The sequence below is a fragment of the Capricornis sumatraensis genome, chromosome 22 (assembly GCF_032405125.1).
Source record: "Capricornis sumatraensis isolate serow.1 chromosome 22, serow.2, whole genome shotgun sequence".
Classification (NCBI taxonomy): domain Eukaryota; kingdom Metazoa; phylum Chordata; class Mammalia; order Artiodactyla; family Bovidae; genus Capricornis; species Capricornis sumatraensis.
This window is the reverse complement of record NC_091090.1, coordinates 10426968-10571146: the sequence shown is the minus strand read 5'-3', so window position 1 is coordinate 10571146 and position 144179 is coordinate 10426968. Positions and strand designations below refer to the sequence as shown.

The 144179-nt window shown below is 39.9% G+C and overlaps 1 protein-coding gene across 1 annotated transcript; it reads left to right on the top strand.

Annotated features, from left to right (window-relative positions):
- Positions 1–64954: 64954 nt before the first annotated feature.
- FAM83B (family with sequence similarity 83 member B) lies at positions 64955–134888 on the top strand. Its single transcript, XM_068961164.1, has 4 exons — positions 64955–65398; positions 127382–127546; positions 128224–128348; positions 132578–134888. The coding sequence occupies exons 1-4, from the start codon at positions 64955–64957 to the stop codon at positions 134886–134888; spliced, it is 3045 nt and encodes a 1014-aa protein (XP_068817265.1).
- Positions 134889–144179: the final 9291 nt, after the last annotated feature.

Here is a 144179-nt window from a genome sequence, read left to right as displayed (position 1 = left end):
CCCTGTTCTATTTCTGTAGTTTTCTGAGTGGGGTTCAGGAACTGTATTTATCACATTGTAGTTTAGTTTTCCTTTTTTTTTCTGATTGTTGTCTCCTTAGATTTTTCTGTTATCTCCTCTGAACAGCAAGGAGGAAACAGAAATTTAAAAAAAAAAATCAAGTTTTCTTCGGGAAACTATATTGTCTCTGATAGAATCACAGAAATCAACTGAGCATATTTTAGGTTTGAAGCATATGGGGTAAGGACCATACCCATGATTTAGAGTAATGGACAGATCTTTGTAATTCAAATAAAATCCAGAAAAATACAGTGACTAAGATAAAATCGTGGGGTGGGAAGCTTGCGCTCTCACCGAGATAAAAGATAAAAGGCCTGGTTTTATTGAAGCTTCACTCTGAGAGTTCCTTTCTTTCGTATCTGGCATTCATCAGCCATAGTCACGGACCCTTCCCCCTCCATGGGGTGAAGTTGAAACGAACTGAATGGTTGACATTCCAAGTGAAAGGTCTGTATTGGGTCCAGAGAATAGCACTGTGTGTGGAGGCCACAAAGCTCACTTATGTGGGAGGAGAGGAAATGTCACTACAAAAAGTCTTCCTTAAAGATCTGAAAAAGGACCTTCAAACTAACGACTACTCCGACTATCATGCATGCGTGTGTGAGCTCAGTCACTTTCCACTCTTTGCGACCCTACGCACCATAGCTCCGCAGGCTCCTCTGTCCATGGGTTTCTCCAGGCAAGAATACTGGAGCGGGTTGCCACGCCCTCCTCCAGGGGATCTTCCTGACCCACAGATCCAATCTGTGTCTCCTGCGTCTCCTGCATTGCAAGCAGTTTCTTTACAGCTGAGCCACCTGGGAAGCCCTCCAAGTATCCTAACAAAAGCTTTTAGTGGAAGGAGAATGACTTATGACTGACCACCACTTAATGGTGGACTCTCCACAGTAAGGGTTTTGACCTTGAAATAAAGGATGGTTTAGCATAGCTTTCTGGACTCCCATCTGAGTGTTTGATCACTTGTGCATCTTTGGATTGTTTTGTTTTTTAACCAAGGCACTACAGATGTGGTCATTATATTTTAAGGAAATATATAAGGGTATGATTATTCTTTTCAGCAGATAGCGATTATCTAGAGCTTTTCAACTTAAGATCATCTCACAAAAATAGCAGAGGCAAAATTGAGTAGTAGTAATATCACTAAATATTAATATAGTTGGGGTAATAATTTTCAACTATTAATAGCTTCTAACTAAAGATCTGCTATTTATTTCTCATTAAATGAACCATATTAAGTGCAGTTATATTCAGATAAAGCATGTATGATTTCTGATCAGAGGGCAACGTAATACGATACAATATGAATGAGAAGTCCTAGATTTTAGCCTAAATTTCAAGCTTTTATTCTAATTTGCTGTGTGATCTTTGGCAAGGTTTATAATATTTCTTGAGCTTTATTTTCCCCTCATGTATAAAAGGTAATATCTTTTTGCTCATTTTGCCAATAATTTAAGCAAAAGTGTTTTGTCAACTATAGAGAGCTCTAGAAGTTTAAGTTATTATTGTTATTGTCATATCAAATAATATAAACTATATATAAAAATATAGACTATTTTTCATATATATTTTACTTATTCCAGAAAGATTTTCTATTTTCATCTGAAAGATAAAAAAGTTCTTCTGATAAAAAGCTAGAGGGGGTTAAGTGCTCAAAAATGGTTTCACTGGTTGCTTAACCAGTTCACTTAGTAAACATAAATGCTTATTTCATGTACTGATTAGCTAATCCTCTGAAAATGAGGGTCTAGTATCACTGACCTTGGAACTCAGGATCTGTTCTCTTTCTGGACACACAAGATTGAATAACCATTTGGAAAAACAAGATTCATTTCCATCTATTCCCCATATGTCTTTTGAAAGTAAAAGAATGTTAATCGATCAGTCATGTCTGATTCTTTGTGACACTATGGTCAGTAGCTCACCAGGCTCCTCTGTCCATAGAATTCTCCAGGCAAGAATACTGAAGTGGGTAGCCAATCCCTTCTCCAGGGGATCTTCCTGACCCAGGGGTTGAATCTGGGTCTCTTGCATTGCAGGCAGATTCTTTACCATCTGAGCCACCCTGGAAGCCCCATACACTATTATAAAATTGTATTGCTTGTTGTTCATAAACAAGTTCCTAGGTATTCTTAAATGTACTTCACCCCCTAATATCCTCTCTGCCTGTCAAAAATCTATAAGTTTAATCATAATGTTACTTATGGTATTAAAAGATTGAAAACAAAATAGGTGTCAATCACAGAGAATATCAATTATAGTGGGCTATTTTGTCTCCACTTCTTCCTTGATAATGGAGTCCCCAGTTTTTCATTGGGTCTCAGTTACCTGACTGAAGGCTACTTTCCTCAGATTCTCTTGTAAGTAAACATGGACAAGTAACTAATTTCTACCCTTTGGATAGAAATAAGAACGATGTGTGCAACTTGTGAAAAAGTTCTTCCCGTCTGCTTAACTTCACTCCATCCTCCTGAAACTTGCCAGACAGATGAGGTCTGGGCTTCTAAACCATGTGGCATAATGCCAGTTCAGAAATTCTTCACCGATACATGGAAAAAAATTCTGCTGTCTTTAATCCACTCAGTGTTCTCTCATTTGCAGCCAAGTCTAAAACTAACAAATACAGCTTTTTATTTGGGAGAACTGGATTAAAAAAAAAATCTATTCAGACATTTAAATGGTGCAAAAGAATAGAAAGTTGGTCACAATATACTGAGTGATAAAATCAGATTAAAAAACAGCATCTACAGTATGGTCTGAAAGTAGAGCAAACAAAGTATTGACAAAATTATACAGAGGGCATAAAATATTGTGAACAATAATTCAATCTGCTACAATTACAAAATTACTTTTGCTTGACTAGCTTACAGGTGGTTTAATTTCCTTCTACTTGACATACATTTTTTTCTAATTTATATGAAACAATAGTTTCAATATAGAATAAATTTACTAAACTTATTTTAAAAGATGATGTCCATGCTTTAAGGGCTCATATTAAAGCCACTCTTTCTTTGAAGGCTTCTTGGTGAACCCAATAAGTTCTAGTAAATACTTCACGTCTCTGAACTACAAATCAATTAATTATGTCTTCACATGGACTTTCTCCTATATCTTTTTTTCTTTAATTATCATTGTCTGTTCTTATTTCCCATTAGATTTCAGAGCAGAGGTTATTTCTTGTTCAGAAATGCATCTACTTAGCCCAAGCTTTGCACATTGAAGGTGTTCAAGAAAAAATTATCAAATGAGTTGGTGAAGTACAAAGGAATAAAAGATATGCATGCATGCTGAGTTGCTAGGTCACATCCAACTCTTTGTGACTCTGTGAACTGTAGCCCATAGAACTCCTCTGTCCATGGAATTTTCCAGGCAAGAAAACTGGAGCAGGTGGCCATTTCCTACCCTAGGGGATCTTCCTGACCCAGGAATCAAACCCACATCTCCTGTGTCTTCTGCGTTAGCAGGTGAATTCTTTACCACTGAGCCACCTGGGAAGCATAAAAGATATAGGACACCTTTTATAGGAAAATATTAACAAACATTCACAAAAAAAGATGTTGGCAGACCACACACAAAATACTGGAAACAAATCAACAACAACAACAAAAATAGTATTCATTAGGACTGGCATCCCTGACAAATGCTGTTTACCTGGATTACACACTCTGCTGACCTGAATCTTGACTCTTGTAGGCAGATAGAGTACAACCATTTTTAGTAGCCAATTCTTTAACTTAGGACCTTGCAAACATCACAAAATGACTCAGTGAAAATGACTGAGAAGAATGTGAGTTTCCTTTCGGAACCACTCCAGGAATGCCCCGGAATAACTTGGAGAGAATTAAAAGGTGGAACTGAGACCCTGCTCTCACCCAGGTGGGGGCTACGCTACTTTAAATGTAACTTTAATGTACCCTTGTTCACTTCCACTGGCTGGTAAGGAGAAACTTGCATACATGCAGTAAATTCTACTGAATGAAGAATGCTTATTTTATCAGTCTCTAGTGTATCCTTAGAGTAGACCTTAAGAAAAGTCTCTCCTAAAATAATAGTCACATGCAACACAATTTCATCTTCCAAATGTCTCATATAATTCTTGTTCTGTGAACAGTCTGTTCCATGAACACTCGGGCTATTCAAGGTACCTCAGTTCTTTCTTTTTAAACCTTTATGCCTACCTTTCAAAATAGAGTTATTCAAAGTATCAGTGCTGGAAATTCCCTCGTAGTCCAGGGGCTCAGACTCTGTCTTCTCAGTGCTAGGGGCCTGGGTTCAATCCCTAGTCAGGGAACTAGATCTCGTATGCCACAATTAAAGGTCCCACATGCTGCAACTAACACCCGGCACAGTCAAATATATAAATAACTTTTACAACTGAGTATTAGTACTCATTCCCAGGTTTCTTCAGAAGTCTTTCTATCTCTGCTAAGTGATGTAACAAATGCCGTGTGTTCCTGTGAGTGCCAGAGCCCTCTGTATCTCTGAAAAGAAGGTTCTGGAGTTGTACTCTACAATGTAAGATAAGAAGGATACAGTACAAAAGAAAGCTTAATCCCCCTTGGCTGGGTGATTCATTTCCTGGTGGAGGTGTAGTGGAGCAATCTTCCCATGATAGACACCCACACAGCGGCCTCCATCTGCCTTTTGTTTGTAGCAAAACTTTAGCCCAAGAATAAACTTCATTTGGGAAGCGAGAAAATGCAGAAACAAAGGAAAGCAGTCAAACAAAATCAATAATAAAGTTTAGTCATTAAGCAAACTCAAGGATTTTAGTTCACTTCAAGGGCTATAGATAGTAGGTGCATGCATGCTAAGTCGCTTCAGTCATGTCTGACTCTTTTTCACCCCATGGACTGGAAGCCCACCAGGCTCCTCTGTCCGTGGGATTCTCCAGGTAAGACAACTGGAGTGGGTTGCCATGCCCTCCTCCAGGGAATCTTCCCCACCCAGGGATCAAACCCACATCTCTTATGTCTCCTGCATTGGCAGGCAGGTTCTTTACCACTAGCACCACCTGGAAAGTCCATTATAGACAATATTCTGAGTCACATCCTTTGAGCTTAGACATACTGAGCACCAAAATTACTGAAGCCCCCACCAGGGGTAGGTTAACTATGTGATGACCAGACTCCCATAACAAGAATTTCAAGAAGTGGCGTCAAAGAAATGGGAACAAACCAACCCTAGAACTGAAGATTAACTGTATGGACTTAAACCAATAAAGATGACGCTGCTCAGACCACCAATGATCAATTTCAAGATGACTGTCAGAGTTGACTGTGCTCTTTCTGCATCTGGCCCCCTCCCTCCACTGATACACCACTGAAACTCCCCTTCAAAAGTTCTTGCTCCCCTGAATGGCAGAGGGCAGTTTGTTTTTAGGGACATGAGTTCACCTTCTCCCCAGAATTGCTGACCTCCTCAATAAAGCTACCTTTCCTTTTACCCAACCCCTATCTCTTAATATTGGTCAAGAGCTCTTGAGCAACGAGCTCTCCAACTTGAGATCTATAACAGAAGTGATACTTGAAAATAGGCGTGTCACTAGGAAGACCAGGATGCTACAGACACTGTATAACCAGGGTCCCTGATCCCTGGGCTGCAGAGCAGTATTGGTTCATGGCCCATTAGAAACCAGGCCACACAGCAAGAGGTGAGCGGAGGGCAAACGAGGGACACTTCATCTGCAGCTCCCCACCCACCCCCCCTAACTGCTCGCATTACTGCCTGAACTAAGCCCTCCACCCTGTCTGTGGAAAAATTGTCTTCCATGGAGCTGGTCCCTGGTGTCAGAAAGCCTGGGGACCATTGATGTACAGGACTGTTAGCACGTGGTGATTTATTAAATATTTAACACAGCGAGCTCATATGAAGAAGCATTGAAAAATGAGCGTGGCATTACTTTTCACTGCTCTGAGCCCTGCGGGAAGGAATCATAGGTATTCTCTACCTTCTCAAGAGGGCAAGCTCTGCTTCTTTGTAAAGCAGATACTCCTTCTTCACAAGATGTCAGGAAAAAAAGCTTCTAAAATGATTTTGTGCTTTATGAAGAAATTGCAAATGGAAATGGAAATCCTGGTGGGAACTCTTTATGACTTTTGGAGCAAGGAGGCATCCTAGGAAGAGAAAGTTACAGCAGCTTTGCATTCCGAGTTGAGGTGTGGATGTGGGGAAGGGCATAAAACAGGAGATATCCATCAAGCAACAGAGCAGTTTCAGGACTGAAATTTTGGGAGCAATACAGGGGCCTGAGAAAGCTTATTTGAAGTTTCCTTCTTAGGAAACCAGTGCTCAAAAACAAGCACATCTTCCTGGGTACCTGTGAGCACCGGGTATGTGGTGAGGAGCAGGGAACGGGGGCACCAAGTAAGCAGCACAGCCTGGAAGCCCGAGCAAGGGGCCCCCAGGACAGAACCTGGACTCGAGGAGAGAGTGGCAGGTGGAGTGGTCCAGCTGGAGGATTCCACTGGTTTGGGCAGGAAGCTGAGGAAGAGCCCCTCATCAGAGACACTTCAGCATCAGTACTTACCAAGATATTCTGCTCCCATTTGGAACTGAGGTTGCTATGGCAAGTGTGGAATTTTTTTTTTTTTCTAAACCAAATAAGCACATGAGCCTGCATGTTTATATAAACTTAGGGATGGAAAAGCACTTCCTGGAAAAAAGGTTGATAGAGGTAGTAGCTGTGGCTGCGTTAAACTCGATTCAGTAATCCAATCCACTTTCATTGTTATTAAGAGCACTTAACATGAGATATGTCTTCTTAAATTTTTGGGGTCCAATACAGTGTTAATAACTATAGACAATAAAGCAAAAGATAACAGGATTAGTGTTTATGCAATAGCCAAAAGTCTCTTTAAGTACAGTATTTAAAAGGATTTTCAGTGACTGTATGGACTGCTTGGTGGCTCAGACAGCAAAGCGTCTGCCTACAATGTGGGAGACCCAGGTTCGATCCCTGGGTCAGGAAGATCCCCTGGAGAAGGAAATGGCAACCCACTCCAGTACTCTTGCCTGGAAAATCCCATGTAAGGAGGAGCGTGGTAGGCTACAGTCCATGGGATCGCAAAGAATCGGACACAACTGAACGACTTCACTTTCACTTTTCAATGACAGTACATAATCCATGCATCGTCTATTTTGAGAGCCCTCCCCAATTTTAGCAAAGCTAATGTGACTGATAACACAGTTATTAAAAGCTCCTTTCTCTTTATGATACAGCTGGAACTGTTAGATGAGTAGCCTGTATGCAGAATGTTAAAAACAGGCTAGGCTTTCTTAAGCATTTTCTATATGGTTTAAGACTTGAGATAGTATTGATTCTATTAGTAACATATAGTGTGTTACATTCATATATAATATTTTAATCTATTGATTATGTATGTATTGCCTAGTGGTATCAAATAGAGATTAAAACGTGGTAAGCAGATAGAAGGACAGCAAGCATAGTCCTCAGAGTATCTCACCAGTGGATAATTTATGGCTTTCTCTAATCTAGTTAATTCTTTCTGCCTTGTTTCTCCCTTGTAAAGTTGAGATAATACTACTTGTTAATGTTTATAGACTATCCTTCAGGATACCATGCTTTGGGAGAGAGGAACAGCTACCCACTCCAGTATTCTGGCCTAGAGAATTGCATGGGCAGAGGATCCTAGCAGGCTATACTCCATGGGGTCACAAAGAATCTGATATGACTAAATGACTTTAACTCATTTGGGATACTCAGATGAATGATGTTATTAGATACATACATTACACATAATTTCGGAGAAGGCAATGGCACCCCACTCCAGTACTCTTGCCTGGAAAATCCCATGGACAGAGGACCCTGGTAGGCTGCAGTCCATGGGGTTGCTGAGGGTTGGACATGACTGAACAACTTCACTTTAATTTTTCACTTTCATGCATTGGAGAAGGAAATGGCAACCCACTCCAGTGTTCTTGCCTGGTGAATCCTAGGGACAGGGGAGCCTGGTGGCTGCCGTCTATGGGGTCTCACAGAGTCGGGCACGACTGAAGTGACTTAGCATAGTATAGCATTACACATAATTTAATTAATGACCATTTCACTTCATGGGTTCAGTCACTCAGTCATGTCCTACTCTTTGGGACCCCATGGACTTCAGCACGCCAGGCTTCCCTGTCCATTGACAACTCCCCAAGCTTGATCAAACTCATGTCCATTGAGTTGGTGATACCATCAACCATTTCATCCTCTGTCATCCCCTTCTCCTTCAGTCTTCAATTTTTCCCATGATCAGGGTCTTTTCCAATGAGTCAGCTCTTTGTATAGGTGGCCAGAGTATTGGAGTTTCAGCTTCAGCATCAGTCCTTCCAATGAATATTCAGAGTTGACTTCCTTGACTCTTTGCAGCATTGACTCTTTGCTGTCTAAGGGACTCTCAAGAGTCTTCTCCAATACCGCAGTTCAAAAGCATCAATTCTTCGGCACTCAGCTTTTTTATGGTCCAACACTGACATCCTTACATGACTACTGGAAAAATCATAGCTTTGACTAGATGGATCTTAGTTGTCAAAGTAATGTCTCTGCTGTTTAATATGCTGTCTAGGTTGGTCATAGCTTTTCTTCCAAGGAGCAAGCGTCTTAATTTCATGGCTACAGTCACCACTTGCAGTGACTTTGGAGCCCAAGAAAATAAAGTCTGTCACTCTTTCCATTGTTTCTCCATCTATTTGCCATGAAGTGATGGGACCGGATGCCATGATCTTCATTTTTTGAATGTTGAATTTTAAGCCTCTTTCACCTTCATCAAAGGCTCATTAGTTCTTCTTCACTTTCTGCCATAAGAGTGATGTCATCTGCATATCTGTTATTGATATTTCTCCCTGCAATCTTGATTCTAGCTTGTGCATCATCCAGCCTGGCGTTTTGCATCTAATTTATATACTTTGCATATAAGTCAGATAAGCAGGGTGACAATATTTAGCTTTGATGTACTCCTTTCCTGTATTGGAACCAGTCTGTTGTTCCATGTCAATTTCTAACTGTTGCTTCTTGACCTGCATACTGATTTCTCAGGAAGCAGGTCAGGTGGTCTGGTATTCCCATCTCTTGAAGAAATTTCCATAGTTTGCTTTGATCCACACAAAGGCTTTGGCATAGTCAATAAAGCAGAAGTAGATGCTGTTCTGGAACTCTTTTGCTTTTTCTGTAATCCAAAAGATATTGGCAATTTGACCTTTGGTTCCTCTGTCTTTTCTAAGTTCAGCTTGAACGTCTGGAAGTTCTTGATTCACATACTGTTGAAGCCTGATTTGGAGGATTTTGAGCATTACTTTGTTAGCGTGTGAGATGAGTGCAATTGTGTCATAGTTTGAACATTTTCTGGCATTGCCTTTCTTTGAGATTGGAATGAAAAATGACCTTTTCCAGTCCTGTGGCCACTGCTGAGTTTTCCAAATTTGCTGGCATATTGAGTGCAGCACTTTCACAGCATCATCATTTAGGTTTTTAAATAGCTCAGCTGTAATCCATCACCTCCACTTGCTTTGTTCATGGTGATGCATCCTTAAGCCCACTTGACTTCTCACTCCAGGATGTGTGGCACTAGGTGAGTGATCACACCATTGTGCTTATCTGGGTCATTAAGATCTTTTTTGTATAGTTCTTCTGTATAGTTTTGCAACCTCTTCTTAATATCTTCTGTTTCTATCTCTATTTCTTTGTGAATGTGGAACCTAAGATTGATGAGGGTAAGTGAAGTGCTGAAAATAGTATTGTAAGTTAGGGATAGTGCTAGAAATATAGACTAATGGTTATAAAACTAGCTAGTATAAATATGAATAGAATCAAATTCAAATCCAGAAATTCCCAACTATTTGTTTTATGTAGAGCTTAATGACAGGTTTGGTAAATTTTCAAAAGAAAGCCACTCATGTACAAAACAAGAGTATTATAAAACTTTTTTTACTCTAAAGTTCTTGCATTTGGTATACACTATCATAGGTTTGCCAAAATCTGTGAAAGTTCTATGGATAGAATGAGACAATAATTGGAGAATAAAGTTACAATGGAAATGCTATAGGTGGTAATTTGAGATGTGAGTATAACATCTAACTCTATTTCCTTTGGTGGAAGATATTATGAGTCTTACAAATCCTGAATTAAACATTTCTCTCCACTATTGTCATCTCCTGAAGTTTCTCAAAGCCCAATAATTTTTCTCAAACTGCACACATTTTGCAATATCTCTTTCAGGTGTTACAGTAATTTTCTATTGCTGTCTCAACAAATTACCAAAAGCTCCAGGGTTTAAAACAACACAGCTTAACCATCTACAGTTCTAGGGCTCAGGAATCCAAAATGAGTCTCGCTGGCCAAATATCAAGGTGTCTGCAAGACTGTGTTTGCTCTGGAGATTCTAGGGGGATAATCTTGTGTTCTTGCCTTTTCCAGCTTCTAGAAGCTTCCTCTTCATATTGTTGTCTCTCTGCTTCTTCCTCTTTTGCCTCCTCCTTACATCAATCACAACCCTTCTGATTACATCCTCTCCACACACAAAATAACACAGGATAAGATTATCAACCTTGATCCCATCTTCTATGTTAATACTTCTCTGTCATGTAAGGTAACATATTTCCAGGTTTTGAGGATTTGAGAATAAACATCTTTGGAAAGTCATTAATTTGCCTACCACAGATGTTAAGAATTAAAGATCCTCAAATGAGTAGTAGATATAGGCATAGTTGCCATAAATAGCCATATTAATCTCAAAAGTTCATCCCTCTTTTCATTATGCCTAAATTTCAAGGCTATGGTTTTTCCAGTGGTCATGTATGGATGTGAGAGTTGGACTATAAAGAAAGCTTAGCACTGAAGAATTGATGCTTTTGAACTGTGGTGTTGGATAAAACTCTTGAAAGTCCCTTGGACTGCAAGGAGATCCAACTAGTCCATCCTAAAGGAATCAGTCCTGAATATTCATTGGAAGGACTGATGTTGAAGCTGAAACTCCAATACTTTGTCCACCTGATATGAAGAGCTGACTCATTTGAAAAGACCCTGATGCTGGGAAAGATTGAGGGCAGGAGGAGAAGGGGATAACAGAGGATGAGTTGGTTGAATGGCATCACTGACTCAATGGACATGAATTTTGGTGGACTCCGGGAGTTGGTGACAGACAGGGAGGCCTGGTGTGCTGCAGTTCATGGGGTCACAAGCATTGAAATATGACTGAGCGACTGAACTGAACTGAATTAAATGTCATACTAATTACTTAGACAACTTTTTTTAAACTCAAACTTTTGTATCTTATATTTTTTTCTGATCATTAATGAAGATGAAAATACCCCTGGCTGATAATTATTTGAAAACATACAATAAATTGAATCATATATGATCAGTACCACCAACAGCCAGTCAACATAAGCACACAGGATTTATTTGGGCATTTAAAAATAGGAAACACAGGTTTATAATGATGGTGAATAGTTCCTTTCTCATAATTTATTTTGGAAAGTGATCACACATATTTTATGCTCCTTGAGAATTTTGTTCTTTTTTTTTTTTTTGCCTTAATCAATATATATTTGGATTAAAACTGGAGAGAAACTTTGTGACAGGCAATTACAGAATCATATTTAATTTTAAATGTAATCTGTGTTATACAGTTATCCAAAATATGTTGATTCAAATAAATACATTTCTGAAGGAGTTTGCCAAATTCTCTTTTTGAAATATAAGTTCTTTCCTCATTATTTGTTGAAGACACTGTTCTTTCCCACTTACTCAGCATCATCATTTGCACATTAATTTCCAATCAAGATATTAAATTCTGCTATTCTTCTTTTGAAGTAATATTTTCACTGTTGTCTACTTGCAGTACTAATCAATCAGTACCAACATTACTATAAGAACATATCTTAAGGATTGTTGTTTGTTGTTTGTAGTCAGTAAATCTTCTCTGACTGTTTGCGACCCCATGGACTGTTGCCCACTAGATTCTTCTGTGGAAGAAGAAGAATTTTGGATTTTCCAGGCAAGAATACTGGAGTGAGTTACCATTTCCTTCTCCATGGGATCTTCCCAACCCAGAGACTGAACCTGCATCTCCTGCATTGGCAGGTGGATTCTTTACCCCCTGAGAAACCCATCTTAAGAATTAGTCCACACTAATTTTTTTTTTAATCAAGAAAAAGAAAATCAGCTCACATTTACTTTACAAAAGCTTCAAAATGTAAAGCTTATTTAGTTCCCACCTTAATCCTGTGAGTTGAGTAGTATCTTAATCTCATTTCCTAAGTGAGAAAACTGAGATGTGGGGAAATTAAATAATTTGCTCAAAGTTGGGTAGATGGGAGTAGTAAAGCCAAATTTCAAAATCGGATAGTCCGGGCTGGGTTTCCACCCACCTGCTCAGCGCTCTGCCTGGAGTGTTTTATGGGAAGCACATGAGTTCCCTTTGTGCCTGGGGGGCTGTGTGACCCACCATACCTAACGCTATCACTCTGACAGATTCCACTGGGAACTGGAGGGCACATTTGATAGACAAGGAACCACTGGGTGTGAGGTCCTCCATTCCCAAAGGGGAAAGAGAAGGAACAAGTCTTACCAGCCCCAGACAGAAACTAGCAGAGTCCTGTTTCCCTAGTCCCGCCTCATCAGCCTTGCCTCCTCCTAGCTTCACAATGCTGCTGGTGCCCTGACAACAGCCCTTACATCACCCTCTCCTTCCCAAGGTCCTAAAGCACCTTTGTAACACTTGCAGGAGCAAGCCCCAACGGCTCTGTCTGGCTCAGGAGATCTGCTTCATCGTGTCTGTCTAATCTTCTACTTCTTCCAAATGTAGATTTCCCAGTTCCAAAATCTCCTGCTCATCCTTTACTCCTCTTTTTCTCTGCCAATCCCACTGACTTCAGCTTCAAAACATACTCCAAATCCAAGAATTTCTCAACACCTTTCCGGCCACCACCCTAGACCGCATAACCCTCATGCCTTGTTTGGACCATTGACACAGCCGCCCAACTGGTCCTGCTGCTTTCACTCTTACCTTCCTACAGAATCCTCCAGACACTGCAGTCCTAACCTTTCATAGAAATTGCTCCTCTGCTAAAATCCCCTAGCATCCACCTATACCACACTGGATAAAAACCAAGAGGCTTCACCAGAATGTGCAGAGCTTAACATAATTGGGCCCCAGAAATCTCTGACTTAATTGCTTTCCACTCTTACATGTGAGCAATTTGTACCAACCACCAGGGACATAGTATTTTTAGTAGCTGTGCCTATAGAGTAATTTCAAAAATTTTAGTATCACTCCCTAGAACATTAAGATAAAATAAGATGGAACCCTTGGACTTTATATAAAAATATTGATTGAAATTCCTGGGGGTAACAATCATCATTCTAGTTGCAGTGGAAGTCTTTAAAGAAATGCAGCTTTTTTCATACACGTCTTTATTTGGAAAAAATTAAGAATTAAAGATCATCATTAAGTTCTCCTACAGCTTAAAAAAAATTCATTTTAAGTAGATATAATGTACCACTAATAACAATGACACCAGAGTTGTTACTAAATTATGTGGACACAGGAGGGCCAAGAGGAGCTACTCCACGTTCAGGGTCAAGAGGGGTGGCTCTGAGGAGATACCCCTTGTCCAAGGTAAGGAGCAGCAGCTGCCCTTTGCTGCAGCAGCCATGAAGAGATACCCCACGTCCAAGGCAAGAGAAACTCAAGTAAGAGGGAAGGTGTTGTGAGAGGGCATCAGAGGGCAGACACACTGAAACCATAATCACAGAAAACTAGCCAGTCTGATCACATTGACCACAGCCTTGTCTAATTCAATGAAACTAAGCCATGCCGTATGGGGCCACCCAGGATGGGCAGGTCATAGTGGAGAGGTCTGACAGAATGTGGCCCACTGGAGAAGGGAATGGCAAACCACTTCAGTATTCTTGCCTTGAGAACCCCATGAACAGTATGAAAAGGCAAAATGATAGGACACCGAAAGAGGAACTCCCCAGGTTGGTATGTGCCCAATATGCTACTGGAGATCAGTGGAGAAATAACTCCAGAAAGAATGAAGGGATGAAGCCAAGGCAAAAATAATATCCAGTTGTGGATGTGACTGGTGATAGAAGCAAGGTCTGATGCTGTAAAGAGCAATATTGCATAGGAACCTGGAATGTCAGGTCCATGAATCAAGGCAAATTGGAAGTGGTCAAATAGGAGATGACAAGAGTGAACGTCGATATTCTAGGATTCAAAGAACTCAAATGGACTGGAATGGGTGAATTTAACTCAGATGACCATTATATCAACTACTGTGGGCAGGAATCCCTTAGAAGAAACAGAGTAGCCATCAAAACAGTCCAAAATGCAGTACTTGGATGCAATCTCAAAAAGGACAGAATGATCTCTCTTTGTTTCCAAGGCAAACCATTTAATATCATGGTAATCCAAACCTATGCCCTAACCAGTAACACTGAAGAAGCTGAAGTTGAATGGTTCTATGAAGACCTACAAGACCTTTTAGAACTAACACCCAAGAAAGATGTCCTTTTCATTATAGGGGACTAGAATGCAAAAGTAGGAAGTCAAGAAACACCTGGAGTAACGGGCAAATTTGGCCTTTACGGAATGAAGTGGGACAAAGGCTAATAGAATTTTGCCAAGAGAATGCACTGGTCATAGCAAACACCCTCTTCCAACAACTCAAGAGAAGACTCTACACATGGACACCAGCAGATGGTCAATATTTAAATCAGATTGATTATATTCTTTGCAGCCAAAGATGGAGATGCTCTATACAGTCAGCAAAAACAAGACCGGGAGCTGACTGTGGCTCAGATCATGAACTCCTTATTGCCAAATTCAGAGTTAAATTGAAGAAAGTAGGGAAAACCACTAGACCATTCACGTATGACCTAAATCAAATCCCATATGATTAAACAGTGGAAGTGAGAAATAGATTTAAGGTACTAGATCTGATAGATAGAGTGCCTGATGAACTATGGACAGAGGTTCATGACATTGTACAGGAGACAGGGACCAAGACCATCCCCATGGAAAAGAAATGCAAAAAAGCAAAATGGTTGTCTGAGGAGGCCTTATAAATAGCTGTGAAAGAAGAGAAGCAAAAAGCAGAGGAGGAAAGGAAAGATATAAGCCTCTGAATGCAGAGTTCCAAAGAATAGCAAGGAGAGATAAGAAACCCTTCCTCAGCAATCAGTGCAAAGAAATAGAGGAAAACAACAGAATGGAAAAGACTAGAGATCTCTTCAAGAAAATTAGAGATACCAAGGGAATATTTCATGCAAAGATGGGCTCGATAAAGGAAAAAAATCGTATGGACCTAACCGAAGCAGAAGAGATTAAGAAGAGGTGGCAAGAATACACAGGAGAACTGTATAAAAAAAAGCGTCATGACCCAGGTAATCATGATGGTGTGATCACTCACCTAGAGCCAGACATCCTGGAATGTGAAGTCAAATGGGCCTTAGGAAGCATCACTACAAACAAAGCTAGTGGAGGTGATGGAATTCCAGTGGAGCTATTTCAAATCCTGAAAGATAATGCTGTGAAAGTGCTGCACTCAATACGCCAACAAATTTGGAAAACTCAGCAGTGGCCACAGGACTGGAAAAGGTCAGTTTTCATTCCAATCCCAAAGAAAGGCAATGCCAACGAATATTTAAACTACCGCACAATTGCACTCATCTCACATGCTAGTAAAGTAATGCTCAAAATTCTCCAAGCCAGACTTCAGCAATACATGAAGTGTAAACTTCCAGATGTTCAAGCTGGTTTTAGAAAAGGCAGGGGAACCAGAGATCAAATTGCCAACATCCACTGGATCGTCAAATAGCAAGAGACTTCCAGAAAAACATCTATTCTGCTTTATTCACTATGCCAAAGCCTTTGGCTGTGTGGATCACAAAAAACTGTGGAGAATTCTGAAAGAGATGGGACTACCAGACCACCTGACCTGACTCTTGGGAAACCTATATGCAGGTCAGGAAGCAACAGTTAGAACTGGACATGGAACAATGGACTGGTTCCAAATAGGAAAAGGAGTACGTCAAGGCTGTATATTGTCATCCTGCTTATTTAACTTCTATGCAGAGTACATCATGAGAAACACTGGACTGGAAGAAGCACAAGCTGGAATCAAGATTGCTGGGAGAAATATCAATAACCTCAGATATGCAGATGACACCACCCTTATGGCAGAAAGTGAAGAGGAATTCAAAAGCCTCTTGATGAAAGTGAAAGAGAAGAGTGAAAAAGTTGGCTTAAAGCTCAACATTCAGAAAACGAAGGTCATGGCATCTGGTCCCATCACTTCATGGGCAATAGATGGGGAAACAGTGGAAACAGTGTCAGACTCTCTTTTTGGCCCCAAAATCACTGCATATGGTGATTGAAGCCATGAAATTAAAAGACACTCCTTGGAAGAAAAGTTATGACCAACCTGGATAGCATATTGAAAAGCAGAAACATTACTTTGCCAACAAAGGTCCATCTTGTCAAGGCTATGGTTTTTCCAGTAGTCATGTATGGATGTGAGAGTTGGACTGTGAAGAAGGCTGAGTGCCGAAGAATTGATGCTTTTGAAATGTGGTGTTGGAGAAGACTCTTGAGAGTCCCTTGGACTGCAGGGAAATCCAACCAGTCCATTCTGAAGTAGATCAGCCCTGGGATTTCTTTGGAAGGAATGATGCTAAAGCTGAAACTCCAATACTTTGGCCACCTCATGTGAAGAGTTGACTCATTGGAAAAGACTGACGCTGGGAGGGATTGTGGACAGGAGGAGAAGGGACAACAGAGGATGTTTTGGCTGGATGGCATCACTGTCTTGATGGACATGAGTTTGAGTGAACTCTGAGAGTTGGTGATGGACAGGGAGACCTGGCGTGCTGCGATTCATGGGGTTGAATAGAGTCGGACACGACTGAGCGACTGAACTGGACTGAACTGAAAGGAAAGAATCCTTAAAGATTAAAATCTGATTCTGGCTTATCTTTTAGTTTGATTATCCAATTTTAATTTTTGGTGATACCTGACAAAAAATGAACCTGCAAAGTAGCTCCTGCTTTTCCTTTCTTTTTTTTTAAAATTTTTATTTTTACTTTATTTTGCTTTACAATACTGTATTAAAAAGAAGATATTTCTTTATGTTCTATCTAAGTATACATTTCAGGAAAGTCTCTATAATGTGGTTTTTATGGATATTTAAAAATAAACTCCATTTTAATGATATATAAACTTGTATAAAACTGAATAAATAAATGTCTTCTGATAAACTTTTCTTATTTAAGGTTGACCTGTTTTTTGCAACCAGGGCTCAATAGAAAATGGAAGTACAAAAGTGTAAAATAACATAATGAGATAATTATTATTATTTTTTAATTATGGTACAACATACACAACAAAATTTTACCATTATAGCCATTTTTAAGTGTACAGTTTAGTGGTTTAAGTGTTTTCACATTTTGTGTCATGATGCCAATGCCACTATCCATTTCTGCAATATATTTTTGTCATTGCAAACTGAAACTCTGTATCCACCAAATATTGACTCTCCATTTCTCTCTCCCCACCCATGGTAACCACTCTTCTACTTCCTCTATCTATGGCTTTGGCTATTCTATGTACCACAAACAAACATAATCATATATTTGTCCTTTTTGTGCTTGTTTTATTTAAATTAACATAGTGTTTTCAAGTTGCATCCTTGCTGTAACATTGTTCAGAGTTTCATTCAGTTTTTATGCTGAATAATATTCCATTGTGTGTGTATACCACATTTATTTTTTTAATTTAAATTTATTTATTTTAATCGGAGGCTAATTACTTTACAATATTGTATTGGTTTTATCCACTCATCTGTTGAAAAACATTTGAGCTTTGTCCATTTTTTGGCTATTGTGATTAAGACTGCTTTCAGTCCCTTTGTGTGCACAGCTCCTCGTGGGATTGCTAGGTCTTATTCTCTGTTTAATTTTTTGAGAAACTACCATACTGCTTTCTACAGCAGATGAACCATCTTATATCCCCATCAGCTATGCACTGTAGTTGATTGTTCTTCACATCCTAACATTTGTTGTTTTCTACTTTTTTAAAAAAAATCCTCTTATTTGATGTGGGGATAATTCTTTTTTAATCTTAGAATAAGGAAGACTTTGGGCTTCCCAGGTGCCTCAATGGTAAAGAACCTGCCTGCCAATGCAAGAGACCTAAGAGACGAGGGCTTGATCCCTGGGTCAGGAAGATACCCTGCAGAAGAAAATGGCAAACTGCTGCAGTATTTTTGCCTGGAGAATTCAATGGACAGAGGAGCCAGGCAGGTTACAGGCCATGGGTGGCAAAAGAGTCTAAATAGCTAAAGGAAGACTTTTCCAAATATGATATAAAACCAAAACAGAGGCAGAGAGAGGCCATGAAATACTATGTTGATGAATTTGATTACTCAAAAGCAAAAATTTTTAAGATTTCTGCAAGGCTGAAGTCACCTTAAGAAAAATCAGTATAAAGACAAACTAGAAAATAATTGTAACTTTCAGACAGTTAATTTCCCTAGCTTAGAAAAAAGCTCCTTCAAATACTTAAGGAAACAATCATAAACTAGTGAGAAATGGGCAAAAGATATAATTAAAAATTATCAGAATAAGAAAACATATATAGATCATGAGTGTATGAAAGATGAGTCTTAGGTCATCCATCTTCAAAATGATATCTACTGCATTAGGCCAAAATAATTGAGTAAGTAGTAAGTACTCACTGAGTACATTTCATATATTTTCATTAACAATCCAAAATCTCTGGGAAGTAGAGCACAATCCACATATAACTCAGACAAAAGGCAAAATCGTTCTTATTTCGAATTCAGCTAACATAATTAATTTCTTTAGGACAAATCAGGTTAAGACATTATAGTATAAGCCAAGTTGTTGAATTGCATTGTTAAGTTAGTTCAGTAGAGCAGCAACTTACAGAGAAGTGAAAGAAAGTGAAAGTGTTAGTCACAACCCATGGACTGGAGCCCACCAGACTCCTCTGTCCATGGGATTTTCCAAGCAAGGATACTGGAGTGGTTTGCCATCTCCTTCTCCAGGGGATCTTCGCAACTCAAGGAGCGAATCCGTGTCTCTTGTGTCTCCTGCATTAGCAGGCAGATTCTCTCCTGACGGAGCTACCAGAGAAGCCCAGCTTATAGAATGGCTACTCCAAAAAGGATATAGGGAAATTTTAAACCAAACATTTATTTCTGAGGAGAAACCTTGGAATTTTTTGGAACTTCCAACACCCTCATCTCCAGATTTTGAAATAGCTAATCGCATTATTCATACACATGAAAATCTCTAAAAGTCTTCACTCACTATGAAAAATGTGGTTTCAGTGAGTCCTGTAACTATTTAAGTGTAATTCTAAGATGCCTCATTAACTCTGAGAATGATTCTTCCTTGAGCAAAATTCCTTGGTAAGGAAAATATATTTAAATTTCATGAACATTTTATATGGGAGGTATTTAATTGTCATGTTTCACATCAGGGGGTCAGAAAGATCAAGAGCATTTATGTAAGAGCCCTTCTCATTTCCCCCATGAAGCTGTCAGGGAGAAAGTTTTCCTCTCCTCTTCTAAGATCTTATGGCTGGTAAAAAATTTAAATTGACATGAGACAGATTAGCAACAAAAAATCAAATAAAAGTTTAATAACAAATATCCATAGGAGAGACACAGGAAAACTGAGTTACTCTCCAAAATGCACCAAAGCCTTCACCTTAAAATACCATTTTCAGATAAAGATGAAAAGAAGATGTTGTAGGTAATGGTTGGGATTTCAAAGAGGAGGAAGGCAATTCATATATATAGAGAAAAGCTACTGTTTTCTGGGCTAGGCAGAGGTGCCTGGATACAAAGTGAACTTGGACCTTTAGGTTCTACCAAGTTCTCCCCACCATGCCCAGCTCATATCTTTCCAGATATCTCTGGTAATAGCTCTGTTCTGGGAATGTTACCAAATCCAAGCTCTGTCTTCTCATTGTGTAATAGACCAATAATCAGAGACAAGGTGTTGTGGTAAGAAACATGCTGTGCTGTGTGCTAAGTCACTTTAGTTGTGTCTGACTCTGTGGGACCCCATGGACTGAAGCCTATGAGGCTCCTCTGTCCATGGGATTCTCCAGGCAAGAATACTGGAGTGGGTTGCCGTGCCCTCCTCCAGAAGATCGTCCCCACCCAGGGATTGAACCCATATCTCATGTCTCCTGCATTGGCAGATGGGTTGTTTACCACTAGCACCACCTGGGAAATTCAAGGTAAGGAATAGTGACTTTACTTGGAAAGCCGACAGACAGAAGAGATGGTGGATAGAGTCCTAGAATACCATCTTATCAGGGTCTGGATGCCAGTTTATTTTATAGAACAGAAGAGGGGGAAGTAAGAAAGTAAGTTTAAAAGATGTTACTGGGGAGCCTTACAAATAGCTGTGAAAAGAAGAGAAGTGAAAAGCAAAGGAGAAAAGGAAAGATATAAACATCTGAATGCAGAGTTCCAAAGAATAGCAAGAAGAGATAAGAAAGCCTTCCTCAGCGATCAATGCAAAGAAATAGAGGAAAACAACAGAATGGAAAAGACTAGAGATCACTTCAAGAAAATTAGAGATACCAAGGGAACATTTCATGCAAAGACGGGCTCGATAAAGGACAGAAATGGTATGGACCTAACAGAAGCAGAAAATATCAAGAGGTGACAAGAATACAAAGAAGAACTATACAAAAAAAGATCCTCACAACAAAGATAATCACGATGGTGTGATCACTCACCTAGAGCCAGACATCCTGGAATGTGAAGTCAAGTGGGCCTTAGAAAGCACCACTACAAAGAAAACTAGTGGAGGTGATGGAATTCCAGTAGAGCTATTTCAAATCCTGAAAGATGATGCTGTGAAAGTGCTGTACTCAATATGCCAGCAAATTTGGAAAACTCAGCAGTGGCCACAGGACTGGAAAAGGTCAGTTTTCATTCCAATCCCAAAGAAAGGCAATGCCAAAGAATGCTCAAACTACTGCACAATTGCACTCATTTCACATGCTAGTAAAGTAATGCTCAAAATTCTCCAAGCCAGGCTTTAGCAATACGTGAACCATGAAATTCCAGATGTTCAAGCTGGTTTTAGAAAAGGCAGAGGAACAAGAGATCAAATTGCCAATATCCACTGGATCACAAAAAGCAAGAGAGTTCCAGAAAAACATCTACTTCTGCTTTATTGACTATGCCAAAGCCTTTGACTGTGTGGATCACAGTAAACTGTGGAGAATTCTGAAAAGCATGGGAATACTAGACCACCTGACCTGCCTCTTGAGAAACCTATATGCAGGTCAGGAAGCAACAGTCAGAACTGGACGTGGAAGAACAGATTGGTTCCAAATAGGAAAAGGAGTACATCAAGGCTGTATATTGCAACTCTGCTGATTTAAATTCTATGCAGAGCACATCATGAGAAACGCTGGGCTGGAGGAAGCACAAGCTGGAATCAAGATTGCCGGGAGAAATATCAATAACTTCAGATATGCAGATGACACCACCCTTATGGTAGAAAGTGAAGAGGAGCTAAAAAGCCTCTTGATGAAAGTGAAGGAGGAGAGTGAAAAAGGTGGCTTAAAGCTCAACATTCAGAAAACGAAGGTCATTGCATCTGGTCCCATCACTTCATGGGAAATAGATGGGGAAACAGTGGAAATAGTGTCAGACTTTATTTTTGGGGAGCTCCAAAATCACTGTAGATGGTGACTGCAGCCATGAAATTAAAGATGCTTACTCCTTGGAAGAAAAGTTATGACCAACCTAGATAGCATATTGAAAAGCAGAGATATTACTTTGCCAAAAACGGTCCGTGTAGTCAAGGCTATGGTTTTTCCAGGGGTCATGTATGGATGTGAGAGTTGGCCTGTGAAGAAAGCTGAGCACCAAAGAATTGATTCAACACCCTTGAACTGTGGTGTTGGAGAAGTCTCTTGAGAGTCCCTTGGACTGCCAGGGGATCCAACCAGTCCATTCTAAAGGAGATCAGTCCTGGCTGTTCATTGGAAGGATTGATGCTCAAGCTGAAACTCCAAAACTTTGGCCACCTCCTGCAAAGAGTTGACTCATTGGAAAAGACTCTGATGCTGGGAGGGATTAGGGGCTAGAAGAAAAGGGGACAACAGAGGATGAGATGGCTGGATGGTATCACCGACTCGATGGACGTAAGTTTTGGTGAACTCTGGGAGTTGGTGATGGACAGCGAGGCCTGGTGTGCTGCAATTTAAGGGATCAGAAAGAGTCGGACACAACTGAGTGACTGAACTGAACTGAACCCACTCCAGTATTCTTGCCTGGAGAATCCCATGAACAGAGGAGCCTGGCGAGTTACAGTCCATGGGGTCACAAAGAGTCAGACATGACTGAGCAACTGACACTCCCTATTAGATATTGAATGTCTTCTCTGTGTGCCAAATGATACTCTTGATGTTTTTAGGTAGAATCGTGAGCACATGTGATGAAATCCTCACACTTAGAAAGACTCTGCTGTAATAGAAAGAGACCATAAAAAAAGGTAAAAACGAACAAAGATGTAATAGAATAAGTGTTGCAGGAAGGAGTACCCCTTCCAGGGTGTGAGGGTGGGCTCTTGTCTAACTCTTGGAAATGAATTGTCTGAGGAGACATGTGTACCAACAAAGCAAGAGATTTATTGGGAAGGGACACCGGGTGGATAGCAACAGGATAAGGCAACCCAGGAGGACTGGTCTTGGGTGCCCTCAGCCTGCAGCAGCTTGAAGCAGGGTTTCCATCCCGGGTCAGCAATTGAAGTAGGGTTGCTGCAGTGAGAGCCAAATCCTAGCCACTATACCAGTGGTCAGTGACAAAGCCCTGGCTCTTCAGCTTTGCAGAAATGTATTCCCACAAGACAGGAGTGAAATTACTAGTGTTTATTAGGGGGAAAAGTGTACAGTACATGTGGATAGACACACAGGTGTCCTCGGAGAGAGTACTGCCCTTGTGGTAGTTTAAATCACTTTTATGGGGCATTTCTTTTGGGTTTCCTTTGGCCAATCATTTTGATTTGCTGATGCTGAGTCCTTATTTGATATATTTCAGGATCCTCCCATGTGTGTGCATGCATCTCTCAGCTAAGGTGGATTCTAGCAAAGAAGACTATGGGAAGACTTGGCATCACTCCCCGTTTGACCTCCAAGGAGCTTTCTAGTCAGGAAGGTCTTGACTTCAAGAATAAGAAATATGTGGCCTTTTATCTCTTATCTGGGCAGGGCTCAGACTCCTCTCTCAATTGTGCTGCTATTAATACTTTGGAGTTTCTGACTCATGGTCCTCTCTGCTAGCATGAGCATCTCTCAGCCAAGATGCATTCCAGAGTGAAGGGTTCTAATCCACCATAAAGGATTATGGGCTGACATCTCCTCTCTCCTTTTGGCCATTCCTGAGTTCTCCTGGTTAGTTTTCAGTGGCAGCAACAAGTGCTTTATTGGTAACATGACCATGGGCATGGCTCCTGAGATAGATTGTGGGTTAAGAAGATTGGAGAAAAAATTGGCAACAGCAACAGCTACAAAAAACACTGGTGACCAGAGCATGTAGGAGAAATAACCTGTGTGGATACCATACTCGCTGGGAATCCGAGAAAGAACCAGATGCTAGAGTCTTCCAGAAATCAGAGAGGGTGTCTAAGAAGTCCGTAGATGACACCAAGAAGGAGAGATACCAGGTGGCCAGACTACCCATGTGCTCCTTCAACTGGGCTGCCTTAGCTGCCTGAGTGCCCTGGAACCTCGGGATAATCCTCTGGTGGATGTGTTTAATAACATGGACCTATTTTATCCATTTTTATTAAGTGCTGACAATATAATAAGCACTGAAGAAGGAAGGAGAATAAGAATGGCACGGTCTCTGGTATTAAGAGAATCCATATAACAGGGAAGCTGGGCAGGAAAACAAATGGTGATGCAGTAAAAATGCATTCCAGCAACGAATGGAATATCAGCAACAGGAAATTCTGATAGTGGTAAGTTTTTTAAATGAAATCATTCTGACTCACACACAAGTCATCCCTGGTTGCAGTTCATAACTGGATCCACCTTCCCATTGATTTTCTCAAAAATACTTAATGAGCACAACACAGAAGTGTACACAGTATGGTAGAGGATACAAAGATACATTAGACTGAAGCTCCCTCTTTACACTGAACTGTATTATGGTAGGTCATGCTACAGGAAAGATTTCCCATGATTCATTAACTTTGTATTTAGGTAGCTATGGAGGTTCTATGTAGCTAGGGGCAAAGATGTTCCTTCATGTTACATCAAATTGTCTGTGTCATGTAAGCATTTGTTTGAAATTTAAAACCAGGGTATCAACTAAGAAAAATATCAGGGGAAAGCAAAACCAGGTCCTGAAGACACAGTATACCAAGTGTTATCTCTCTGAACATAATCACAAGATTTTCTCTGAGAACTTAAAATAGGGTCAGTATCTGTGGGGTATCATTATTTTTGTTTGTGGAGAATATTTGGATCAAATAATCATATCTGTCAAAATGACTCATAATGCCACCTGATGGTTGGTATTTGCTTCTTAATAACAATCATACCATGCTAGTGAATAACCAATATCAAAAACAGAACTGAAAAAAAAAAAAAAACTTACCTCTCTTCCTGGAATTATTCCAACCTTTTCTGTTGGAAGTTTAATATATCACAGTTCATTTAAGGAAACTCATTGTTTATTAAGTCTTTAATTTATAATAATTTTCCTGACATTTATAATAACATTTATAGTCATTTATAATAACTTGGGCTTCCCTGATAGCTCAGTTGGTAAAGAATCCACCTGCAATGCAGGACATCCTGGTTTGATTCCTGGGTTGGGAAGATCCCCTGGAGAAGGGAAAGGCTGCCCACTCCAGTATTCTTGCCTAGAGAATACATAGGTGCAAGTGAACAGAACCCAACTAGTGTTTGGGCACGCACTCAGTGAAGCTTAATTGAATTTCCAGAGAGAGAAAAATGACCTGAGGTCTGGGCTGGCGTTAAGCCTCGGAAGACAATGGGATTAGGGCCAAGTCATCAAAAGCCTCTTTCCATCTCCCTTGCTTTTCTCTGCACATCTGGACTGGCTTTTCTAGTCCTGCTTCTGGCTTCCTCTGCTTCTCATCTTTGAGATGAAATGGTGTTGCCACAGCCCCTGAGTTTGCATGTTGTGGTTCCAGTCACACACCACAACACACTAGCTCATTCTCAAGACTGTATTTAATATGGAGAAAGTGTGATCGGTCCAGCTTGGCTCAGTAAGCTCTTCCTACTTTCTTGTTAGGATCCAGAAGCTGATGCAGTTTAACGGTGGCTGCTCTCTCACCCTCCTGATGCTTGAGAAGTTCCCAGGCGAAGGATGATTACTGTCAGCCTTACAAAAGAGACATGTCCTAGTTTTGACTTCTCAGCTCATCTATGTCTTTCCTTCCACATATCCAAAGATATCCTGCTTATTATTCAACTAACCAATGCATAACAACAAACGCTTCACTGTTTCTTGACTGGAGAAATCCTGAATTAATAATCATTACTTTGCCCAGAGGCACAGCATAGGGGATAGATCAGGACTTTTTAAGACAGAAACAACTCAGACTAACATAACTAAAAGGGAAATTTGTTAGATCATTTCATTTGGAATTTCTAGGTTCAGGTTCGAATAGATTTCAGGGTTCAAACCATTTTCCAGTACGCACATCTCTACGTCCACTGCTTCCCTCTGTATAGAGCCTTGATATTCCCAGCCTCAGAGGGATGTTCTCCACAAGTCTGGGGAAGGTATGTCCCTATTAGATTCCTGGTGTGATATCCCAGTTTTTGCTCCACTATCTAATTATATAATCCAATAGAAGACTCAGGATTGATCTGTCTTGGTCATACACCACCCAGGACCAACTGGTCTATTTAAGAAAAATGGAGTTCAATCTATTGGTATCGTGTTATTTTTGCCTGCAGAATTTCTTTTTAAGATACCAATTTATGTATGAGGACTCTTCGGGTTGCAAAGGACAAAACCCAACTCAAATTATATTTAAGACATGAACAATGATTTTATAGTTAGCTATTTCTAGGACACAATCACATTATTAAGTGCCCTCTCCCCTACCTCCCAATTAATTAGAGTTTATTTTTCTTCATAAGTTGGCTTTATCACCTTTCTCTTCATCATTCCTCCATAAAGTTAGGAAAGGCAAAGGCTACAGTTCCCCATTTCAGCAGAAAGACAGCTTCTAACTTCTCTAACTGTATCATGATATATGGATGTCATCTTAAATTTTAGAAAATAATCCTTTATTTCATTTAATGATGCATTCATAAGTGAATAATCAAGTATCAGAACAGACATGGGAGTGAAAATTGGGGAGAGTGCTCACCTTTCCAAGATTACAGAATGATCTGTGATGTGGCTCATAGGGGCTGTATTGGCTACATGGATCCTCATATGATTCTGTATATATTTTAGTCTGGTTAAGACAGTTTAGGCTTCCCTGGTGGCTCAGAGGGTAAAGTGTCTGCCTGCAATGCAGGAGACCTGTGTTCGATCCCTGAGTTGGGAATATCCCCTGGAGGAGGAAATGGCACCCCACTCCATTATTCTTGCCTGGAATATCCCATGGAGAGAAAAGCCTGGTGAGCTACAGTCCCTGGGGTCGCAAAGAGTTGGACACAACTGAGCAACTTCACTTTCACTTTACATATTTTATGATTAAAAATTTAAATACTACTAATGTTGAAATTTTGATTCTAGAGACAACTGCTAGATGACCCTATGTAGATGATTTGAGCAGTCTAGTTTTTTTTTTTTTTTTCATGTAAACATGGAAGGCCAGATCATTCACTTACCACTGTGGCCGTGAAGAGAGTGAGAAGGTACTGGAGTCCTCAGCCCCATTAGATCCAAAAGAAACAGAGAAAATATAGTTGTCCCAAAATGAGGATGTTGGTTGGACAAAAATATCTAAGGACTGTGTTAGTCACTCAGTCGTCTCCGACTCTTTGCGACCCCACAGACTGGAGCCCGCCAGGCTTCTCTGTCCATGGAATTCTCCAGGCAAGAATACTGGAGTGGATTGCCATTCCTTTCTCCAGAGGAACTTCCCAACCCAGGGATTGAACCCTGGTCTCCTGCCTCACAGGCAGATTCTTTACCATGTGAGCTACAGGGATGTCTATCTCAGGGGCATTACAATTAGTTAATTCTCTCTAGGTGAAACTCATTCTTTCTTGAGTTCATTTTCAATTTGTTCTTATATACTGCTACCAAAAATTATAGCCTTAAACATAGCCAACACACTTGAGAAACAATGGTGGGAGGAAGACAGAATGAATCTTTAATGAAATAAATCTTGATCTTTTCCTGTACGGTGCCCTTCAAAGTCTCCCTGGGAGGAGCATGAGGAAGGCTCCTCTGTGTGGGTGTGTGTCTGCCTATTCACAGAGGTATGTGGTCATCACTTGCTTCCTAGTGCTGTTTAAGCTTAGACCTGAGAGGAACCCAAGGGGACAATACTTCCTCCACCGTTTGTTATCATGGGTCACTGTTCCTCAGAATTTCACAGTGTTTATGCCCTGAAACTTCCTGAGTTGTCTTTTAAATTCATTTAAGGGGATTTAAATTGCTTACATTTTTTTTTTTTTTTTGCCAGACACTGCTTATTAGGACACACTCCAAACCCTATTTCACCATGGAAGTTCCCTGCCTATGATAATGAGTTATGACCAGTGCTTATCATCCTCTGCTGATTGACCTCAGCCACAGACCATAGATGGGTAACAATGGGATGAGGAAGAAGCCTTTCTTAAGCATGACCCTGTCCCGCTCCTTCCTCCTGACAATGTAGTGACGGAATGAGCCTTATGATGGAACACAAAGATGACTATTTCTGGGGACAAAGTGCTAGAAGACACAGCAAAAGAGACACAGATGTATAGAACAGTCTTTTGGACTCTGTGGGAGAGGGAGAGGGTGGGATGATTTGGGAGAATGGCATTGAAACACGTATAATATCATATATGAAACAAATAGCAAGTCCAGGTTTGATGCATGATACTGGATGCTTGGGGCTGGTGCACTGAGATGACCCAGAGGGACGGTACGGGGAGGGAGGAGAGAGGGGGGTTCAGGATGGGGAACACGTGTATACCTGTGGTGGATTCATGTTGATGTATGGCAAAACCAATACAATATTGTAATTAGCCTCCAATTAAAATAAATAAATTTATATTAAAAAATAAAATAAAATGCAAGTTTATGGGGGCCTACAAGGATCCCTTCCAACCAAAAAAAAAAAAAATGCTAGAAGACAGCTTTGAAGACATGGGGAGGGAGGTGGGTGGTAAGGTTTAATACACATACACCCAGTATTTTGATTTTGTACTTTTAAGATAAGTGCATCAATCTTATCCATAGCACCTGGTGTATCCATCTACTGCATGTAATTTATGATTATTTTTATTGTTTGGATCTCAAATATGGCAGAAAGTGAAGAGGAACTAAGTAGCCTCTTGATGCGTATGAAACAAGAGAGTGAAAAACCTGGCTTGAAATTCAGCATTCAAAAACTAAGATCATGGCATCCGGTCCCATCACTTCATGTCAAATAGAAGGGGAAAAAGTGGAAGTAGTGACAGATTTTATTTTCTTGGGCTCCAAAATCATTGCAGATGGTGACTGCAGCCATGAAACTAAAAGGCACTTACTCCTTGGAAAGAAAGCTATGACAAACCTAGACCGCATACTAAAAAGCAGAGACATCACTTTGCCAACAAAGGTCTGTATAGTCAAAGCTATGGTTTTTCCAGTAGTCAAGTATGGATGTGAGAGTTGGACCATAAAGAACACTGAGTGCCATAGGATTGATGCTTTTCAACTGTGGTGTTGGAGAAGACTCTTGAGAGTCCTTTGGACTGCAAGGAGGTCAAACCGGTCAATCCTAAAGGAAACAAAACCAGAATATTCTTTAGAAGGACTGTTGCTGAAACTGAAGGTCTAATACTTTGGCCACCTGATGCAAAGAGTCAACTCATTGGAAAAGTCTCTGATTTTGGGCAAGACTGAAGGCAAAAGGAAAAATGGGATAGTTAGATAGCATCACTGACTCAAAAGACATGGATTTGAGTAAACTCCAGGAGAAAGTGGAGGACCAAGGAGCCTGGCGTGCTGTAGTCCATGGGGGCACCAAGAGTCAGAAACAACTTAGCGACTGAACAACAGCAACATTTTTTAATCATTGACCCAGATATTTTTTATCTGCTTACAGACAAATGCAGGACTGGAACATATCCTGGGTTAAAACAAAACATTTCAGGATGCACACAGCACACTTCCATACATATCCTTGTTACTGTTTCCACCAATGTTTCTTTTTTGGTAAGCACAGAGCCTACGTGTTGAGAGCCAAACACTTCACGCTGTGGCAAGGTACCGACTATCAGTTTCTCCTTCTCGAATGGGGAAGTACATCCTGGATCTGACTCTCTTGACAGCCAGTTCTACGTTCTCTGCAGGTCTCCTATACTTTCTCAGCTCTTTGTCTGATACTAAATAGGTCACTAGGTAGAATTTTTAGGTCTCAAGTAGCAGAAGCCAGATTGTATTTGCAAATGTGGGAATGAGAGATGCTTTAAGAGGATGAATGTGTCTCTCCAAGCCTAAGGATGGGATTGTACTGAGGCCCACAGCAGAATCTGGACCTGGAAAGTGGAAAGCAACTAATGCTCAGTTTTAACTTTTGTCTCCACTCTGCTCTGGGCTTTTGTGAGTTTGTCCTCTTTGCAGATAAGTTCTCTTTGCTTTCTAATGTAAGTCCCCTACACATGAACCTTCACGTTGCAGACTTTCCAAGATGCAGACATGCATTCGCACATCCAGTCATGTAAGTTAGTTTGTATGTCTGGTGTGCAGTGTCACCTGTGTGCGTCCTCTACAGGCGGTTGTGGTTTGTGTGTTTTTCCATATAGTACTGTATAGAGCACAGTAGTAGCGTATCTTTATTTCAAGCCCAGGACATCTGGAACCAAGCAGAAAAGCAGCAGTATATAGCTGATTATTGGGTAACCTAGGCTTACGGTTGGACTTTCAAACAAATTGGACTTAAAGACATTCCAGAGGGATGGTATGGGCAGGGAGGAGGGAGGGGGGTTCAGGATGGGGAACACGTGTATAGATGTGACAGATACATGTTAATGTATGGCAAAACCAATACAATATTGTAAAGTAATTAACCTTCAATTAAAATAAATAAACATGTTTAATAAAATAAAATAAAATTACAGTTTAGCTTGATAAGAAAAAAAACATTTTTGAAAAGGAACTCATTCGACTATAGGGGACTTACTGTACATAACTGAGTATGGCTTCTTGCAGGCTGGTTTTATATTAATAGTTCTAGATAGATGCTGAGGTTGTCTCTAGATTCCAGAAAATCTCTGATTGGCTTCCCCCAGTCCACAGGTTGTGCAAGCTGAAAACCTAATGAGGTGGAGCAGTTATTTTGAAACATCATCTTCTCTTTTTAGGACATGATCATACAAGGTGAGCCATCAGAATAGAGTTTTGTAATGTAGAGAATGAGGCTGCTTCTGCCTAATTCATCTCAGAGCTTGTCTCTGCTTTGATGTTTGAAATAGGTGTGGCATGACTGCAGTAACGATAACCATAGTCATATTGGACTTTTGTATGTAATTGCAGATTTTCTAGCATCTCTTTGAGGTTGGTCAGTATTATTATAATTATACCAGATTTAGGGGTATGGATTTGTAGACACAGGCATTTAAGATGCCATGCTAAGGGTCATGACAAATCCAGGATTTGAGGGAAAGTCATCTGGCTGTAAAACTTGGGCTTGTAAACTTTGGTCATATTATTGGATTTAAATCTTTTTCCCATCTGGATTTCTATTTTCTTCTCACCATTTCTCACTCCAGATGCTCTAATATCCCAGCTGAATTTTACAATAGATTTTTAATTGAAAATATGTTCTTTATATAATAACAAATAGCAATATAATGTGACTCTCTATAGCAAAAGCATCTCTTAGATTTGTCATTTTGTTCTTTGTTAAACATTCTCCCTTAACTTCTTTTCTGTAACTAATAATCATGACGGTGAGTTTTATTTTCCTTGTAAGCAGAATTGGAGCCTTAAGGAATATCTGCTTAAATGAAGTCTAGTGTATTTAAAAGAATCCCCTCTGGGGAAATAAACTTTTGGTTGGAATATGGTTGGTGGTGAAGGCAGAACTGGTGCTGTTCAAAAGTGAGTCTGTTTGTGTTTAAATATGACTGACTTCATTCTCGTGATTGGAGAGAGATTAAAAGATACATTCTGATATTTGAAGTTTGAGCAATTTAGAAATGTGAGTTTTGAAACTTACAGTCCCTTCTAATACCACATCAACTCAGTTTTCAGAAAGGAAAGAGGAAATGGAAGCTTCAATACTTTGACTACCTGATGTGACGAGCTGACTGATTGGAAAGAATCTTGATATTGGGAAAAGTTAAGGTCAAGAGAAGAAGGGGGTGACAGAGGATGAGGTGGCTGAAAGGCATCACTGACTCAGTGGACATGAAAGTGAAAGTCTCTCAGTCATGTCCAACTCTTTGCGACCCCATGGACTATATAGTCTATGGAATTCTCCAGGCCGGAATACTGGAGTGGGTAGCCTTTCCCTTCTCCCGGGGATCTTCCCAACTCAGGGGTTGAACCCAGGTCCCCCGCATTGCAGGCAGATTCTTTACCAGTTGAGCCACCAAGGAAGCTGGAAGCAACTCAGAGACAGTGAAGGACAGGGAAGCCTGGTATGCTGCAGTTCATGGGGTTGCAAAGAGCCAGACCTGACTGAGGAACTGCACAACAGCTACAGGAAATAATAAGAGACAAAATGTGAGAACACAGGCACCGCTTGGAAGAGCTAAAGAGAATGTGGTCTTGGGTTTAATATGTCATTCACCTCCTCATTCATTATTCATGTATATTTCAACTAGGATTTCTTTTTTTTTGGGTTTATTTTTTAATCAGGAGCCAATTTAGGTTATGACACTATAGATGACATGATCATGACTAGGTATTTGATCTGAAGGAGTCACTGTTAAACATTGTAAGTGTCGTATTTTCCTTTTTAAAATGTCATTTATTTTAAATTGAAGATAATTGCTTTATAATACTGTGTTGGTTTCTGCCATATATCAACATGAATCAGCCATAGGTGCCCTCTCTCTTGAACCTCCCTCTAACCTCCCACCCCATCAGACACCTTTGAGTTATGACAGAGCGCCGGATTTGAACTCCCTGTACCATATAGTAAATGTCCACCGGCTATCTAATTTCACCTATGGTGAGGTATGTTTCAATACTACTCTCTCAATTTGTCCCATTTCCCCCTATCTGTCTACAAGTCTGTTCTCTATGTCTGCATCTCTACTGCTGCCCTGCAGATAGGTAGTTCAGTACCATCTTTTTAGATTTCATATATATGTGTTAAAATATATCTGTTTTTCTCTTTCTGACATACTTCACTCTGTAAAATAAATTCTAGGGTTCTCCACCTTATTAGGACTGAGTCAGATGTGTTCCTTTTGAGGCTGAGTAATATTCCATTGTGTATACACACCATGACTTCTTTATCCATCCATCTGCCAGTGGACATCTAGGTTGATCTGTGTCGTCACTACTGTAACTAGTGCTGTGATGAACAATGGGGTGCGTGTGTCCTTTTCAATTATGGTTTCCTCAGGGTATATGCCCAGTACTGGAACTGTTGGGTCATGAAGTAGTTATATTCCTAGTTTTTTAAGGACTCTCCGTACTGTTCTCCGTAGTGGCTGTATCAATTTGCATTCCCACCAACAGTGCAAGAGGGTTCCCTTTTCTCCACACCTTCTTTAGCATTTATTATTTGTAGATTTTTTGATGACGGCCATTCGGATCAGTGTGGGTGATACCTCATTGCAGTTTTGATTTGCATTTCTCTAATAATAAGCAATGTTGTGCATTTTTTCATGTGTTTATTGGACATCCGTATGTCTCCTTGGAAAAATGTCTGTTTAGGTCTGCCCACTATTTGGTTGGATTGCTTGTTTTTCTGGTATGGAGCTGAATGAGCTATTTGCACGTTTTAGAGATTAATCCTTTGCCAGTTGTTTTGCTTGCTATTATTTTCTCCCTTTGGAGAAGGAAATGGCAACCCACTCCAGTGTTCTTGCCTGGAGAATCCCATGGAGAGAGGGCCCTGGTGGGCTACAGTCTATGGGGTTGCAAAGAGTCAGACACAACTAAGCAACTAACACACATTTTCTCCCATTCTGAGGTTTTCACCTTGTTTACAGTTTCCTTCACTGTGCAAAAGCTTTTAAGTTTAATTAGGCCCCATTTGTTCATTTTTGTTTTTATTTCCTTTACTCTAGGAGGCAGGTCATCAAGATCTCGCTGTGACTTATATCAAAGAGTGTTCTGCCTATATTTTCCTCTAAGAGTTTTATAATTTCTCATCCTACATTTAGGTCTTTAGTCCATTTTGAGTTTATTAGGCTGGTAGAGAGTGTTCTAATTTCATTCTTTTACACATAGTGGTCCAGTTTTCCTAGCATCACTTACTGAAGAGGCTATCTTTTCTCCATTGTGTATTCTTGCATCTTTTATCAAAGATAAGGAGCCCATTGGTGCATGGGTTTCTCTCTGCACTTTCTGTCTTGCTCCATTGGCCTATTTTTTCTGTTTTTGTGCTCGTGCCATGCTGTCTTGGTGACTGTAAGTTTGCAGCATAGTCTGAAGTCAAGGAGGTTGATTCCTCCAGCTCCATTCTTCTTTCTCAAGATTGCTTTGTCTATTCGGTGTTTTTTGTGTTTCCATACAAATTGTGAATTTTTTTTGTTCCAATTCTGTGAAAATTACCATTGGGAGTTTGACAGGGATTGCATTGAATCTGTTGATTGCTTTGGGTAATATATTCATTTTTACAATATTGATTCTTCCAGCCCAGTAACATGATATATCTCTCCATCTGTTTGCATAATCTTTGATTTCTTTTATCAGTGTCTTATAGTTTTCTGTATACAGGTCTTTCATCGCTTTAGGTAGGTTTATTCCTTGATATTTTATTATTTTTGTTGCAGTGGTGAGTAGGATTGTTTCCTTAATTTCTCTTTCTGATTTTTTCATTGTTAGTGTATAAGAATGCAAGGAATTTTTGTGTATTAATTTTATATTCTACAACACTGCTATATTCATTGATTAGCTCTAGTAATTTTCTAGTGGCATCTTTAGGGTTTTCTATGCATAGTATCATGTTATCTGCAGACAGTAACTTTTACTTATTTTCCCATCTGGATTCCTTTTATTTCTTTTTTCTTTTTTGATTGCTTTAGCTTGGACTTCCAAAACTATTTTGAATAATCATGGCAACAGTGGGCATCGTTGTCTTGTTCCTGATCTTAGAGGAAATGCTTTCAGTTTTTCACTGTTAAGAATAATGTTTGCTGTGGGTTTGTAATATATGTCCTTTATTATGTTAAGATATGTTCTTTCTATGCCTATTTTCTGGAGAGTTTTTTTTTTTTTTCTTATCATAAATAGGTGTTGAGTTTTGTCAGAAGCTTTCTTTGCATCTATTGAGATGATTATATGATGTTTATCTTTCAATTCTTTAATATGGTGTATCACATTGATTGATTTGTGTATACTAAAGAATTCTTGCATCCCTGGGATAAGGATCCACTTGATCACAATGTGTGATCCTTTTAATGTATTTTTTGATTCTGTTTGCTAAAATTTGGGTGAGGATTTTTGCATCTATGTTCATCAATGATATTGGCCTGTAGTTTTATTTTTTTGTGGTATTCTATCTGGTTTTGGTATCAGGGTGATGGTGGCTGGCGGAAAGGTTTTCAATCCTCTTCCTTAGCCACTCTGCCTGTGGGACTCAGTTGTGGTTTTATCACCACCTCTGCATGTGGGTCATCCACAGGAGTCTGCCCTGAGACTGACTCAGCTGACTTAGTGGCAGAGCTGCTTGGATCTTGGGGATTCTGAAAGCACCAGGTATGCAAGGGTGCAGGCGGTCATGGGCACAGGTGAGATGGCACTATTAGAGCTTTTTCCTAGCTTTTGTCCGCTTTGCCCCAGTGAGGACCAGGCATGGAGGTGGTGCAGCTGCTTGGGTCGTGGGAAACCTGGCAGCACCAGGTGTGCAGGGGAGCCGGCAGCCACAGGCCCAGCAGATATGGTGCCCATAGAGTCCTCTTCCAGTTTCTGGCAGCTGGCGTTCAAGGGCTTGTCTCGCTGGTCCTCCTTTGTTGCTTGGCACAGCAGGTACCCAAAGGACGCTCCTGGCTGATGTCCTTATCTGTTGATCAGCTTATCAGGCTCTAAAAGGCCACCCTCCCTGGGATTTTCCTCTGTTGAGCAGCTGCTGGCCCCTGCAGGTGGGGAGAAAGAGAGGCTATAGTGATGGCTCCACTGCCTTCGTCTTCAGTGACTGCAGTGTTGCCTTGCTTCCTTGGCTGCCCAGCTCTCCTCCAAGGGCCTTCCCTGCTGTGATCTCCCCCCTCACATCCCCTGGGGCCATCTCCCCACAGTCAACAGCAGTCCACATCCTGATTGCCCTCCAATCCTCACTCTCCAACTCCCAGCCATAGCAAGTACCAGAGGACCTGCATCCCTGTCTGGGGTGTGAAGGCTGCTGCGTGGATTGTCTGTGCAGATCTCACCCCATTCAGACCATCACAGATCAGCTGCTTCCCTCTCCAACGGCCTCAGATGCCTCTGCTCTGTCCCAAACTACTGCTCCTATGTGGGGATCTCACCCCTGCTTTCAGTTCCTCCACCCCTTGGGCGCAGGTCCAGTCTCACTCTCCCCCTCTTTTTCCCTTCCTCCCTTCACCCTCCCAAGTTTTGTGTGGACCTATATATTCCTTTCTGGTGGTCAGGGATACTGCCAGCTCTCAGCTGGCACTCTGTGAGATCCTCTGCATCTGAAGATGTATTCCTGATGCATCCATGGAGAGAGAAGTATTCCACATCCACCTGCTCCTCTGCCATCTTGTCATCTCTCCATTCAGTTCAGTTCAGGTCATTTCAGTCGCTCAGTTGTGTCCGACTCTTTGCAACCCCATAAATCGCAGCACGCCAGGCCTCCCTGTCCATCACCAGCTCCCGGAGTTCACTCAGACTCACGTCCATCGAGTCCGTGATGCCATCCAGCCATCTCATCTGTCGTCCCCTTCTCCTCCTGCCCCCAATCACAACCAGCATCAGAGTTTTTTCCAATCAGTCAACTCTTCGCATGAGGTGGTCAAAGTACTGGAGTTTCAGCTTTAGCATCATTCCTTCCAAAGAAATCCCAGGGTTGATCTCCTTCAGAATGGACTGGTTGGATCTCCTTGCAGTCCAAGGGACTCTCAAGAGTCTTCTCCAACACCACAGTTCAAGAGCATCAATTCTTCAGTGCTCAGCCTTCTTCACAGTCCAACTCTCACATCCATACATGACCACTGGAAAAACCATAGCCTTGACTAGACAGACCTTAGTCGGCCAAGTAATGTCTCTGCTTTTCAATATGCTCCCTAGGTTGGTCATAACTTTTCTTCCAAGGAGTAAGCGTCTCTTAGTTTCATGGCTGCAGTCACTATCTGCAGTGATTTTGGAGCCCCCCAAAATAGTCTGACACTGTTTCCACTATTTCTCCATCTATTTTCCATGAAGTGATGGGACTGGATGCCATGATCTTAGTTTTCTGAATGTTGAGCTTTAAGCCAACTTTTTCACTCTCCTCTTTCACTTTCATCAAGAGGCTTTTTAGTTCCTCTTCACTTTCTGCCATATGCATATCTGAGGTTCTTGATATTTCTCCCGGCAATCTTGATTCCAGCTTGTGTTTCTTCCAGTCCAGCGTTTCTCATGATGTACTCTGCATATAAGTTAGTCATATATTTTTGAACCCCCTGTTATGCACCAGGGATCCCGTAGTGGACAGGAACAGATAGATGCTTATTCCTTGGGAACTAAAGGAGTGAAACAATTGCATAAATAAACTTAAAATTATAATTACTACTGGGACTTCCTTGGTGATCCAGTGGTTAAGAATCCCCCTTCTAATGCAGTCAATGCAGGCAATCCCTAGTAAGGGAACTAAGATCCCATAAGCTGATAGGGAGCTAAGTCTGCCCTCCTCAATCAGTGAGCCCAGGTTCCACAGTTAAGACCTGACACAGCCAGAAATAAAATAATTAAATAAATGATTTAAAAAAATATAATTAGTTTTCAGGAAGGAAACCACATGGAAATATATAAACTTGGAGCTGACCCAGTCTAAAAAGCCAGGAAGTCTTTCCGGTGGAAGAAAGGGTAACATTTAACTCAAAGGAGAAGCTCATAGTAGACCTTCCTTAAATGCACAAGGATGTTTATTGCAACCTGTGAATAGTAGAAAAATAAAAGAATGTTGCAGCAAGTCCCCTACATAAGAACCAGTTCCATCCTGAGACTGCATTTGTAAGTCCAATTTGTTCATTAAGTCCAACAAAGTTAGCCCAATGAGCACAGTCGGCTATATACTACTGTACTGTAATAAATTTATAATACTTTTCACATAAGTAATACATAAAAACTAACACGAAAGTGAAGGAAACATTTTTAATCTTATAGTACAAAGTACAGTTGCACAACAGCTGGCATACAAGGGCTGGCGTTGAGTGAACAGGCAGGAAGGGTTACTGGAGGAGGGAGAGGAGGTGGGAGATCTTGGAGCTGAAGGATCGTCGGCAGTTGGAGGCAGAGGGCACGCTGCTTTCCACTCACTCTTACAGCATCTTTGAAGATTCGCAGCTTTAAGGTTCATATGTAGGGGACTTACTATATAAGGTTGCACACTTTTGTCAGAGAAGTAATAAAGAGATGAAGGCTTTTGAATTTTAAGAAGCCCACACTTGTCAAAGCTAGAATTAGACACTGTAAGAATAGGGATGGGTGGTGAGCGAAAGCAACCCTGCAGAGGGGCAGAAGGGAACACAGGAAACGAGGCAGGCATCACAAGATAGAGATCCACAGAGCAGATGTGGGCAAAGGGATGAAGGGCAAAGAAACATGATATGTCTGGGAGACAGGGATACAGGATCACAGACAGTCCCAAATTAGAACTTCCAGAAGAGGCAGTTTGCTCCTGTTTTCATACTCGCCGCCCCCTCATTGCTTTAATTGCAAAAGTACAAGCTACATCTCAGACCTCAACTGCCCTCTGTGAAATCCACTCCAGGTAGGAATGCCCCTGAGAACACCTAGAACGATCACTACTGATGTATCTCTCAATAATTCACACAGCATAGGAGAGTGACGAATGTTAGTGATTATGTTAATAACACTGGTGATCGTGACTGCTGCATATTGCCACTCTAAACTGCCTTAGAAGACTCACATTCATCCATAAGAATGATAAAATAGCTAACGACATTTCAGAAGTGAAGTCTTTTTAAAGTATTTAAACTGGACAGTTTTCATACATCTTAGCAAATAGTGTTTCCCATTAATGAAAATTTTAAAAAATGTAGGTACAATATCAGTACATTTCATTAAATATCTTCTGTTGGCATCACTACATGCTCTGTCCCTCTGTTTCACTGCATGATTATGTATTAAACTAGTTAATACTGGAAAGATTTTTAAAGTTATGTGTGGAGGTCATAAAAAAATGTAAGCAAGCCATTTGTTCTGCCCAAATTGAAGAGAAAATGCATTTGTGAGAAGGTAGGACCTAACGGGCTATTTAAAAATATAAGAAGATGGTTTTCTGCATTTTAATTACCATTTTGTTTCTCTTGACCCAGAGAGATGGTATGGGGAGGGAGGTGGGAGGAGGGTTCAGGATCGGGAACATGTGTACACCTGTGGCAGATTCATGTTGATGTAGGGCAAAACCAATACAATATTGTAAAGTAAAATAAAGTAAAATTTAAATAAATAAATAAAAACAATGATTAATCCACACATGTACCTACTTATATATAACTGCATTTTTTCCATATCTCTTTTCACAAAGACTCACAGCATCGTTTTGGACTTTAAATTGTATTTAAAATTCTTCCATCTTTACACACACATGAACATACACAGACATACACACACATACAGACACACACATCAGAGATTCAGATAAACAGCTGATTTCTAGGCATACCTACTCTATGCCTAATTGACTTTCCACCCTCTGCCCTAACTAGCGTCTGGTGTGATGCCTTTCCTACAGAAAGTTCTCAATAAATATGTGTTGAGTTAATGACACTAACCTGATGAAACAAATTAAATGTGGAACATAGATAAAATGTTCATTTCAATGATTTCCACAGTCATCATACATGAAATGTCATAAGACAATTAAACTCATGTGATTATTCATCCAACAGTACTTTTTGCCCAACACTGATAGGAATTTTCCTTCTTAATTTTCCCCAAAGTACTGGGGGAGAATGTTATTGATAAGCACAACTAGTTTTTTATTGTCAGATGTGACATTCTTTCTGTATCAATGGCTTTATCTGCCTGGAAGGCATTGCCTTGAAGTGCACTAAAATGTTTATTTTAAAGCTCTTGAAAGGACCAGAAGCTTAGTGCTCCTTTGTTCTATAAATAATGTCTGAAATATAGTAATTCATTTAAATTGCTTCGTATCACTTTTCTAAGACATTTTGAAGGGACACAGCTTTGTTAAAAGCAAAATAAACAGAAAAAATAGTCACTGAGAATATAAAGTTTCTTATTTTCCAATAAACTTTAGTTGTTTTCTTCTCTTCTGTGATTTCTCTCTCTTATTTTTCTGCATACTGCTGTGCATCTATGTATTGCTCTGTTATTCTCTTTCATTATAGTTTGTCTTCTCAATTAAATTGTAGGTACTTTGAGGGTCAGAAAAAATAGCTCATACTGTTTTGAAATGCCTTGTGTATGTGAACTCAATCTGGGTGATAGATCAAGCTCTGTGGAATGAAATTTGACAGCGCCACTATTTTGTCCTTGGACCTCAGCCTAAATTTTGCGGAATGGGGTAAAGATGGACTCGCTGTTTGATCACTAAATATTGTCTTTGGAGCCCCTTAGTCATAAATACCACCTTCTCACTCATCTTGTTTGTTATTTTTAAAGTATAAAATTATTTGTAAAATCCTACTTTTAGTTCCTGGTTTCCATCTATGCTACTGTTTAAAAAAATAAAGGTTAGAACATGCTAAGCAGAGTTTTCACAGGAAAGACTGACGTTTGTGTGTTTTTCCCACACTGTCTGGATCTTGTTCCTCACCACTGTTCTTTCTAGCCTCTGCTATTTCCTTTTCACAATGTCTATAGATTAAGAGAGGTCCCCATTCTCTCAGAAATAAATTTCACATGACCCTGTTCCTGAAAAGTAGGAAGACTACTTTTCACATACATGGCTAGTTTATTTCTTTTCTTTTCCCCACTGACAACTTTTAGCTGCTCTGGTTATTTCTTATTTCATTCCTTTAAACTTCCACACCCGCTCTTGACCCCACATGATACTGATTTTCAGTCTCACTGGTTGTCAAACTGGTCTCCTTTCTGTTGTCACTGCTGCCACCCTTTTTAGACCACAGCTGGCCCAACTGCTCTTTCTTACACTCTGGAATTTATCTAGATGGGAAACAACTATGAGATCAGTCATTATTTCACCTTCAATAGATACTAGGTCTGTGCTTTGCAGCTTGACAATCAGGAATCTTCACAATCCGAGCCCAAGTGTAACAATAGTGGCCACTTATGATCACACATCAGTGCCCGGATAAGAGTTTTACAAGTACTATTCCTAATTCATAATTCTTACAACAATTCTAGGCAGTAAATAACTATGATCGCATTCTGCAGGTGAGGAAATATCTGTAAACTTTATTCCTAAACTTACCTTCCAACGCAGTCCTGCCACAAGCATGGCCATGTGTAGCCACTTCTCTGCAGGGCCCCAGAACTCACTTTTACTTTCTTGCCTCTAACCTTTCCTCTGTGATCTCAGCATCTAGCTGTATGTCAGTTTCCATCTTCTGTCAAGTTTGCTTATCAGTCAGGACTCAGTTCAAATTCCAACATTTCTGTGAAATTCTGCTTGCATTCCCCAATGATCTAAGCAGTTAATTATTTCTTCCTCTTGCCCGAAAAGCACCCGGAGCTTTCCATGTAAAGTTCCTCTCACTGGCTCACGCTAGTTCTGTTTGCTGTACTTGTGTCCTGTCTCCTCATCTAGCTTGCAGGCTCCTTAAGGTGTCATGTCACTTTGATACAGTCTCTCAACCCATTAAAGAAGGAAAGCCCTTAGTATAGGGCCTTTAAGAGATTCTTCCTCTCTACTTATAGTTCCCTCTCTTTCATTGTTTTGAATAATTAACATCTTAGTAGATATCCTTCTTTGTGATTTCACTTGTTTATGTATGAATGCATATCTTAATAAAATTCAACTTCCCATGGGCCTTTTTAATTTGCTTAAATACTCTTGTTTTTAAAATAAGATAAGCATATATTTATAAACATAGTTTCAGGTGCTTATATTTGAGAAGGAAACGGCAACCCATTCCAGTATTCTTGTCTGGAGAATCCCATGGACAGAGGAGCCTAGCAGGCTACAGTCCATGGGGTCTCAAGAGTCAGACATAACTTAGGGACTAAACCAGCTGCTCACAGTAAATGAAAATCCACAGAGAGAACACGGATTGAGTCAGAAGATTGCATGTGAAAAATGAAGAGCAGAATTGCAAAAATATGAAAAGGTGAAACACGGGAATTGGCAGAAGGAGAAGAAAGTTAAATGTGTAAAACAAGAATATTCTCCACTTGCTGTTAAAGAAAAGAGACTACAGATCACAAATAGCACAGTCTGGAAGCTTAGCTTTGCAATGTGGTGGGACTTACTGTTAGATTCCACCTTTGTCCTTTGCTTTGTTTCAACATCTAGAAAATGTAAATTTCATTCGCCTGCATCTACTCATCATTCAGGAGGACCTAACTCAAATCTCAACAGTTTAGCATTTTCCCCAGGTTATTTATTCTGGGCAAAATAACCCTAAAAGTCATATAAAAAGTCAATGCCAGCTTATGATAATTGACACATCACGCCAGAAGTTCAAAATATGCCTATTTTTTCCTAAAGATTCGTTTTCCTCCCTACTAGGATGCATTTTTAACATTTATGGCAAATGGCTAGATCTTGAAGACAAAGCGATGATACACTTATTAGAAACACTCGAAACAGATTTACTGAGATGTAGACGAGAAAATATAAAATTCGTTTTATTAATTGCTGCAATTTATTATATTCAAACCAAACGAGAGTGTCTCTCGGTCCACAACATTGCTCCATGGCACCCCACCGTGTGACCTGCTTTTCGCTCAGGTCTTTCATTCCAAGTCAGTAGCAGGACAATTCAAAGACAGTCCCACATCTCTGAAATACTTAAAATTCTTCTCTCTTCCAAACAGGTGAGTTCACAAGCACTTTGTCTGACACCTTTCTACTGCCTGCTCTCCCCCAAGTCCGGACACACTCGGGCGGGCGGCGGGGTAGGGTCTGAAAGGCCAGCTCCTGATAGGAATTATCTCCGGGGAGCCGAGCCGGGGGTGGTCCCAGCCCGGCTCCCACCGCGCCGCCCCCGCCCCATTCCTGAGTCAGGAGCGCAGCGGGGAGGGGGCCCGGCCGCCGCCCTGCGCGCCCACCCCCGGCCAGGTGAGCGCCGCCGGCCTCCGGGGGGTCTGCTCACCCGGGCCCAGATGCCGGGACCTCTAGAGGCTGGGTAGCCCCGAAGGCGGACAGAAAAAGAAGGGTTTTCTACTTTGCCGGCCGAGGGCTGGATGTCTGAGTTCGGACAGGTTCCGGGACGCTGGCCAGCTGCGCGCGCTGCGGTGCGACCCGGCGCGGGACCTGTTGCAACCCGTCCCCACCCCGCCCTCGCCGGCGCGGCACCTGGGCCCCGGAGGCGCGGCCCGGGCGGGCCCGCGCTGCCCTCCGCCGCCCGACGCGCAGGTGACTCCCCGCCTCCTGCGCCCTCGGCCTCCTGGGACGCGAACCTTCGGCGCGGGTGCGGCTGTGCACGGCGCGGGGCGCTCCCGGCGGTGAGTGGGGTCCTTGCTCCCGACCCTCCCGGGAGGGTGCCGGGCGACGACGGGGGCGGGGACCGCCGACACCCCCGGGCGGCCGGGAGGGGAGGGCGCGCGCAGGATCGGACGGTCGGGTCCTCGCCTTCCTCTGCTTTTCTTTCCTGGGCGCGCGGGTTAGGAAGTTTGCAAAGTCCCGTCTCTGGCGGGCCGCGTTCGGCCGCCCCAGGGACCCGCGCCGCCCGCAGTGGGCTTTGGATCCCGTTTCCTCGTTGCTCCGGGGTCCACGGCGCGGGGATTCCCAGAGGGGCGCGTGTGCGGGAGCCGCGGCTGGACCGCCCGTGGGTGTACTTCAGATCCCGCGTGGGAAACCGAGCTCAAAAAGGAAAATCCAAGTTTGTCTGGACACCCTCTCCCGTTTGTGTGGGTCCCGCTTCTGCTCTCAGAAGGGTCCTGACTTTAGAAACTTTGAGTTTCCCGGCCCCTGGGTCTGTGACCTTGGCAAGCTCGCCGGGTCCTTTTGCTTCCTATCAGATTCTGAGAACAGCTGCTGCGGGTGCTGGTGGCCTTCGGAGGAGAGGTGATTACTGCTGGCGAGTCGCATGGAGACGTTAGGCCTGTTCTTTGTGTCCTGTTGGGAGAATTAGTACCTCCGTGGGGGGTGGGGGTGGTGAGGAGGCAGGTAACTTGTGTGTCGGTCGTCGGAATTACGGGTGAGTGAAGAGACAATAGTGCTTTATAAGGGAAGAGGCTGGCGGTCCGGGAGCACAGGTCTGCCTGGGGACTGTGCCCAGAGGGATGCGGCTATAAAGTGGAGTTAAGGCCTTCCCTGGTGGCTCAGCTGGTAAAGAATCTGCCCGCAATGTGGGAGACCCTGGGTTCGATCCCTGGGTCAGGAAGATCCCCTGGAGAAGGGAAAGGTTACCCACTCCAGTATTCTGGCCTGGAGAATTCCATGGACTGTATAGTCCACGAGGTTGCAAAGAGTCGGACAGGACTGAGCAACTTTCACTTCACTTCACTTCACTTCAACAGCCAAGGAGGCCAGAACAGTAGAAAAGAGCCGTGCTGGTGGCCAGTAGTCGAGTAGAGGCTGGATGTCCCAGGGCTCCTTTCCAGATTCCCCTGGAGATTCTTCTGCCAGGTTACCTCTCCCCTGCCTCATCCCCAATACAGGCAGAGCCCCAGGGAAGTCCATGATTGATGCTGAATCAGACTTGACAAGAATTAGGATAGGAAACAGTGAGGAAAGAGAAAGCTGGTCTTTTTGGTCTTTCAGAATAACCAAAGAAGGGGGAGTGGAGTGAAACCAGATCGGGTAGGGGTGGGCTGGGTCCTTGGTTTTGTTTGATTTCTCCCTGTCTTCCTACTGTTCCCGGAGTGATAGAGGCCCCCCCACACCTTCCAGTCAAAACTGTGTCCCTTGGTTTTGAGTTTACTGTGCACGTGGTATACACACCTGTGAAGGATGCTGGCTGCACCCAGCAGAGCCTGCCTCAGGGGCTGGGTGGATCCTGCCTTTCGAGTTGGTGCATTCTAGACCCCAGATGCTCAGAATGTATTGTGGGAAGCATCACCCAATGAACAACTGCTGAAAGGGATTGCACACAGGAAGACAAACCACACCTCTTGCTGCTGACTCAGTGATGTTTTTTGTGATCACTCTTTGGAGGTTGTTGCTTTAACCATAACTGACTAAACTCTTTGGGATGGGTTAGTTAATTTATTATTCTTTCTATTATATCCCCTCCTGCTACCATACTCCTTACAGTTTGTGGTGGAGCTTTTCTTGATCGCGACTTAGTCACCCTGTAACAACTCACCTCCTGCTTCCTGTCCACTTGCATCACACAACTGTGAGTTTCCAGGCTGGGAAAGGAAGGATCCGTCGAGTTTGGAGAACCTTGTAGTGAAAATGTGATTCCAGTAAATCAGGCCTCTTCTATAATATAAATCTGGTGGGAGGAGACCTTTTGAAACGGCCCACACTTAGCTTAATTTAACTAATTATTTGTAAACTTACAAGTTGTCCTTGTGTAGCTAGTTAGGTAAGTTCATGTCTCTCCCCCTGTAACTTGCCAAATGTAAGTGTTCCAGGGATGTTTCACAATTTCACAGAGTCTGCGAAACACTGTGTTTTAAATATACTTTTGATTGTTTAATTATTTCTAACTTGGAAGTGAGAGGTATTTTAGGACTTTGTTGGTGAATTTATTGAATATCAGAATGCACCGCCCCCACCCCCCACCCCCCTGCCTGCCACTGCCACCACCATGGAAACACAGTTCTAAATGATGGATTTTAAGGATACCATGGGTTAAATTTTATACAGATAACACCTATGCTTCATCAAGAATTAAATCCACCAACATTTCTCTGAGCAAACATGCCGGAGCCTTCAGGTGACTCTTCCTTCCTACCAACCTGCAAAGTAGAGCCGGGCTCCAAAGGGGATATGCCTCTGCCAGTTGCGAGATGAGTACTCTGGGTGGCTGACCCTGAAGGTGGGGAATGGTGGAAAGGGGATGCATGGAGTGAATTTGAATGGGAGCCAGTTAACTTCCATTAGGAAAGGAGGGTTTTTGAGGAGTCCAGAGGCTAGCGTATGTAAGAGGTTAGGGACAGGGGTTGAGGGAGGCAAAAGATGTTTTGAGCAGCTGGATGCTGTGAGGAAAATGCACCTGGGCTGGAGAGATGATCCAAAGATAGGGGATATTCACCTGCTGGAGACATCTACTTTGGGACTTGTTTGAGTTACATGATCGTGGCTAATACAAGGAACCTTTTCCTCGGGGGACATCTAATTACTACCCAGTTTGTGTTTTATTTTTCACACTGTCCTTAAGAGTGAGGCCAGATGTCCCCTAGAGGCACAGGCCATTCATCTTCTGAGCTATGTGTCAAATAATTTGTAGGCTGAGCCCATCCTTGGTGTATGTACGGTGGTAGCGGGCAGTCTCTCAAGGACTGGCGTAGGGTCTGGTGTAACCATGTTTCTGGCAGCAGCCTATATTTAATTTTTTTTTTTTTTTACTTTTAATTTTTTTTATTAAAAAAATTTTTTTTAATTTTTACTTTATTTTACTTTACAATACTGTATTGGTTTTGCCATACATTGACATGAATCCTTCTTTGGCTGCTGTGGGCCTCAGTTGTAGTACACAGGATCTTTGTTGCATCATGTGGGATCCTTCGTTGATGCGTACAGACTCTCTAGTTGTGGGGCTCACTAACTGCGACACGAGGGCTTAGTTACTCCGTGGCATGTGCGATCTTAGTCCTCTGACCTGGGATCAAACTCGCATCCCTACATAACAAGGTGGGTTCTTAACCACTGGGCCACCAGGGAAGTCTGAGCAGCATGTTTTAAAGAATCTAATACAAAAGTTCTGCACTCATGATGTGTAAAGGTTATAATTTTGTGCTTCTGTGCCCCTGTTGTTCATTTTCTAAGTCGTGTTCGATTCTTTATGACCCCATAGACCGCGTAGCACACCTGTCCTCCACTATCTCCTAGAGTTTGCTCAAATTCATGTCCATTGAGTCAGTGATGCCATCCAACCATCTCCTCCTTTGCCACCGCCTTCTCCTTTTGCCTTCAGACTTTCCAAGCATCAGGGTCTTTTCCAGTGAGTCAGCTCTTTGCATAAAGTGGCCAAAGAATTGGAGCTTCAGCTTTAGCATCCATCCTGCCAATGGATCTTCAGGGTTGAGCTCCTTTAGAATTGACTGGTTTGATCACCTTGCAGTTCAAGGGACTCTCAAGAGTCTTCTTCAACATCACTGTTCAAAAGTATCAATTCTTTGGTGCTCAGCCTTCTTTATGGCCCAACTCTCACATCCATACACGACTATTGGAAAAACCACAGCTTTGACTACACGGACCTTTGAAGGCAAAGTGATGTTTCTGCTTTTTAATTTGCTGTCTAGGTTGGTCATAGTTTTTCTTCCAGGGAGCAAGCGTCTTTTAATTTCATGACTGCAGTCACCGTCTGCAGTGATTTTGGAGTCTAAGAAAAGAAAATCTGCCACTGTTTCCATATTTCCCATTCTCTTTGCCATAAAGCGATGGGACTGGATGCCATGATCTTAGTTTCTTGAATGTTGAGTTTCAAGCCATCTTTTTCACTCTCCTCTTTCACCCTCATCTGGAGGCTCTTTAGTTCCTGTTTGGACTTGTGCCCTATCCATTCATTAAACATACATATATTGGCTATGATGCCCTCACCAATGTGTTCTGCTCTGGGAATATGGGGTTAACATTGTTCTTGGCTCTCAGGAAGTTCATTGTTATGAACCTAATAATAAGTACAAACAGATATTAATGGATCAGGTTCCTTTACTTAGTATTCCCCTCATGCTTTCTGAAGATTCCAGCAGATACTGTATATGTTCACTAATAATTTGTGAACTTGGACATTATCAGACCTGAGTTAGTGGTGATTTTGGCCAGAGTATTTAAATTCTCTTGGCCTCTCAAGTTTTTCTGTGATGTCATTAAGGGCTTGAATACTTGATCACTGGTATGTGTCATTCTGCTCTGAAATTCTCTGTGATCTCTATTTGAGGGTTCAGTAAAATAACGTTAGCTAAGGTCTCCCCAGAGTGTGACTGGGACCTCATTATTTCCACTTCTGTTATCCAGCTTTCATTTCAGAGAGTTTTAGATCTCTATTTATTATTACATTGCTTCTCAGATTGTATAAGCATTACTCACTTGGGGAAGAAAAGGCAGTTTTCAGAGCACTAAGACGCGGCATCTTCCACCTCAATAGCCATGCTAGAATTGCTCACCGTAGGGCGTCTGACTGTCGTCTGTATATATGCACAGCGGTGATGGCTTCACTATAAACAGCGAGCTCCTCTAAATGCTCAGTCTCGCCTGACTCATTCAACAGCTGTTTCCTGATTTTTGTTTTTAATCGACATTTTTCTCAAATAAATGTAACTCCGGAAGTGTTTGAGAAGAGTAAAATAAAGTTAAGGTGTTTTTAAAGTAAGGAACTGTTGACAGCGTTCCCCAAAGATGCCCTTTTTAATTTTTCTTTCAATCTCAGCCCTTCCTTGCTCTCTAGGCTCCTACTGCCCTTTACCGCTTCTGTCCTCTCTTAGCATTTCTGACCCCTCTCTCCCCTTACTGCTCCTTCTTGCCCCCGTCTTTCTTTGCCTCGGCCTTCTCTTTCTTTCTTTGTGCCTCTCTCTTTCCTTCCTCTGCTCTTCTTTCCTCACCTCACCTTTCACCTTCTCTCTGCCCTGCACGTCCAATCCCTTGTTTGTTAGTATTCCCTTCATGCTCTCTGAAGATCCCAGCAGATACTGTATATGTTCACTAACAATTTGTGAACTTGGACATTATCAGACCCGAGTTGGTGGTGATTTTGGCCAGAGTATTTAAATTCTCTTGGCCTCTCAAGTTTTCTAGTGATGTCATGAAGGGCTTGAATAGTTGATCACTGGTGTGTGTCATTCTGCTCTGAAATTCTCTGTGATCGCTTTTATTTGAGGGTTCAATAACATAATGGCTTTTGTTCACCTGTTTAAAATCTTTCTTCGTTTCCATCTGTCATCTTTCTCCATCATTTCAAGTCTCTACTCTTCCACATTATATGTTTCTAAAATTCTGTAAAATAAAATTATATTAAAAATATAAATTCCAAGGGAAATTTTATTCTCTAACAGCCAAAATATGTTATAAATAAAATTTCCATTTATACTTTAATATTAAATACAGTGTTTAACAATACATTTATAGCATTTTTATGCATTTAGAAATTTTGTCCTTTTCCTTCCCAGTGGAATACATGTACAATGACCATCTTAAAACTAAAGATTTGCCTCATTTGGCATACCTAATAATTCCATCTTTGGCTTGATTGCATTCCGCCTACTAGATAAGCGTTTTGTCACTACCATGGAGACTTTCATTTTTCTGTTTTTCATAAACTTATAAAATGAGTTCAAGTTGGAATAAAATATTCAAATAGAGTGCAAATAAAACAATAAAAAGAAGGTAATGATGTTATTGAAACGGCATATTGGCGTGCTGACAGCCTTACTGGGCAGGAAATTGAAATATTTGTTAATGGATGGATTAAAGACTGGATTTGTCACAGAAGAGTTACTTTGAGTATTAGTGTCTAATGCAGAGAAGTTCACAGGGCAAAAGAACTAAGAAGGGAACCACTTATACATGTAATTGAATCTTTCTTTTTAAAAAAATCTCATCAGGAAAATGATACAAAAGAATATTAAAAGTGTACCCTATGTCTACAATTTCCATGTCTGTTAATGCCAGGCAAAAAGCATCAGCCTCTAGATATCGAAAGTGACACAAACATTGCTTTGTTACAAAAGCATTTGTTTGTGTAGCTGGCCACTTCTTGTACACTCATATCTAAAGGTATTCCTGAAAAATCAGTCGCATCTGGTCCATCCTCAAAGGCCTAATTCAGAGCCCTATTATTAAGACAGTGTCTTCACACTATTTTCCCTACTGTGTTGTGTTTATAGAATAGATTTACTCCCATCTAGCAGGTTACATCTTGTACATAGTAGAGTTAGGACAAGAAACCTAAATGGAAAAGAGCATAAACTCTCTTCAAAACCACTGGATCCTGAATACTATTCCTCAGAAATTTGGCACAAGAACCCTTGACCATCCTGAGTAAGATATCACATGTGGAATACGTGACTTGATAAAATCATTAATGAATCAAGTTAAAGAAACAAATTGTTATCTTTGATTTTAATATCATTGCATAATAATAACATTATTTGAGGGAGACCCAAACAGTTTATTTTGTTTACATTTCATATGAATGACTTTTAATGTTTTTGATTATGGTAAAAAGTCACATAATATAAAGCACACTGTTTTAACCATATTTAGCTGTACAGTTCAGTGGCACTAAGTATACTCATATTGTTGTATGCAGCTTCTCACCATCATCCATGTCATGAATTTTTCACCTTTCTAAACTGAGACTCTGTCCCCATTAAACACTAACTGCCCATTCCCCGTCCCCCTTCCTCCCCCCATTCCTCATCTCCTGACATCCACCAGTGTACTTTCTGACTCTATGAATTTGACTGTTCTAGTTATCTGGTTTATAACTGGAGTCAAACAGTATTTGTCAGCATCTAATGAATATTGGAATGCATTTTTCAGGTTAACTTAACATATGTCCTGCAAATATATTGTACCTTCTTTTTTCCCCATCTCTGTGCTATACATGGTACTCATTGGTTATCTATTTTATTTATAGCAGTGTGTTTATGTCAATTTCCAATCTCCCGATTTATCCAACCCTCCTTTTCCCCAACTTTGTGTCATCCTATACCTGGCTAAAACCATAATTGCAAAAGATACATGCACCTCAGTGTTCCTTGCAGCACTGTTTACAATAGCCAGGACATGGAAACAGTGTAGATGTCCATAGACAGAGGACTGGATAAAGATGATGTGGTACATTTATACAATGGAATATGACTCAGCCAAAAAAGGAGCAAAATCATGCCCTTTGCAGAGACATGAATTACTTTCTTGGTTTGTATAAAGGATGGTTGCAACTGAGGCTTGCCTGGTGGCTCAGATAGTAAAGAATCTGCCTGTAATGCAGGAGACCTGGGTTCGATCCCTGGGTCAGGAAGATCCCCTGGAGAAGAGAATGGCTACCCACTCCAGTATTCTTGCCTGGAGAATCCATGGGCAGAGGAGCCTGGCCGGCTACAGTCCATGTTGTTGCAGAGTTGGACACAACTGAGCGACTAGCACACACACACACACACACACACACACACACACACACAGCCCTGAAGCAAACGGAAGATAGGTTTTGATAATGCAACCAATGATAACACACCTTCAGAACGGTGCTAAGTTCCTTCCACTTTGAAGTGTACATTGTTGTAGGTATTGCCTTTTGTTATACCCTCCTACAGTTATGGAGAGAGGTTACGGGGAACGGAGGTTACTGTTCCTGTGGAATCCTTAAGACCTAGGGTCTATTATATGTTCCAGCAGCATTTTACACATTTAAGAAATGTGTATATTTAGACCTCGTTGATTGATTTCTTTGTGTGCATGTGTTTTATAAACAAGCGAAAGGAGCCAGGGAAGAAACTTATTGAGAAAATAATAAAAGGGCTGATTTAGCATGGGCTCTTTTTCCAGTCACATTTTTTGGCAGGGATTTCTGGGAGGAAATCAACTGTACTTCAACAGTGATATCTAGGAAGGCTTGATTAAAAGTGACTCCCGAGGGAAAAGACAAATAAAAGACTGCTAGATGTTGGTATTGTTTTAGATGTTCTGATTTTTTTTTTTTATGGCTCTTTACAGAAATTGAAACTAATATTTTTCTGAGCTAGATATATTATTACCATTTTTTAGTGTTTTAATGAAATAAGTGTGTGTCAGTTTATACAGTATCCACATCATCTTCACATGGTTTTGAATATTTACTTTCTAACAGTCCAAGATTATTTTTTTGCTGCTAAATATTTATAATACCTTGAATTTCAATGGCTGTTCCCAACATACCTTCACAAAATACATTTTCTCAAGGCATTGTGTTTAGAAGTTTCCATTGGTTAAGTACACTGTTTTTACTGATGTATTTGGAAAGCCTCTTATAGTTCACGTTGGGGCACAAGATTATTATGTTTTCCTACAGCACCTGTTCTTCTGCAAATGTCAGTGTGAACCATGATTGACCTTTTATCACCTTAAATAGACTCAAAGGTGGGCCAGGAATGCATTTAACACATGTTCAACCTTCCTCTCCAGTTGGCCCTTGTTGCTTACAGCGCCCTGGGCTAAATATATCAAGTCTTTGTTATAAATTCTGCTAAAGTTCAGAAACTGAGGTTCAAAGATCCTGAACCCCACTTCCTGTGGGATCAGGGAACTGTAGATGGGTGTTGTGAAGTAAGAGGAAAGGCAAGGCAAAGAGATGAGCAGATGGATGGGTGGATAGGTGGATGGATGGGTGGATAGATGGATGGATGGATGGATGGATGGATGGATGGGGGCATAGAGATGGATCCTTAGATATTTTTCCTTTGTGATTACACAGAGAGAATAAAACACGAGAGGAGAACATGAGACGTGAGGCCTATCCAAAACAGTGGGGATATGTACTAACCAGTATGGTACGGGCACTGGTAAATTAGAATACTGTTTGTTGGCCTTGGAGGGGTTTCCATTCTAGTGAGGGGGATACAGGCCGTGACATGTAAATAAATGCCTTTGCTATTTTACAGCATGGTAAGTGATATAGGTTAAATAAACCCAGGTAAGAGAATTAAGCATGGCAGACAGGGACAGGGTGTTTTTTTTTTTTTTTTTTTTTGTCAGCAGTCTGGAAGACTTCTGTAAAGTGGTGACATAAAGGAGTGAAAAGAAGGGGTGTTCCAGGTAGATGAACAACTAGTGTGAAGATCCTAAGATGGGAATGAACTCATAATGTTAAAGGTAAAGAAAGAAAGGTACCTGGGGAAGATGTCGGAACCGATTGACTATATGGATCTGGAGCCTAAGGGAGCAGTCAGGTCTGGGATTCGCCAGTCACCTGTGGACACAGGGTGTGTCCACCTGTAAAGTTCCTGGGAGAGTGTTGACAGAGATGGTTGAGGACGGAGATGAGTGTAGCTCTCAAGTTCAAGCCAACAAATGGGAAAATGGGCCTTGACATTTGAAGGTAATTTTCAGCTGCTATCCTGGAACCCAGCATGGAGGATATCTCAGCTGTGTGTTTTCTATATTGTTGGTTCTAACAACTGTCACTATAAAAATCACTTCCCCTAACACTCTAGCAGTTCTCAAGATAAAAGGAGATCCTGGTCCTACTACAAGTTTTGCCTGCCTTTAGAACAGAGAGATTTACATACTTCTTGAAACCATAATCTGGGTTTGTATCAGGGTAACTTGTGGGATAAACTGAAGCTTCACTGTGCGGTGTTTTATCAAGTTGTCAAAAGAAATATAGACTTTGAAGCTTCTCACGGCTGCTTAGGAGTATTTAGTTTACTCCAGTTTCATGTTAATGATATACCAAACATCTATAATCATAATTCATTTAAACACCCAATGAATCCTTTCTTCCTGCTGAAATAAATCTGTTTAGTAATAGAACTGACATTAATGACACAGGGAAATGAGTAATGCTTTACAGCTAATTGGTATCACTATTTCTGTTGAAAAATGCAAGACTTAGAACTTTATTTTGTTAAGATGAAGTGCAGAGAAGTCATTTCTCAGAATGACTTTAACAATTAAACGTTTTAAAATACAACTTTTAGGGAGAATCTCCATGTGACACAATAACATCTCTATACTTCTGATAAAGTGCTCATTTGAAATTAATTTTTTTTGATAGCATGGATTTATCTAAGAACTTTTACAGTACTCATTGGATTTCTGATCATTCTGTTAAAGTGCTTTACAAAAGGGCAATAATTTGTATTACCGAAAAACTAAGCTCCACTTAGCAGAAACAAATAGGTGCTTACACCTTTCAAGTTCTGCACATGCGTGCATGGGTGCTTAGTCAGTTCAGTCGTGTCTGACTCTTTGCAGCCCCATGGACTGGAGCCTGCCAGGTTCCTCTGTCTAAGGGATTATCCCAGCAAGAGTACTGGAGTTGTTTCCACACCCTCCTACAGAGGATCTTCCTAACCCAGGGATCGAACTCACATTTCCTGGATCTCCTGCACCACAGACAGCTTCTTTACCACTAGGCACCTGGGAAGCCTGACGCACCTAGGAAGCCCGACTCCAGTATTCCTGGGCTTCCGTTATGGCTCAGCTAGTAAAAAGTCCACCTGCAGTGAGGGAGACCTGGGTTTCATCTCTGGGATGGGAAGATCCCCTGGAGAAGGGGAAGGCTACCCACCCCAGTATTCTGGCCTGGACTGTATAGGCTATGGGGTTGCAAAGAGTTGGACATGCCTGAGTGATTTTCACACTTCATGCACCCACCTGAGAAGCCCAAACATTATGCAGAGGTTTTAGCATTTAAAAAAAATTATTCTTCAGTATCTTGGGGCCTATCATACTTCACATGCGTGCTAAGTCCCTTCAGTCCTGTCTGCCTCTTTGTGATCCCATGGACGGTAGCCCGCCAGGCACCTCTGTCCATGGGATTCTCCAGGCAAGAATACTGGAGTGGGTTACAATTTTCTTCTCCAGGGGATCTTCCTGACCCAGGAATCAAACCCTTGTCTCTTTACGTCTCCTGCATTGACACTAACACCACTTTAATCAACTCCAATTCTGTTACTTTGAGTTTTTAAGGTAATATGTGGTTAATTGGTTATTGAACAGTTATGTCCATCCTGATCACTGATGAGTGTGCTAAACAGACACAGTCTCCTCCTTCACAGGCTCCTAGCCTCAGGAAAGAGGTAGAGAACAAGGCCTTTACTTGATGCACCACGTAAGATGCTCGGTGCTGGGAGTGCTGTGGTTGCTCCTTTGCCCTGGCCTTGGTCCTGACCCCCTGAGAGTTGGGGATGACGCTGCATCTGTCTCCCTGAGCTACTTTCTTAAGACCTCATTAACCACATGCAGTTATTTTCATTTTGTTTTCTTTATGGCCCCTGTAACAATGTAGCTTTATTTTTTGCATGTTTTGTACCTGTTCATGTGTTGCTTTGTAATAGTTATTAGACTGTTTTATACGCAGTATTTTGAATTACCTATTACAATCAACTTAGCACATGAACGAAAAAAGAGAATTTTCTAAAGTTAAAATTAACTGTGGGAATAATTGTTTTATCAACTTTCTTTTTCCCCAGTGGGAACATCCTCTTCCCTAGTGTGAACAACATATATTCATTGATAAAAGTGTGTTAGTTGCTCAGTTGTGTCCGACTTTTTGCTACCCAGTGGATTGTAGCCCACCAGGCTCCTTTGTCCATGGGATTCTCCAGCAAGAATACTGGAGTGGATAGCCATATCCTTCTCTAGGATATCTTCCTGACCCAGGTATCAAACCCGGGCTCCTGCATTGCAGGCAGATTCTTTACCATCTGGGCCACCAGGGAATCCCATATATTCATTATTAAAAAAGTGAAAGTCACTCAGTCATGTCCAATTCTGTGACCCCATGGACTATACAGTCCATGGAATTCTCCAGGCCAGAATACTGGAGTGGGTAGCCTTTCCCTTCTCCAAGGGATCTTCTCAACCCAGGGATCTTCTCAACCCAGGAATCAAACCCACGTCTCCTGCATTGCAGGTGGATTCTTTACCAACTGAGCCACAAGGGAAGCCCAATTCATTACTAAATATTTGGCAAATATAAAAAGCTGTAAAGAGTTTTAAAGAAATCACCCATAACACCAGCACTCAAAGAAAAGCACTCAAATTTTTTTTTACGGGTTTTACATTTTTTTTTAACTTTATTTTACTTTACAATACTGTATTGGTTTTGCCAGCACTCTAATTTTTATGTGTGTGTTTCCTTTTGATTTTGGATGAATTTTCTTTAGTTATAATTTTGCTCTTGAGTAGTTCGGTAGCCTGCTTGTTGTCCATATGGCATCCCGGCAGAAGCGAGAGACACCCGACTGTCTTGGCTTTTTTGTTCTTTTGTTTTACATTTGAAAATGTGTGTGTTTAATGTGGTTTATTTAGCTTCAATAAAATGAAGCTGAATGGTGGAGGCTGACCCAGGAGAATCCAGGACAGGACGTAGTAGGCAGGTCTTTGTCACACCTAAGTGAAACATGCTTTCTTAACCACCTCTATGCTTCCAAGTAAAGTTCATGAGTTTGTGGGTATCTATTCCAAATTTTTTCAGCAGGCAATATAAATGTCATCTTAGAGTTTTAAAGCAAAAGGTGTGCCCCCAGAACCCAACTTGTGACATGTTATAAGACTCTGTCCAAAAAATGTGTCCTTTGCCTGAATACATACAGAAAGAGACTACACAGGCAGAAAATAAGAAAAAAAATGGAGACTTATTACTAAGTAAAATCCATCCTATATGACTGCCTCACCATTTGTAGCAGATAGATAGTAAGGCTTTTATAGAAACCCTTTGCCATCAGTACAGGAACATGAGGTTTGGAGTCAAGAAATGACAGTAACCAAAAACAAGTATGTGGTAGAGCAGAAGTCGAATCCTAGGCTATTTTTCCCACTCTGGGTCACTGAACCAACCTCTGATTTGTCGTGTGCCTTTAAAACCATTCTCCTTCCCTATTTCATGTAATTAAAGATTACCCTAATATGTCTCTCTTTGTGTTCTCTTTGGATGAACAATTCCATTTTTCAAATATTCTTCATGACATAATCTTACCCCTACCCTCCTCTATCCTGTGCTTATAGAACTAGTTTTTAATGTAAACTTAAACTTTAAAATTTTTTGTATTGGGTTTTATCCTAATCAATTGATTTATTATCTTACTATGTAAGATCATTTTGAATAGTGAGTCTGTCCTCTAACATATATGTTGTTCAGTTCTGTAAACTGTATCAACGTTTTTCTATTTATTGGTACAAATAATTGTCACACACATTGGTCAGGACCAGGCTGAGATGGAGCATTTTTCGCACAAGATGCAACCAATTAGGGTTACCTTGTTCCATTCTTTGGATCTTTTGGTGTACTAATATCATAATAAAACACAATTTAGGAATAGGTCAGATATTGGTCCAAGAGTAATTTGCTTTAATTTCTCTTTCATTTTAAGCCATGCATAGAGTAATTCTCTGCAGTTTGACTATTAAGTGCATGTTTTCTCAGTAAAGTGTTTATTCTTTCTCCTACACATTTCTCTACAGGAATTACTCAATAAATCTTTCCAAATATAATAAATGACTATGTTTTATTGTCATGGTCTTTATGTTCTTACATTTGAACTATAGTTTAGACTGGGGATGCCAGTATATAGAAGAGCAGCCAATAAGAAACAAACCTTGGAATTCTTTTGGTGTGCAAGTGATCGCCATGCTATTCCCCAGTTAAAAGAGATTAAGGAAACTGAGAAATGATTAGGTAGTGAGCAAATGATATTTTCATCAGGATTTATAGAACGAGTTGCAGCTGCTTAGTTTTGTCCTTTTCGTGAGTTTGATAAGATGGATGATTCTCTTGACGACCACGTATGGAGGCATTTGCACCCGCACTAACTGCGTATGCCTTATGGGCATATCTGCTTGTGGGCAAGTCTGCACCCACACAGCGTGTGCCACAGGAGCTTGAATTCCTTGGCTTGCTCTGTGGAAGCCTGTGACCTGCACTATTGGCCATTTTGTCCTAAGTGTTATTATGAAGTCAGCTTAGAATCTTAGTATGTTGGGTTGCCACAATTAGGTATTTGATTGCCCTTGGCAGATTATTATAGTGAATTTTAAATCTAGTAGTAGCTTCTTTAATGTTTTCATGGTCATCTTAAATTTCTTAAAATCAAAGTGAAGCATAATCTTGGCAGAGTTGGTGATGGACGGAGAAGCCTGGTGTGCTGCAGTCCAGGGGGTTGCAAAGAGTTGGACACGACTGAGCGAATGAACTGAACTGAACTGAAAAATTTGAAGAAAGAAAAGTTAAGTTATTTTCAACTGTTGTCCACTGTAGATTACGATTTTATCAGTCAAGGATGTTCTGAAACAAGCCTTTATAAAACATTTTTCATCTTCTATAAGCAAACATTTTGATGCACATCATAGAGTCAATGCCCGCTCTAAAAAGAGTGATTTGAAGTATCTTTTCCCTCAATATTTGAAAGACTATTAAATGTCCCTTAAAGAAATTTGCCTAATGTTGAAGTTATGTCAGAAAACTTGTTTTATAATAACACACTAAAAATCAATTGAAATCATTTATGAAGGGTAAATTTATTTTTTTAAGTTCCTTTATTTGGCATTTTTAAAATTTACAAATAAAAATAATCCTATGTGTGTTTATGTTAGCTTTCTAGGGCTGCTGTAACAAAACGCCACAAATTTTGGCATATAACAATAGACTTTATTCTCTCATAGTTCTAGAGGCTAATAGTCTGGTGTCCTTGGGACCCTGTTTTCTTGGAAGCTCTAAGGGATAATCTGTTCATGACTTTCTCTTTGGTCTGGTGTTGGCAGTAATCTCGAGGATTCCGATCTCTGCCTCTTCAATCACTTGGAGTTATCCCATGTATTTGTCTATGTCTTGTGTCTTGCAGAGAATACGCTGTTCCCAAATGAGATCACATTTATTGGTATTGAGGGTTAGGTCTTGAACATATTTTCTTGGAGGACTCAGTTGAATCCATGACAGCACTGTTGTTGTTCAGTTGCTCAGTCGTGTCTGAATCTCTGCTATCCCATGGACTGCAGCACACCAGGCTTCCGGTCCTTCACCATCTCCCGGAGCTTGCTCAAACTCATGCCCATTGAATCACTGATGCCATCCAACTGTTTCATCCTCTGTCATCCCCTTCTCCTCCCGCCTTCAATCTTACCCAGCATCTGGGTCTTTTCTAATGAGGCAGCTCTTCACATCAGGTGGCCAAAGTATTGGAGTTTCAGCTTCAGCATCAGTCCTTCCAATGAATATTCAAGATTGATTTCCTTTAGGATTGACTGGTTTGATCTCCTTGCAGTCCAAGGGACTCTCAAGAGTCTTCCCCAACACCACCGCTCAAAAGCATCAATTCTTCATTGCTCAGCTTTCTTTACGGTCCAGCTCTCACATCCATACATGACTACTGGAAGAACCATAGGTTTGGCTATGTGGACCTCTGTCAGCAAAGTAATTTCTCTGCTTTTTAATACACTGTCTAGGTTTGTCATGATTTTTCTTCCAAGGAGCAAACGTCTCTTAATTTCATGGCTGCAGTCACCATCTGCAGTGATTTTGTAGCCCCCCAAAATAAAGTCTGTCACTGTTTCCATTGTTTCCCCATCTATTTGTCATGAAGTGATGGGAGCAGGTGCCATGATCTTCATTTTTTGAATGTTGAGCTTTTGGCCAGCTTTTTCACGCTCCTCTTTCACCTTCATCAAGAGGCTCTTTAGTTCCTCTTTGCTTTCTGCCATAAGGGTGGTGTCATCTGCACTGGTTGAATAGAAACAGCCTAAGACTGAAGTTGGTAACAGGACATTGGGGACATTGGCAATGGTTATCTCTCTGGGATTCCTTTCAGCCAAAATCCTGATTTGGGGCCAGTCGCTTGCCCATGAGCTAATCATAACCTCAGACTATCTGTTATTTAAGAACCTTGTAATTTCTCCTTGGAGCATTTTTCCACCAACCTCTTATTTCAGAAGTCTTTCCAATGATCGTTCTGTGATCAGAAACTGTAAGCAATGGAGACTAGGTTTAGCTGTTGGCTTAATACTACAGTTGACGAAACAGTGTTAACACTGCTGATGGGATGGCAGAGATTCTGCCTTCTTTTGAATCCTAAAAGACTTTTGTGACCAAATGTTTTATATCTTTATACTGTAACATTATGTTAAAATGTAAACTAGGAATGCTAGTATACTTCACAGGCATTTGCCTCATTTATTTCTTAGAATGACTTAATGTCATGGACATGTAGCTGAGCAGGACCTATGGGGCCTTCCTGGGACAGACCCCTCCCCATATCTTCTGCTTGAGCACCTCTCTGAAGTACCTCCACCGTAACAGCATCTTGTATTTTCCCAAGATTTTCAGATGCTAAAAGCCACCACCAAGTGAAAGAAATTGATGACCAGGAGTATATAGCCCCAGACCTATTGGAGCCTGAGGACTGATAATGTTAACTCCTGTGACATCATACTGGTACCTCACCATTAATCAGAGATTTGTACATCAGATGATACATTCCTTGAGATGCTTCTGCCTCACCTGTCTTTAAAAATGCTCTGCTGAAGCATTTCAGGGAGTTCAGGGTTTTTGAGCAGGAACCACACATTGTCTGTTCAGAGCCCTGCAATATACCTTCCTCCAAACTCCGATGTTTCAGTTTGTTTGACCTCACTGTGGATCAGGAACACAAACTTGCATTCGGTAACAGGCACAGACTGTTTGTGTGCGCAGGTCACTTGTCCATGAACTTCGCAACACGGGAAGTCCCCTACATACAAATGAGTTCCATTCCAAGAGTGCCATTTGCAGATCCTATTTGTTCATAAGTCAAACGAAGTTACCCTAGGTACCCAGCTAACACAATCAGAGGGCAAGCTGCAGTTTCACCCACCCTGATGTTGCTGGAACACACATTCGCATCTTTGAAAGCTCATAACTTAAAAGTTTATAGGTAGGGAATTGACTGTGAATTGGGAAGCAGGTTTTAAACCTAGCGGTGTGACCCTGAACACAAGCTCTCACCCTCCCAGTTATATGTTATTTTTATTTTGTTTTCTATTCAAGGCAGGTGAAATTGCTAGTGAGCACAATTTGTTTTAAGATAATGGTAGATTTGCATGAAGTTGAGGGAAATAATACAGAGAAATTGGTTGTTATCTTTTACAGTTTCCCTCCTTTCAGGCAGCGGTTATATCTTGCAGAACTGTAAGTCTGTATCGTAGTCTTTGGGCTTTGGCCTTCTTAACTCAGCATACTTTCATGAGGTCCATAGAGGTTGATCAGGCATCAGAAGTTAGTTCACTGTATAGCTGATGAAAACTCCAAGTTATGAGGGTACCACAGTTTGTATAATACTCAACTGCAAAAGATGTTTGAGTTGTTGCCAACTTGGGGCTGTTATAAATAAGACTGCTGTAATCATTCATGTACAAATCTTTGTGTGAAGGTAAGTTTCCATTTCTCAGATCAACCCTAGGAGTGAAGCTGTTGCCTTGTGTTAGTCGTATATTTAGTTTTATAATTGAAATGTCCGAACCGTATTTTAGAGTGGCCCACACATTGAAATCTATTCTTTTATACCTTGTTTATATATTTTGTATTTACAGATTTCATTTTTGGAATTTATACTTCCTACAGTGACCCTAACGTGTGATAGCACATGCAGTATGTGGTGGTTTGGGGGTCTGGATTTGAATCATGTGTTTTGCAAGTCTCTTTTTCTGGACTGAGTCAAATAATAGATGAGCCAAACAGTCTCCTCAGCTTTTATATCATGGAGAGATTTTATTTTTCTTTTCTCATTAACTCTAGCCTGTGAAAAGAATATACATGAAATAGTATGTGAAAAGAATATACTTTCTAAGAGTTTTTAATGGTTGTTAATTAAATGATGCTAAATTTTTCTGTGTTTAAAGGCATACCCAATTCATTTTGTCCTCAAATATAACCCTTCGAATATTTAGCATCTGAACTCTTAAAGTGCTGTATTGAGTCTATAACTAAATGCAGGCGCTATCTTGCTGTGGCTCTTTATGTAGGGGCCATTGCTTTGCTCTCTCCCATTAACATTTATGTAGATGGTTCATATTTTTAATACCCCCCTGTAAACAGCTCTTGCAATACATGAGTAGATCTCTAGACAATGGTGGAAGGATAGCTTCTCTCCAGCAGGACAAATCAAGTGTATTTATTTCTTATCTTAACTCTTATACATCATATCTCAACTTCAGTACTTAACTGGCTGTTGTATTTTTCCTGTGGTGTGTTTTTTCTGCATCGTATCTGCTTTTGCTCCTGATTAGTCCTATAGGGTTTCACTTTTATTCTGACTTCCAATTGTTTTTACCTTCATAATTAATTTTTCCTATGTGTCCTCCAAGTTTTATTTTACTTTCATAATCCCTCTGATCTCTGTGATTTCTCAGCTTACACATAGTTCAAGAATGAAGTTTTCAAAAATAGTTGCAGTGTATATATTTGCATAGGTAAAGCTCAGAAATGAATTGAGTATATTTTTTTAAATATAAATTTATTTATTTTAATTGGAGGTTAATTACTTTACAATATTGTATTGGCTTTGCCATACATCTACATGAATCTGCCACAGGTATACATGTGTTCCCCATCCTGAACCCCCCTCCCTCCTCCCTCCCTGTACCATCCCTCTGGGTTGTCTCAGTGCACCAGCCCCAAGCATCCAGTTTTTTTAAAGCACTTTATGCATTTTGATTTCCAGATGGAATAGGCAGGTAGCATCGCATGTTTTAGGAATTCAGAAGTTAATTTTAAAAGTTTAAAAATGAGTGCTTAGGAGGCCTGGGACTGTTATGAACAGTCATCAGTTGCCTACTGTTTTTAATAATTACAAACGATCTGTGTGACCTCCTGTGATCACTGGATGTTTGTCCCTTCATGGACTGGAATTATCAAATGAAAACTACACTAAACCTTAGGAAACTAAACTTTGATCAGATTAATTCATTCTGTCAAACAAATAAAAACCTTATATCTTTGTTAATAAATGAGTGTTAATGTGCAAAAGAGATCTTTAATGAACACTGCAAAGGTCACTATTTAGTAGTTTAATACTATGCACAGGAAGTGAGCAACTTGATGAAGATTTCTCAACCTTGGCACCATTTGCATTTTGGACCAGATAATTCCTTACTGTGGGCAGCTGTTCTGTGGGTTGACATGGACTTCGCAGCATCCCTGGTCCCTACACACCGCGTGGCAGTAACACACCTCCCCACACATCCTTATCATTAAGAACATCTCCAGACATTGCTCGTGCTTAGAGTGGGGGTGGCATCAAATCTCTCCTATTGAGAACCCCTGGGCACCTATATAAGATTGAGACATTTATGAAAGTTTCCTTCTTAACATCCTGGTACATGTCCATACATTAAGTTGGATGTAATGAGGTAATAAAATCATCAAATTTTACTTCTTTATAGCTTATCTATCAGACTAGCAGGCAGCTTAGTCCTTATTCCTCCAGTGCATGGAGGAGTGAGGGCATGTTACCCCAAAACTGCACCATAATTCCATAGGAGGCAGGAAGACTGTGTTGCCCAGAACTCCGATGCCCTGTTGCGTAGATGATGATGGTCCCGGGACCCAGGGACAGTTCCAGTTGCCTTGGCTTTGGTCAAGTTATGGCTCAAGCTGAGGATCCTCCAGGAGACTGAAAGCAACGTGTCCTCTTCTTTTCTTAGGTCAGATTTAATGTTTAGGTTTCATTACTACTCGATTTTCTCTGTAAAACCTCCAAGCCTAGGGATGGAGGCAGGCTTGTCTCCATCTGTGTCCATGAAATAGTGAAGTAAGGTACCCTGAACCCCGCTCACTCCTCAGTCTGCTTACTGTACACTGGATCTGCAGAACTGTGGCCCTGTTTATTGCCCATTCCTCCATGACTTCTGTCTACGGTTAGTGACTCTTGTTACGGATCTTCAGGTGAGGAGTTAATAAATGGTAATGGCTTCCAGATTAGCTTTCCGGGAAGGCTGAGTGAAGTAGAAAACTGACGACTACGGCAGGGCCACTGATGAAGACGATTTTAGCCAGAAAAGCCCTGGAGTGCGTGTAGCACATCGTAGAGCTGCTCTTTGTCTGCATCCACACAGTGGAGCTTGTGACTTCAGAAGCCTTCACATCGGAAGTCCCGATTGGACGGACACAAGGTCCAGTCCGGCATCTGACACAGAGAGTGAGGGAATTAATAGCTCTTTGTGGGCATTGTGAGGGGTGGTGCGTGGGCTTGGGTAGGCAGATTTTCCTTCCTAAGAGAAATCTGAATTGTCTTTGATGCCCTGAATTTCTTTATCACCTGTATGCTGTCAAGCCATCAGATTTCAAGTTTGTGCTTTGCACCATGGCTTGAATATTCTTGTCACGTCCTCACTGGGTGTTTGAAAAGAGAAGGGCTCTCTCAGCTCCTTATCCCTCCTCTACTCCCCTGAAACTGCCAGACTAATTGTCTTAGGCACAAGTTTTGCTGAATCACAACAGTCTCCCATGGGCCTCCACACCTGGCTCCATTTGGTCTATCCCCCTCTATCTCCTGCCACTAACACAAGCATCCTGATTTCCAGCAGACCAAGTTGTCTTTTTTTTTCTTTTTAAACCAGCTCTGAATGTACCAAGCTCACGCGTGTTCTGTGCTTTTGCTTATGTTTTACGTTTTTGTGTGGGACGAAAATATTCCTTCTTGACATCTGATCATATTTTTACTCATCGTCCCAGGTTCAGCTGAAGCCCACCTCCTCTCTAGGCTATCCATAATGCATCTCTTCTATTCCATACTGATCTCCACTTGCTTTTATTCTGAAAGCATTGACTACACACAGTACTTGTTTTGGCCCTTAGCAGTATATGTCTTTGTTCAAAGTGGTAACAAACAGCTTTGTATGTATTGTTCACCTCTTCATCTTATTTATACATCCCTGGAAGGCAAGTGTTTTGAGCTTTTTATATTTCATCAGGATATATGCTTAACAGGCACTTGGTAAAGATTTATATAAATGGCTGACCAGGCGTTGGTTTTATTCTGATTCTAATCATACCGTGTGTAATCCCAGATTAAACTTAAGAAGGATGGGCTTTCAGAATGTCAGAGGAGGAAGGTATATTTCCTTAGATGAGAAATTAAAGTTAGAGGTATCTTAGGAAGGGATTTATCAACTAGGAATCTGTAAAAGGAGATCAGTTGAACTTATTTGGATTATGGTATTATGTGAATAATACCATAATAATTATTGGGATTTTGTGAATTGTGGTATTATTAATGCCACTTTGAATAGAAAATGTATGTCATATTGAGCCGGTAGTAAAAATAAGTAAATGTAGAAATAACAGTTGACAAGGATTTTAAGACATTTGATTTCCAAATTCTGACTTTGATTTTCTTCTTTTTAGACATCCAGATACCTCTCATTCCTTCACGAATGGACATTTGAAAGTGCCCTTGTCAAAGATTTGCAAGCATGGAGTCCTCATCAATGCTTTCCTCCTTGAATGATGAGTGTAAATCAGACAATTACATTGAACCTCACTATAAGGAATGGTACCGAGTGGCTGTGGACACGCTGATTGAACATGGGTTAGATGCATACAAAGAATTTCTTGCCAAGGAACGAGTATCAGACTTTCTAGCTGAGGAAGAAATTAATTACATTTTGAACAATGTTCAAAAAGTTGCACAAAGCACGGCACATGGTCCTGATAATTCCTGCGATGATGCGTCATCTTCAGGGACTTACTGGCCTGTGGAGTCCGACGTGGAAGCCCCAAATCTTGACTTAGGCTGGCCATATGTAATGCCTGGACTCTTAGGGGGGACGCACATTGAGCTCCTCTTTCATCCACCAAGAGCACAACTGCTTACGATTAAGGAAACCATTCGGAAGATGATCAAAGAAGCAAGAAAGGTAATATTTCTATCTCTAGATGAAAGATTTGAAACGTGGGAAATCACCAGAGTAGTATCAATACAGCTGTCTCCAACCATTTTGGCATCAGGAACCAGTTTTGTGCAAGACAGTTTTTCCACGGGCCAGGATGGAGGGGGCGGGAGGAATGGTTTGGGGATGATTTCAGTGCATTACATTTATTGTGCACTTTTTTTCTGTAATTCTTACATTGTCATATATAATGAAATAATCGTGCCACTCATCATAATGCAGAATCAGGAGGAGCCCTGAGCTTGTCTTCCTGCGACTGGCCGGTCCCATCTGGGGGTGACGGGAGACAGTAGCAGCTGCTCTCCAGTGCTAGCATCACTGCCTCAGATCACCAGGCATCAGATTCTCATAAGGAACGAGCCATCTAGGTCCCAGTAGTTCACAGCAGGGTTCATGCTCATCTGAGAACTAATGCCACTCCTGATCTGAGAAGAGGCAGAGCTCAGACTGTAAAGTGAGCAATGTGGAGTGACTGGAGATATAGACAAAGGGTCACGTGTTCACCCTCCACGCACCCCCTGCTGTGCAGCCCGGTTCCTAACAGACCTCAGACTGGTAGCAACCCGTGACCCAGGGGTTGGAGATATGTGGTATAACAGATACATACATTAATAAGAACCTCTACATGTATAGACCATGCTTGTTACTTTCAGGAAATACACATATGAATATATAGGCAGGCTGTACTTCTCACGTGCTGCAAGTTTCTGAGATCAGGTGTTGCGTCCCTGCTGCAGGTGGAGATTTCCTTCTCTTCACCATGTTCATACATCTGAGAGAGCTTCATACATGATATCTGAGCTGTATGGACTGGAAATGGGATGATTTGATGCTTTCATAATCTAAATCATTTAACTTCTCCTTAATCTCTGAAAGGAAATCTGTGGTTAGTAAATCTTGGAAAATTTTCCTTGTTCCTAAGTGCACAGAGCCCTAATTCTTTCTCTGGATATAGTTTATTTTGGTAAATAAAACATTTTGTTGTTGTTCAGTTGTTCAGTGCTGTCTGACTCTTTGCAACTGCATGAACTGCAGCACGCCAGGCTTCCCTGTCCTTCACTATCTCCTGGAGCTTGCTCAAACTCGTGTCCATTGAGTCAATGATGCCTTCCCACCATCTCATCCTCCGTTGCCCACTTCTCCTAGCTTCAGTCTTTCCCAGATTCATGGTCTTTTCCAATGACTTGGCTCTTTGCTTTAGGTGGCAAAATATTGGAGCTTCGGCTGCCATCTTTCTAATGAATATTCAGGGTTCATTTCCTTTAGGACTGACTGGTTTGGTCTCCTCGCAGTCCAAAGGACTCTCAAGAGTCTTCTGCACTGCAATTTGAAAGCATCATTTTTTGGTGCTCAGGCTTCTTCATGGTCCAGCTCTCACATCATTCATGACTACTGGAAAAACCATAGCTTTGACTAGATGGACATTTATTGACAAAGTAATGTCTCTGCTTTTTAACATGCTGTCTAGGTTTGTCATAGCTTTTCTTCTGAGGAACAAGTGACTTAATTTCAAGGCTGCAGTCACAGTCCACAGTGATTTTGGAGCCCAAGAAAATAAAATCTGTCACTGTTTCCATTATTTCCCCATCTATTTGTCATGAAGTGATGGGACCAGATGCCATGATCTTAGTTTTTTGAATGTTGAGTTTCAAGCCAGCTTTGCAATTTCCTCTTTTCACCCTCATGAAGAGGCTCTTTTCACTTTCTTCCATTAGAGTGGTATGATCTGCATGTTTGAGGTTGTTGATATTTCTGGCGATCTTGATTCCAGCTTGAGCTTCATCCAGCCCAGCATTTCACATGATGTACTCTGCATGTAAGTTAAATAAGCAGGGTGACAATATACAGCCTTAACGTACTCCTTTCCTAATTTTGAACCAGTTCATTGTTCCATGTCTTGTTCTAACTGTTGCTTCTTGACCTGTAAACAGATTTCTCAGGAGGCAGGTGAGAAAGTATTCCCTTCTCAGAAGATAGTCTTGTTTTCCCTTCTCTAAGAATTTTCCACAGTTTGTTGTGATCCACACAGTCAAAGGCTTTTGTGTAGTCAATGAAGCAGAAGTAGATGTTTTTCTGGAATTCTCTTGCTTTTTCTCTGTTCCAGCGGATGTTGGCAATTTGATTCGGAGATCCTCTGCATTTTCTAAACCCAGCTTGAACATCTGGAAATTCTCAGTTCACATACTGTTGAAGCCTGGCTTGGAGAATATTGAGCATTACTTTGCTAGCATGTGAAATGAGTGTAGTTGTGAAGTAATTTGAACATTCTTTGGCATTGCCTTTCTTTGGGATTGGAGTGAAAACTGACCTTTTCCAGTCCTGTGGCCACTGCTAAATTTTCCAAATTTGCTGGCATATTGAGTGCAACACTTTCACAGCATCACTTTTTAGGATTTGAAAGAGCTAAATAGAATTCCATCACCTCCACTAGCTTTGTTTGTAGTAATGCTTCCTGAGGCCCACTTGACTTCAGACTCCGGGATGTCTGACTCTAGATCATTGACCATACCATTATGGTTGTCTGGGTCATTAAGACCTTTTTGTATAGTTCTTCTTGTATTCTTGCCAACTCTTCTTAATCTCTTCTGATTCTGTTGCTGCTACTGCTGCTAACTTGCTTCAGTCGTGTCCGACTCTGTGCGACCCCATAGACGGCAGCCCACCAGGCTCCCCCGTCCCTGGGATTCTCCAGGCAAGAACACTGAAGTGGGTTGCCATTTCCTTCTCCAATGCATAAAAGTGAAAAGTGAAAGTGAAGTCCCTCAGTTATGTCTGACCCTCAGTGACCCCATGGACTGCAGCCTACCAGGCTCCCCCGTCCATAGGATTTTCCAGGCAAGAGTACTGGAGTGGTCTGATTCTGTTAGGTTCATACTATTTCTGTCTTTTATTGTGCCCATCTTTGCATGAAACATTCTCTTAGTGTCTCTCATTTTCTCGATGAGATTACTAGTCTTTCCCATTCTGTTGTTTCCCTCTATTTATTTGCATTGTTCACTTAAGAAGGCTTTCTTATCTCTCCTTGCTATTCTTTGGAACTCTGCATTCAGATGGGTATTATCTTTCTTTTTCTCTTTTGCCTTTTCCATCTCTTCTTTTCTCAGCTATTTGTAAGGCCTCCTCAGACAACCATTTTGCCTTTATTTTTTTTTTTTTGCGGGGGTGGTGGGGGGGATGGAAGGTGTTGGCACTGCCTCCTATACAATGTTATAAACCTTTGTCCGTAGTTCTTCAGGCACTCTATCAGATCTAATCTCTTGAATCTATTTATCGCTTGAATAAAGCATCAGTTCATTCAGTTCAGTCACTCAGTCGTGTCGGACTCTTTGCGACCCCATGAATCGCAGCACGCCAGGCCTCCCTGTCCAGCACCAACTCCTGGAGTTCACTCAGACCCATGTCCATATCCAGCCATCTCATCCTCCCTCTGTCGTCCCCTTCTCCTCCTGCCCCCAATCCCTCCCAGCATCAAAGTCTTTTCCAATGAGTCAACTCTTCGCATGAGGTGGCCAAAGTACTGGAGTTTCAGCTTTAGCATCATTCCTTCCAAAGAAATCCCAGGGCTGATCTCCTTCAGAATGGACTGGTTGGATCTCCTTGCAGTCCAAGGGACCTTCAAGAGTCTTCTCCAACACCACAGTTCAAAAGCATCAATTCTTCGGCGCTCAGCCTTCTTCACAGTCCAACTGTCACATCCATACATGACCGCAGGAAAAACCATAGCCTTGACTAGACGGACCTTAGTCGGCAAAGTAATGTCTCTGCTTTTCAATATGCTATCTAGGTTGATCATAACTTTTCTTCCAAGGAGTAAGCGTCTTTTAATTTCATGGCTGCAGTCACCATCTGCAGTGATTTTGGAGCCCCCCAAAATAAAGTCTGACACTGTTTCCACTGTTTCCCCATCTATTTTCCATGAAGTGATGGGACTAGATGCCATGATCTTCTTTTTCTGAATGCTGAGCTTTAAGCCAACTTTTTTACTCTCCCCTTTCACTTAATAAAGCATAGATTTTCTTATTTACTTCCTGAGTTTTGTGTAAACAGTATTTAGTCAGGCTTAATGTAAAATTCTGAAGTAACTTTCTGAGGTGTTTAGCATGTTAGGGTGTCTGTTTTCTTTATGAAATATTTAAATTGGCTTAGCAATCTCAGAAATTCTATCATAGAACTCAGACAAAACTGTAGAAATATTTTTTAATTAATATCATAAAGTTTATTGAGAGCTTTCTATGTACTCAGCACCATGATAGGTGTTTTGCACATTACAACACGATTTCTGAAGTTGTTTATTGAGTTTTAAAATATATAAACAAAAGATTATGATCGTTAACTATGAGGTGTCTATTTCTTAGTTATGGATACTGTATTGTTGTTGTTGTTCAGTTGCTAAGTAGTGTCTGACTCTTTACAACCCCATGGACTGCAGCACAGCAGGCTCCTCTGTCCTCTGTTATCTCCTTGAGTTTGCTCAAATTCATGTCCATTGAGTCAGTGATGCTATTTAACCATCTCACCTCTGCCACCCCCTTCTCCTTTTGCCTTCAGTCTTTCCCAGCATCAGGTTCTTTTTTAATAAGTCAGCTCTTTGAATCAGGTGCTTCAGCTTCACCATCAGTCCTTCCAATGAATGTTCAGGGTTGATTTCCTTTAGGATTGACTGGTTTGATCTCCTTACTGTCCAGAGGACTCTCAAGAGTCTTCTCTAGCACCACAATTCAAAAGGATCAATTATTCAGCATTCAGTCTTTTTTATGGTCAAATTCTTACATTCTTACATAACTACTGGAAAAAAACATAGCTTTGACTATTCAGACTTTTGTTGGCAAAGTGATGTCTGCTTTTTAATATGCTAACTAGGTTGGTCATAGCTTTCTTTCCAATGAGCAAATGTCTTTACTTCATGGCTGCAGTCACTGTCTGCAGTGATTCTGGAGCCCAAGAAAATGAAGTCATTTGTTGTTTCCATTGTTTCTGCATCTGTTTGCCATGAAGTGTTGTGACTGGATGCCATGATCTTAGTGTTTTGCATGTTGAGTTTTTGGCCAGCTTTTTCACTCTCCTCTTTCACCTTCATCAGGAGGTTCTTTAGTTCCTCTTCACTTTCTGCCATTAGAGTGGTATTGCCTGCATATCTGAGGTTGTTGATATTTGTCCCAGCCTTCTTGATTCCAGCTTGAGATTTATCCATCCCAGCATTTCACATGATGTACTCTGCATGTATGTTAAATAAGCAAGGTGACAATATACAGACTTGACAAACCCCTTTCCAAGTTTTGAACCAATTCTTTCTTCTATGTCAGATTCTAACTATTGCTTCTTGACATGCATACAGGTTTCATGGAGACAGGTAAGGTGGTCTGGTGTTCCTATCTCTTTAAGTATTTTCCACAGTTTATTGTGATCCACACAGTGGACATATACATGCTGTGTACATCTATGGATACTTCTCTATGTATACTATACAGTGTAGAAATTTAGAACTAAAAGGAATTTGGGATGCAGACATACCTGGCATTGCTTTCTTTCATGTCTATAAGACACAGAGATGCTTGGGAAAGTGTGCTTTTTTGAAGTACAGATGTATTAGATTCCTTGAAACCCACAGGGACATGATAGTTTGCAAGACAGGAAACTAAGAATCTCTAGTTCTCATTAAGCAGACACAATGTTTCAAGACCAATGTCACATGCAGGCTTTTCAAAGTAAGGTGATGTTTTTCCCCCTTAGATCTTCAAAGCTCAAATAAGCTGACTTTGTACTCGTATTAACCCCTTTAGCAGGATTACATTAAGAAAACACTCATCTATTCCAGTTGTTAAAAATTAGCTGTAGAATCAGGCACATGGTAGGTATCTAGACTTTCACTGAATAAGTTGAACTATGAGAATTTTTAAAACTGGACTATTCTATACTCTGTAAACAAAGTCTACAGTTGTATTTTGTAAAACAGCACAACTCGATATTCTCGATATTCAATTTATATATAAATTCAATATATTAGTTCAGTATATACGAGTCCATGTATAGGTAATATAGAGCTTCCCTTGTGGCTCAGCTGGTGAAGAATCCACCTACAATGTAAGAGACCTGGGTTAGATCCCTGGATTGGGAAGATCTGCTGGAGAAGGGAAAGGCTACCCATTCCAATATTCTGGCCTGGAGAATTCTATGGACTGCGTAGTCCATGGGGTCACAAAGAGTTGGACACAGCTGAATGACTTTCAGTTCACTTTCACTTCATAGGTAATATAACAAATACCAAGTAGTAATATTTGTGAATTTCTGTTTGGGGAGACAGTATGTTTCTGAACCACAGTATTAACTGAAAAATGCATCAGTGAAGCTTCATATTTTCATTATGTTAATCTTTGCAGTTATTAGTTCATCAGCCTGAACCCCAGACAGTTTCCTTTGGGGCACTGCACATCTGTGATACAAAGTGAAATTCAGGAGCTAGCTTGAGTTCTCAGGCGAGCACTCACTGGACACTGAACATCAGTCATGAGCTTCTGATGTATTTTTGTTCTAATGTGATAGCTGTTTATTTAGTAAACCTTTAAATGTAATATCCTCTGCCTGGTCATTGTTTGCTGGGAATTCCCACTTGAATTAGCAAACAAGGATCTCAAAGTCCAAACTGTAAAACCATAATATGATGCTTTGCTTCTCTTTCATCAATTCCAAGTGGCATAAAATAAGGAAGAACTTTACCTTTATACTTACCCAAGGTATGTATATTGCCCTGCATACATATATCCATTCCGAATTCAAAGAAAGAATTATTTGAACTTTATAAGTTGAGTAAAATGAAATTGACTATAAATTGCAGTAGATAACTTAGTGGTTTTCTGTTATTTTCCCAAAAGCATTGGAGAATGTGTTTGTTTCTTACCAGATTTAATACATATTTTGGCCAAATGGGCTATAAGTATATGGGATGTATGTTGTGTGAGTATTTTGGAAGTTTCTTGCTATGTCACAAAGTTAATTTAAAGATTTTTGAAGGATCCAATACTCCAGAGAAGACAGAGTTATTGACCACATTTTTAAACAATTTTGTACTGCTTGCCCATAGGTCCTGTGAAAAATGTTAAAATAAGAAAATAAATATTATTATGAAATCGTAGCTTGTCAAAACACGTTGCCTTTGAAATATTCTGCCTGCTTTTCATGACTCAGCAGCTGAGTTAGGCTCTTGTAAACCTTCAGATTCTAGCCTATTAGTTATCATAATAAACTTCTTGTTTCTGAACTATTTTCAGGGGATGAATTCTCTTTACTGGTAACTGTCAATGAATTGTCATGAGAGGATGAAATGTACAAAGAGGATTATCTTTTTTTTTTTTCAGATAAAGTACTTGAATAATGTTTATTTTAGAGGATGGAATAAAGTTTCTTGCTTCCACATTTCTTGGGGAAATTCTTTTGTTTTTTGATTTTATTTTTGCCTGTGCTGTGTCTTCATTGCTGCTGGCCTGCTTTCTCTAGTTGCGATGAGCAGGGCTCCTCTCTGGTTGCCTTGAGTGGGCTTCTCACTGCAGCAGCTTCTATTGCTTCAGAGCGCAGGCTCTGGGGTGCACGGAGCTCAGTAGTGCGGGGCACAGACTTAATTGCCTTGTGGGATGTGGAAGCTTCCCAAACCAAAGATCGAACCCATGTCCCCTGGATTAGCAGGTGAATTCTTAACCACTTCTTCACCACCAGGGAAGTCTATGGAAATTCTTTTCTTAATCGTTATGAGACAATGGAGCTATGAGGTAATAACAAGTAATGCAAGGAAACAGCATAGCTGAACCCAGTAACGATCTCAGAGAAGGTTTTTAATTTGTTTTCACAGTTCTGTTTGCAAATGAGATAAACTGCTTATGAAATAAATGTCATTTAATAGAAAAAAATCAAAATAATAAAAAGAATTCAAAAGCAGCTTTCTTCAGTTCAGTTCAGTTCAATCGCTCAGTTGTGTCCGACTTTATGCGACCCCATGAATCGCAGCACGCCAGGCCTCCCTGTCCATCACCAACTCCTGGCGTTCACTCAGACTCACGTCCATCGAGTCAGTGATGCCATCCAGCCATCTCATCCTCTGTCATCCCCTTCTCTTCCTGCCCCCAATCCCTCCCAGCATCAGAGTCTTCCAGTAAGTCAACTCTTCTCATGAGGTGGCCAAAGTACTAGAGTTTCAGCTTTAGCATCATTCCTTCCAAAGAAATCCCAGGGCTGATCTCCTTCAGAATGGACTGGTTGGATCTCCTTGCAGTCCAAGAGACTCTCAAGAGTCTTCTCCAATACCACAGTTCAAAAGCATCAATTCTTCAGCGCTCAGCCTTCTTCACAGTCCAACTCTCACATCCATACATGACCAAAGGAAAAACCATAGCCTTGACTAGACGGACCTTAGTCGGCAAAGTAATGTCTCTGCTTTTTAATATGCTATCTAGGTTGGTCATAACTTTCCTTCCAAGGAGTAAGCATCTTTTAATGTCATGGCTGCAGTCACCATCTGCAGTGATTTTGGAGCCCCCCAAAATAAAGTCTGACACTGTTTCCACTGTTTCCCTATCTCTTTCCCATGAAGTGATGGGACTGGATGCCATGATCTTCGTTTTCTGAATGTTGAGCTTTAGGCCAACTTTTTCACTCTCCTCTTTCACTTTCATCAAGAGGCTTTTTAGCTTCTCTTCACTTTCTGCCATAAAGGTGGTGTCATCTGCATATCTGAGGTTATTGATATTTCTCCCGGCAATCTTGATTCCAGCTTGTGTTTCTTCCAGTCCAGCGTTTCTCATGATGTACTCTGCATAGAAGTTAAATAAGCAGGGTGACAATATACAGCCTTGACGTACTCCATTTGCAGTTTTCTTAGAGGTCCAAATATTTGAAGTCCGATCATAACTACCAAACCAACCTTCCAGTCCCTTGAGAAAGGAAATAAAAATGATGCTATATCTCATCTCTCTTGTCTGGGAATATTTTGGTTTTGAACTTTGCTAATTTATTGCATTTGCTTTATCTCTGAATCATTCTGCTTTTATAAGCAGAATATAATCTTTATAGCATTTCAAGGATTCATAGATTTATATTTATTCATTTTATTTTTGCCTGTTGTCACTTACAAGTTGTTCAGAAAGATGTTTTCTTTTCTTTTTCTTTTGCAAATTTGATTATTTGAGAATTTTCCTATGAGAAAATCCAGTTGTAGGTAGCACCTTATGCCCTAAGAAGATCTTATTTTCATTTACTGGCTCTTTGTTAACCTCCTTCTATTTATGTCACTGTATGGTTGACATAATTATATTTGGTTCAACTTTATAAAGTCTGATAGCGTCTAGCAAGACTTTTCCCAGGTAATTATTTGTCTCTCAAGAAGTGTTCCCAAGATGATATATGCATTTATTCCTAATTACCATGAATACCTCTTATGAAAATGTCTCCTCTAATTACTTTGAAAAGTCATCTTTCATTAAAGTCACTTTTCTTCTAGCTACTCAACAGTAGATATCCATAAAGTCATCATTTCTTTTTTTTTTTTTAATTTTTATTTTTACTTTATTTTGCTTTACAATACTGTATTGGTTTTGCCATACATTGACATGAATCAGCCACAGGTGTACATGATCATCTTGAATATGTAAATGTTTAAGCAGATACTGCTGGTTTTTCTGTTTCTTAATTCTAGCCTAGTGTCTTCTGTGAAATGTGACTCTTACTCTTGTGAAATATGGAGAAGTCACATAAGCAAGAATCTAGTGAGAATTAGGGCAGCGTGATTCCCAAGTTGCTCAGACCTGCATCTCCTGAGTTAGATCTTGGTTGCTCCCTGAGTCACCGTTCCTGGGTGTGTCTGTTATGGCCTCAGGATCCTGAATACTAACAGAAACTTAAGTACTGGGTGGCCCCATTGCCGCAAAGTGAAGGTGGCTGATAATGGGGACTTTTCCTGGGACTTGATGGGTGCAATCAAAGTGCTGGCGGCTTGATAGCTAACTAGTTATGGATTGAACAAGTCATGGTGCCTCTCCAGGTACCTCCACTTATTTAATGAAAGACACAAAGCAAAACCTTTTAGGATTTTTTAAATCGAATGTTCCTATCCAAATCTCTAATAGCAGTTACAGAGTCACGATTATTTCAGTATGTTATATTCCTTCATTACACAAGTAGAATTTACTGTGTCACCGTGCGTCACTTTCCTTGCCATTTCTTCGCAGTCATACCCTGCCCAGCTAAGGGATATTACGTGTTTATCACTGCCTTTATTATCTCTCTCCTGATGTTTCCAATGCTTATTAAGAATTTCCTCTCTGCATCTTCCTATTTCAACACTCACCATGAATATTTCATTCTTTAAATTTGAGTCAAAATTAGTTTCTTCCAGGAAATAGCTTTTGCTTAGTCAGATTTAATGACAGTAGTATCCTGTGACATTAATATAATAGCTTTTCTTTGAGTAAAAGCATTATATGTGTGTGTAAATGTGTGCGTGTATCTGTGTCTGTGTGTCTGTGTGTTTTGAGAAAGAGAAAGAAATCTTGTTAAGAATCTTTTTTACAAAATTTTTATTGGAGTAGTTATAGTTGCTTTATAATGTTGTATTAATTTCTACTGTACAGCAAAGTGAATCAGCTATTTGTATCCATATATCTCCTCTTCTTTGAATTTCCTTCCCATTTTAGGTCATCAGAGAGCATCAGTAGAGTTCCCTGTTCTATACAGTAGATGGTGATTAGTTATCTATTTTATACATAGTATCAATAGTATCAGTTCAGTTCAGTTCATTTCAGTCGCTCAGTTGTGTCTGACTCTTTGTGACCCCATGAATCACAGCACGCCAGGCCTCCCTGTCCATCACCAACTCCCGGAGTTCACTCAGATTCACATCCCTCGAGTCAGTGATACCATCCAGCCATCTCATCCTCTGTCATCCCCTTCTCCTCCTGCCCCCAATCCCTCCCAGCATCAGAGTCTTTTCCAATGAGTCAACTCTTCGCATGAGGTGGCCAAAGTACTGGAGCTTCAGCTTCAGCATCATTCCTTCCAAAGAAATCCCAGGGCTGATCTCCTTCAGAATGGACTGGTTGGATCTCCTTGCAGTCCAAGGGACTCTCAAGAGTCTTCTCCAACACCACAGTTGAAAAGCATCAATTCTTCAGTGCTCAGCTTTCTTCACAGTCCAACTCCCACATCCATATATGACATGTATATTTATATATATATATATATATAAATATATATATATATATATATATAAATCCCAACCTCCCAACTCATCCCATCCCGCCTTCCCCTTTGGTATCTGTACATTCTCCATGTCTGTGTCTCTATTTTTGCTTCATAAATAAGATCATCTATACCAGTTCTTTTTCCAGATTCCACATATATACTTTAATATTTGTTCTTGTTTTTCTGACTTAGTTCACTCTGTATGACAGTCTCTGGGTCCATCCATGTCTCTACAGATGACTCAGTTTTGTCCCTTTTTATGAATGAGGAATATTCCATTGTATATATACACTACATCTTCTTTATTTTATCTGTCATTGGACATTTAAGTTATTTCAATGTCCTGGCTATTGTAAACAGTGCTGGAATGAACACTCACTGGGGTACATGTGTCTTTTTGAATTATGATTTTCTCTGGGTATATGCCCAGTGGTGGGATTGCTGGGTCATTGTGATAGTTCTATTTTTAGTTTTTTAAAGAACCTCTTCTTATTCTCCATAGTGGCTATCTCAAGTTATAGTTCCACCAACAATACAAAAAGGTTCTTTCTCCACACCCTCTCCAGCATTTTTTGTTTTTAGATTTTGTGAAAAAGTCTTTTTTAAAGTACACTGACTTTACCATGTAAACTGTTATTGTGATTGCATGGGAATACTCTTTCTATGCCAACCCTGGTGCTGTTCTCCTATCTTCTATTACTATCAATAACCCTGATATTAAGTATATAATTTTTAACACAGTTACTTAAGGGAGAGGAAAGAGGAAAAAAATGCTCTTTCAGTTCAGTTCAGTTGCTCAATTGTGTCCGACTCTTTGTGACCCCATGACTGCAGCACACCAGGCTTCCCTGTCCATCACCACTCCCAGAGTTTACTCAAACTCATGCCCATTGAGTAGGTGATGCCATCCAACCATATCATCCTGTGTCATCCCATTTTCCTCCTGCCTTCAGTCTTTCCCAGCATCAGGGTCTTTTCAGATCTGTCAGCTCTTTGAATCAGATGGCTAATGTATTGGAGTTTCAGCTTCAACATCAGTCCTTCCAATGAATATTCAGGACTGATTTCCTTTAGGATGGACTGGTTGGATCGCCTTGCTGTCCAAGGGACTCAAGAGTCTTCTCCAACACCACAATTCAAAGCATCAGTTCTTTGGTGCTCAGCTTTCTTTATAGTCCAACTCTCACATCCATATATGACTACTGGAAAAACCATAGCCTTGACTAGATGGACCTTTGTTGGCAAAGTAATGTCTCTGCTTTTTAATAAGCTGTCTAGGTTGGTCATATTTTTCCTTCCAAGGAGCAAGCGTCTTTTAATTTCATGGCTGCAGTCACCATCTGCAGTCATTTTGGAGCCCAAAAAAATAGTTTCCACTGTTTCCACCGTTTCCCCATCTATTTGCCATAAAATGATGCGACCAGATGTCATGATCTTCATTTTCTGAATGTTGAGCTTTAAGCCAACTTTTTCACTCTCCTCCCTCACTTTCATCAAGAGGCTCTTTAGTTCTTCTTCACTCTCTACCACCAGGGTGGTGTCATCTGCATATCTGAGGTTATTGATATTTCTCCTGGCAGTCTTGATTCCAGCTTGTGCTTCTTCCAGCCCAGCATTTCTCATGATGTACTCTGCATAGAAGTTAAATAAGCAGGGTGACAATATACCGCCTTGACGTACTCCTTTTCCTATTTGGAACCAGTCTGTTGTTCCACGTCCAGTTCTAACTGTTGCCTCCTGACCTGCATACAGATTTCTCAGAAGGTAATTTTTTTTTTTTTAACCCATCTTTTTCAGAATTTCCCACAGTTGATTGTGATTCACACAGTCAAAGGCTTTGTCATAGTCAATAAAGCAGAAATAGAACTCTCTTGCTTTTTTGATGTTCCAGTGGATGTTGGCAATTTGATCTCTGGTTCCTCTGCCTTTTTGAAATTCATTTTGAACATCTGGAAGTTTACGGTTCACATACCTGAAGCCTGGCTTGGGGAATTTTGAGCATTACTTTACCCGTGTGTGAGATGAGTACAATTGTGCGGTAGTTTGAGCACTCTTTGGCATTGTCTTTCTTTGGGAATAGAATGAAAACTGACCTTTTTTAGTCCTTTGGCCACTGCTGAGTTTTCCAAATTTGCTGGCATATTGAGTGCAGCATTTTCAGAGCATCATCTTTTAGGGTTTGAAATAGCTCAACTGGAATTCTATCACCTCCACTAGCTTTGTTCATAGTGATGCTTCCTAAGTCCCACTCACTTCGCATTCCAGGTCTGGCTCTAGGTGAGTTATCACACCATCATGATTATCTGGGTCATGAAGATCTTTTTTGTACAGTTCTTCTTTGTATTCTTGCCATCTCTTCTTAATATCTTCTGCTTCTGTTAGGTCCATACCATTTCTGTCCTTTTTTGAGCCGATCTTTGCATGAAATATTCCCTTGCTATCTCTAATTTTCTTGAAGAGTTCTCTAGTCTTTCCCATTCTGTTGTTTTCCTCTATTTCTTTGCACTGATCACTGAGGAAGGCTTTCTTATCTCTCCTTGCAATTCTGTAGAACTTTGCATTCAAATGGGCATATTTTCTTTTCTCCTTTGCTTTTCGCTTCTCTTCTTTTCACAGCTATTTGTAAGGTCTCATCAGACAGCCATTTTGCTTTTTTGCATTTCTTTTTTCTTGGGGATAGTCTTGATCACTGCCTCTTATACAATGTCACGAACCTCTGTCCATAGGTCATCAGGCATTCTATCAGACCTAGTCCCTTAAATCTGTTTCTCACTTCTATTGTATGATTCTAAAGAATTTGATTTAGGTCATACCTGAATGGTCTAGTGATTTTCCCTACTTTCTTCAATTTCAGTCTGAATTTGGCAATAAGGAGTTCATAATCTGAGCCACAGTCAGCTCCTGGTCTTGTTTTTGCTGACTATAAAGAGCTTCTCCATCTTTGGCTGCAAAGGAGTGTTTTAGGTTTCTTGATTGACTTGATAACTTTTATGGGCAAAATATTGTATCCTCCTTTAAAATTGCACAATTTCAAATGATGCTTGTTTTCAAAGAATCTTCATGGAATCTCATGAAGGCTCTGAATTGCAGAGTCAGTTAGGGCCAGGTTGAATCCCAGCTCAAACAACTGTTTACAGTAGGCTTTGTACTACAACTGCTCTGAGCTTTAGTTTTCCCATCTGTGAAATGGACATGCTAACACTCCACTGGGTCCTGGTGAGAGTGGAATGGGTGGACTGGCATGGTTGCCATGTCACCCCCGTACGCTTGATGCATGTGGTGTGGAAATGATGACAACCACTACTCCTCTTCCTCCTCCTTCTACGTTTCTTCCTCTTACTGTATTTTTCCAGACCTTTATGTTGTCAAAATTTCATCAGCCTTTATTTTTGCATCCCTGTGATTTGGCCTTTCTCTTTTAAAAGTGAGAGCAAATGAACAACCAAGTCCAGCATCTAAGACGATAGCAACTTACCAGGAATGGCAGCCAAGGTTATTAGCTGTTGGTGAAATGACTCAAATGCATTTCTGAAGTATTGTGGTGATTATGTAAGAGTGCATTAGCAAAGTGCATAGCATTTTCCAAGGGTTATTACTTAGAAGGGTCAAAATGGGAAAATATTGATTCAACATAAGTATGCATTCTTGAAAATACTACCTACTGTGAAGACAGCTCACATGTTACAAATTTTATACTCAGGATGTGCATAAAAGACATCCTCTTTAATGGACAGTTGTTCAGAATTGAAGAAAAAATTCTAAACCATGCTAAAATCTGAAAAGATACAGAGTTTTGGTGAAAAACTAAGAGGGAGGACAGGGAACATTGTTGTAGACCAAGAGGAAAAAAAAAAAGTCATTCCATTTCATCTCTAATTTGAAAAGTTATAATTTTTTTGGATTTTTATACAAAGATTCTATATTTATAAAAAAAGAAGAGCAATTATTTGTAAGTTTTGTTTTAGACCCGACATTCAGTGTCCTAAGTTCAAGTAACCCTGAATTTATGAACTATTATTACTTACTAAATAATTCTGATATAATTAAGCAAGTAATATGGAACATATTATTTAAGACTTACCCTAATTAGTCATCTCAGCTTAAAACTCTTACTTTCCAGACTGAGAGGCTATTTCTTTTTTTGCTTAATGGAAGCAATTAATCTGAAATGTATGAAAAAATACAAATAAACTTGTTATATAAGATCTCCAGCTTGTTTTTTATTCTAAAGTCATGTGTGATTTATGAGTTTCAGGTATTTTGCCAGGCTATGTCTTATCAGGTAAAATCTAAAAATCACCCTTGATTTTCATTTTTAACCCATTTTTATTTGACAGTGGCAATTTGGGAAAGAGTTTAACTTTTAAAAGAATACTTTAAATCATTTATAGAAGACAGTAAATTTATCAGAAACGCTGCCTTGGTGATATTAACCTATGCCTCTATTACTAGTTGGGAAAAAAAGGTTTTAAAATTTGAATTATTCAGAGTGCACATGATTTATTTGATCAAGGGAAATATTTTTAAGACCATTTTCTGCCCTCAGGTGCTATCTTTTGGTATCCTTTAATTCTTTTCTTTTTACAATATGAGCTGTGAGAAGCAGTTCCCCTAGGACTGCATGTGGTGTGTACATTCTTTCCACCAAACTGTGAGGGAGACTGTTATCAACCATGGCACAGAACTTAGTTCAACGTATTCTGGGATCTCGGAAGTAGACAGTTTATTGTTTAATGATAATTTTGGTTTCCTCATTTTCCTTCCTTTCGTAGGATTAAAATAAATAAACAGGTACTTATTGAAGTGTGTAACATTTTTCTGATACCACACCTTTAGTAGTTTTTGGAATGACAGATCTAATTGCCATCATAAAACATTATGATCATAAAGCATTCAGTTTTCCTAATGTCTCAGTGATACCAAAAGTTCATAGGGATAGAATTTAGCAGTTGTGCAAACTCAGATGCTGTTTTTGGGGAAAGCCAGAAAAGTAATTCTGCACAGGAGAAAAGGGCAAGTGATATCCCGATGGGAAGTCAAAAGAACATGGGTGAAGAGAGCTTAACCTCAACTCTGTGGGCATCCCTGTTGAAAGTGATGCAAATAGAGGCTTTCCTGGTGGCTGAGTGGTGAAGAATCCACCTGCCAGTGCGAAAGATACAGTTCAGTCTCTGCTGATCTGGGCACACCTGACATGCGTGGAGTAACTAAGCCTGGGCGCCACAGCTCTTGGTGCTGTGATCCAGAACCCAGGAGCCGCAACTTCTGAAGCCTGTGCTCCACGCAAAGAGAGGCCACTGCAGTGAGAAGCTTGTGCTCTGAAACTAGAGAATAGCCCCTGTGGCTGCAACTTAGAAAAAAGTGCATGCAGCAACCGAGACCCAGCACAGCCAAAATAAATAAGTAAGCAAAGTTATTGTAAAATGATATAAATAAATTGAGGCTTGCCGCTGATGGTGGTGATAAACTTAGGGAATCAGGTCAGATTGAAGTATCTTATAAAATGTTAACTTCCATGAGAATAAAGGGATGCAACTGTCCTTTGCTTATCTGTCCTCTTAATGAGATGTGAAATGTAATGGGGTGGGGGGGTTGCTTTAGGATGTCTTTTTGAGGTGAGGGAGGTTCTCATATCAGATTGACATTTTGTGGTTCAAGGATTTTTGCCTATTCTCCTGTAGTTGCCATAGACTCATCATGAGACATATACTTTATATCAATTTTTCATGTCATTTAACTAGTCACTCTTCAAATTTCTTGAAAAACATTGCTTAGCTTTTATTATCAGGACTGGAACTAGCAACTGATTTTGAGGAAAGGGTTTGTGTTGTATAATCCAGTAACAGTAACATGTAATATTTATGGAACCCTTATGTGTCATGTACTGTTTAGCAGTTTACATGCAATACTTTAAATTGACTTTCACACTGCCCATCTCATGAAATAGGTACTTTTATGATCCGTATTTTAATGATGAATAATCTGCTTTCTGATAATAGGCATGATGAAGTCAGTGGTAATGATCCAAAAGGATCGTAATTGGAAAGTATGAATGGCGGCCTGTTCCCAAATGGAGGTTGTAGAAGACCTGGTGAGAGGGTCTGGCCTGGAGTGCAGTTGGTGGCCGTGTGGGAGTGCTGGTTTCTAAATGGACCAGGCACAAGGCCACTGTGTGGTTTGCTGCTGGAAGTCAGAAGTGACCGACTGAAACCGACAGAAGACTGATAGGTGGATGGGGTGTAGCACCTAGGATACAGACTGTGTTAAGACACACAGGAAAGAAACAAATTCTCTGGGTTTCACATAAAGGAGACCTTAGACAAAGTACTCAATGAGATTGTCCTTTGGCCTCTCTTGTGTTCAGCTATGACTGGATCAGCCAGCCATCGGCGAGCCTTAACAGGTGATCAGTTTAGCAGGTGGCTCACTTATTCTGCAAATATTTATTTAATGTAAACTGCTTGGCAAATACAGTTCTACATTCTGAGGATACATAAGGGAATAAAACCCCAAAGAAACACTGCCTTTGAATGGAGCTTATGGACAAATAGGGAGATTTAGATAATAAGCACAATAAACGAGGAGTGCTATGGAGAAAAACAGAACGCAAACTTGGAGGGGAAGGAGCACTGAGTGGTGGCAGGGGGCAGTGCAAGATTTTAAACTGGATTCTCAGAAGAGGCTTCATCAACAAGGTGATGATGGGGTCAAGATTTGAGGACAGAAGGAATGAGGCCTGCGTCTACTTGTGGGCAGAGCAGACTGGACATGGGGTAAGCTTTAGGGCAAGGACATGCCTTCTTGTGTATTAGAGGAATAGTGTGGATGCCAGTTTCTGGACCCAAGAAAACAGAGGGAGACGAGCAGGTGAGTTCAGAGAGGTACCATGAGGTTCTCATGGACCATTACAAGGACCTTGGTTTATGCTCCATGTAAAATGGGGAGCCACTGGAGAATTTTGGGCAAAAGAGAGACATGATCAATTTGAAATATGCTGTATTTTAAAAGGATACATCTGGCTACAGTATTGAAAATTAACTATAAGCACTCAAGAATAAACTTGCTAATTTGCTCCAGTCGTGTCTGACTCATCCCACACACTAGCAAAGAAATGCTTAAAAGTCTCTAAGCCAGGCTTCAACAGTTCGTGAATCATGAACTTCCAGATGTTCAAGCTGGATTTAGAAAAGGCAGAGAAACCAGAGATCAAATTGCCAACATCTGTTGGATTATCGAAAAAGCAAGAGAGTTCCAGAAAAAGCATCTACTTCTGCTTTATTGACTATGCCAAAGCCTTTGACTGTGTGGATCACAACAAACTGTGGAAAATTCTTAAAGAGATGGGACTACCAGACCACCTGACCTGCCTCCTGAGAAATCTGTATACAGATCAGGAAGGAACAGTTAGAACTTGGAACAGACTGATTCCCAATCAGGAAAAGAGTATGTCAAGGCTGTATACTGTCACACTGCTTATTTAACTTATATGCAGAGTACATCATGAGAAATGCTAGGCTGGAGGAAGCACAAGCTGGAATCAGGATTGCTGGGGAAATATCAGTAACCTCAGATATGCAGATGACATCACCCTTATGGCAGAAAGCGAAAAGAACTAAAGAACTTCTTGATGAAAGTGAAAGAAAAGAGTGAAAAAGTTGGTTTAAAACTCAACATTCAGAAAACTAAGATCATGGCATGGCAAATGGATGGGGAAACAATGGAAACAGTGGCTGACTTTATCTTTTTGGGCTCCAAAATCACTGCAGATGGTGACTGCAGTCATGAAATTAAAAGACACTTTCTCCTTGGAAGGAAAGTTATGACCAATCTAGAGAGCATATTAAAAAGCAGAGACATTGCCAACAAAGGTCCATCTAATCAGGTCCAGCTATGGATTTTCCAGTAGTCACGTATGGATGTGAGAGTAGGACTACAAAGAAAGCTGAGCACCAAAGAATCAATGCTTTTGAACTGTGGTGTTGGAGAAGACTCTTGAGAGTCCCTTGGACAGCAAGGAGATCCAACCAGTCCATCCTAAAGGAAATCAGTCCTGAATATTCATTCGAAGGACTGATGATGAAGCTGAAACTCCAATATTTTTGCCACCTGATGCAAAGAACTGACTCACTGGAAAAGACCCTGATGCTGGGAAAGATTGAAGGCGGAAGAAGAAGGGGACGACAGAGGATGAGATGGTTGGATGGCATCACTGACTCAATGGACATGAGTTTGAGTAAACTCTGGGAGTTGGTGATGGACAGGGCAGCCTGGCCTGCTGCAGTCCAAGGGGTCACAAAGAGGTGGACACGACTGAGCGATTGAACTGAACTGAACTCTCTGACTCTTTGCGACCCCATGGAGTATAGCCCTCCAGACTCCTCTGTCCATGGAATCCTCCAGGCAGGAATACTGGAATGGATTGTGGTGTCGTCCTCCAGGGAATCTTCCCAACCCACAGATTGAACCCACATCTCTTGTGTCTCTTGCATTGGCAGATGGGTTCTTTACCACTGGCACCATCTGAGAAGGAACCCAAGAATAAACTTAGCAAAGGCTATTGCAGTAATTCAAGTGTGAGATTATCTTGTCAGATTGCCATGATGGTAGCAGTGCTGATCAGATTCTGGATATATTTTAAAGGCAGTAAGATACGAGGTATGAAATAAATTGAAAATATAAGATTACTCCACCATTTTTGATGTGAGCATTTGGGATGATGACATTGTCCTTGAAGTTGGCTTCAGAGTCATCAGCATGTCTGAATCAAGATGCAGGCAGAGACCAATTCACAGAGGCCTTTAAGTTATCATTTTTATCACAGCCCTGAGATCGCTGACTGGTGACTATAGCCACCACTGTCTAAATAGTGACTAGGGTTCCGGTTATAATCTATCCCCAGAGTGACTGGACTTGGAGACAGTCCTGGTCCTGAGGTCATTGGTAAGGAATGGACTGGGACATAGCTGGATAAGCCAGAGATACAAATAAGTAGGTAAATAGAGCGTGTGAGATAAGAAGCCTGGCTGGCTGATGGCCCAAGGCCTGATAAGGCAGGAGGTTACAAAACCTGCAGAGAAGCAGAACCTCTCAAAGGCAAGTGTTAAGCAACCGCATATGCTGACCTGGTGAAGTAAGAGAACAACTGGGAAGGTGTTTGTTGGGACCTCCCTTTCTTGAGAGGTCACTGTGGATCATATGTGTGGAGGAGCAGGAGATGTACCCTGGAGAGCTTGGCATTTTCGACAACAGGGAATGCGGAGGGAGCAAAGTGGGGCTGGAAAAAGAAAGGCAGAGGGTGTTGAGATCAAACTGTGAAGGTCCTTCAGTCTGCCTTCGTGAGTATGGATAGTGGGAGGCCATGAAATGTTTCTGGGTGATACCATCACATCTGGTCTTGCACATATTAGCATTATGTTGGTTAGCTAAAATGTAGAGGGAAATATAAGTAGGTTGTAGCAAATGTTGGTATAAAGCTCACTGAGAGGCTGATAATGGGCCAGAGCTGAAGATCTCTTCTTGAAATGAGAATATATTATACCTTCAATTTCTTGCAGAGGTAGAATACTATAACTGCTTAATTCAGAAGGTGATTTGGGGGAGTTATTTTTAAATGTCTTAACTATTTGATTTTAAGTCAATAAAATTTATTTCTGAATAAAAACATAACTATATACTATACTATATATAGTTTATATGTATCTATTAAATTTTTGTTAAGTTCAAGACACTCTACTAGGTCATACAAGTAGAAAAAGAAATGCTTCAAGTGGTTTAGAGTCTAGTATTTGGGGGATGTGGTAAAAGATTTATGGGAGATTTATAGATAAGAGCTTGAGGGTGTTGGCCATTACGTGAGTGACCTATGTGTTACAAAGGGTCTGGGTTTTTATCCACCTTTTTTACTTTATGTATCAGAGTGATACAGAGATACTTCTTAAAGTTTTAAAGTAGAGAAATATTTTGCCAAAATATTTATTGGCAAACAGCGATTACTAGTTCAGCGAATACATAGAATAAAGGTTTACTTTTTCTTATTACCAGAGTATACACATTCCTTACAGAAAATATGGGGAAAATACAAGAAAGAGTTAAGAAAATAAAATTTAGGTATTTTCTTCCCTCTAAGATATAAATAGATGGACAGGAAAGTACATGTGCACCCAAGTGTGTATTTTATGTGTGTGTGTAAATCTCTGAACACCCAATATTACATCTCTGACATAGAATGTTCATATGTAATATACTTGAGATCATACTTGAAATTATGTATAACAATTTGCCTCCGAACTTTTCCACTTAGGACTTTTCCCATAATAAAATACTTGGTTTCCTGTGCCGATAAGCAGTGGCATAGAACAGGGGCAGTGAAGGGTGCCTGGGTGCAGGTAATAAGGAAGTTCATTGCCTCTTGGGAATTTGAAAACAGTAATAAGATTGAGTAAAAGGCAGTCTTCTTTTTTATGACACTGTGCGCTGGCAGTTGTAAATAGTATCAGTGATACTGTCCTGTTTCTCAGCAGGGCAGCCTCTGCTGAAGCAGAGCAGGTCCTTCTGTCTAGATCTGTCCCCACCCTCCTCCCACTCCTCTGTACATCAGGGCTGATATGATGAGAATCCCAGTAACATTCCTTTAGAAATGAAGAAAGCCTCATAACTGTCTTTGTGTAATTATTAGCTACTCAATAAGCACTCTCGAAGCTTTAAAAGCAGAGAAATCAGTAAGTGTACATTTTCTTTCTAAACTTTGTTTCAGGCTGTATTAATGTCTTATTAATCATCACCTATCAATTTCCCCCTAATAAATCAAACGAACATTTTAAGCAAGTAAATAAATGTGAACGTGCAAAAACATTGCCATTTGGCTAAATATCAATCCAATATGTGCTACTGGAAAATCCATAATCATGGAAAACAATCAGTGTCTGTGTCACCGTACGCAGTCATAATCAAGCCGCCTGAAATTCAAGAATGGTTACTTAAAAAAAATAAAAGAATCTGAACCCAGTGACCATGTAGCCTTTTTACCCAAAAGTTCAAAGTCACCCAGTAACCCTCAGGACAGATTGTCTTCAGGTGTCTTGATTCCATTCCCAAACTCTTACATCCCAGGTTGCTTCTCTACTGAGAAGGAGCACAAAATTTGTTCCTGACATTGATACTATCTAGCATTTATTGACTGGTACGTGCCAGGCAGTATGGTAAACTCTTTATATGTATTGACATTTATATTCACAGCAGCTGTCTCAGATAGGTACCTCTGTTGCCTCCTTTCATGGGTGAAGAACAAAGAGGTTAATAACTTTTTACTAGAATTTGAAGTAGGAAAGGCGATGCTGGAACTTGAACCCAGACAGAGCACCTAATAGTCCTTGCCTATTGGTACTGGACAAACCACTGAATTCTCAGGACACTTTTGTGCAGGTCTTACTATGTTTGGGTCCTGATGATCTACCTGATAGAGTCCAGGTGGACGAACATGGCATATACGAGGCTCTTCCTGTTGAAGGTGGCTCCTGCTCACCTTTGCCCTTTATCTCCTTCCTCTTCCCTCGCATCACCTGACTCTCCAGTGTTACTGTACTGCCATTCTGCAGGCTTTCCATGGCAGCTGCTTGTTTCCTGATTTTCAACATGATTATTCTCTGTGGAGCATCCCTTTGCTTATTCTTTGCCTTCCATTCATCTTTTAAAATCCTTGTTCAGCTTTACTTGCTAAATTGAGCTCTGATCAATTCCCTCACCAGGCTTGGATTAGTCATTTGCCCTAGGATATTGTCATGTTTATACTTGTCCTTTGGATTTTAGATGAGCTGTGTTCTCCACTCTATCATAGGGCTCAGGGTTCTTCACCCATTGTTTTCTTCTTCTTTTTTAAAGCTAGGTATTTGTTTGTTTAAAATTGATTTCAGGGAATGTAAGAAACAGAACTCTACAGAGGTGTGCCTTAGCCTGGTGTTTGAATGAACATTTTTGTTCTTTATTGGAATAGAATACAAAACCTATATCTCCAGTTTTCAATAGATGACACATTAGAAAGAGTAGTAGATCCTTGGAATTGGGCCTCTAATGAAGAATGGAGTAGCCATCATGGTCAACAAAAGAGTCTGAAATGCAGTACTTGGATGCAATCTCAAAAATGACGGAATGATCTCTGTTTGTTTCCAAGGCAAACCATTCAATATCACAGTAATCCAAGTCTATGCCCCAACCAGTAACGCTGAAGAAGCTGAAGTTGAACGGTTCTATGAAGACCTACAAGACCTTTTAGAACTAACACCCAAAAAAGATGTCCTTTTCATTATAGGCGACTGGAATGCAAAAGTAGGAAGTAAAGAAACGCCTGGAGTAACAGGCAAATTTGGCCTTGGAATACAAATGAAGCAGGGCAAAGACTAATAGAGTTTTGCCAAGAAATTGCACTGGTCATAGCAAACACCCTCTTCCAACAACACAAGCGTAGACTCTGCACATGGACATCACCAGATGGTCAACACCGAAATCAGACTGATAATATCCTTTGCAGCCGGAGATGGATAAGCTCTATACAGTCAACAAAAACAAGACCAGGAGCTGACTGTGGCTCAGATCATGAACTCCTTAATACCAAACTCAGACTTAAATTGAAGAAAGTAGGGAAAACCATTCTGGTCGACCATTCTGGTATGACCTAAATCAAATCCCATATGATTAAACAGTGGAAGTGAGAAATAGATTTAAGGGTTTATATCTGATAGATAGAGTGCCTGATGAACTGTGGAATGAGGTTTGTGACATTGTACAGGAGACAGGGATCAAGACTATCCCCATGGAAAAGAAATGCAAAAAAGCAAAATGGCTGTCTGGGGAGGTCTTACAAATAGCTGTGAGAAGAAGAGAAGTGAAAAGCAAAGGAGAAAAGGAAAGATATAAGCATCTGAATGCAGAGTTCCAAAGAATAGCAAGGAGAGATAAGAAAGCCTTCTTCAGTGATCAGTGCAAAGAAATAGAGGCAAACAACAGAATGTGAAAGACTAGAGATATCTTCAAGAAAATTAAAGATACCAAGGGAACATTTCATGCAAAGATGGGCTTGATAAAGGAAAGAAATGGTATGGACCTAATAGAAGCAGAAGATATTAAGAAGAGGTGGCAAGAATACACAGAAGAACTGTACAAAAAAGATCTTCATGACCCAGATAATCACGATGGTGTGATCATTCATCAAGAGCTAGACATCCTGGAATGTGAAGTCAAGTGGGCCTTAGGAAGCATCACTACAAAGAAAGCTAGTGGAGGTGATGGAATTCCAGTGGAGCTATTTCAAATCCTGAAAGATGATGCTGTGAAAGTGCTGCACTCAATATGCCAGCAAATTTGGAAAACTCAGCAGTGGCCACAGGACTGGAAAAGGTCAGTTTTCATTCCAATCTCAAAGAAAGGCAATGCCAAAGAATGCTCAAACTACCGCACAATTGCACTCATCTCACACGCTAGTAAAGTAATGCTCAAAATTCTCCAAGCCAGGCTTCAGCAATACATGAACTGTGAACTTCCTGATGTTCAAGCTGGTTTTAGAAAAGGCAGAGGAACCAGAGATCAAATTGCTAACATCCACTGGATCATGGAAAAAGCAAGAGAGTTCCAGAAAAACATCATTTCTGCTTTATTGACTATGCCAAAGCCTTTGGCTGTGTGGATCACAATAAACTGTGGAAAATTCTGAAAGAGATGGCAATACCAGACCACCTAACCTGCCTCTTGAGAAATCTGTATGCAGGTCAGGAAGCAACAGTTAGAACTGGACATGGAACAACAGACTGGTTCCAAATAGGCAAAGGAGTACGTCAAGGCTGTATATTGTCACCCTGCTTATTTAACTTCTATGCAGAGTACATCATGAGAAACCCTGGGCTGGAAGAAGCACATGCTGGAATCAAGATTGCCAGGAGAAATATCAATAACCTCAGATATGCAGATGACACCACCCTTATGGCAGAAAGTGAAGAGGAACTGAAAAGCCTCTTGATGAAAGTGAAAGAGGAGAGTGAAAAATTTGGCTTAAAGCTCAGCATTCAGAAAACGAAGATCATGGCATCTGGTCCCATCACTTCATGGGAAATAGATGGGGAAACAGTGGAAGCAGTGTGACTTTATTTTTTGGGGCTCCAAAATCACTGCAGATGGTGACTGCAGCCATGAAATTAAAAGACACTCCTTGGAAGAAAAGTTATGACCCACTTAGATAGCATATTCAAAAGCAGAGACATTACTTTGCCAACAACAGTCTGTCTAGTCAAGGCTATGGTTTTTCCAGTGGTCACGTATGGATGTGAGAGTTGGACTGTGAAGAAATCTGAGTGCCAAAGAATTGATGCTTCCGAACTGTGGTGTTGGAGAAGACTCTTGAGAGTCCCTTGGACTGCAAGGAGATTCAACCAGTACATTCTGAAGGAGATTAGCCCTGGCTGTTCTTTGAAAGGAATGATGCTAAAGCTGAAACTCCAATATTTTGGCCTCCTCATGCGAAAAGTTGACTCATTGGAAAAGACTTTGATGCTGGGAGGGATTGGGGGCAGGAGGAGAAGGTGACAACAGAGGATGAGATGGCTAGATGGCATCACTGACTCGATGGACGTGAGTCTGAGTGAACTCCAGGAGTTGGTGATGGACAGGGAGGCCTGGCGTGCTGCAATTCATGGGGTCACAAAGAGTCGGACACGACTGAGTGACTGAACTGAACTGAACTGAGTGAAGAGTGGCTTTGGCCAGAAAACTATTGCGAATAAGCAGAGTAAAATCTGGTATGATACCTTTCAGAAAGAAAGTTCAGAATGTGCAAATGTATTTGGCAGCTTAGGGCAGGGATCATGAACATGGACGTGAGCCCTGGGTCCCGACTGTCTGGCATTCAAACTCAGCTCTCACCTAGCCTTTTCTATGCATTAGGTCTGATGCTACATGCCTGAAAGGTTTTTATTTCATCCTTGAAAAGATTCTGGGGTATGCTTTATTTTCCCATTTTTCAAATAAAGAAACTGACATTTCAAAAAGTTAAGTAACTTGACCAAGGCTAGCATGATAGTTCCAAGCCTGGAACCAAATTATTGCCAGGGCATTTATACTTTATTGCCTTGGTTCTGTAACTCAGAAAGGGTGTGGGAAAACAACCATGGTAACATCTAGAGTGTGGATGAGTGAGAATTTGAAGAGACAGTCACTGCTGGGCCTGAATAGAAGTTTTGGTTTGCCTGGGGCAGGTGTATTCTTGGGAAGGTAAAAGGACAGATTCGATACCCCATCAAGATCCCTTCTGTTTTTTTTTTTTTTTTTTTTCATTTTAGTCTTGCAAAAATTGCTATTATACTGTATTTTGGGCTTCCCAGGTGGCACTAGTGGTAAAGAATCCACCTGCCAATGCAGAAGACACAAGAGACGCAGGTTTGATCCCTGGGTCAGGGAGATCCCCTGGAGAAATGAACGGCTACCCACTCCAGTGCTCTTGCCTGGAGAATTCCATGGACGGAGGAGCCGGGCGGGCTACAGTTCATGGGGTCACAAAGAGTCAGACACGCTGAGCACACTCTCCAGTCTATACTGTGTCGTCCTTCCTTGAGCCTTGTACATATCTTTTTATGATATACATCTGGTTTTTCTGTTCTCAGGTGGATGTGCCAACTTGTGGTTCTGGCTTTTATTGTCTCAGGGCTGTTTGTGTTCAAACATGATTGTTGCGCCAGAGAATTTTGACATACACTCAAATATCGAGGCGTCATATATTCTGAAAATAAATATGCCAAGTTCATGTTCATAGTTTTTGGTTGTGTGTCTTGTAAATATTGTGTATAACAGTTGTCTCTGTTGAACAGGCTTCATCTAAATTAGGGAAAATCATGTCTGATTCTCTGTGACCCCATGGACTGCAGCATGCCTGGCTTCCCTGTTCTCCACTGTCTCCTAGAGTTTACTCAAACTCAGGTCCATTGAGTTGGTGAGGCCATCCAACCATCTCATCCTCTGTTGCCTCCTTTTCCTCTTGCACTCAGTCTTACCCAGTATCAGGGTCTTTTCCAATGAATCAACTCTTCACGTCAGGTGGCCAAAGTATTGGAGCTTCAGCTTCAGCATCACTCCTTCCAGAGAAAAGCATGGCAAAGCCTAAAAAAATAAACATTGGTTAAAATACTTTATACTTTATCAATTGCTTAAAACTAAAGTGCACACCAACATGCTACCTTTGCAGATCTGGCTTCCTATTTATAGCACCCATCTAGTATGATGCAAAGAATCAAGAAATAAGGAAATCAACCCTAGAACAGCCAAAAGCAGACATGCCAAATCTACAGCTCTTTGGTGGAACAGGCCTCTTAGTCCCTTATGTGTGTGCGCGTGCTCAGTTGCTCAGTCATGTGCAGCTCTTTGCGACCCCATGGACTACAGCCTGCCAGGCTCCTCTATCCATGGAATTTTCCTGGCAAGAATACTAGAATCTTCCTGACCCAGGGAGTCCCTTATATTATACAAAATTCAAATTAGCTCTTAAATCTTTACATACCCGATCAGATTACAAATATTAAATTAGAACACAAGGAGCCATGCTGTCAAGAAAGAAAGTATTAGCTTGACATCCTGATAGCAAAGAAACACAGTAAGAACTGTATGAAAGAATACCATAAGCGAAGCCTCATACGGCCTTCGATACAGCAACTACCTCTGCAATCAACCTTTAATACTGTCACTGTCAGTGACAGTGGCTTACAGTACTGTCAGTGAGTGTCATTTACAGTACATTCAAATACTATCAAATTTGAATCATATCAATCTACTATGCTTGAGAATTCAGGGAAGATTTATTCTTTTTTTATTAACCATTTTTTAAAACTTGAAATATAGTTCACTGACAATGTTTTGTTAGTGTCAGGAGCACAGCAAAGTGACTCAGTTGTGTGTGTGTATATACACACACATATATAGATATATATTGTTTTCCATTATAGGTGATTACAAGATATTGTATATAGTTGCCTGTGCTATGCGGTAGGTCTTTGTTGTTTATCTATTTTATATATGTTTGTGTATATATCAAGGGAAAATTATTCTGTATTTACGAATGTTATCAATCTAAAATTGATAGAATAAAAACAACAAACATATTTTGATGTTTAGTCACATTTCATTAATTATTAGAAAAATTTACCTGGTTTGAATTTATATATGTTACCCAAATCCTTGGAAAGATCTTCCTTAATAAAAATCAGTTGCATTAATTTTTAACAAATTAATTAATAATTTGATATTATAATCAAGTCTAGATTCTAAGAAATCATATGGAAGCCGTGCAGCCCAGAATAGTATAAGATTACTTTTGACACCACCCTGTTAGTATTTAGTGAGATGTTGTTTATTTCCTTCCCTTTCATCTTTGTGGTTCTTATTTCTGTTGTTCTTATTTTCCTGCTTGTTACTGCCACATTCCTTCCCAGGCCTTTTCTCTGAGACCCATCAGGTTACTTAGTCCAGTCCGCAGACCTAGGACAGCTTTAGCAGCCAGGGCAGCTGCTGCACTGGGGCGAAGTAACCCACCATGTGACCCGATAATAGAAACATCAACAACAGCATCTGGAAAGTAGGGAGGCCAGAGATGGACGACAGTTCTGGGCACCGCGATTAACCTAAAATAACACTTGCAATCTTCTTGCTGAGAATAAAAGCCTTGATTGCATAGCTGTATATCCTGCGTAGTTTAAATGTTTTAAATTGGAGAGCTGTTAAATGAGATTAAAATTTCTGACATGTGCTTATATATTATTGTGTTCTCTACAAATCAAATATAGGGACAGAGGACTCACACATTTTTCTTACAGCTTTTGACAGAAACTCCGGTAACAATTTTTGTGTGAAAAATTCTGTGGATGTCTGGAAAAAGACAAAAGAACATGAAAACCTAGCTGTTAAGTTAGCTGTCAAATTCAGGTCAAAGTGTTTAAGCTTTCATTTGGTGAATATCCTGGAACTTCCAGTCATTCTCTTTTTGTCTAGACCAGTAGGATAATGTGACGGTAAAAAAAGGCATGTCAGTAACACCAACACATCTGCCAGAAGAAGTATTAAAAGGCGTCTATCTGCCAGAAGAATTAAGCAGGGCACAGGCCAGCCAGTTCACAGCCAGCAAAGATTTTGGCAAGCAGATAGCGATTAGACATGTATGAAATAAAAATAGTACCTGTACTGTTTTCCTAATTAGTAACCTTGAAAGTTATGGAATTTCGATGTGATAATTACAGCATAATGAAGGAAAACAATCAATTACGGGGGCCCAAGAGAAGAGCAGAATAAGGGAAATATCCTTCCATCCTCTATTCAGGGTGGCCTTTCTTAGAGTAGCTAATGTATTTTCTTCCTCCTCCTATGGGTATTTAGCTAAACTTTTTGTCTTATATAGGGTTTAATTTCTAAGGATCCAGTATGGTTTTCCTGTGTATTCCCTGGGAATTAAATCTGAAACAAACCAGAAGCTTCTGGCATAGCTGAACCCGCCTGTTGCTCCTGTCCAATGCTCTTTCCTCCCAAGCTGTCTGCAGCTCAAAGAAGAGTTTTCTGCCAACCCCACATCAGTGCAGGAAGCACAGGAGTCCATGGGAGGCTTATCACTGGCTCTGTTCAGGTGTGAAGCAGGCTCAAAGATGCTCAACACTTGACAGAAACTCAGATTACAGAGATGGCTTGTCTTTGTAGGTCATATGATATTTGCGAAGATTTGGGACAAAGGTCAGAAAGAATGAAGTGATGTGACTAGTGGAGACCTCAGGACATCGCCATCTGAGTGTCCCAAGCATCCCACATTTAGTACTTCCCCAGATAAGAGTCTTCCTCTACCCCACTTCCAAATCAGATGTTGCGCTTACTTTTTTCTAACTCTATCACCATCTTATCACGTGTTGAAAAAACATACAATGTAAGATTTTTGAGCTAAGTTTTATTGGGGGCAAAATGAGGACTGTAGCCTGGGGAACATCATTTCAGATGGCGTTGAAAAACTGCTCTGAGGAGGCGAGGGAGAAACTAGGATATAAAGGAATTTTGCAACAAAGGGCAGGTAGTTGGGAACATCAAAATGTTGTTGTCCAGTCACTAAGTCGTGTCTGATTCTTTGCGACCTCATGGACTACAGCACACCAGGCTTCCTTGTCCTTCACTCTCTCCCAGAGTTTGCTCAGACTCGTGTCCATTATATCAATCATGCCATCCAACCATCTCATCCTCTGTTGCCCCCTTCTCCTCCTCCCCTCAGTCTTTCCCAGCATCAGAGTCTTTTCCAATGCGTCAGCTCTTTGCTTCAGGTGACCAAAGTATTGGAGCTTCAGGTTCAGGATCAAAAGATTACTGTTAATTAATGAAAACCAGATATGTCAAGTTAAGGAGTTCAGTGCTTTTTTCTGTATGGAAAGATGCAAGAGCCTGGACTCCCTGAAATCATTCCGTTGATCCTGGGGAGCTATCTGGGGCCGGTATCCTGTATTTTCACATCCTGGGTTTCCTCAGGGCTTACCTCTTCACATTGGAAAGGCACAATTGCTGATGACTGTGAAATCCTTGTTTACTGATAGGGCAGGAAATATTCCATTTCTCACATGCATTCGAAATAGTAACTCAACTATACTCCAATACAAAATAAAAATTAAAACCAAAAAAAAAACCCAACCCAAGATAATAATCTTGATATTAATAGATTTAACACCTTCCTCTCTCCCATACTTGTCTGAAGTGAAGTGAAGTCGCTCAGTCGTGTCCGACTCTTTGCGACCCAATGGACTGTAGCCTACCAGGCTCTGAGGAGCCTCTCAGTCCATGAAATTTCCCAGGCAAGAGTACTGGAGTGGGTTGCCATTTCCTTCTCCAGGGGATCTTCCCAACCTAGGGATGGAACCCGGGTCTCCTGCACTGTGGGCAAACGCTTTACCATCTGAGCCACCAGGGAAGCTTGTCTACACCCATACAAATTTTTATCAAGACTTGTTGGTTCTTTCACCAACACCCTGCCCCTAGTGCCTCTGCTCAGCTTCAGACTTGCATAGTCTTTTGTCTGGTCTGATTTGGAAACCTCTCCTGTGTTCCTCTATAGTCATCTTTCCTGTTGATTTCCCCTTACTTTTTATTTATTTATTTTTTTAAATCTCAGTTTTCTTTTATTTTTTTTTTCACTTTTTTTTTTATTAAATTTTAAAATCTTTAATTCTTACATGTCCCCTTAGTTTTTATGTTTTAGTTAATACATCTCTACTGAGCATTTTTTGAACTTTCCAGGTTTGTTCAGTGTTACCTTCCAGGTTCCTGTGCATATCTGTGTAGCCCTTAATCGATCTTTGTTTATGCCTCTGTTTCTCCAACTGGACTCTAAAGTCCTTGAGAAAGGAACTTTATCTTGCACACTTTAAAATTGCTGATCCACAGTGAATACACAGCATATTTCTTAAATAAAAATGAGAAATAGAAAGATGGGTCCTGATTTGTCATGAAACTCAAAATCAGTGGTATAAACTGATAAAGCAGAAATTAAAAAAGCCTTATTATCTTTTACATGAACTTTACGTACAACATTTATGCAAACGGGAGAATTGGTTCAAGGTTTTTCCAAATATTTCTCTCTTAAGTGTCTTAGAAATCACATGCAATTATAACTTGCACTGAGATTTTTGGATGTAATAGTAAATGCAGCAACTTGAAGTTTGATTCAAAATGCTCATTTTATCCTTAGTCATACCGAGTAATAAAGTGCGTTTTATCCTTTGTCATACCCTATAATCCAGTGCCCTCTTTACCTAGGTCTAACAGTGTTCTGTTCAAAAGCTCACGAAAATTGCCAAACTGAATGCTTTCAAATGTTCATTCTCAGAGTTTCATGACTCAAAATAAATTGAGCTCCAAGGACCAAATGATTGACAGCACACCTTTTAATGACAATGAAATGAAATGATTCAGTTTAAAACAAACAAAAGCCAAGCCTGATGTATGAAACAGGTTAAAAGAGTTTATCCCATGATATATAGTTTATAGATGATTACAACATGCAGCATCACATTTTAAATCAACTAAAATTTTATGAAAATGCACCTTTGATGTGTTCAATGCAAGCATGTACACAAAGTTATTCATGCAGTTAATATTGAAGCATACTTCAGGTTAAGGCACTACTTGAAAGCGGGAATGAACGGCCTGTCTTTCTTTAGATCATGGCCTTTCAGTGGATGGAGTGATGGGAAGAGAGTGAGGTGTCCCCAGCCTTATCCCACCCCTGTGGCCCCAGAGCAGAATTATGGGGGCCCTTTTCAAGCTTCTCATTCACAGCCTGGCAGGGGTGGTGGTGTACAATCTCAGTGTGTAAAGAAAGCGTTCACTTGATGGGAGTGTGGTATTCTTGAGGAAGATTGAGGCAGAAAAAAAAATGAGCGCACTACTGAAGAATGAAGTCAGCAGTTGCCAGGATTTCCTTCTCATATTTCCAGAAACACCAAAAATAAAACACTTTTTTGTATTTTTGTACATACTCAGATGAAGCATTCATAAAAATAATAGTTTTGGTGCCACAGATTCTGTCTTTGCTGTTAATCAAGTAAATGTTGATGACTGAGGGGAGGAAAAGGCACATGTCAATGACACACACACACACACACACACACGTGTATGTATAACAAATATACAGAGCAAGTAAAATGCTTGATGGTGGAGGCTGAATTGACTGTGCTTTCAGCTTAAATGGCAGCATCAATCAAATAAGTTCTTTTAGCAAGAACTGAGAAATGCAAAAGTTGATGCTTGTGTTGGGCCATCCCATTAACCTGGAAATGGCAACCCACTCCAGTGTTGTTGCCTGGAGAATCCCAGGGATGGAGGAGCCTGGTGGGCTGCCATCTCTGGGGTTGCACAGAGTCGGACACGACTGAAGTGACTTAGCAGAAGCAGCAGCAGCATTGACCTGGTAAGAATGGCTGGGACATGTGGGGTGCAGGGGCCCCATGTGTAACCGCCCTGGTGTGTTCAACATTCAAAGCAACTCTAATTGTGTATTAGGAGATTAAAGGGCAACCATAGGTCAAAATTTAAATTTTTTCGATAGATCATGACTCTTCTTTGACATTTGTCAACTTTACTGATTTACTGAATTCCTGGCAACAAAAGCTTTTGTTGACACATATGTGGAAAGAAGTGAGAATCCGCCTATGTGTCTCACCAAATCAGTATTCTTGAATAAGCTACAAAGAAGAAGTCTAAAGGTTAAAGATGACACGTGTCTCAGAACTCAGTTAATATCGATCCTGCTTTCTAGGCTATTCTTGAGTTCTTTGGCTCTCCTTTTAATAACATTTATGTTTTCCTAGACTGGAAACACCGTGGGGACCGGGGAATTGAGAAAACATGTAGTTCAGTATAGAATCCCAGTCAGTAGACTACCGGGTTGACAAAGTTGCTCAACATTAAAAAAAGTGTATTATTATCCTCTTGAAGCAAATAAAGTGAAAGCCTGTTACAATAAAGCAAGTAGATGATTGATCCTCATATCCCCTGAAACCATTATGTTAAAGAACTCCTTGTTGGGACTAAGCTGGTGGCCCAGCTGCTAAGACTCAGTTCTCCCAGTGCAGGGGGCTCAGGTTTGATCCCTGGTCAGGGGGCTAGGTCCCACACGCTACATGAGACCCTACTCAGCCAAGTAAGTGAATAAACATTAAAAAGAATTTCCTGTCAAAGGAAAACATATATAACACATTATATGCTCAGGGGAGAAGCTTTTTTTTTTTTTAATGTAATAATACAGCATTGCCATGCTATGAAAAGTTTATAAAATAACTTATGTAGGTTCTTATGAAAATAGCATTGCTTTCTTTATTCAGTCCTTTAATATTGAACATAAAGGGAAGAAAGAGCAGTTGCTGACTGAAGTTAGGTTGTTGAGACACTAGGTTCTTCCTTGCAGTGACTTTGAAGAGAAGTCAATATTTTACATTCATAACATTTTTATTAATCAGATTTATAAAATAATGTAAGGTAATTAAGCACTTAAACTCTGACAGGTTGACATTGTTCAGTGACAGGTATGTCATTTGCACAAAAAGTAGCCAAGTTGACAGACTATTTTTCCATCCAGGAGTCGTCCCTCCTCTGCCTCCACTTCAAGCTGAAAGAGGTCAGCTGTCTTCCCATCCCTGGATCTTTCTTATTTAGAGAGGTCAAGACTGACTTCATTTTCACTCATGATTTGTGAATTGCCATCATTTGCTTGAATCACTTTCAACACAATTTTTTCTTTCTTATCTTTTTTTGGTATAAAAATTTCAAATAGTTTATTTTCATTATTCTTTTATGTCTTTTGTTTTATATTGGAATAAGGCCTGGCGTGCTGCGATTCATGGGGTCGCAGAGTCGGACACTACTGAGCGACTGAACTGAACTGAACTGAACTGAATAGTTGATTTACAGTGCTGTGTTAACTTCAGGTGTACAGTAAAGTAATTCAGTTATACACATACATGTATCCATTGTTTTTCAGCTTATCTTCCCATGTAGAGTGTTATAGAGTATTGACTAGAGTTCCCTGTAATATACAGTAGGTCCTTGTTGATTACCTATTTCACACATAGTAGTGTTTATCTGTTAATCCCAGACTCCTGATTTATCCCGCCCACCCTACTTCCCCAGTGGTAACCATACATGTATTTTCATGTTTGTTATTGCATCCACCTCCCAGCTAAGGGGTGACCTTATTTCTGTTTAGGCACTAAGTTGTGTCTGACTCTTTGCGATCCCATGGACTGTGGCCCACCAGCTCCTCTATCCATGGGATTTTGTGGGTAAGAATACTGGCGTGGGTTGCCGTGCTGTCCTCCAGAGGATCTTCCTGGCCCAGGGATCGAATCCACATGCGTCTTCTGTCTCCTGCATTGGCAGGCGGGTTCTATACCACTAGCGCCACCTGGGAAGCCCTTCTTAGGTCAGACGTTGTGTCCTGTGTGTCTGTGTCTTGTCCCTGATGTTGACATTCAACTGCATGATGTGAGAGATAGAATAATGCTACTCCCCAATGTTGACTCCAAAAACAAGACCAATTTCCCAAGCACCTCCACCTTCTCTTTCAGAGCTGTGAATCTGTAAATCATGAATTCACTTTTATTAATTTTAGATCGTATTTCCATTGTTTTGACTCTAACAACTTTGAGAAGTAGACATTTAATGAATCCAATATCTATTATGTGGAATGTTTTCTTATCTGGAAATTCATTAGTAGAAATTGTCCAAGTCTCCCATGATCTCTGTCTTCAGCTCTGTTGTGATCATAGTCTGAGAATTCTGTCAGTTTGCTATGATTATGGGAGAGGCTACATGCCCTTCTTAGTAATTACAGTTGTCTTGTTTTCAACAATTTTTGAAACCTTTGTGTAGGTTTTAAGATAAAAGAACTATTGAATTCCAGGCAGACCTCTTTTATTTTGTGAGTGAGTCAGACTATCCTTTCATTTTAATTCCAGTTCTCCGCTAGTGATGGGCTTCCCTCGTAGCTCAGTCGCTAAACAATCAGCCTGCAGTGCAGGAGACCCAGGTTCGATCCTTGGGCTAGGAAGAGTTTCCTGGAAAAGGAAATGGCAACCCACTCCAGTATTCTAGCTTGGAGAATCCCTTGGACAGAGGCGCCTGGCAGGCTACAGTCCATGGGGTTGCAAGAGTTGGAAACGACTTAGCAACTAAATCACCACTACTAGTGAGGTCCAAAATTTTACATATATGTAACCTATAGCTCACTTACTCAGGCAAAAATGTCTCACTAAGACAGAATTTTTTAAGGAGTGCTGCGTACTGTCTTTACTTTCTCTATGCTCAGGAATCTTGAAGGACTCTTTAACTTCAGCCTCTAGGATAGAACAGTATGGTTAAAGGTAAATATTATATTATTTGATTTCATAAACATTTAAAACAAATACATTTGATAATCAAAAAAGTAGAACTAGTCTCACTTACAATAATACAGCAGAAGAATAAGAGGAAGATAGAAGACAATAAAAATAATCTGAAACAAATTTGGTGATTATAATTGTAGTTTTTTCCTATGTATATATTTCTGTATATTTCAGTCAGTGGGTTTATATCCTACATAATGCTTGGAGCTTGGCTTATTTTTGCCACTGTTTTCCATGATATGACTGTACCGTAACTGTAATGCCGTATTATTTATTGGGCACGTAGACTGCTTACAGATGTGTGTTGTCACAGGGAGTGAAGGGTTGAATATGTACATGTGCATCTCTACATTTGAGCACCATCTCCATCAGGATGAGTCCAGGGAACTGGTCTGGTGGATATGGTTTGGTACCTGTTCACTGTGAAGAACATTACCATGTTGTCACTTCAGAAAATTGTCTCAATTTATATGACCATTGAGATTCTTTTCTCACCACCTGCCAACAGGGAGTGCTGTCAGTCACTTCAATTTCTTTGAGAGGCTGATAGGTAAAACATGATAGCTCGGAGATGCTGATAGGTAAAACATGATGGCTTGATTTGCATTACTGTGTGTTATTGAGTTTTTGTACTGTATCTCTTATGCTTTATTGACCATGCGTATTTGCTTTCATCATTTTTCTTTTGGAGTGTTAGTCTTTATTTATTTATTTTTATTTCCTAACTCCACTAATGTAATAAAATAGTTCTTTCTTAACTGTCTGAAAAACACCTTTAATAGATTCTTGCTATATTTTTTAACTCATTCTTTATTTTTTCTGTTCCTTTCTATTGGTCTATTTTTAATATGCCATAATATGCCATAGCATACTATTTCGGAGAAGGCAATGGCACCCCACTCCAGTACTCTTGCCTGGAAAATCCCATGGATGGAGGAGCCTGGTAGGCTGCCGTCTATGGGGTCGCACAGTCGGACACGACTGAAGCGACTTAGCAGCAGCAGCAGCAGCATACTATTTACTCTATCATAATATTGCACATTCAGTTATTCTTTCCTTTGAGTATTTCTCTGTAGTCCCATTTCATTTCTAGGTGAATATTAGAATCATTGCTATATGTGCTCACAGATCATGTGTATATAGAGTAAGTTCTAATGTCACTTCCTAACTCCTCCTCACTAAGGAATTAGTGTCAACCCTTAACTGGTGTGACTGGATAGGAGTTCTTTGTTAGGCTGAAACTGTCCTGGGCACCCTAGATGGTTATTGTCTTACTCCATTTAGCCAAGATATTTGCTTTTTTAATATTAATTAAACATAGCTTACTGCTAAAAAATGCTAGCCATCATCAATCAGAGCTTTTAGCAAGTTGTCATCTTTTTGAAATAGTAACATCAAGGATCACCAATCACAGATCAGAATGACAAATATAATAATGAAAATATTTGAAGCATTGTGAGAATTGCCAAACAGTGACACAGAGCCAGAAAGTGAGAAATGCTGCTGGAAATATGCTAGTAGACTTTGTTAAATAGCATGACCAACTCAATGAACATGAATTTGAGCAAACTTGGAAAACAGTGGACAGAGGAGCCTGGCGTGCTATAGTTCATGTGTGTGATAGTTGCTCAGTCATGTCTGACCCATTGCGACCCCTGGACTATAGCCCACCAGGCTCCAGTCCACGGGATTCTCCAGGCAAGAACACTGGAGTGGGTTGCCATTTCCTTCTCTGGGGTATCTTCCTGACCCAGGGATTGAAGCTGGGTCTCCTGCATTACAGACAGATTCTTTAGCATCTGAGCCACCAGCAAAATATCAGACATGACTTAGCAACTGAACAACAACAGCAACAAAAAGCCTTGCTCAGTGCAGAGTTGCCACAAAGCTTCCATTTGTAAAAACCACAATATCTGTGAAGTGCAATAAAGCAAAATCCAATAAAATGAGGTGCATTTTTACATAGCCCCTAGCCTCAGAAATCCTTGCAAAATCCCAAGTGAACTATGATGTCACCAAGGTGCAAGATATTTCCTTTCTATTTTAAGTCTCCTATGTGAAGTGAATGAAAGCCGCTCAGTCATGTCCAACTCTTTGCGACTGTATAGTTCATGGAATTCTCTAGACCAGAATACTGGAGTGGGTAGCCTTTCCCTTCTCCAGGGGATCTTCCCAACCCAGGGATCGGACCCAGGTCTCCCACATTGCAGGTGGATTCTTTACCAGCTAAGCCACAAGGGAAGTCTCCTATGACTAATCACAAGTAAAGTCTTTGCATATTGTTTAACATCCAACCTTAACAGGTCAATGGTCTTAAAAAGTCATAAATGAATGGCTATTTCTCTTTTCAGAATGTCTACAAATTATCTGGTTTCCTCAGATATTTAACAGTGTTAAGAAGCGATGGTCAGTACATGTGTTGATATGCAGACCATTATCAGTGAGTCCACCTGAGCAAACAAAACTTGTCCCAAAGCAATGAATAGCATCATCTTCCAAAAGTCCTAAGGTATTTTGTTGAATGAATTTACAGAAGTTATCATTTCTACCTAGAAGTACTATTGTTCAAAATTAATTATTGTTCTAACCTAGATGATTGCCTCCTCAATCCTGTCTAAGATAAACACTCTTCCACTGTACCCTGCCCCCCTCCTCGAGCCTCTATTTAATACCTCACAGGGTCTGGCAAAGCATGAGAGCTCAGTGCACTTTAGTTAAAAAATAAACAAATGGATAATGAATGCCTCTGCCCATTCTAGTTTGTTCCATGGATGGGCCAAATAGATTCTGGCCGTTAAGACGTTAGACCTAAGTTCAGAAGGCTGAGTCTGTAGATGCCTTTAATGCTAAAGTTATGAGGGCAGCAAAGCGTGGGAACCAGAGTGGAGCTCTGGCCTAGGAGCCTCACACAAGCCAGCGTTGGCAGAGTGGTTGTGGGAGTCAAAGACTAGCTTTTAGAGAAGCCAAGCAGTAAAAAGGAGCAAAGAAAATATATATTCAAGGGAACAAAGAGGAAAAAAAGAGACAGAGAGAAAATGAGAGGTCCCACACATGTGAGATGTATCTTTCTCTGACTTTATCTACTGTGTATGACAATATCTCAGTCTATCCATGTTGCTGCAGATGGCATTATTTCATCGTTTTATGGCTGTGTAGTATTCCAATTCTGTATTTTTGTGTGTGCCCCATCTTCTTTATCCATTCATCTGTCCCTGGACATTTAGCTTGCTTCCATGTCTTAGCCATCGTAACTAGTGCTGCAGTTAATGCTGGGGTTCATGTATCTTTTCAAATTATGGTTTCCTTTGTATATAAGCCCAAGAGTCAGATTGCAGGATACAAATGAATTTATATACAGATCAGAAATAGACCCACAGAGATAGAATAGAAATTTATGGTTACCAAGGAGCAGGGATAAATTAAGAGTTTGGGGTTAGCATATACACACAACTCTGTGAAACATAAACAGGAACCTACTGTATACCACAGGAAACTATATTCAACAGCTTGTAATAATCTATGATGGAAAAGAATCTGAAAAAGATATACATCTGAATCATGTTGCCGAACTCCTGAAACTAACAAAACACTAAATCAGCTGTGCTTCCATTTAAAAAAAGAAAGATACGGAGAGGGTGGTGGGTGGGGGAAGGGAGGTTAGTGACTTGTAAGGAAAAGGAAGGACATTCTGGAGAGGCCTGGAAAAGATCCCCCAGAGGCCGCAGCTGCGTGGGAGGCAGCGGGGTAGAGCTGGGGAGTGGCTGCCACCGCCGCCCTGGTCTCAGTGCTTCCTGCGAGTAGAGTTCTGCGCTTCCTCTCGAAGAGAGAGGGAGAGGTGGAGAAAAGGACGGAAAACGTGGAAGCCTAGGGGACAAACTGAAATGCCTGTGGGCTCCAGCAGTGCCTCTCACAGCTGCCTCCACAATGACCTGGGTCCTCGCCTCAGAAAAGAGCTTCCTCCCTTGTCCCAAGATGAAGCTCTCCGTGCGTGTCTTTGTGCTGAAAGAACTGGATTAAAAATTCCAGCCTCTTGTTTGATCTGACCTTCCTGTTTTATCTCTGTGGAGAACCGAAATTCCATTTAAATGGGATTTTCAAAAGACCACGAAGTACAGAATGTCTGGTTGTATTTAGAAATAAGCTGGGTCATTTATTCAATTAAGAGCAGATAAAAGCAGCAGTACCTGTGACGACGAGCCTGTATTGGTAACACACATGGGCTGAGTGAAGCTGGTGACTGTTACGGACTCAGGTTCGTTGCTTGCCCCTGAAAAATCAATGAGAGAGACAGAGAGATTGATAGAAAGAAGTTGCCTTTAATCAGAATGCTGGGGAGAAGGCAGACTCATGTCCCCCCAAAACCAACTGTAAAGATTCTGCTTGACCGTGATAATCTCGGTGAATCAGTGGGGTAAGAAATCAGAGTCCTTGCCATCCCTCCCGGTGGGCAGGCTTGTCACCTTCTTGTGATCTTTCTTTAGCTGCTCTCTTGTTTACATAGTTCATTTCTTGAGATTACTGAAGGGGAAGCTGGAGGAGCGATCTGGTCATCTGTTAATTACTTATTCTTCATTTCTACTTCTTTCATCTATGGAACAGATGGCGCAAGATTCGTGTGATTAATATTTGAAAAAGATGCTTAAAGACTGAGATAAGTAGAGGACTGAGGTTCCTGGTGTGAGGTTAGTGACAAGACAAAAGGGGGTGCCTGCAGAGAACTATTTTGGCAAAGAGCTCTTTCCTGCCAGAAGCTGCTTTCACTGCCTTATCTATTTTATCTGAGTTTATCATCTAAATTTTAATAAGAAAAAAACCTTTCTAAACTTAGAACTCAATCTAGCAGAATTTAGAATCAGAATCACCCACAGAGATGTTATGGGGAGGGAGGTGGGAGGGGGTTTCATGTTTGGGAACACATGTAAGAATTAAAGATTTTAAAATTTAATAAAAAAAAAAAAATTTAAAAAAAAAAAAGAAGCAAAACAATTATTGGTTATTCTTACAGTTAATAGGTGATTTTAAATCTATAATGATTTGATATGATGTTGCTAAGAATTATCTGTAAGATTTCATAAAATATTATGAATAAATAACAACATAATGAAATATCCATTTACAGGTATGGCAAGTATTATGAAATCTCTTTCATTCAATGTGTATGTAAGAGCCTTTTTGATTAGACATTCTTTTCTGGTTATATTAAAATTTGTCCTGTTTTATGAAGTGCCCATTTCCATTTTATTCTATTGTTATAATGTGTTTAGGGTAAATAGGACTATCAACTATAAAGCTCATTACAGTTATGTGGAGAAAGTCTACTTTTAGTATGAGCTATGCATTCCATTTCAGACAGTGCCTTTTCTTGAGTGATGGTTACCAGTAAAAATCAAGTGTTAGACATACTTTTCAGCCTTTTTTGTCATTTCTTCAGTGGCATAAAGCCATTGTCTAGATTAGTCTTATTATATTTTAGTTAAATTAAACAAGATTATTCCCATCATTGTTTTATTTAATCTAACGCTATTTAAGAATGTATTATTTTTCGTAGACATATAATTTTATTTGCTGATTTCAATCCTTTGGACTTGTTACCATGGAAAACAACCAAACGACTCCAAAGCATTGTTCAGTGTTGCTGAAATATATAAGCAGAAGATGCCAGTGTGGCTAGCATTTCTGGATGATGTCATAACCCTGTAATATTCTCTTCAATTCCTTACTCTCTTTACTCCAGTTGATCTTGACTTTCAGTTTCTGTGCCTAATGTCTCATTTGCCTGTAGCATGAGGAGCCGATGGCATGAGAGAGAGGAAGTAAGGGAGAATTCTTGGTGATATTTTCATAGGGAATCTTTTGTGAAATGTGAAGTTTCTCTTTTAACAAGCATAGACTCTCAGAGCTTGAAAGCACTTCAACAGGGCAGAGTTGACCTAATTCAAGCCTTTTCTCAAAAAATCTTGAATCTTTTTTAAAATTTCTATGAAAGGTTCCAGTTAAATACTGGACCAAACTTCTGAGAATGTGTTCAGTTTTGAAGAAATCTCAGAAAAGACATGCTTCCCTGGGGCTCAGATGGTTAAGAAATCCGCCTGCAATGTGGGAGAGCTGGGTTCAATCCTGGGTCAGGAAGATCCCCTCGAGGAGGGCATGGCAACCCACTCCAGTATTCTTGCCTGGAGAATCCCATGGACAGAGGAGTCCGGCAGGCTCCATGGGGTCACTAAGAGTCAGACATGACTGAGCCACTAAGCACACACACAGAAAAGAGACATAATGACCTAAGTGTTATAATGACTTATTTGGCTTGAGTGGCCATATGATTTTTATTAAAGGAATAACATTGAGCTGATATGACATAGACCCTGTCATGAAAGAAAATCCACTTGAGGGATTAAAAAAAAATTACCATTACTTATTTAAGGCTCTGCTTTACGAAAATTTGGACGAAGAAAAATTAAATGGATTTAACACTTGTGAAATACAACTGTTGCTACCTCATTTACTGACCGAAGGGAACTCTCTGCCTTCTTGGCATTTCTTGAGTGGGGTGGGGAAAGAAGCTAGCAAATGCTGGCAAGGATGCTTGTAAAAGATATCCTATTAATAGGAATTGTAGCTATTGATTTCATTCTGCTTCAAATTCCTTATCTTCTCATCCAACTTTATTTTGTTTCTCCATTTCTTTATTAGAAACTAAGCTTTTTTTTTTTTTTTTCCATGAGCTATTCTACTTATACCTTTGCAGTACAGTTCCTTACCTGGCACGACTCTTCCGTTTTCAGAAACATCCTGAAAGTACAGTTCTGCCAAGATGAAGTAGAACTTCTTTAAACACTTTGAAACCTATCTCATTTAAATATTGTATATATTTTTAGAATGGATGAGCATATGATATATCCTGATTACTTGATTTTTAAGTTCATTAGTGAGATGGATTTTTCAAATAACCACTTGTCAGCTATATAAAGACAAAAATCTAGCCATAATTTTCATATCTCATATAATTTATGATACACATTTATGAGACATATCTCATGTATTGGAAAGCATCCAGAGTGAGCTTATATACATATTCTTTCCAGTTTTACTGAGATAGAATTGATGTACAGTATCATGTAAGTTTAAGGTATATAGCATAATGTATCATGAACTGATGGCACATTAAATTTAGTAAACTTCCATCATCTCATATAGACACAAATCGCTTGAGATGAGTACTCTTAGGATTTACTCTCAGCACCTTTCATATATAATATATCACAGCCTTAGTTATACTTATCATGTACTTTATATCCCTTATATTTATCTTAAAACTAAAAGTTTGTATCTTTTAACAACCTTATCTAGTCTCTCCTCCCCTCTTCTCAGTCCACCTCCTGCCTCTGATAACCACAAATCTGGTTTCTTTATCTATGAATTTGTTTTTGAGGCATAATTGGCCTAATCCACTATGTTAGTTGCTGGTACATAGCGTGAAAGTGAAAGTCAACCAGTCATGTCCGACTCTTTGAGACCCCATGGACTATACAGTCCATGGAATTCTCCAGGCCAGAATACTGGAGCAGGCAGCCTATCCCTTCTCCAGAGGATCTTCCTGACCCAGGAATTGAACTGGGGTCTCCTGCATTGCAGGCGGATTCTTTACCAATTGAGCTATCAGGAAATCCGTGATTTAATATTTCTATATGTTCAAAATAATCACCATGGTAAATCTAGTCACCATCTGTCACCATTCAAAGATGTTAAATAGTTACTGGTTATTTTCCCCATACTGTACATTTCATATCTGTGACTCATTTGTTTTATAATTTAAAGTTTATACGTCTCAGTCTCCCTCATCCATGTTTCTTTTGCCCTCAACCTGCTCCTCTCTGGCAACCATCTGTTCTCTGTATCCATGACTCTGTTTCTATTTGGTTATGTTCATTTGTTTTCTTGGAGTCCACATGTAAGTGATGGCATAGACTATTTGTCTTTATCTGTCTGATTTATTTCACTTAGCATAATACCCTTGTGCCACTTGGTTATCACAAGTGGCATTATTGCATTCTTTCTTAGGGCCAAGTTAATATTCCACTGTTATTTGTACACCACACCCTCTTTATCCATTCACCTCCTGATGGGCATTTAGGTTGTTTCCATGTCTTGGCTATTATAAATAATGCTGCAAGGAACATAGGGATACATATGTCCTTTTGAGTTACTATTTTTGTAGTCTTTGGATGAATTGGTAGGTCATGTGGAAGCTCTATTTTTAATTTTTTGGGAAACCGCCATACTCTTTTCCATAGTGGTTTCATTAATTTATAGTCCCACCAGCTCTTCACAGGGTTTCCTTTTTCTTTGCATCCTCACCAATGCTTGTTAACTTGTCTTTTTGATGATAGCCATTCTAATAGCTGTCTGCTGGGTTTTGTACATGTTTGGAATAGAATCTTGCCAATGAAGATTCTGTACCATAGTGGCTCAGACATAGCTATAGATAGAGTGTAGAGAGAAAGTAGAATTTGATACTAGCTTAACCCAATGATAATATTGTAGGGATTGTCAGAACTTTTAGCCAAGATTCAAAAAATGGGGTACAATTGTATTTCAAGAATGGAACTCTGCATCAAAGTGTTCTATGCTTTTCACTATTGATTCATTAACCACACATCTGGGAACAAACTGAACTCTACCAAGGGATGGTCACCATGTTCTAGAACCTCCTTAGGTATACTCATTTTTACCTGACTCAAGCAGTGGATTGATGGCATACAGCCTCATGGCAAAGTACTGAACTAGAAGAAAACTTAGTTCTAGCTGTAGCTTTATCACTTATGGTTTGATCTTAAATAAATACCTTAATATCCATGTTCTTCAGCTTTTGTTGCTGGTGCCACTGATATGAAAATACTATTTATCCAGCCTAACTAATTTTTTGGGAAAGATGGGAAAGATAACACCCTCCATGTTACAAATGTTATTATTCTGTTCAGTTCAGTCACTCAGTCCTGTCCGTCTCTTTGCAACCCCATGGACTGAAGCACACCAGGCCTCCCTGTCCATCACCAACTCCCGGAATTTACTCAAACTCATGTCCATTGAGTCGGTGATGCCATCCAACCATCTCATCCTCTGTCACCCCCTTCTGCTCCCACCTTCAATCTTTTCCAGCATCAGGGTCTTTTCCAATGAGTCAGTTCTTTGCATCAGGTGGCCAAAGTATTGGAGTTTCAGCTTCAGCATTAGACCTTCCAATGAATATTCAGGACAGAGTTTCTTTAGGATGGACTTGTTGGATCTCCTTGCAGTCCAAGGGACTCTCAAGAGTCTTCTCCAATACCACAGTTCAAAAGCATCAATTCTTCAGCGCTCAGCTTTCTTTATAGTCCAACTCTCACATCCATACATGACTAGTGGAAAAACCATAGCTTTGACTAGACAGATCTTAGTTGGCAAAGTAATGTCTCTGCTTCTTAATATGCTGTCTAGGTTAGTCATCACTTTTCTTCCAAGGAGCAAGCGTCTTTTAATTTCATGGCTGCAGTCACCATCAACAGTGATTTTGGAGGCCCCTCCCCCCAAAAAAGAAGTCTGTCACTGTTTCCACTGTTTCTCCATCTATTTGCCATGAAGTGATGGGACCACTTAGTTATATGAATGTTGAGTTTTAAGCCAGCTTTTTCACTCTCCTCTTTCACTTTCATTAAGAGGCTCTTTAGTTCTTCTTTGCTTTTTTCTATCTTTATTACCTGTGCCATTTAGGATAAGTTGTGGGACATACTTCATTTGAACAGCAGGCAGATGACTTTTAGGTGCCTTCTAGCTATTTCATGCAGGTGTACATACATAAAATAATTCCCAGAAAGAGAAGACCGATAACACAGTTGTACCATCAGTTCATGTGCTCCAAACTACCTCCATCACAGACTCTAAACTGTAAATGAAAAGTGTCAAGAGAGATTTCTGAGAAAGTAGTTTCTTTAGAAACACTGGAAACAGTGGCAAACTTTATTCTCTTGGGCTCTAAAATAACTGTGGATGGTGACCGCAGTCATGACATCAAAAGACACTTGCCCCTTGAAAGAAAAGCTATGACAAACCTAGACAGCATATTTAAAAGTAGAAACATTATTTTGCCTCAGTCATTCAGTTCAGTCGCTCAGTCATGTCCAACTCTTTGCGACCCCAAAGGTCCATATAGTCAAAGCTATGGTTTTTACAGTAGTCATGTACAGATGTGAGAATTGGACAGTAAAAAAGGCTGAGCACTGAAGAACTGATGCCTTCAAACTGTGGTGTTAGAGAAGACTCTTGAGAGTCCTTTGGATGGCAAGGAGGTCTAACCATTCAATCCTAAAGGAATTCAACTCAATATTCATTGGAAGGACTGATGCTGAAGCTGCAGCTCTAATACTTTGGCCACCTGATGCGAAAAGCCAACTCATTGGAAGGGGATGACAGACGATGAGATGGTTGGATGGCATCACTGACTCAATGGAGATGAGTTTGAGCAAACTCTGGGAAACAGTGAAGACAGGGAAGCTGGCATGCTGCAGTCTGTGGAGTCGCAAAGAGTTGGACATGACTGAGCAACTGAACAACAGCAATGCTTTCTTTAGAAAATCATAGAAATGTTTAGGAATTCAAAATAAGAAGTGTAAATATGCAGTTAAAAACATTGGCTTATTTACTATTTGAAAATAACCATACTTGATGCTTCAGAGAAATAGCTTGAATAATTTAATAAATTTTATTGAGTTGTATTGTTAAGCTGATGGGGATACAAAATGACTGAGGTATATTTTCCCCACTCTCCCCTAGCTTATTACTCCCTTGAAAGTAGTAAGTGAGCAACAAGGCTGATGAAATAAATGCTGTGCTAAATGTATTAAAAACCATAGGTGGAGCATACATTAGGATGTTATTGATGCAGGCTCAGGGAATCAGCAGCAGCTTTGTGAAAGAGGCCTGCAGGTAAACTCGGCCTTGAGAGGGGAGTTGGATTTTGATAAAGAGAAGGTGGAGATTTTAGACAGAAGGAATCGCAGGAGGCATAGAAGATACAGTGAGGCCTGAAATGAAGACAGACTCCGCATGCCACTGTAAAGAGTTTACATTTGATTTTATAAATTGCTGCTGCTGCTAAGTCACTTCAGTCGTGTCTGACTCTGTGCGACCCCATAGACGGCAGCCCACCAGGCTCCCCCGTCCCTGGGATTCTCCAGGCAAGAACACTGGAGTGGGTTGCCATTTCCTTCTCCAGTGCATGAAAGTGAAAAGTGAAAGTGAAGTCGCTCAGTCATGTCCGACTCTTCGCGATCCCATGGACTGCAGCCTACCAGGCTCTTCTATCTGTGGGATTTTCCAGGCAAGAGTATTGGAGTGGGGTGCCATCGCCTTCTCTGATTTTATAAATTACGTATTCTTAAATAGTCTGACTTATGGGTGGAAATCTGTAGAATTTGGAGGCCAGAAGCTTTCTCCTGACAACCAGCAGCCTGTAACGGTTTCCATGTAGCTGTGTCATAGATGGTTGACAATCCACAGACCCAAAGCCAACCTTCTCCCTTTCCAACCTCCCATCTGCCTGTGTCTGTCACTGACGACATCAGCCACTCAGTCATTCAATCAAGAAATCTGCAAGTTGTCCAGAAGTATTTTCTCCTTGTGTATCCCATGATCCAGTTGACGGGAGGTGCCAGCAGGACAGGGAACCCCAGAAGAAAAAACGTTTATTTTCTGTTTTTCCCCTTTTCTCTCTCTCCCGTAAGTGACAGACTTGGGTCTCTATAGTCAGTATACTTAACTGTACCCACACTTCTGTAAATGGTCTTTTCTTTAATTTCTCAACATTGAAAATTCCTAGGGAAATGTTTTCTTGACAGACATTGATATGATCCCTGTTGCCAATCAGATTCTGAACCTTTACAGCAGACTTCTAGGTGGGGTCCTTCTATGTTCAGACTACATTCTTCACACTGCTTTTTGGAAAACTATCTTTTCTAAAAACATGAAATTATGACAGTTTGTATAGTAGGAGGACGTTCCTTAATGACAAACATATAACATACACATTACGTAAATAACATCTTAGTTTCTAAAAGTATGCATACAACAGGATAAAAGAAAAAATACCATTGTCCCTGGCATAATTGTGAAATTATTGCAAGTTCCCCTTTTTTAGTCTGTTTTTTAAAAATAATCATTCTTCTCCTGGAGGTTGAAGGAGACAGATCATCTCTCTTTCTCTCTCGTTCTTTCTCTCACCCTGTGTGTGTGTATAATTATGAAGCATACTTTATAAAATTTTTCATGACATGAGAATATTGCTGTCTACTTGTTTACTTTCTGATCCAGACACTAGAACTGAAAGAAACTCTCCTAAATTTTACTTAGGAAGTTTGAGTTCAATGTGAAAAAAAAGGCAATCTAATATTAAGTCTAAAAAGCCACGAGATTATCTTTTACCTGAATAATTAGCCTCTCTGAGAAAGTGGGGCTGGGGATCTTTCCTGATACTCATGAAACTTTCATTCCTTTAATTTTAATTTGAAACCATATATGTCATTGACAGGGTTACTTCCTATCAGATAGTTAAATTCACTGCACACCCTTTTCTACCGTCCTCTCAGAGGACAGATTCCTCTGGTTCTCTTATCAGTCAGGAGGCTTTCTGTTGCCTTTGATCAGCTCAGTAATAAAAGCTGAAGGTTAGATTTCTTATTGAACTGCTTTACATTTTAATGATTTGGATATTGTTTCTTCCCCTATGATTATCTGAACCTTTTAATGCTTATCCAGTGTACTTTTCTTTTGCCATTTGATCTGTTTTCAGAAATAAAGTCTCAAGAAACCTAAATTCACAGGCATACTTAATTCTTTTTCAGAAATATTTCACTGGCCCAGATAGAAACTCCACATTCAATTTTGTTCGAATGGAAGTACTTTAAAAATATTATTTGTGTCCTAAAAGATGAAATTATTTGACCTTTGGAAATATTTGAAGTTTAAATGGCTTTCAAATGTCATTTGACAAATTTGGTATAGTAACCAAATTTAATGTAGTCAAGAAAATTTTTGTAGTTTTTTTCCTCATCTCATTCGATTCCTATTCTCTAATCACTAGCTCCCATTTTGCCAATATTTACAGCTTTAAGAGCTGCTCGAGGATATATTTATATAAAATATTTTATTTTTCAAGTAACATATTTATGTAGAATATTAATCAAAGGTCATATGTAAAGACATGGATCTTCCTTAATTTGATGTATAAAACAATTTGGTTTAACTTAATGAAAGTGGCTGGAATAAATGTCGCTATCTCAGCTTTTGATAAAGGCAGTTTATTTTAATAAAACCTCAATGTTCAGATGTAGTATAGCTAATAAACAGATTTTCAACCTAGAATTAGGGCAAGATCCTTTTTATTAACCTACTGAAGGAAAATAAATTATAGTTTAGAATTTTCCTAGCAGGGAAAGTGGAGATTTTCACAATGAGATTTTAATCATACTAATGAAGACTTGGAAATGCTAATAAAATAGGAAACCTGTGTCTTGTTTCTATAGCCCAACTGAAAAACATTCACTGCTTTGCATCTGAATATTATGTATATAGAATGAGTATCATTGCTGCTAAGTCGCTTCAATCGTGTCCGACTCTGTGTGACCCCATAGACGGCCCAGGCTCCAGACAAGAACACTGGAGTGGGCTGCCATTTCCTTCTCCAGTGTGTGAAAGTGAAGTCCCTCAATCGTGTCCGACTCTTAGCGACCGCATGGACTGCAGCCTACCAGGCTCCTCCATCCATGGGATTTTCCAGGCAAGAGTACTGGAGTGGGGTGCCATTGCCTTCTCTGGAGTATCATTAGGTGTTCAAAATACTTAAGAAACTTGGAGTGTGTGGGAGACAAATTATTCAGGAAATATTCTAAGTAATGTGGCTAATTGTTTTCAATCGAGGTTGATGATACCCTGAAAATTAGTTGTTCCCCTGTCTCTCAGCTTTTAGAACGACTGTTCTCTACCACCAAAGGTATGCTGTCTTTCAATTTTCAGGCATCAAAGTGAAAAATAATACACAGTTCTCAGAAGCAAGTGGTAAAAAAAAAAGAAAAATCTCCAAGAGAGAAAGAGCAGTAGCGTTAAATAAACAGGGGATTAAGTTCATGTAACTTGACTACAGGGTGAAGACACAGGAAGACTTATACTGAATACAAAAATGCTACTGCGATAGTTCATGAATTTATGTAAAACTCCTTGTATTCAAATTTCTTAGTCAAATAGATATTATTGGATAAATAGGACCTGTGGTATTTTTGCCATGCTATGTGATTGATTTCTTTTTTATGTCAAGCTAATTAATTGTTGACATTCAAGAGACACAATTATTGCTCAAGTAAAGAATGCAGTCTAGGGAGGAGCTTGCGGGTTAGTGATCCCAGGCGGCTTGGACGGGGCACATAGACGCTCACAGACCCTCCCTGAGCATCTTTTCTCCTAACCCGAGCATGGGCACCAGTAGCTGTGTCGCATGGCCTTAGTTGTTCCAAGGCATGTGGAATCTTCCTGGACCAGGGATGAAACCTGTGTCCCCTGTATTGGCAGGTGGATTCCTTTTTTAAAAAATTTTTTATTGAAGGATAATTGCTTTACAGAATTTTGTGTTTTTTTCCGTCAAACCTCAACATGAATCAGCCATAGATATACATATGAAAGTGAAAGTGAAGTTGCTCAGTCATGTCCGACTCTTTGCAGCCCCGTGGACTGTAGCCCACCAGGCTCCTCCGTCCATGAGATTTTCCAGGCAAGAATACTGGAGTGGGTTGCCATTTCCTTCTCCAGGGGATCTTCCTGACCCAGGGATTGAACCCAGGTTTCCCACATTGTAAGCAGATGCTTTACCATCTGAGCCACCAGGGAAGTACTGGTATTTACATATACCCTCTCGCTTTTGAACCTTCCTCCCCTCTCCCTCCCAATCCCAACCCTCTAAGTTGATACAGAGCCCCTGTTTGAGTTTGCTGAGCCAAAGAGCAAATTCCCATTGGCTATCTATTTTACATATGGTAATGTAAGTTCCTATGTTACTCTTTCCATAAACAATGGAATATTATTCAGCCATAAAAAGGAATGCATTTGAGTTGGTTCTGATGAGGTGGATGAACCTAGAACCTATTATACAGAATGAAGTGAGTCAGAAAGAGAAAGATAAATATTGTATTCTAACACATATATATGGAATCTAGAAGAATGGTACTGAAGAACAGATTTATGGGACAGCAGTGGAGAAGCAGACATAGAAAATGGACTTAAGAACATGAGGAGAGGCAGGCAGGTGGATTCCTAACCAGTGGGTCACCAGAGAAGTCCCTAAACTTCACATTGACCACAAGGCTCCACCCACCTGTCAACTCTCTGAGGAGGCTGGCATCCGTCTGTGACTGCGCCCCTTTGGATGCTCACTCCCCCAAAAGTAAAAATGTCACTTCCGAAGAGCAAGATGGCGGAGGAGCAGGTGGACATGGAGTACATATCTCTCCACAGATACATCAGGAATACAACTTCAGACACAGCGTGTGTGCAGAACACCAGCTGAGAGTGGACAGGAGTGCCTGACCAGTGGAAAAGAATATATACCACCATGCAAAACTTGAGATCAAGCACTGAGCCTTTGGAGAGGGAGCACTGACTCCAAGACCCTAGACTACCAGAGAACTAACCCTAGGTAGTATCAGATAGTGCGAACTCACACAGAGGAAACCACTGGAATACAAGACTCACCATCTCCCAACCACCAATAGCACCCTGTGCAGGACACCTCACTAAACAACAAACAAAATAAAGCTACAAACCCAATCATCTGCAGGCAGCATTACCACCTCACTCAGCCTTGCCCATCAGAGGAAAAACAAACAAAAACTCAACGCAAATCTCACTCTATATGAAGCTTATACAAACCTCTGGACCAACTTAGGAGGGCAGAAACCAAAAGGAAGAAAGAATTCAACCTTCTGGGGAAGGGAGGAGGGCGGGGGTTCAGGATGGGGAACACGTGTATACCTGTGGCGGATTCATGTTGATGTATGGCAAAACCAATACAATATTGTAAAGTAATTAACCTCCAATTAAAATAAATAAATTTATGTTTTAAAAAAAGAATTCAACCTTGAAGCAGAGAAAATAAGACCTCAAACACAATAAGTTTAAAAAAAAAATGAAAAGGCAGAGAAATACTACACAAATGAAGGAACAAACTAGAAACACAGAAGTCCAAATCAGTGAAGAGGAAATAGGCAAACTATCTGAAAAAGAATTCAGAAGGATAATAGTAAAGATGACCAAAAATCTTGAAAACAAAATGGAGGAAATGCAAGAATCAATTAACAAAGACCTAGAAATATTAAAAAATAAACATACAGAGACAAACAACACAATTAATGAAATTAAAAATACTCTAGAAGGAATCAATAGCAGAATATCTGAAGCAGAAAAATGAATCATTGAACTGGAAGATAAAATGGTGGAAATAAAGTAAAAAGAATGAAAAGAACTGAGGATAGTCCTAGAGGCCTCTGGGACAATATCAAACACACCAACATTCAAGCTATAGGGGTCCCAGAAGATGAAGAGAAAAAGAAAGGGTATGAGAAAATTTTTGAAGAGATTATAGTTGAAAATTTCCCCAACATGGAAAAGGAAATAGGCAATCAAGTCCAAGAGGCACAAAGAGTCCCATACAGGATAAACCCAAGAAGACAAGACTTATTATGCCTTGTATGATTAGTATGACAAGACTCATACCAATCAAACTAACAAAAACTACACACAAAGGAAGAATCTTAACAGCATCAATTCTTTGACCCTCAGCTTTCTTTATGGTCCAACTTTCACATGACTCTTACATGACTATTGGAAAAACCAGAGCTTTGACTATACAGACATTTGTCAGCAAAGTAATGTCTCTGCTTTTTAGTATGCTGTCTAGGTTGGTCATAGCTTTTCTTCCAAAGAGCAAGTGTCTTTTAATTTTATGGCTGCAGTCACCATCTGCAGTGATTTTGGAGCCCAGGAAAATAAAGTCTGTCACTGTTTCCATTGTTTTCCCATCTATTTGCCTTGAAATGATGGGACCAGGTGCCATGATCTTTGTTTTCCAAATGTTGAATTTTAAGCCAGCTTTTTCACTCTTTTCTTTCACTTTCATCACTCTTTATAATGGTGGTGTCATCTGCATATCTGAGGTAATCGATATTTCTCCTGGTGATCTTCTTGACAGACACCCTTTTATATTGCAAAATTTTAAATAATAGCTATTCCAAGCCAATGGATAATTATGTTACAACCAGTAACTTGAAAACAAGTTACTTTTGTCAGTGTGCCAAGATCTAGATCCTGACCCATTGGTTTGGCAGGCCATGCCCAGGACCCTTGTTAGGCCAGTTTTCAGGAGAAGGCACTTTTCAGAAAATGCTAGAAAGACATGAACTTGTAAGTGGGCTGAATTGTGAAATCAGTAAAATGACTATGACTCTTCTTGCTGTTTTTTTAAGCCTGCTCAGGATTTCAAAATCTGAAATTTTGAAAGATACAAACATTTAGTCCCTAACACTGTTGTATAAATACTTTCAACCACATAACACAATGTAGAAACAGAGGGAAATGATTTATGCAACCCTTCTGAGTTGTCAAACATACGTACTAGTTCTACAAAAGTATGTTGTACCTATAACAGAGCCTAGACATTCCAATTTAACATTTTCTGTTGACTTTTACTACAGTGCCCAGGTGTTTTTTGTGTTTTTTTGGTCTGTTTTTACTATCACTAGGTCATGGTCAGTAAGGTTTTAAAAAGCTAAGTACAACTTATGTTTTAATCCAATTGCTGAGTAATTAGGAGTAAGTGAATAGTTATCAAAACATAGCATTTTAGAACTTGATACACACACCATCTTCTGTGGATAATTCAATATATAGAGAAGGAAATGGCAACCCACTACAGTATTCTTGACTGGAGAATCCTGTGGACAGGGGAGCCTGGTGGGCTGCTGTTCCATGGGGTCACACAGAGTCGGACACAACTGAAGTGACTTAGCATGCTTGCATGTGTTGGAGAAGGAAATGGCAACCCACTCCAGTATTCTTGCCTGAAGAATCCCAGGGACAGAGGAGCCTGATGGGCTGCCATCTATGGGGTCGCAAAGAGTCGGACACAACTGACGTGACTTAGCAGCAGCAGCAGCAGCAGCAGAAGTCAGTGAGACTCAGAATCATTTCAGTGACTTTCCAAAGATTACAAAATTCATAGCAGACCAAATCAGCTGATATCGATTTAGCTGTTAGTATACTTATATGTGTGCAAAAATTATTGTATTCATAATGAATGTGAAGTCAAGTGGCCCTTAGGGAGCATCACTACGAACAAAGCTAGTGGAGGTGATCGAATTCCAGCTGAACTATTATAAATCCTAAAAGATGATGCTACTAAAGTGTTGCACACAATAGGCCAGCAAATTTGGAAAACTTAGCAGTGGCCACAGGACTGGAAAAGGTCAGTTTTTATTCCAATTCCACAATTGCACTTGTTTCACATGCTAGCAAGGTAATACTCAAAATCCTTGAAGCTAGGCTTCAATAATACGGGAACCAAGAAATTTCAGATGTGCAAACTGGATTTAGAAAAGGCAGAAGAAGCAGAGATCAAATTGCCAAGATCCGTTGAATCATAGAAAAAGCAAGAAAATTATAGAAAAACATCTACTTCTGCTTCATTGACTATGCTAAAGCCTTTGACTGTGTGGTCACAACAAACTGGAATATCCTTAGAGATGGGAATACCAGACCATCTAACTGCCTCCTGCAAAACCTGTATGTAGGTAAAGAAACAACACTTAGAACCAGACGTGGGAAAATGGACTGGTTCAAAATTCTGAAAGGAATGTGTCAAGGCTGTATATTGTCACCCTGCTTATTTAACTTATATTTAGAGTACATCATGTGAAATGCCGGGCTGGATGGATCACAAGCTGGAATCAAAATTGCCAGTAGAAATATCAACAACCTCAGATATGAAGATGATACCACTGTAACAACAGAAAGTGAAGAGGAACTAAAGAGTCTCTTGATAAAAGTGAAAAGAAGAGAGTGAAAAAGCTGGCTGAAACTGAACATTCAAAAAACTAGGATCATGGCATCCTGTCCCATCACTTCATGGCTAATAGATGTGAAAACACTGGCAACACTGATAGACTTTATTTTCCTGGACTCCAAAATCACTGAGGTTGGAGACTGCAACCATGAAAGTAAAAGTTGCTTGCTACTTGGAAAAAAAGCTGTGACAAACGTAGACAGTATTAAAAAGCAGAGACATCATTTTGCTGACAAAGGCCTATATATAGTCAAAACTATGGTTTTTCCATTAGTCATGAATGATGTGAGCATGGACCTTGAAGAAGCCTGAATTCCAAAAAACTGATGCTTTCGAATTGGTGTGCTGGAGAAGACTCTTGAGAGTCCCTTGGACTGCAAGGAGATCCAACCAGTCCACCCTAAAGGAGATCAGTCCTGGGTGTTCACTGGAAGGAGTGATGTTGAAGCTGAAACTCCAATACTTTGGCCACCTGATGGGAAGAGCTGACTAATTGGAAAAGACCCCAATGCTGGGAAAGAATGAAGGCAGGAGGAGAAAGGGACGACAGAGGACGAGATGTTTGGATGGCATCACTGACTCAGTGGACAAGAGTTTGAGCTAACTCTGGGAAATAGTGAAGGACACGAAGCCTGGCAGGCTGCAGTCCATGGGGTCACAAAGAGTCGGACATGACTGAACTACTGAACAACGAGTGTAAAGCTGAAACTTACTCCGGGGCATACACTATATTATATGTGAAATTTCACACAAAATGGATACTTTCCCTTAGGCTCCAGTAGGATAAGGACGAAAATCACTTATTCTTAATATCAGGCTTCCTTTTACTTCTAAAATTCATTTAGGACATTGCTTTTAACAGGCATTACAGATTTACAAATATATATTTCTTAGGTGATCATTTATCTTAATTTCTATTACTCGGTTTTAAGGTTTTCCAGCTGTGTTGATTTTTATTACAAATGTAATTATTAAAGTGTTCTTTATTATTATTATTATTATTAATTTGAACTCCTTTTTAGCTTTTCTCCTGTTGGAAGGAAGTAAATCGTCCTCCTGTATATATGTAGGAAATTACCAAGAAAGCCTGAATAGTTTCAAATGGTGCTTAGTATTTTGAAGCATAAAAGGTATAATATTCACTTTTTCAATTTTTGAAAGTGATGCTGACAGTTCTGTAACGACAGAACATTAACCCAAAGTATACTTACATTTCATTAAGTATCTGGGTCATTTAAAGGCATATAGTATTTTGGATATTGTATTTTTCAGGATTTATATTCCTATCAAGATCATATCTAAATGTATATCAGATTTGCAAGATCCTTCGTAGGAGCTATACAGTTAAATCCTAAGTAAATTTGCTCCATAATCATAAAGCGGATAATCTTTGTGCTTATATTTAGGTTAATTCAATAAGCATTTATTAAGATATTACTGTGATCATCATTTTGATCTTTGCCTCTATGCCTGTAATGCTAGTCTTCCAGTTGTATGGCTAAAAATAATCTTTATTGATTTTTTAAGGCTTATGCATGAAGCCCCAGTAGTGCACGTCATTCTACTTTGTACTCAGCCCTAACATTCTTGCAGCAATAGAACATTTTTTTCCTTTCTCTGAATTATTTTTAGAGTGTATTACATAACAACTCATTATTTCCTTCTCTAAATGAATTTAAGTTGTATCATGAATATGAAGTTACCATAAGTGTTTTGTCACTATTTATATTATTTTAATTAATTGTGTCTAGGTCCCTTCAGGAAAATTTACTAATCTGAGATAAATAAGTGGTAACTCAGATCCTTGAATCAAATTCTCTGAAACTACTAAAAGGTGCAAGATATCTCTCAAATGTTAAAAGTGACACAGAATACCTTCCTAAAAGTTTTCCAAGTCTCATGTTGCTGAGGAATGCATTTGCTTGTTTACATTTCTAATTTATCAAAAAAGAATCAAAGTAACTAATAAAGAGGCAAGAAAAGTTTAAAAATATGTTACATGGCAGTTTAATGAATCCCATTTAATGTAAATGACCTCTGTGTTGACTTAGAAAATTAATGTACCCTTTGATAAACCTTGTACTAATCAACTATATCATTTTTGTTTCATTAGATACAGTCATTTTGGTTATTTCTACAGCACAGTGTGATTTAGCTAACTAGCTGGGAATGTAATACCTTCATATCAGGTTTGGCATAGCTCATTTCTAATTATCATTCCTTTTCATGAATGTAACCCACCATTTAAAAACGTGGCTACCTTTTATATTTTATTTTGCCTTTCTTGACACAGCTGAAATTCTCTGTAGACTTCATATAATTTTTCTAGGTATCTATTGAGGGTACTGGGAACCAGAAATCCTGACAAGGTACCTGGCTCTGCTGCCATCAGATAAACTTGTCAGAAATGTGTAATCTGGCCTCCCGGATCCTGATGTACTGTGTTATCTGTCATGCAAGAGGGACTGCCATTTGTTCTATCTTATATGCGCTAGAATCATCCATTGGCTGAATGGCTTCAATTACTTTTAACAAACAAAACCCTTTATTTATCTGTCATACATTTGTGTTCATTTCCAAAGTCTGAAGTAATTTGTTACATGATTTTTCTGGCAAATTATAAACAAATTCTTTAGATATGCTGGTCATTTTTTTTAAAAATGCCATATAATATGATACTATTTTTCTATTTAAAAAATCCCATTTTAGTTAAAAAATTAGTGCTAGGCTGCTCCAGACATGGTTTTTAAAGTTATTTTGTGAAATAAGTTTGTAAAATGGACACTTTCATTTCTTTATGTCAATGTCCATATACCATCACATCACTCATTATTGTATCATAAACACATTAATAATTGTGGATGTGACTGAAGGTTTTTCACATGTTTGATTTGCTAAAGAGTATGTAGAAGACACAGATGAGGCGTTCTCACTAGCTTCTCCCTTCTGGCACCTCGTCTCAATCATAAATAAGGAAAGGGTCATGGGAGGCCATTAGAATGATTGAAATTATTCTTCCTCAAGAAAATCTGATTGAAGTATGTTTTATTGATAGTTTAAAGAATGTCATCGTGTGTTGTTTGAACACGGTCCAGTATTTTGTTCTAGCATCTTATTGGATTAAACCAGATATTATCTGTGACCTTCTTCATCTGTGTACTTGCACTGTATCCAACACATTATCTTAGTGGTTGCTGCCATGTGCCTATCACCAGGGTATTTCTTTTCCTTCCTGTTTCTTGACCATTTTTGTTGCTTGGTGTCGTCACTCTTTTCAGCAGTTCTGGTGGCAATTTCAGTATGTGTGGAAAGGATCCTTCTAAAGACCAGTTCCTTTTCCTGCTCTCCTTCCATGATCTTGTCCTACATGCATCTCAGCCCTGACTCCCAATCAGGTCCTTGGTAGCATCACAGTCTGTAACTGCAGATCCTGTAGGACCTAATTCATCCTCCTCTGACCAACACTCCTGCTTGTATTTCTGGCACATGGTACCTCCGGAACCTGCTAATATCCAATGTCCACTTACTCGCTTATCTATTTACTTTTAACTTTGTGCTGTGGAAATTTTCAAAAGTAGAGAAAACAGCAGATAAGACACTCATGTGCCATCAACTGGCTTTCACTTTTCATCACCAATTTTGGTTCACCTTTTATAATGTGAATTAAATACAATTTTTATCTGTAGCTATATTAATGTCTATTTAAAAGAAAGGATATTACCTTTTATGATTACATTGCTGTTATTGTAAAAAATTAATGACAATTCCTTAATATTTAATTATCATTTAGCCCCAGCGAGACCTCAGATTCATTGATCCTACCCCTGTTTCCCTGCCTCTCACATCTGTGACACCATCTCTCCTCTCTTGATCGAGTTTAAATCCCAGGATCAATCATCTTAGCTATTGCACATTGAATGTACGTGCATGTTAGTCACTCAGTCATGTCCAACTCTTTGCGACCCCAGGGACTGCAGCCCACGAGGCTCTTCTGTCCATGGGATTTTCCAGGCAAGGATGCTGGAGTGGGTTGCCGTTTCCTTCTCCAGGGGATCTTCCCGACCCAGGGATCGAACCTGGGTCTCCTGCACTACAGGCAGATTCTTTACCATCTGAGCTACAAGGGAAACCCCCTACATTACACATCTTCTATCTCCTTCATCATTAATTTTCACTCTTCACTGGAGCATTTCAGTAGACTGTGTGCTACATGACTGCTCCCCTCTTCACAACCACACTGACTGGTCTCATTTTAATGACTTGATGGGTTCTTAATGCTGCCCTGCAGTTACACTATCTTCATGCCCTATTGCCTTTCCTATCATCTTAGGTGACTATTTATGGCCCTTTCCTCATACGCTTACATGTCTTCCATAACCCAGGGTCTTCCCATCTCACAAAGAAAATGGTAGCATTCAGAGAACATCATACCCCCCGCCACCACAAGCACCACACCTGCCTCCCACCACCACCTTCTACCTGGCTTCTGCCTTGGTAGTACAGTGATCTTTTACTGGCCTTTATTCCCTGTACTCTGATGATTTTACCCCTATAGCCTGTATTTTATGGCCTACTCTAAGACTTTCCTCCAGAAACCCCCAATTCCCCATACCACCTCCAACTATCTCTTGCATCATTAATTTTCACTCTTCACTGGAGCATTTCACTAGCACATAGACCTGCTGTTACTTCTCTCACCTTAAAGTAAAAAATACAACTTCCATTGACCCAGCTTAACCCACTGCTACCGCTCTGATTTTCTGCTTCTTATCATAGCCAGAGTACTCAAAAAGAGTTACCTGTACGTGCTATTTCCAGTGTCTGTCCAGCCAAGCTCTCTTAAAACCCTCCCTAGAAAGCTTTTGATCTCACTGTTCCACTAAAACTACACTGTGAAGTCATCAATAACCTGTATATTACTAAATCCGATGAACAATTAATCCCCGTGTTACTTGGCCTTACGGCATGATAGCACACCCCTGAGGACACCCTTCCTGTGAACACCTTGTCTTGACGTGCCTCTCAGGATGCCCCCTTTGCTGCCCTACCCCTTGTCCTAGACCACCTAACTTACTCACCTCGTCTCCCTTGTTGACTTGGATTTAATCATCATATCTACCCCATGACACCCAGCTGACAGTTCTGCCCTAGACCTCCCTACGCAGCATTCCCCTTGAATATCCAGGTCCCTTGACTTTTTAATCTTTTAACTAAACATTACTCCAGCTGTACCCTCCCCTATGTCAGCTGATGACAACTTCGTCCTTGAGGTTAAAGAGCCCCAAAATCTTAAGAGTCATGCTCTTTTCCCCTCATTCTCTCTCATCCCACATTCAGCCCATACAGAAGTCCTTGCAACTCAAAGCACCCCATGTTGACTGTTTCTGCTCATCACTGGAGGTGACGGCTCCCAGTACCGTTCTGGTCCAGGCCACTGTAACCTCCCACTGGAATCGCTCCGGTGGTTCTAACTGGCCTCCCTGTTTCCACCCTGCCTCCTAGCCTTACTGTCTGTTCTTAACACAGAGGCCAGAGCAATCTTTTTCGAACATAAGTGAGACCATATTATTGCCTCAATAAAAAGTTTCAACAGCTGACATTTTATTTAGGAAAAAACACGGAAAGCTTTGTAACGTCGTCAAGGCTTTCTGATAAGTTTTTCCATTTCTTGTTTTATTTCCCACCCTGGCTGTTCCTTAAACCTGAGGTAGGACCTTTGCACTGTGGGGTCCCCCTGCTTGAGATACAATCTGTCAGGATATCCACCGTAAGGGCCTTTTCAAAGGACATTCTCTCAGAGATGCCACAGACCCCCACTTCTCCATTTCCAGGAACTCGTGACCTTCCTCATCCTGCTCTAATTTTTCCCCAGTAAACATTATCTTAAGCTTATCATGTAATTTCCCTCTTCGATGCATTGTTTATGGCCTCTTTCCCCACTTTGTAAGCTTGGCAAAGGGCAGGGATTCTGTCCTTCGCATCTGGCATGTAGTGGGTGGTCAGTTGAATGACTTCAGCGTCATTTCATTCCCCTTGCTTCTCAGAGTCAGTAGTGGTTCTGTTTTCAACTGTTAACTTGGACTCTCTCCATTTTGGGGGCCTGCTCTTATAGGATATTTCTCTCTCCATTTACCTTTTTAATCATCTGTTTTTGTTCATTTTTTTTCTTTGACTTGTTCTGTCTGCTTTGCTAATTTTAGGCATATGTATTTAATTTTCTGGTCTTCAATTCTCCTTATACCTTTCTTATCTTTGGTCCTTTCTCAGCTATATTTCTATTTCTAGAAGATTTTTTTTTCTGTCCCTGTTCACTAAGACTTTTATTCCTAACAACTAGTTCCAGAAATCTTGCTTTCCCCTGGAAATATTTCCCATGAGAAACATTAGCACTAATTTCCACCCTCCACCTAACTGCCCCCTCCATCCACCCTGCAGACAACCTCAATCACCAAGATTCACATCTGCCCTTCACTCAACATTCTACAGAAATGCAGATTCCCTTTGACTTAAAGCTAGCATGAAATTATTTAATGTGATAAATCTGTATATAGTTTATTATCAATATACATTTAGCTATTTTCTATTTTATCCACTTTTTTTCTGAAAGCAAGCACTTTCTTGGTCTTTCTCTATTGGGTATCTAACATTGTTTCCTGTTCATATCTTTAACAGGTCATTGCCTTAGCGATGGATATGTTTACAGACGTGGACATTTTCAAAGAAATCGTGGAGGCATCAACTCGAGGAATATCTGTGTACATTCTGCTTGATGAGTCCAAGTTTAGTCATTTCCTGAGTATGACTGAGAAACAGGGCTGTCACGTTCAGCGTCTCAGAGTAAGAACTCCGTACTTTGTTTTCTTTTCTTCAGGTGCTCTGTCTCAGTCAAATGAGAGGCACAGTGAGCTATGTCACTCCAGGTGCACACCATATATTGAAGGTGGTGACCACAGACGGGTCCCCTTGTCCTTTTCAGATTACGACTTCATCATCTTCATGATGGTTTTATAAGGTGCTTTTCTTGATGGTGGGGCACTTAAGCTCCTGAGTTAACTTTGCTGTCAGTCATAATTAATGTTTCCGTTGTACATGGGCAACCTTGAAACAACTGACTTGAGTGATTCTTTCATTCAGCAGATGTTTCTTGTCACAATCATTTCAGGGATGTCTGAGTCATCAAGATGAAGGCGAATTTTCATCGTGTTTTGTTGTCATGCTACTATAACCTGAAAGGAGCTCTTGCAGTAGGACCCTAAGAGATTTATAAAACCGTCATGTATAAATGATTTCAATTATATTAAAATGCATGATTTAAGTGACTGTTTTCTTTGAGTGCTTTCTTTGCAGGTTTTGTTTTAAAATGTATTTCTCTATCTTTATTGTTGTTATATGTTTAACAAAATTGTTACCTGTGTACTTTTTTGATTAAAAAGTTTTTATATTTATATATTTTACTTTTCAAAATATCCCCACTCTAACCATAATATTTACTATATTTTTACATTCAATTCTAGAATATTCGAGTGCGGACAGTAAAAGGTCAAGATTATCTTTCCAAAACAGGGGCAAAATTTCATGGAAAAATGGAACAGAAATTTTTGCTGGTTGACTGCCAGAAAGTTATGTTTGGTTCCTACAGGTAAGGTCATTGTATTTACACTCCAGTATTATCAATCATTTATAGAATTTATGAGTTTCAAGCTTTAATGTAATCTGCTTAGTTATTTCTTAAAAGTAAAAGAATCCTTGCATGCAAAACTTTGAGAGACTTCCGTTTCAGTTCTGGCTGAAAGAATATTAAGTCATCAGCAAGTCACATAACTTACTTGGGCTTTAAACTCTTCCTCCCCCAAATGAGGGAATTGAATAATATCTCAGGTTCCCTAAAGATTTATAATGCTTAAGGTGTTTTTGTTCCTTATGAAAACAGTATGAAGCATAATAATTGTTCATATAAATAGAAGCTGTATCACTTGGAAGAACCTGCTTAATGGGTTGCTCTTATTATTTTAGGATTATTGAGACCCTGATGATTACTATGCTCTAATCACAGTGTTACTGAAAACTCACTGAAGAGTCTGACTGCTTAAATGCTATGGTGGGTGGGTTTTCCAGCTCCCGGTCTACTCCTTGGCATCTTTCTATACTACCACTGGAGGAATACATCCATTTCTGTTCTAACTTAGCCTTTACGTTTCATTCCCAGTCCTTACAATGTATCTGCAAGGCACTTGTTTTTATCTACATTTTATAAATGATGAAACTGAAGTTCTAGAAGGTTCAGTGGCTTGTCTAAAAACATCACAGCTAAGGACCAAAAGGCAGTTCAGGTCTGGCAACCAAGTCCAGGTCCGGCTGGCTCTAGAGTAAAGTGCTGCCTTTAAACTCCCTTATAAATTTCAGACATAGATCTTGAATGGGTCACACAGTAAGGTCATAACAATAGGCAGATAAAAATGCCAACAAACACCTGAACTCCTGGGTCAGCAGAGCACAGTAGACTCACTACTAAAGGCTGTGGGAAAAATTCAGGAGAGCTGTGGATGTCAACAGGATGAGGAAAGGGAAAAGTTTGCCTCTTGTCTTAAGAACTTAAAAGTCCAGGAAAAGGAGGCAGCGCATTGAAGGGAATGGCCATGGCAAGTTACTTTGGTTGCGTGTTAATTTCTTCCTTTGTAAAAGGAGCATAATCATAGAACCTATCTTGTGTCATGAGAATTAAATGAGTTAATGCATCAAAAACCCCCAAAGTCAGCTATTATTCTAGGCATGTTTTAACTGTTAATATTTGCTCAGGGATCCTCTAGTGAAAATCCTCTTTGCAGCTTTAAAGGAAAATGTGTTAAGAGCAGTGCTTGAAGTTAATGAATTATTGCAAAGACTCATTATTTGTGTATCTATTTGTTCAGACCCACTTGGTTTTAGAGGGGTTTTAATTGAAAATTTTAATTAAAATGAGCGTTCACTTGACTTATAGAATGGTGTTTACTAGTTAATCTCATCCTAATCAGTGCTTTCTATTTTTATTATTAACTTGACTTTGGAGATTATCTTCAGCAATAACTTCATGTCAGCTTCGTCTTACTATTAATAGGTGATATCTTTTGAGATGACTAAAACTGAGCTACTTTAAAACTGGTGTTGGGAAGAACAAACAAATAGCTACAGAAACTCTTTAGCTTCTCATCTACATCATAAGACAGAGGCAAAACTTAAGTTACTATTTGTGGAAATGAATATGGACTTGTAGGACCACAGATTATTAAAATTCATCAAAACTATTATCTAACAACTCTTCTCTCTATTATTTCATGTTAATTTCAAATAGACTTCTTTAAAAAAATGATTTTTTTTAAAGGGCTTATAGCACTTGCCATTTTTTTTTTCTGCCTAATCAGAAATATGGATTTTTCTTATCATCAGCAAATATGAGGTCAGGATCTAGTGGAACAGCTATGAACTGGTTTTTGTGGAAACTGGTTAAAAATGAACACCCTTTTGGGTAGAAACAGCTTTCAAGTCTCTGTTCTGGTATTGCCATTGTTTTCCTTGTAGGCAAATTCCGAATGCCTCCTTTTTGACGTTGCTGTTTTTACTGGAGTATAGTTGCTTCACAGTGTTGCATTAGTTTCTATTGCACAGCAGAATAAATCAGCCATACAGAGACATGTATCCCCTCTTCCTCAGATTTCCTTCCCATTGAGGTCAGCACAGGGCACTGTGTAGAGTTCCCTGTGCTCTACAGTCAGTTCTCATTAGCTATCTATTTTATACATACCTTAATTCATATTTCTTTGCCATAAAGTGTCTTTATATGCTAAGCTCCCAGCGTTTCTAGAGAGGTCTGGCGTCTATACTCCCAGGTCACACGCTGTGATAGCTCACACATCGTGAGGACAGGGTTATCAGGAAGACACGGCAGTCCGGCTGCATCATGATACCAACAATGGTGACATAAAACACACAAGCTTTTCTTGACAATGTATATCGTACATTGTGTATTGCATGTATACAGTGTATATTGTAATGTGTATTGTACATGGACAATGTATGGAAATCAAATCTTGAATTGGATACCCTCATTTGAAATTGACATAATAAAACCTGGAAGATACTTAGTATTGTCTACAGGTTTGACTGAGAGAGAATTTTGTAAGTTTTTTGTTTTTTTCTTTTCATCTTGTGATCTCTTTGCTTTGTTTTCAAGATTTCCTCCACGAGTTTAAAGATTTTATTTGGCTGTGGACCATTTTTAGAGTCTGTTGAGTTGGTTACTGTATTGCTTCTGTTTTTTGGCCATGAGGCATGTGGAATCTTACTTCCCTGACCAGGGATCAAAACCTCACCCCTTGAATTGGGAAGGTGAAATCTTAACCACTGGACTGTCAGAGAAGACCTCATCAGTCTGTTCTATAGCTTCTTACTTCAGCTAAGTATAATTTGCTTTCTGTGTTCAGCCAAAACATGACCACTCTTGTTCCCTTTCTTTTTCCATGTTTCTCCTTTCCCCAAAATGGTTTTCCCACTTTTCATATCTGAAATTCCTGGCTTCTAATTTCAAAATACTGCCAATCTCTTACTGTCTCTGGGGATATCCTCCTATTTGAAAGCTGATCATTCATGCCTTTGCTTGCTGTTTTTAGCAAATTTTATATTCATATCTACAGTTGGATTGAAAATTCCTGTAACAATTCACTTTTGTACCATTTCTTGTAAGTCATCCTGGTTGTCACACATCTGTACATAAAAAGTACCTTGACGTACTCTGCTCATACCACGCATTTAGTAAGCACACTAGAGAAAATTGAACATATCAGAATAAGATTTTTAAGTTGCACACTGCTGCTTATGGTATTTTATATATTTTATTGTTCTGTACATTCTTTTAATATTTCCATCTGCCTTTGTTACTGTCTTCCCTGTATAAGCAGTATGCTCCTTTCATATTACCCCTCCATTATATCATGTCCATTTTTTTGAGGCCTAGCATATTACAATGGCTTTTTCAGCTCAGTGTTGCTGTATGTTACATTATCAAGATTTCCTAAAATAAGATTTAAAATTACATATGAAACTTCAAGACAAGTGTCACGTCTAAACTCTGGGAAAGAGATTTAGAAATTCCACAAAGTACAATAAAGGCATTTTTGTACATAAAAGCAATTGTATTCTACAAGCAGAGATCGTAATTGGCATTCTAACTGGCTTGGTTTGTGAGTACTGAATTTACTGTGGACACTGAGTGAATTGAAGGATGCCTTTAGTGGCTGAGGCTGCTGCCACAAATCCTATGTCTGTTTCCAACTTCTAGCACCCTAAACTCCATGTACTCTTAAGACACAGAGATGAAATATGTGCATTAGCACAGACTGTCTTGCATCCTGACATGTTATGACCATAAGGAATTGTAATAATTATACTGTCCTTATTCTCATTCTGGCTGGGAGGAAACTAATGTCCAAATTCATGTGGAATAGTCGGCTTGGAAGAGGCCAGTTTTCTCAACTTTTCCTCCAATACCAGCTTGCCTGCACCTGACCACGATGCTGCATATAAAGTAGAATACCATATTTTGCTCCATAAAATCTTAGTAGGCAGAGATGTAAAATGTACACTCAGCTTTCCTTGTACTTCTCAAAATTATGGATGGATTCAAAGCCAGGACTTGAGTCGCTTTGTTATTTAAAATATGAATACAGGAGTGAGGAGACATATTGCAAAGATATAATGACTGAAGCTCTAAATTATGGAAATTAAAGAAAACAAAAATACTCGTTGTCAATATTAAATGACATATCTCAGTAGAGCTAAGGATTGTCAACACAGTTAACATTTGCCAATTTTGCTTTTTTTTTTTTTTTTCTCCAGCTACATGTGGTCATTTGAAAAAGCACATCTCAGCATGGTTCAGATAATCACAGGACAACTTGTTGAGTCTTTCGACGAGGAGTTTAGGACTCTCTATGCCAGGTCCTGTGTCCCCAGCTCTTTTGCCCCAGAAGAGTCAGTCAGGGTGAACCATGGCAAAGCCCTCTGGGAGAACGGCACTTACCAGCGCTCCGTGTCCTCCTTAGCTTCTGTTTCCAGCCAAAGAAACCTTTTTGGCAGACAAGACAACATTCATAAACTAGATTCTAGCTACTTCAAAACCAGAGGGATATATACTCGCAATGAACATGACAAATTCAACTTAAGAAATCATGCCTACAAACCTCACTTTGTTCCCAACTTTAATGGTCCAATCCGTCAGCCTCAGCACAGTCAGCTAAATGAAAATTGGAAGAGGCACAGTTATGCCGGGGAACAGCCAGAATCGACGCCATACTTGCTGCTCAACAGGGCTCTGAATCGAAATGTTAATGCTCCTGGGAACTGGAAAAGGCCTTCAGACAGTCTCAGCGTGGCATCGTCATCCCGGGGCGGCTACGGAGGCCACCAGCACACACCTGCCCAGAGTTTTGCTGACCGCCTTGCCCAGAGGAAGATGACCAATCTTCCAGAAAGGAATTCCAACGTGCGGAGGTCTTTTAACGGGACAGATAATCATATTCGCTTCTTGCAACAACGCATGCCAACCCTTGAACATACCACAAAGTCATTTTTGCGTAACTGGAGAATTGAGTCCTACTTAAATGACCATTCGGAAGCTGCCCCTGATTCCAACGGATCTGCTCCCACCGACAGGTTTGAGGGCTATGAGGGACATGAGAATTTGAAAGCCAGCGCCCTGTACACTCATTCACGGCTTCGTTCCTCTCTCGTGTTTAAACCCACTTTACCTGAGCAGCAGGAGGTCAACAGTTGTACAACTGATTCCTCAAATTCAACTGTTGTTGGTTCCCAGGGAAGTGACACACCTAAAAAGATCCCAGACACCCCAACAGCCACACAGCTTATGACAGACAAACCCTCAGAGGAGTCAACACCCAAGTTCTCAATGCAGCCAGAGGCACCAAAAATGCATACCTTACAGGTTCCTGAAAGCCACCCACCAGCTTTAAACTCAACTACAAATGGCCCTACGGAGTCAAACAACTATGTGTATACAACCTTGTGTGCAAACAAGCAGACAGAAAACCTAAAGAATCAGAAAAATGAGAATCTGCTTAAAAGGCGCAGTTTCCCATTCTTTGACCATTCAAAAGCCAATATGGATCATGGAAATAGTAAGCATTATGTGTATAGCACACTTACCAGGAATCCAGTGAGACAACCAGAAAAATCTAAAGAGGATTTGTTAAAAAGTTCTAAAAGCATGCACAATGTGACCCATGGTGTGGAAGGGGAGGAGGAGAGGGAAGAGGAGGTTCCCAAGGGAGATCCTCCAAGTGGCACTGCTACCAAGTCAATTTCCATGGCTGTGTTGCTGGATGTGAATAAAGAGGAGCCCAACAAAGAAGTCACTTCCAAGAAAGAAGTGAAGGGTTCCCCAAATTTTTTGAAAAAGGGATCTCAGAAGTTACGGTCATTGCTTAGCCTTGCCCCAGAAAAGAAAGACAATCTATCCAAAAACAAAGCACCTGCCTTTTACAGAATGTGTAGTAGTTCTGACACCTTAATTTCTGAGGCTGAAGAGAATCCAAAACAAAAAAAATCAGAACCCAGAAATGATTCATCCCCTAGGAGAAAGCATTCCTCTTCATCCAACTCTCCAGGCAGCATCCACAAGAGTAAGGAAGATGTGGCAGTGCATTCACCCCAGAGGATACGTTCTCCATCCAACGAAAGTAACAAAACCATAGCTTCTTCAGGTCAGGCTGAAAGCAAGTTCTCAGAAAGAGCAGGAGATGCCTCTGCCCCCAGATTCAACACCGAGCAGATCCAGTACCGAGATTCAAAGGAGATTAAAGCAGTTGTTGTTCCTGAAAGAAAACCGACTTCTTCTCCAAGATCAAAGCCCAATGATGAGCTTCTGAGAACTCATTCAATTGATCGGCGTGTTTACAGTCGTTTTGAGCCATTTTGTAAGATTGAAAGCTCTATTCAGCCAACAAGCAATGTGCCAAATAGCAGTACACACCGCCCAGAAGTGAAATCCTCAACTATGGGCAATAGTTATGGCAGGTCCAGCCCAATGCTTAATTATAACACTGGTGTTTACCACTCATTTCAGCCAAATGAAAACAAATTTCGAGGATTTATGCAGAAGTTTGGAAACTTCATACACAAAAATAAATGAGCTACTATAATTACAAGTAGACTTTAAAATATAAAATCAATGTGGCTGTAAATATTTGTCCAAAGAACATTATGGAATGTTAGCATGGAAAAATTAGCATATTTTTATAATATGCTAATAGATTTCTGTGGGGGCAGAATTTGAGGTATGATGTATGTGTTTACCAACTCACATATGTACAGTATTGTTCTGTGTGATAAAATTAGTTGTGCTTAATTACACTATAGATGGAATGTCTATAAATACATGATTTTTAAATGGTAAGACAAATGTAATGAAATTGTTTTCTTCAGACTGAAGATCTGCTTGTCTTAAATGGAAGCTTTAGTGGAGAGGTGGTGTATGGATTTTAGCCATTCATTGCAAACTCTTTCCTTATTAAAAATGATCATGACACTGTCAGCAGTCTTTTATACTATGTCTTTGTGGGGTTTTCATATCTTCAAATTATGAGAAAATAGGGCAAAGCATTTGTCGTTTTCAATTACTTTTCAGTTCTACAGGATAACTTGTATTTTATTAATGTTTTATTAATTTTTCTGTGAAACTGGCAGGGCAATAATAGTACAATTTAAAATATATAGCTCAGCACATTTTATATCTGAAGTATTTGCAAAGTATTGGCCTCAGGTATTTCAAATTAATCATAGAAATTTATTTTCAGAATGTGCTTATTTCCACTTTGGACCAAGGGAAACTGTTGCCACCCTGCTGAACTTTTATAGTCATTCTTTCCTTCAAACTTATAGAAAGCCAGAAGGAATTTGGAAAACCTAAATTATTCCCCTCCTTTTTCTAATATGAAGATTTTAAAACTGTAACCTTCCACATAAATTTTTATCTTGGATTAGTATGAGAGTGCTTAGGTGTTTTGCTTGCAAAACCCTTTGCTCTTTATTATACTATACTCTTTACTACACCCTTTGGTCTTTCCTATACTATGCCAAATACACTCCAACTGCATAGTGTTTTCTTGAGAGTACCCTGATGACAATGAAAAGTGCTGCATGGCCTGGTTCTTCCATGACCTTGGGGCCTGATTGAAACTTTTAAATCTTTCTATATTTTAGTTTGATGATGATATGTAGTTCATAAGATCCCCTTTTGCCTTTCTTAGAGTAATGAAATAAAAGTTCCATATTCATTACAGAGACGGTATAATTTGTTTGTTTGTTTTTTCATTCACAAAGAGCAGAATTCAAGAAACAATGCATTATTTGAGAGTGGAAAGTGTTTCTATGACACATTTTTTTTTTTTTTTTAGGGGGGGACAGGTACGGCTGTGCAGCAAGATGTGCAGGATCTTAGTTCCCTGCAGGGATTGAGCCTGCAGCCCCTGACATGGAAGTATGGCATCTTAACCACTAGAGTGCCAGGGAAGTCCCTTAAGTTAAGTGTTGGTCACTCAGTCGTGTCTGGCTCTTTGCGACCCCATGGACTGTAGTCCCCAGGTTCCTCTGTCCATGGAGTTCTCCAGGCAGGAATATTGGTGTGGGGAGCCATTCTCTTCTTTAGAGGGTCTTCCCCATCCAGAGGTTGGACCCGGGTTTCTTGCGTTGCCAACAGATGCTTTACCATCTGAGCCTCCAGGGAAGTCCCACATGACACTTTAAATTGTTGTACACCTTCTAAGTTGCTATATGGGACAACATGTTTTAAAAATTCAAAATTCAGTCAAATATTAAAAGCTACATCATTACTAAGTAAAATAATGTCAAATAATGTCATTAACATAATTTTCCACAGTATTTTAAAACCATGATAAGAAACATGACAAGAAAACAAAGGACAGCAGGAGCAGAAACCCAGCATTCACAGATGAGGCCCTGAGCTAGGATCTGAAGTCCTCAGAGCAATATTTTATGGGCACCATTTTCCTCATATGATAATTGCGACACTGTGACTCAGAGAGCTAATGCCCCAAACCACATCACCAATAAGCCCCGGTACTAAAGTGTCTACAACATTCTGTCACATGTTACTTCCCAAATATATTCAACGCCTGCTTCACCCAAACTGTTGAGAATTAATTGAGAGAACGTTTACATTTCCTGACTCAACAGCAATCAACTAGGAAAGGTTTAGTTGAACAAGCATATGCAGAGCTTCAAACTCTCTTAGTAGGTGAGGCTGCTCTCTGAACATAGCCTAGAAGTCCATTTTTAATTGCTAGGCAACATGTTGACCTCCTTCCAGTTTTTTTGAGGAAGAGAAAAGGAACCGGATGTGAACTTGCCCCTAAAATGCTTTTGCTCTAGAGAAGGTTAGGAGCTAGGCAATGAATAGAATGCAAAGTTAAGTATATTGTCTCATTACATATTCACAGTCACCCTGTGAAGTTAATGCCTCCTTTTTGCACATGAGAAAACTAAGCCTCAGAGAAGTTGTGTAACTTTTCAAGAGCTCAACTCTCTTATTGATAGACAAAGAGTCAGACATGACTGAGCGACTGAACTGTACTGAACTGAGGGTTTGAGTACAAAAGCCTGTATTTTTAATACTATACCCACATCATAACTTGTTGGCTTCTACTCTACTCTGCTTGAGGAAACTTCTTTGAAAGTAGTTGTCTTTCTCCTTAGCCATCTCTTTAAGGGTTGCAAAAATAAACAAGTAACTACAGCAGGGACAGTTGATATACACAAATCCAGAATATGGTACTCAATTTCACATCATTCATAAAAGTTGGTTTTAAAACTCCCTTATAACATAGGGAATTTCCAGCTGCTATAACATGAGTATCTATCTGTTTGTTTTGGAAAGCTGAGTGTAATAGACTGGAAGATTTGCACACTTCCTAATAATTCAACAGTATACAAATAACACATTAAGAGTGAATAGTCATTTTTCACAGGAAAAGTATTCAAGTATATTTACCAGAAAAAAAATGATTTTTCAAATAGCCTTTGGAATATGTATTTCTTTATTATCAAATAAGGAATTCAGTTGCAGTTGCAATAAAAAAAAATGTTTTTAATTATTTGTGTGTTAAGTTTTAGAGCCATCTGACAATTGTGTGATCTATTAGATTTGATGTTTAATGAGTGAGATTTTTCATTTTGTTCTTAGAAAAATTTGCTTTTGTGATTCTGGACCGTAGTCATTTATGGATTTATCAAAAAGCAGAACCCAGGGTTAACCAAGCCAATTTGGCTTTAATATTATCCATTCTTTCTTATTGTTAGATGGGCCTTCTTTCAGAGCTAAGGGCTAATGGGCTGTCATTAGGCAGCTCTGAAATTGGAAGTCCTGAAATTTACAGCAATGCAACTGAAATTGTATAAAGCTGAAATTACATAAAGACGAGAGTTTTAATCATGCTTAATTACATGCAAAAGCCTGTTCTTTTTTTCCACAGCAGTTGCCATCATTTCTGGAAACAGGGAGAGCTTTTAAGTAGTTGCTGAGTTCCCCTTCTCACTGATGGATTAGGAAGCCCAGGGCTTCATTCCACTCACCTGTGAGGTAGTGTGGGCTTTTTCACAGCAGATTCACTTCCCTCTCTGCCTTTTATCTTGGACTATTCTCCTTCTATTTTTTTCCTCCACAAATATCTGTATGTCAGCCTCTGTATATGCTAACTTTCCAAAGTTTCTGAAGCTGAGGAACTCCCAGGGTTAAGACAAAGCAAGCACATAATGCTTCAGATAATTTACTCAGGGTTTTGAGTTTTCAACAGACACACCCAGGCTTCATGGATGTAGTCATTTCAAGTAATGTGTTTCCTTTTTCGCCCCGTTATTGGTGGGAAGATAATGTCGCTTGGATGTACTTTCATATTAAAGTTCCCCATGTTATTATTGGTGGGAAGATAATGTTGCTTGGATGTACTTTCATATTAAAGTTTGGTGAGACAATTTTTGCTGTCTACATAATGTAAAAGTTTGTAAGCAGAAACTCAAGAAATTAGGTATGATTTCAAAGTAATTCTTGGCAGATAGTTTCAGAGCAGTTTAAGTGCCTTTGTCCTGAATACCCTGGTATTCCCCTGTTTCAGGGATTGGGGCTGGCCATAATTCTGACACAGTGTGTTGAGGTCTGGGTTTATTTTAACATCTACTTTTGTGGAAGCAGATATCTTATTTAATTGAGATGTGCTCCAAATAGTTTTGCTGTACTTAACTTTACTCAAGATTTTCTAGTTATTCAAATACTATTCCACAGATATTTTCCTTTTACGAATATCTGTTGATTCTTAATGTGCCTTAAAGCTAAGGGATATAAAGTAGAATCATTATTTCATATAATGTGTGACTTATATGTGATGCTGGTTAAAAATTTTTTTTATCATAAAATTCATTTTGGTTCTAGAATATTTAAAAAGAAAAAAGTAAAATTATAAACCAAAGAGAGTCAACTTTTTATATACCTACAATGTTAGTAAATATTCTTCCAAATTTTGTTGTTAGATCTCATAAATGAATATTAAATAATTTTGTACAAAATCAATATATTGTATGTTGTTTACTTTTTATCTTCATACCATGTATTTCACCACTGACCCTGATGTTTTTCACTTAGTTATTACATCATGAATTTAGATTTTTACATATTTCAAAATATTTCTCCATTAATTTTGGAATTATCTCATAAACATTATTTTTTATTAACTACTATATTTCGTATAATAATTTATGCAGATTTGATATTTAGTGATGATACTCTACCCTTAACAGTGGTACTAAGTTGTTCTTTATTGAATACACTTATTTGATCAGTTAAAATAGGTTTGAAGCTTGGAATAAAGTGTCACTATGTGGGAAATGATAGTATAAAAAGTAGTTCGGTGCAACCCATAGTATTCAATTTTATCACTAAGCTGAATGCTGCAGTAGAAAAAGTATTTATTTTTTTTAGATGACGCCACCCCAGGAGGCCTATCTTGCACCATAGAAAATAAGTTTGAAAATAACCTAGGTAAGTAAGAAAGTATTTAGAAATACAGAATGACTTTACATTTTTAAAAATGAGAAAAATATTATATTTAACAAATATAAGTTAAATGGTGAGTTTGATGCCTGGAGCCTCTGTAAATCAGGGCATTTCTTTGTGGTTGCAAAGCTAAAGAAAATGAGAATGTAATGCTAAAGAGACCAGTACAACAAGGGGAGTACAGATGTTTCCACACGGAGTGGAGTATAGGGAAGAATGTATGTTCAGGAGGATTCTCTTTGTATACTAGGGTCAAGCTTGAATAAAGGATATGAGTCACCTGAAACAAGAGATGTTTCTGTTCAAATGCACAAGTCCACTTCAGAGATACTGAGAGTTCAGTTCCAGACCACCACAATAAAAGGCAAATGCAGAAAGTGAGTCACAAGAGTTTTTAAATTTCCCAGTGTGTATAAAATTTATGGCTTCCTAGGGGGCACAATGGTAAAGAATCCACTTGCCAGTGCAGAAGACCCAAGAGATGTGGGTTCGATCCCTGGGTCGGGAAGATCCCCTGGAGTTGGAAATGGCAATCCACTCCAGTATTAATATTTTTGCCTGAAAAATTCCGTGGACAGAAGAGCCTGGTGGGCTACACAGTCCATGGGGTTGCAAAGAGGCGAACACGGCTGAGCACAGCCCAGCAGCAGCAGCATGAAGGTTTTGTTTACATTATACTTTAGTATATGTATGTATCTTAATTCGAAACACTCTTTACTACTAAAAGATGCTAAACATCATCTGAGCCTGCAGTGAGTCATAATCTTTTTGCTGGTGGATGATCTTGCCTCAATGGCTACAGACTGATCAGGGTTGCTGAAGACTGGGGTGACAATTTCTTAAAATAAGACAACAGTGATGTTTGCCACATCAAATGCTTCTTCACTTGAACACCTAAAGACCATTGTAGGGTTATTATTTGGCCTAATATCAATATTGTTGTGGATCAGGGAATGGGAAGGTCTGAGGAGAGGGAGAGAGACAGGGGAGCAGTTGGTCAGAGGAGAGTCAGAACACACACATTTATTGTTCTCAGTTCACCATCTTATATGCACATGGTTCCCAGAACCTCAAAACAGTTACAATAGCATCATCAAAGATCACAGATCACCGTAACAAATACACTAATAATGAAAAAATGATAAATGATAATAATTACCAAAATAAGGAGATACAAAGAGAGCAAATGGTATTGGAAAAATTCTGAGTGACTTCCTTACTACAGCTTTGTCACAAAGCTTTCAGTTTAAAGAAGGAAAGAAAAAAGTAGTATCTGAGAAGAGCAATCAAAGGAAAAATGAGGTCTGCCTGCTCTGAGTCAGGGAAACAATTTTATGATACCATGAATTGTCCTTCCTAGGTTGCCTTAGCTTTATCCATGGCCTACCTTAACCTTCATCTGTTTAGACCAATTCTAGAAAAATTTTCTAGGGCAGACTTTGTGACAAAAATCATGTGTCAAATTTAGAGCAATATCAAGAAGCTACGATGCGTAAAAGGCTGGGAGCCTTACAAGGAGGTTAATACCTAGTATGGAATACAGAAAACTCTTAGAGGGAATATTGAACAGGGTGAGACTAACATATGAAAAATTATTCCATTGTGTAAAACAGTGTTTGCTATTACTACTACCAAACCAAATAAATTTAGTAGTCCATAATTCCATTTTAAAAAATTAATAGAATAGGAGATACTAGAATAAAAAGGATCAATGCCTTACAAATAATAAGAACAATGTTTGATGTCACTTTAATAGTTCATAATTATGGAAGCTTTGGTCATGATGGAAAAAGTATTTTTTAACTTACTGAGAGAATTTCAAGCCTGCACACCTGGACAGGTATTTTAATGAATGCTCATCATTCATCACCTGTCCTGAACACTCATCAACTCATGGATAAATGTGCCTCTTCCATACTCTTATCTCACCATTTCATATTATTCTGAAGTCTTATCACATGTCACAGCTGTGTTTTCATTATGTATCCCTAAAATTTAAAGATTTTTCAAAACGTAAATGCAATAACTTTATCAATTATTTCTTAGTATCATCAAAGATCTGAAATGTGTTTCTATGTGTCATTCATGATCACTATCTGCATTACACTTAGAAGAAGTTGTGCCCCTGACACTACAAATTGTGATTTGTCTCAGTATTAGACAGTGGGAAATCTGTGACATCATTTCTGAATTCGTTTTTGAGGGAGAGGTGAAGGAGAATTTTCTGGGATGCTTTAAATATGGAGCCAACTTTTCCTTCATTCTAAAAATAAAAAGAGAAGAGATAACGTTATCTTTCCAGATTTTTCATCCTCCCTAAAATGTGTTATCTCTTCAACAATTTTGTCTACCCTACTCTAATATCACTAACATTTATAGGAATTATTAGGGACACACACTGCCTTGGATTCACGTATGTATTTACTCACTGAAATTACATGTCTATTCCTTGCTTGATACCTGTGGTGTACACATGATCCCCTCTTTTTGCCAGCGCAATTAAGTGAGAAAAGAGTCATAAGTAAACAATCAGCATCCCATGTGAGAAGCCACAGTGGGGACTCTGTACACCAGGAAGATAAAGTGGAGGAGCTACTCTAAGCAGAGAAAACGAATATACAGAGAAAGAAATGTAAAAAGGCATGGCATTTTTTCTAAAACAATGGAGAAGTTTGTGTGGTTTGGTCTTGGTGTTTATGGGTGTGAAAATAAAGAGCAGTAATTGTCAGAAGAGAAGCTTTAGAGCCAAATTATAAGGCATCCTATGTGCCAAGCTAAGGTCTAGACTGTATTTTGAAAGCAGTGAGAAATCTCTGGAGGCTCTTAAGTTTGTAATACCCTTTAATTTTCTGTTTTTGCAAAATTAATCTTAGGAAGTGATCCTAAAAATGGGTTGGAAGGAAACCCGGAATCCAACTATTGCAGAAAGCTATTGCAGAAAGCTATTGCAGAAATCTAAGAAATTTTTAATGGACAATGAATACATGCAGTGGCATTTGGGAAGGGAGAGGAAACAAAATTGATATGTATTTTTGCATTAGAATGAAATAAATTGATAATCAAATATATGATTTTCATTAAAGGGAAAGGATGAGTTTTGATAATTTGAGTTGCTTAGCTTGCAAGACTGCATAGTCTTCTCACCTGATGTAAGTTACACAGAAGAAGGGGTAGGTGTGTTGTGTGTGTGTGTGGTGCCGGGGAAGCATGCTGAGTCATTTGTCGTTGTTGTTTCAGGTACGTGTGAGACACTTGGTTGTAGGCAGCCATTAATGGTGTGTATCTGGGGTTCAGGGGAGAAGACTGAGTTGGATGTGGAAGTAATCTGCATTGAAGTGAATAATTGAAGTGGGTAATTACACTAAGACTGCCCAGAAAGAGCTAGAAAGAGAAGAGGAAAGAAATTAAGAGAAGAGAAGAAAGAAGAGCAAATAGCAGAGATTGTAGCCTTATTTCTTTTCACCAGTCCACAAAGTGAATGAATCTCCCCTGCTGAAAATATGTTTATTTTGCAATTTATTCAGAGCAGAACAAATCCCCAGGGACCTTCCTGTACCTCTGCCCGCGCAGGAAACCTAATCTGGTAGGGAGTGGGGCCGCAGCCAGGGTGGGAGGCGCTGCTGCGGCCTTTGGGCTGCAGTGTGTGTTCAGTATGTTTTAAATAGTTAATAACAGATTTCCTGAACACTTTCCTGGGAAATTCTTATTTAAATCCAAGATCCTGGCCTTGTATCTTAAATACGTCCTCAACTGCCTTAGGCTAAATGTGACAACCAAGAAAAATAGCTTCCTATCCATGTTATCTCTTGAACTTCTCTTATGCAGATTATTTTTCATGATAGAAACACAAACTTAATTGTGAAGCATTTTCACAAAGGATCTCTTCTGTCCTGATATCTTTTGCTAAGTAAAGTTATTATATTTCAAAATATGATCAGACATGGACTGAGTAACTACAGCAGAAAACAGACCTGCTTAGAACTGGAAACTAGAATCACTTCTAATGAGGCATGGGGACAGTGTACGAGTGGGGAAAAATGAGAGGAAGGTATTGAAAATAACTTCGAATATTGGAGGTGTAACAAGGGACCACAATAGTCCAACACAGAATTCAATGTTTGAAGGTACTAACAAGGAATATGATGAAGCCCCCAAAGGTTGGTATATGAAACACATAAGTCGCTAATTTATCTGGAAGTAGCTGGCATAGAAAATTATGGCTGGCTCTTTAAAGGGGCTACTCCTGACAGTGTCTTGGGTTGACTTTGGGACTGATTTAAGCAACTAAGTTTCTCTAAAACTGGAGATCTTTGGTGCTCAATTGTTTCAATCATGTCTGACTCTTTGCGACCCCATGAA

What these genes read in the sequence shown, in the direction of transcription:
- FAM83B (XM_068961164.1), top strand. Translation starts at nt 64,955, where the DNA reads ATGGAGTCCTCATCAATGCTTTCCTCCTTGAATGATGAGTGTAAATCA. An exon ending in TGATCAAAGAAGCAAGAAAG is followed by an intron (nt 65,399 to 127,381) that starts GTAATATTTCTA and finishes TATCTTTAACAG; the next exon opens with GTCATTGCCTTAGCGATGGA. An exon ending in GTTATGTTTGGTTCCTACAG is followed by an intron (nt 128,349 to 132,577) that starts GTAAGGTCATTG and finishes TTTTTTCTCCAG; the next exon opens with CTACATGTGGTCATTTGAAA.